The sequence below is a fragment of the Apostichopus japonicus genome, chromosome 3 (genome assembly GCF_037975245.1).
Source record: "Apostichopus japonicus isolate 1M-3 chromosome 3, ASM3797524v1, whole genome shotgun sequence".
Lineage (NCBI taxonomy): Eukaryota > Metazoa > Echinodermata > Holothuroidea > Aspidochirotida > Stichopodidae > Apostichopus > Apostichopus japonicus.
Genome location: NC_092563.1, coordinates 9,807,051 through 9,934,107, shown reverse-complemented (window position 1 = coordinate 9,934,107; position 127,057 = coordinate 9,807,051). Strand labels below are relative to the sequence as shown.

At 37.6% G+C, this 127,057-nt stretch overlaps 4 protein-coding genes and 2 long non-coding RNA genes across 10 annotated transcripts in view; 2 read left to right on the top strand and 4 right to left on the bottom strand.

Moving 5' to 3' along the window:
• Positions 1 to 10,216: 10,216 nt before the first annotated feature.
• On the bottom strand, positions 10,217 to 13,988 carry LOC139962742 (tubulin beta-4B chain-like). Its single transcript, XM_071963022.1, has 2 exons — positions 13,828 to 13,988; positions 10,217 to 12,376 (listed from the first exon to the last, which is right to left on the bottom strand). Exons 1-2 carry the CDS (start codon positions 13,882 to 13,884, stop codon positions 11,093 to 11,095), a joined length of 1,341 nt encoding a protein of 446 aa, XP_071819123.1. The 5' UTR covers positions 13,885 to 13,988; the 3' UTR covers positions 10,217 to 11,092.
• A 142-nt stretch (positions 13,989 to 14,130) lies between these two features.
• Positions 14,131 to 17,936, top strand: LOC139962745 (uncharacterized). The gene is made up of 2 exons (XR_011791352.1): positions 14,131 to 14,720; positions 15,521 to 17,936. It is a non-coding gene; the product is annotated as an uncharacterized lncRNA (long non-coding RNA).
• Positions 17,696 to 36,188, bottom strand: LOC139962739 (probable aminopeptidase NPEPL1). Of its 2 annotated transcripts, none has more exons than XM_071962994.1 (12): positions 35,770 to 36,184; positions 32,856 to 33,041; positions 31,450 to 31,707; positions 30,360 to 30,441; positions 29,863 to 30,005; positions 29,428 to 29,505; positions 28,219 to 28,319; positions 26,659 to 26,713; positions 26,120 to 26,264; positions 25,213 to 25,313; positions 24,102 to 24,212; positions 17,696 to 21,627 (listed from the first exon to the last, which is right to left on the bottom strand). In XM_071962994.1, the coding sequence occupies exons 1-12, from the start codon at positions 35,917 to 35,919 to the stop codon at positions 21,475 to 21,477; spliced, it is 1,563 nt and encodes a 520-aa protein (XP_071819095.1). In that variant the 5' UTR covers positions 35,920 to 36,184; the 3' UTR covers positions 17,696 to 21,474. The 2 variants fall into 2 exon arrangements, with proteins under 2 accessions (XP_071819095.1, XP_071819107.1); XM_071963006.1 differs by lacking the exon at positions 17,696 to 21,627 and adding an exon at positions 21,704 to 21,769 and having other exon boundaries at positions 35,770 to 36,188.
• A 10,861-nt stretch (positions 36,189 to 47,049) lies between these two features.
• Positions 47,050 to 61,603, bottom strand: LOC139962730 (uncharacterized). Its single transcript, XM_071962982.1, has 11 exons — positions 61,437 to 61,603; positions 56,899 to 57,076; positions 56,282 to 56,459; positions 55,351 to 55,453; positions 54,910 to 55,111; positions 53,299 to 53,443; positions 51,727 to 52,105; positions 51,273 to 51,377; positions 50,840 to 50,992; positions 47,801 to 47,905; positions 47,050 to 47,659 (listed from the first exon to the last, which is right to left on the bottom strand). The coding sequence occupies exons 2-11, from the start codon at positions 57,040 to 57,042 to the stop codon at positions 47,536 to 47,538; spliced, it is 1,638 nt and encodes a 545-aa protein (XP_071819083.1). The 5' UTR covers positions 57,043 to 57,076; positions 61,437 to 61,603; the 3' UTR covers positions 47,050 to 47,535.
• Positions 61,604 to 67,147: 5,544 nt separating this feature from the next.
• On the bottom strand, positions 67,148 to 120,020 carry LOC139962712 (uncharacterized). 4 transcript variants are annotated; one of them, XM_071962947.1, is made up of 7 exons: positions 119,488 to 120,020; positions 106,873 to 107,048; positions 85,209 to 85,353; positions 83,701 to 83,843; positions 76,208 to 76,306; positions 73,407 to 73,816; positions 67,148 to 72,139 (listed from the first exon to the last, which is right to left on the bottom strand). In XM_071962947.1, exons 1-7 carry the CDS (start codon positions 119,519 to 119,521, stop codon positions 71,467 to 71,469), a joined length of 1,680 nt encoding a protein of 559 aa, XP_071819048.1. In that variant the 5' UTR covers positions 119,522 to 120,020; the 3' UTR covers positions 67,148 to 71,466. The 4 variants fall into 4 exon arrangements, with proteins under 4 accessions (XP_071819048.1, XP_071819053.1, XP_071819062.1 ...); XM_071962952.1 differs by having other exon boundaries at positions 85,260 to 85,353; positions 119,488 to 120,018; XM_071962961.1 differs by lacking the exons at positions 106,873 to 107,048; positions 119,488 to 120,020 and adding an exon at positions 99,388 to 99,435.
• Positions 120,021 to 122,715: 2,695 nt separating this feature from the next.
• Positions 122,716 to 127,057, top strand: part of LOC139962710 (uncharacterized) — a 40,558-nt gene continuing 36,216 nt past the window's right edge. The window contains exon 1 of the long non-coding RNA XR_011791314.1: positions 122,716 to 122,793. This is a non-coding gene — a long non-coding RNA (uncharacterized lncRNA). The remainder of the gene's footprint in view (positions 122,794 to 127,057) is intronic.

Below are 127,057 nucleotides of genomic sequence, written 5' to 3'. Positions count from 1 at the left end.
TCCCTACAGTAGGTCGAAAACAATATACCCAAACTTTGGATACGCTGTAATGCAATGTTGGCCTAACTTAGTTGAGTTTTGAGTTTCGTGCGTTCGTCAATCCGTCATTGGGAGATCGTTCACTGAACTAATCTAGTAAAGTCAGGGCGCGTTATTCAAGTGACATCATTTTGAAAACATGTACTATACAAATACACATACAGTATGAAATGTCCTATACACTGTTTGATCAATTATAGTGGAATCTTCACCAGGGGCGTATCCAGGATTTTCCAATAGGGGGGGCGCCAGGCATGAATGATCTCCGTCCTGGGGGATGGGTCTAAGGGGAGGGGTGTACAATTTTTGCTTTCAAAGAAGGGCTGAAATGCAAAATGGTGTCATATGCATTGGCGGCGATCCGTACTTCCGAGTGGGGGGGGGGGGATATGACCTTGTTGACTATCTAAGCGTAGTGCCACCATGAGTTCGCGCGAAGCGTGCAAGAAAATTTTCGGATTAACAAACCCTCTAGATGGCCGGAAACTGCACTTCCCGAGGTTTCCAAGCGGCATATACCCAACTTTAAAATAGGGATGTCATGTCCGAAATATCTCATAATCAGGATCCAAAATACTTTTTTTTTAAATTTCGGGTGTTATTTTGGGAAAATTGCCCCTGTCAATCTTGTTTCAGGCGCAACGTTAGAATGTTCGAGAGCTCTGTTATATTATTCGATGAAGAAAATGGCCTCATGCACGCTATAATAGGCCTATACACATGCAATACACAATTACACATAGTTACATTCCTAGGTACCGATTGCTAGGGCATCCAGGTGAAACGTGTATTAAGCATTACCCTGGTTACATGAGATTCTCAGCTGTTCGAGGGAACATGTACGTGTGTAGGCCTACTATAGGGCCTATATGAATACTATGAGGGTGCATATATGTACTATATCAATACCGTGGGCGCAATAATACCTTTTGTTGTTATAGGGCCAATGAAGCCTACAGTCAACTATTTTTGCTTTATAAAGACGCTTTATTTGAAAAGATCGCACTGCGTTTATGGTAGGCGAGAAATGAAGCTAAAAAAGAGCCGTACATTAACGAAGATGCATAAATGTAGGCATGAAAATATTCTTATCCCTGGCATTTGGTGGGGGGGGGGGATATGGTGCATTACATCCCCTCCACCCATTTTCATGGGGGGTATATCCCCCCTCCACCCAGGATCGCCGCCCATGGCCATATGTGATCCATTTTTCGACCTTAATAATAAGCAACATTTCCAGTAAATATGGACACAAAATGCACAATTTAGTATGGCTGGCATGTCATTTAGTGTTTATAGTGATAATACAAACACAATTACCATCTATGTTTCTAAAACTATTATGCCGCCGAACTTCGCCAGAACCTTTTTTGGCAAACAAAAAATAAAGCATACGGGAGGGGGGGGGGTTGAGCGATCACAGACATCTCACATAAAGGTCGTCATCAATTTTTTTTTTTTTTTTTTGCTAAACTTTTTTTTTTTTGGTGACGGCCAATGGGGGGGCGCGCGCCTGTTGCGCCCCCCCCCCCTGGATACGCCCCTGTTCACGATTCATCAAAATTCTGGAGATAGTGTTCTGACTAGATAGTACGTCACTATGATATCTCTCCTCTCTAATGTTGATTGAATATTCTCTAATGTTCTGCCTGTACAGTGAGTCATATAGTGTATAGTAAAGGCTTCATAATTGCGCACCCCCGTAATTGACGCACCTTCAATTATTACTAGCAATGATACAGCAGGCCACCTAAACTTTTTGCAGTCAAGCAGAATTACATATTTTATGAGCTTGAATCCACTTTAGCTATTTGCTGACCAAATTGTTGTATATTTTAAGCTTTTAACACCCTCCCCCCAGTTTTGCACGTTTTTTGGACATTTGGAAATCTTACTCCCTAAAAATAACCAAAATTACCTCAATATAATACCACTTCTCTCTGGGACCTGACCTGTCTGAGCTTAGAGGTTCAGAGCATAGCAAAGAGCATCCAAAGTCAATGGATTTATCCTTAGGCCTACACTACGGTTAGTTAATCGACGAATGTGTCAATTTAGGGGTATGAGAGAACTTGACACAGCAGACATTTTGTGGCCAAATTCAGCTCAATTGTACGGTGCATAAGCACAGAACCTTAAATATTTTGAGATCATAACATTTCTGAGGAACTACACATATGAAAAACACATACAGTCGAGTGATTTGGAGTTTTCCTTGATAGACATCGTTGATCAAATCCTTAAGTGCGTCAATTATGAGCCCACCATGCTACCCTTTAGCAATATATACACTCTGTCGTTGTAGATATATAATATGATATGGCATCGAAAGTTATCTTGAAGTGGGGGGCCTAAAAATGTACATGTCCATGGTGAGGGAGACGGGAACTTACAAAAACGAGAGTCAGATTTGTGGGAAAAATCACAGTATGATGGCGATGCAAACTGGCGCGAAGGTATCGCGGCGCTGAACCTAGGAGACTTCCTGAGGGGGCCTTGTGGTGGTCAAGGGTCAAGTCACTTGAAGCTTTACGGTTTGCTATAGTCCAACTTTTGACGAAGGTGTATCAGCTTCAAATCGGCACAAGTTTAGATGTGAATATAATGTAAATTAAACATATAGCCTACCGAAGATCGTAATTAATGGTTGAAGTTGAACACAGACAACCTGAACGTTATTTTTCTCTGAGAAATGCAGCATACAGACTTTATGATCATTCAAACAGTCAATGAAATTTGCAATTTGTCAAGAAGTACATGTTTATGAACACATACCATAAAAATTGATTAGAAATTATTATCAATTTCTATGACACATACAAATCTATATGATCAATAGCGCACTGTAATCTACTCTACTTCAATTAACATCTGGACGATTTATTTTCAGTCAAAACAAAGGAACGGTGAAAATTGGGCAATATGTTGATCATTTTTCGGGCACCTACTGAATGAAGAATAATTTGCAGTGTGTTTTCCCCTTTTTTTGGTGAAAATTGGGGCAATGTGCCGATAATTTTTCGGGCACCTACTGAATGAAGAATAATTTGCAGTGTGTTTTTCCCCTTTTTTTGGTGAAAATTGGGGCAATGTGCCGATAATTTTTCGGGCACCTACTGAATGAAGAATAATTTGCAGTGTGTTTTTCCCTTTTTTTTTGGTGAAAATTGGGGCAATGTGCCGATAATTTTTCGGGCACCTACTGAATGAAGAATAATTTGCAGTGTGTTTTTCCCCTTTTTTTTGGTGAAAATTGGGGCAATGTGCCGATAATTTTTCGGGCACCTACTGAATGAAGAATAATTTGCAATGTGTTTTGCAATGGTTAAACTTATTTCATTATTATCATTATTGTTGTAACGACTTCCCCAATAATTATAACCAATATGGAATGGTTATAACATGGAAAATGATTGAATGACTTTGGCATGCGATGTAAGAAACGATGAATGGCTATATGATATGCACATTAAGTGGTCGAATGCGCGCGGAGCGCGCGAAAAATGTTGGTTATATTTTTCGGGCAAGTCGATCGTTACAGCCCCCCCCCCCCATCAAATTAGGCTCCTACGCCTATGGGCAGGGGCACTCTCAGTGAAATTGAACTGTATAAGCTATGTACTTAGTTTATAGGAGTCCTGCAAGGAACTCGCGAAGAAGCCTCATTGGCTTATCAAGGCCGCAAGCTGACCGAAGTCAGTCTCTAATTACATTCATATTTAACGTCCATGATTATGAATTGTCAATTGTCAACCAGGCGCGTAGCGAAGGGGGTGGCGAAGGGGGCGACCCCCCCCCCCCCCTTGAGCAAATTGTTTTTGTATGTTCGGATATCGCTAGTAATTTAAAAATAGAAAATGCTTAGATGCAACTTACAAGGCCTGGGAAGTGCCATTTCCAGCGATCTGGGAGGCATTTTCGGTCAATTTTTTTTGTACGCTTCCCGCCAACTTATGGTGGTGCTACACTTAGATAGTATCCAGTGCCGAATCTACGGCTCTAATAGTTTGCTTACGGGTTCGCCCTTCCTTGGCAAATTCCTCGCTACGCGCCTGTTGTCAACAACTCTGTACTGGACGACATACATTAATCTTGTAGTGACTCGAACCGGGGACCTTATGACTGGAAGGCACCGGCGGTAACCACTGAGCTTAATACACGGAAGTATACCACTGTATACGCGGTAGTATTAACAGTTAAGAAACATCAAATGGACAATCCGTGGGAGATTTAACGGTTTTGTTGGTAAACCTATATCTAATAACACGAAGCTCACAGTTTTTAGGCCATCTATTGTAAATAAAACGTTTTCTGGTGGGTCCAATATACGTTGGATGAGGTTGCATACTTATAAAAGTTTAACTCGTGGCGCTGCACAAAATTTGAAGCAAAATTCAGGTTTTCTATTCAGTATCCTGAATCACGTACAACAATATCACAGAAGAACGTTTTATGTATTTGAATGACAAAGGCCTAAATAAAGTAAACCGCTCATTTGCGATGTCATCATCAGTGGGCGGCGATCCTGGGGGGGGGGGGGTGGGGGAGATCCCCCATGAAAATGGGTGGAGGGGATGTAATACACCATATCCCCCCCCCCCACCAAATGCCAGGGATAAGAATATTTTCATGCCTACATTTATGCATCATCGTGAATGTACGGCTCTTTTTTAGCTTCATTTCTCGCCTACCATAAACGCAGTGCTATCTTTTCAAATAAAGCGTCTTTATAAAGCAAGAATAGTTGACTGTATATAGGCTTCATTGGCCCTATAACAACAAAAGGTATTATTGCGCCCACGGTATTGATATAATACATATATGCACCCTCATAGTATTCATATAGGCCCTATAGTCGGCCTACACACGTACATGTACCCTCGAACTAAAACCTAAAACTTATAATATGGTATTTTGTCTGGCAATCTGAAATGTAGCTGTAATGCAGAAATAATTATTCCCAGACGTATGCTGTTGTCAGTGAATAGTCGTAGTGAATACCTAACATAGCATTACTATGCACCTAAGACACACTACACAGATATTTTCAATGGGCAGGTTCAAACTCTGAACTCTATAGACCCCAGACGCAAAGTGAGATGTTTTCAGGCAGGCGGGTCAAAACCCTACTTCCAGGACTGTCATTTAATGTCCCCATCCAACCAACATGTGTACAGCTGTCCACTTGCAGAGATTGCAAACACTTTCCTCCTCTGGCAAATGACAACGGAACTCGGGGATGGAGACTTAGCCTCTCCTATATTAATTTATTAGTTTTCATAGAGAAAGGAGTGGAGGGAAGTTTGGTATCAGATGTTGATACCGAAGTTTGAACCAGGGACCTCCAATTGTCACATTAGCCTACATTTGCTAGGTCTTCGCGTTATTCCCTAAGTTCAACTCATCAGGTTTTCCCTAGCTAAAAAGCAAACGGAATGTAACTATGTGTAATTGTGTATTGCATGTGTATAGGCCTATAATAGCCTGCATGAGGCTATTTTCTTCATCGAATAATATAAAAGAGCTCTCGAACATTCTAACGTAGCGCCTGAAACAAGATTGACAGGGGCAATTTTCCCAAAATAACACCCGAAATTAAAAAAAAAAGTATTTTGGATCCTGATTATGAGATATTTCGGACATGATATCCCTATTAAAGTTGGGTATATGCCGCTTGGAAACCTCGGGAAGTGCCGTTTCCGGCCATCTAGAGGGTTTGTAAAATCCCAAAATTTGCTTGTACGCTTCGCGCCAACCTATGGTGGCGCTACGCTTAGATAGTCAACAAGGTCATATCCCCCCACCCCCTTCGGAAGTACGGATCGCCGCCCATGGTCATCATCGCACATATCATCTGCCTGACCTTATTATGATACATAACAAAATAAAATGAAAACCGTACTCTGGTGTAATAACCAAGATTTACGTCAATGGGTACCGTAACTCATAAAACAAACCTATTTATAAAACGAGGGGGCTATATGCGTAAACTAATCGTGACCGTGATAGCACCAATACCGGTCACACAACATATAACAATATAATAATAGTATAATAATAATCAACAGTTATTTTTACGACGCTTAAGCGACCACAAATGTAGATTACAACTTACACGTCGGGTGGCTTCGAATTCCACCTTTTAACTCAAATTTGGAGTATTTTCAGTTTTGAAACTCATTTCAGATGGCCCAACCGTAGATTGCTCTTGGATGAAAAAACCCACCTTACTATGACCCGGCCGGCGGGGTATCGAACCCGGAACCTCCCGATTGCTAAGCCCCGTTGCTTTAAATGACACCGCCTTTATTCACTCGGCAACAGAGCCGGTATGGTGATCGACTCCAAGTTTGCACGGTATATTTTCCTACCGGTAGGTTGTATTCTTCATATTAAATCCATAATAGCGTTACTTTATGTAAGGTTGGAATAGATATACCAATGCAACGTAATATATGATACACGATAGCACTACTGGCCCTTTTAGTCTGAGCCAAAGTTGAATATATATATATTACTGGCAAACTTGATTTCGAAGGATATGGTACATATGTATATAATTATACAAACTTGGCTCTTTGAATGTCAAGTACACTTCCTTGACTGAAATGGCGGAACCCGGCGGACTTTAGTATACGCTATTCTCCCTTTCCAGCGGCAAACCCAGATAATTTTATTTATTACAATTGTCCACAAACTTGTATGGGCCTACAACCCAGGATCTTCTTTTGAGGACTGAGCCTGAACGACCTACCACGGTCCCCCGCTCTTCTCGATTGATTTTCCGGAAAACATAAGAATTAGCTTGGTCTATGGACTTGAGGCCTGTTATCTTAATCTGTTCATCTGTCTCAGTCGATAAGCTCTGAAAACTGTAGAGAGAAGTTTCGACGTCTGGAAATATATCGCGACCCACCGACATTTTCGTTGCGACTCACTTTAGGACCGAGCCCCACTGATAATTTACGAATCGTCAATTTACTGCTAGTGTTATATTTCCGCGGTGAACAATTTCAATCACATTACATATTATCACTGATGTATCTCAGAGTCTATAATAGGGATACAGAGGAAAACAGTGGCGTGCATAAGATTTCAAGATGGGTGAGAGGATTCAAATAGCTCCCCCCACACCCTCCGTATCGGAATAAGGTAGGGAAGGGCGGAGAGCGGGGAGGGTACACCCGTAGTAATGGTCCAATTCTTCCAGGGTGGATAAAAAAATACCCCGACAGGACAATTTCCCTGACTGATGATCGGAGGTGTGGGGGGGTTGCTCACACCACTGGCAAAAAACGCACGGAATCTGCAGCTTTGTTGCGTGTCATAAACCAACGAAATTATGCCATCAAGAAAGTTTCATGTATTATGCTAACTGCCTTTTGACAATGATGATGAATTGATGATGCAATCGGACAACTTACATGTATTGCTCAACTCGATACATAACGTACTGAATAGACAGGCATACACGTGCTTTGGTGTTCTCAGCATAGGCGTAGGAGGCGGGGGGGGGGGGGTTGGGGAGGGGGCGCTGCAGCCCCACCCCCAATCTTTTTGTGAAAATTCGGACAATACGCTTAGAATTTTTCGGGCACCTACTGAATGAATAATAATTTGCAAGGTGTTTTTCAATGGTTAAACTTACATTATTATTATCATTAGTATTGTAACGACTTCCCCAATAATTATAACCAATATGGAATAATGAATACGAATATGGAATAATTACACGGAAAATGATGTTATTGGCATATGATGTAATAACCGAAGAATGCCTATATGATATGCACATTAACACGTTGAACGCGCGCGCAGCGGGCGAAAAATTTTGGTTATATTTTTCGGGCAAGTCGTTACAGCCCGCCCCCCCCCCAATCAAATAAGGCTCCTACGCCTATATAGTCGTGCAGGTAGCTACTTGAAGTCCCAATTGCAGCTGTAATGTTTATATAAATGATGTATAGTTACTGTGTTACAAGTAGGCCTAAATTACAACTTGCCATATTTTTCACAAGTTGTCGATTTCCAGTAGTACTTATATACAGCTTGATAAACATGGTTAGACTGCATAGGCGTACGAGGCGGGGGCAGGGGGGGCAGAATGCCCCTCCCCCCAAATTTCCAGAGGACAAGAAATTCGGGCAAAAGTACTGACAAATTCGGGCAGCCTAAGAGGAGAAAAGAAATTGATATAAATATGCAGTGGCTTGCCCGAATCTTAAAATTTTTGCCCGACAACTCTGTGGAGAGCGTTTTGTGTTATATGTTTTGTGACATTAATATTAATATAGGCCTAATGATTTTCTTTATTTAGCATCATGTTGCCCGAATATTTCCGTGTAACACCACCGTAAGCGCAGCTCATCTGGGCTACCACGCTTTTTGCACTATCGCCCAAAATTATTAACAGGGAACGCCGCTCACAATCGTGGTGATATCATGTCACCTAACTAGTCAACTGTATACCTGGACATCCCCGACATGAGTGCATATGAGAAACATTTTCTTTTTCATGGATGGTGGGGGGGGGGGGAGGGAGTTCCTATAAGCCTATAGAAGTACAGGTTTATCATATTCTTTGTTATTTTTTCTACTTTTTTGTGAGACAAATTGCAGTCTCACCCGACACAGCGACATTATCCCACATACGTGTCATTGAACAATGTATGTTTTTCTGGAGGTAGCTGAGTACTGTGTTAAAATAATAAATACGGTAACTAAATAGGAGCTTAAAAAATATACTGTCCTATTTTTCCCCTTCAAAGTGATGTTACCATTTTTTCTTCTTCTAATATACCAAACTTTTGGGAAGTGTTAATTTCTAAAAGGTGAGATTATAAAATACAAAATGTTTAGATGCAACTTGCAAGGCCTCAGAAGTGCCATTTCCGGCAATCTGAGAGACATTTATTGCCAAAAATTTCTTGTACGCTACGCGCCAACCGATGGTGGCGCTCCGCTTAGATAGTGTCACGGGAACTTTCGGGCACAAAAGTTTCTGCCCCCCAAACTGAAATGGTCCCGTACGACTATGATATAGACTGTGCACGAAAACCAAACAAATTGAAACCGCTCGCTCCCAGGTCCCCGTTACACTAAGACTGACAGTGCATCTTCGGAACTAGAATTTTTAGGAATGCAGCGGAAATAACATTAGGGGGGGGGGGGGGTTCTATGTGTACACATCACAAGGACGGTTACTCATACTTTGTAATGCGATATTTATCACTAGAAGTAGGTATTGGGGTAAGAAAAAGGAGAACCAACGATGGACAGGGTTCGTTTCAATCGCTACACTGAACCGGCTTTAAGACATAAGAAAATGAATAACATCAATTTATATATTGTCTTCATCCGATTGGTTTTCCATATTTACCGTTCCTTGACATAGGGTCCCTTTGGAGCCCGGAAGTTCGCATCGGCTTAGTTAAGCCCCTAAGAATAGGAACCCGAACTGAATAACCCTTCCAAGACCAGATCATATACAGTAGCTGTTATATCGAGCTCCATCGTCTGGATTGTAATGTCGTGGGGAAGGGCTAGGTAATGGGGTGGGGGAGGAAGGGCTAGGTAATGGGGTGGGGGAGGAAGGGCTAGGTAATGGGGTGGGGAGGAAGGGCTAGGTAATGGGGTGGGGAGGAAGGGCTATGCAATAGGGTGGGGAGGAAGGGCTAGGTAATGGGGTGGGGAGGAAGGGTTAGGTAATGGGGTGGGGCAGGAAAGGCTGGGTAATGGGGTGGGGAAGGTGAGGAAGGGCTAGTTAATGGGGTGGGGAAGGGGAGGAAGGGCTAGGTTGTTCTCCAATAGTATATATCGGGATTTTGCAGTTCACAAGGGAATTAATGAGGTGAGCGTGGGTTCAGGGAACGCAAATAATATTGAGTATCAAGATGAGTAACATTGAAGCCTTGGAGAAAACAGTAGGTTGTTCAATCGGGGCGGGAAGGGGGAAGTGTTTTTCAGTTTTCTTTACAGGGGTGTATGTATTGCACTATCTGGGTTTACAGGTGTGGAATAGGGAAGACTAATAGGTTACTTTACTGCAGTAATTCACTTTCAACAATAACTGGGTTGAACGGACAGTATTTTATCATGAGTCTTGGCAAAAAATGGAAGGTTTGGAAAAGAAGGTTACTTTTACGCTAGTTTGTTCAAAGAGATACACAAACAATAATTTCGATGCCAACGATTTTCTTATAAGTTAGACAGTATAAAACTAGCCCCTTCCACATCAGGACAAATAATTAAAAAGTACAAAATATGACAACACTTGGTAGTTACGAAATTAAAAATGTGGAGCTTCTATTGGGCTGATGAAGACTTAATTCTAGCCTCGAGTTTGATGCTTACATGTTCGAGATACTAAACTAACCCTAGCAGCAGTTATGAAGGAAGGACAAGCCAATCTCAATTGCCCTAACGATCATCAATACATTCATAATTGTCTGAAATACTCTGTAAATATTGCAAAAGAATATTGCTGTAAAACTAGAATGCTGGCCCTATAGATGAAGGAGTCTGTTTGGATAAAAATGCATTCAGATCTTGCATACATTATGTGATCAAGTTGGTATGAAAAATCACGACCTGAATCGCTAGTCTGTGAAGATTTAAGATACTCGTATTTTGAATAAAGAGAGAGTGGTTCCCAGATAACTGGTATCCTACATGATTGTCTGCCTAATGAATTAAACCATAATCATACTAAATAGCTTTAACACTGAATTGGAGGGATTGCTACATAAATAATGCTAATGAATTATGAATCACGTTTGCAGGATATTAATTTAAGCACACATCACTGATAACAAGCACAATTAATCTTCCACAGGCTAAGCTTTGCCCTTTTGGTACAAACAGATATTCAACCCCACCTATACTTTAATACTTTTCTACAGCATGATTGTCCCCCTCCTCCCGTAAAGAATTCTGGTTGCTGATGACGGTTAGGCATACTAATCTTTATATTTCAACCGACCCTTCCCCCCCCCCCCCCTCAACACCACACACACCCAGGTAGGTTTTGTTAGTTTTTTGTTGATCAGGTGATCTAAGCGACCTCTTCTTCCTCCTCCTCTTCCTCATATTCTCCCTCCTCCTCAGCGGAAGCATCCTGGTATTGTTGGTATTCAGACACCAAGTCATTCATGTTGCTCTCAGCTTCAGTGAACTCCATCTCATCCATGCCCTCACCAGTGTACCAATGCAAGAAAGCCTTACGACGGAACATAGCGGTGAACTGCTCTGAGATACGCTTGAACAGCTCTTGGATAGCAGTGCTGTTACCGATGAAGGTGGAGGCCATCTTGAGACCCCGTGGTGGGATGTCACAAACGGCGGTCTTGACATTGTTCGGGATCCATTCGACGAAGTAGCTGCTGTTCTTGTTCTGGACATTCAACATCTGCTCATCGACTTCCTTCATGGACATGCGGCCACGGAAGATGGCTGCAACGGTCAGGTAGCGTCCGTGACGAGGATCACAGGCTGCCATCATGTTCTTAGCGTCGAACATTTGTTGGGTCAGCTCAGGAACGGTCAGTGCACGGTACTGTTGGCTGCCACGGCTGGTCAGGGGTGCAAAGCCAGGCATGAAGAAATGGAGACGTGGGAATGGTACCATGTTGACAGCCAGTTTACGGAGATCGGCATTCAACTGTCCGGGGAATCTAAGACAGGTTGTGACACCGCTCATGGTTGCAGAAACAAGATGGTTGAGGTCACCGTAAGTCGGTGTGGTGAGTTTTAATGTACGGAAGCAGATATCGTAGAGAGCTTCATTGTCGATACAGTAGGTTTCATCTGTGTTTTCTACAAGTTGATGAACCGAAAGAGTAGCATTGTATGGCTCTACAACAGTGTCTGATACTTTAGGTGATGGCACAACACTAAATGTGTTCATCATACGATCTGGGTACTCTTCACGGATCTTACTGACGAGCAGGGTACCCATACCAGACCCGGTGCCACCACCAAGGGAATGTGTAAGTTGAAAGCCTTGCAGACAATCACAACCCTCAGCTTCCTTCCTGACAACGTCAAGGACGGAGTCAATGAGCTCGGCACCCTCTGTGTAATGTCCCTTTGCCCAGTTGTTGCCTGCCCCGCTCTGTCCAAATACAAAGTTGTCTGGCCTAAAGATTTGACCAAATGGTCCAGACCTCACAGAGTCCATGGTGCCTGGCTCAAGATCAACCAGAACGGCACGTGGGACGTATTTGCCTCCCGTGGCTTCATTGTAGTAGACGTTGATTCTCTCCAACTGAAGATCTGAATCACCATGGTAGGTACCGGTGGGATCAATACCGTGTTCATCTGAGATAACCTCCCAAAACTGCAGAGAAAAAAGAAGAAGATATAAATGACACGTTCACTCACTTAGTCCGAAGCAAGTTGTGGTGTTAGTTGCAGCAATGAGTATGGAAATGAAGTAATCCTAGTCTTGCATTTACAACTACAGTACCAGCTGTGCTGTGCCATTTAAAAGTGTAGGTTGGTAGAGCAGTGTGGGATGAAGTTCCTTTGCACAAATAACTAATATAGTGAAGGGTCTTATATGATTCTCAGATTCTCATCATTAGGTGGCAAGACCCTACACCTCTGCCTGCTCATGACTAATTAACAGCTTGTGTGAGAATAGATTACTTTTTAACCATCCTTGCTAAATGCAGGTGAAGACCTGCAAACGCAAAAATTTAAATATTCAGTCAATAATAATACAATAAGGCACACAGAATTTAAAAAAAAAAGTCCAAAGCATTTTCCTGATTGAATACAACTGAACGTTTTCACTCATTCCGCCGCTCATGCGATATCCACTACATACCACCAACGCGGTTCTACACATTTTCCTAATGCTTTCGTACCGTATTATATTACGTATTTTGAACGCTAAATAAACAGCACACAAGGAAATTCAACGACCCCAATTGGTTGCTACAACAATTATGCTAATCACACACCAGCAATTTGAAAAACCCGCCCAACAAGTGGACAAAGCCATTCTGAACACGTGATCAGGCAAGGTCACCTTTCAAATGATTCAACCTTGTAACGGTTTCATACGATAAAGGAACCGGTGAAATTAATCGGTTTTGGGAATTTCTTTAAATTGACGAAATATTGTCTTTGTGGCAGATAAGAGGCACACTTTTAGAAAGTTGATTTGCTTATAAATTTAGCAAAAGGGGCGTGTTCACAGCGATAACATGGCGATCACACACGTACGACATTGTAGTATAAGTACTGTAAGTAACTAATTTCTATGGAAACGATGCACACTAATTGGTAAGGTGCTGTGTCTCGAACGCAGCGGTATTCACGCGAATAAGAACAATACACATTGGGCGGGAAGTAAAACAAAAAGGATCATCATCGTTTCAGAACTAGAAAAGCAGAATAAAATTAATCGCCGCAGTTATGTGACAAAGCGAAGTTTCCAAAAATTTGAGACAAAGATTCGATTGATACAATGATAGAGGGTAAAATTTATTAAGTTGCAAAGTAAAGCTGAGCTAGCGAAAAATCCTGTGGAGTGTATAGTAACACCCTCCAACTCCAAGAATGAAAATGCAGATCAGTGACGAACAATTTTACGAAGTTTTCTTGTTTCACCCAAGGAGACAAAGTTAACTAAAATCACGAGTGAGTTTGATGTCAATCTTGTCACTAAAGTTCGCTCTACAAGTCGAACAATCATATTGGATCGAAAAAGGCAAATTTAAGACCTAACATAATCGTTGTCCTTTTCAAAATCAGCTACAAAAGCAATAAACGGTTACTCACCTTGGCACCAATTTGGTTACCGCACTGTCCAGCTTGCATATGAACGATTTCACGCATGTTGATGGTTGTAGATTTGCCGATCAAGGTGTCAAATAAAATTAAATGGTTGACAGTCACGTCTGTACTGTTTCGATTTCGAATTTCAACTAATACCTGTGGGCAATATGTTGCATGATATATACCTAATGCACGTTTCCAAACATAAACATTGTTACTAGGAGATCGTAACCAAAGAAACGTCTAGCGCCATCTACAAATTTAAATCTGACTGTTATTTTGCCGAGTACTACACCATTACTGTTTAATATGTAAAGAAAGATAACTCAAATATCCTATAAAAAAAAATACTACGGTGAACTTAAAATGTACGAAATACTTTTTATTTTATTGAATGATAATATCATGACACAATATTTTGTATAAATTACATATTATGTTCTTCGTCAACACTATTCCAAATTTACAACTTGACGCGTTCCGGGTCTAAAGTTTATCGATTTGATAGCGTCACAACACCATAGCAACTTCGGAGAATAGCCGTTCAGAGGTCCTTCGATACAATTTACTTTAACAAACAGATCAAGCATTTTGTGTTACTAGGGCCTAGTTGTTACTTTCGAAGCCAAGTAACAATATTCAGATACTATAGCTTTTAAATGACTAGAGTGACAGATAATTGTAGGCGCCTATATATCACACACCATGCGAAATAATCAAGCCTTTCCTCAGTGAGGACAAGCCTAAGATCAAGCCTACAGGAAGGACGTTGCATGGCCTGTAACATAACTTATAAAAGACAGGTTGTAATAGAGAATATTGTTCATGTTTATAAACCGACGAATGACTAAAACGATAGTCCGACAGAAAAGAGAAAGTGAACGAAGAAATGGGAAGTAAATACATGTTTCATATAACCGTCCAATGTGTTAATTTCCGGCGATTAATCCTAAAACATTGAATGTGTTGGTTTCAAGAGTTCAGTACGAATTGTCTGACGCTCACGTGTCTTTATCCGCGCGACGTATCGAGAGCCATTTTCCAACATATAGCCTACATGCCCTGTTTTTGTGTGTGGTCAATTAAGGGAGGGGTCAGTGAGGTGAGGGCCAGTAAGAAAGATGAATCCCCCGGGCCCCCGCCGAACAAGGCAGCAGCATAGAATAACCAACACAGGACTGCCGCTTTACTTAGATCAAGTTGTAGCCTTTTCCATTGGAAGCACAAATACCTACTATACCCACCCCCTTCTGATATATATACTTGTTAATGTTTGATACGGTATTAATATATACCGTGTCATACTTCACAGAGAAAGTGAACATAAATGTATGTGGTACAGGACCGGATTATAGCCATGATGGAGGGGGGGGGGGGGGTTGAGGCATGTGGGACAACCCTTCGACCAATTAAGTTATAATGCTCCTGTAAAATTTACACTTAATTAGTCGTGCTATACAAATGCAGTTAAAATGATGGCAATGAAAGCACACGATTTTGCATCATCAAAGCCACCTTCTAGCCAAAAATTCCTCAAATTAGTCCCCTCCCCTTAGACTCCGGACGTCAGCAAAGTAGTCAAGTCATATGATAATCCTATTTTTAATGCAATTTGAGCATCGAAACTTTGACAAAAATCAACACCTATAACTGTTGAAGCTGCTTCATGAGTTGTTTTGTGTTTTTTTCTTTCTAGGATACGCGGTTCCAACCAATTATAGCAGCTATATTTACTCAGTGAACGGACAATATGAGTACATGTGCAAATGGAAGAACCGTAATCCAGCCTGTTTATCCGTATACAAAGGTATAGCAGCGATTCTATTCGTTGCTATGGGCACATATGAACACTACTGTATAAATCTTATACCATGCATGAAGTAATTCCAATGGGTGTACCAACGTTCCCGGTTTTGATCGATTTTTTTGCGGTAGTTATTACCTGACCGGCCAGGGCAAATTTTCAATAATGAAAGTGACGTCGGAGATCACTTAAATCTTGATCACAAGGTGAAGCATATAGGACTACCAGAACTTGATCTTGATGGGACCTATTTGATGGCATTGAACACTGTGATTTTGTGGATGCAGGGACACAAATCATAGCGATGTTTGCAACAAGGTGGGGGGGGGGGGGGGAGATCAGACCGACGTTCAGTGATATTAAAATTGCCAAACCGGCTAGAAAACCCATGCTGTGAAACTTATAGTGAGGGCCACGACACCCGACCCTGCCCCACCCCTCCCCTTACACCCGACCACCTAAACACAGGGGTTCTGTGATTAATATTCTGGTCGCGGTTTCTTGCGGAAACACAGTGGCAAGATCAGTTGAACTAGAACAGTGACGGCACAATGATAATTATAACAATAAATAACGAGCCTCAAGTTGCTATAAAAACTAAATATCACCAACTTGTTGCACATTAGTGCCATTGACATATTACATGCATTGCACGTTCGGTTGAAATCTTCAGTGTCGCGCAGGACGGTTACCAACGGTTACCAATGCATACGCAGTAAACACCAGTCAAAACCTATTCACTAAGTTTGCAATCGATATAAAACACAGCCGGATTTGCTCGTAAAAGAGATTGACACAGACTGCTGGAATGTATGAACATATTATGTAACGCATTAAAACGGATGTTTAGCGAGACTGGGCAAAAATGAAACGGTTATGGTTTACTTTGTTACTTTTATATTTAGGATGATGATGAATATTAAAGTTAGGCCTACAGTTGGCACCAATCATAAGTTAACATGGCTACTCCTTTAATTAATGAATGGTTTGCTGATTGAAGGCCTTCCAAATTGTTGTTGGTTTCACATGGTCTTCTCATGGCATTTTAGAGTCAAAGTAACTCCGGCACAATTATTGCCAAGACAGAAGTTACTTTACAGTACCTCCCTTCTAAATCTCTCAACACTTGAAATTCCACAGTCAATGGAATTTGAGTTAGGGAGAATGGGGCAGGAGAAGTGTATTGAATTGCAGTTGGATCTGCCTTATTAATTTTCCTAACACTCTCGGCCACCAAAATCAATGGCAATTCCCCCATAATTTTTTTCTTCATATCTACAAACTATCATAAATTAATCAACTTTGACTAACTTCCTGTGATATTTAGTGTTTTTGCTTACTTTACAATAATCTGCTAGTTTAAAAGTTAACAATTTTGACAAATCATAATGGGATCAAAATCAGCTCACAGATCAGATCAAGAATAAAGTTTTGAATTGGAACATTTTCTTATGAAGTTTGTATTAAATACTTTAAACCTCTAAAGACATAATCACACGTTTATGAACATCTGTGATGTGTTTGTGCCCATTCACTGGTTCGGTTTGTTTCCACTGTTGCTGCAATACCACAGAGAGTGAGGGATACTGTTAATATATTTAACTGTTTAACTACAATTATAGTACATACATTAGTATTAAGTGACTGGAAGTAAGATAGCCAAAGTTTGGAGTTTGCAGAGCTCTTGGAGCAAAAGTAGCTCCTCTTCAGTACACACGATCAAGGAATTGATAAGCATAAGCAGAATTCGAAACTCAAAATTGATGTTGGAATGGAGAGTGCATATGTTGTCATATAGTAAAAGAAAAACAGCAGAAAAATTCTAGATGAAGGTATAAGAGATGCCAATGCTGTTCAAAATGGGGGGTATTGAGTAGATGGAATAATATCTTGCATAGCAGGTGAATGGAAGTAGTATTTAGCTAGTGTAAGAGAAGAGGACATCTTCAAATTCATTCCTGAAGTAGCAGTCTCACAGACATGCTACCTTCTACCCTTTATTACTGGAAAGGTGAAAAACATCTACAAGCTAAAAGAAACTAATGTATATAAAGTGCACTTATAACATTTTCCAATTTTTTTTGTTTAACTTTTCTTTTATTTCATCCATCTCCAAAGATGAAGTATAACCTTAGTCATCATTTAAAAAATAAACTTGTAGATTGTCCGAGCAATATGACTCTTACATTATGAATATTCAGGAACAAAACTTGAGCCCAAACAGTATGACTCTTACATTATGAAATTCATGAATAAAACTTGATCCAAAACAGTATGACTCTTACATTATGAATATTCAGGAATAAAACTTGATCCAAAACAGTATGACTCTGTATGAATATTCATGAATACAACCTTTCATTCACCAAGCAAGACCTCAATTTTTTTTCCATCTCTCAAGACAAGTTATAATGTGGCAAGTTGCATTGCCTCATGAAGTACGGTATTGTATTTTACTACATGTGATGCAGTTTTTCTCGGGTTAGGGTTAACCCTAGGGCTTAACCCTGAACATAGGGTTTTCCCGGTCCACAAGATACGTCATTTCATTGGGCTGTATCATGCATGATGACATTGCTCGACATATTAAACTGTGTACAAAACAGTTCTCTTGAGAAATACTGTCACGTGAGGATTGGCTGTTTCATTTCATACTACTATATCTATACAATTTAAATCAAGGGTCTCTTAAAGTATCTTTTTTCCTATAGCCTTCCATATTTAGTGTTCAATAGATAAACATTAACTGCGTTCAAATGTTTGAAACCACTCTGTTGGGTAAATGAAAATTGAGTACATGAAAATTGAAAAATGCCAACAGGAAGTAAATTTTGTGTTAAATTTGATTTTGGTATAAAAACACCATCAATCATAAAGACAGATAGGTCATAGTGATGTATACAATATTAATATCACTTTCAATAAACATCTAAGATGCTGAGTTAATTCTACTATAGTCAATTATCTATATCGGCTACCTTTCTAGTACATTTTTTTCAAATCAGTTCTTGTAACAGAAGCAAATTTTGGAAAATTATTTCTAAGTAAAAAGTCCAACTTTGCTACCTCTAAAGCCACACCAGAATGATGACCCCTGCCAGTGGTTATTACCCTACTATATGTGACTTAAACTAACATTCAAGTAGACAGATTAGGAAGGTAATAGTTACCCAGAAAGCCAACAGGCTTAGCAATGCCTTGCCACATTTTATCCCATTCTGCCTAAAAAGATTCTCCAGTCTTGCAAATTGCAAACTTCAAGTCATCTAACATAAGCTTACATATCCAGTATGTAGTACTCTATGCTTTAACATGCAGTTGTTGTGACTTTGTAGCTTTCAGCATTTGAGCTCCATTACAAACAGAGTTAATCTACTCACTTAGGTGGAGCTTTACTTCTGGAGTTGTTGTGCTTACAAGGCTATCAGACTTTTGACTTCCTTGACCTCAAATGACGAGAAGAAAATAACCTGCTTCTGGTACTTGCACACAGGTGGATCCACATACCAAACATGACATTTATCCAAACTTTCTTTTTTGGAGTTCAGAATTTGACCTTTCTTAACCTCATTTGACCTTTGACCACCACAAAAGATAGGGTTCTTGTAATCTGAAATCTGTATCCACATACAAAGTATGTCACCACCATATCATTTGTAGGTTATCAACATACCATGTTCACAAGCATGTACATAGACATCCCTTACTTCACCCATTACATAGCTAGCTGGTTACTTGGTTTAGGCAAGTAACCACAAATCAGTAAATTTCTATACTATTAAAAGGCTTACTAAGTTGCCCCAATTTATCTTGAGAAATGGCAAATATGTTCTTCTCGAATTTGAAATACATGGCATATTGCTGTACCCAATATAGAACTTACATTGAGATTGTACTGCAAATGCATAAGGGCAGCTAAGAAAAATCAGAACAGTTTAAGTTTGGTTAAATGATCAATCTTTTTAAGACATTGCTTTGCCAAAATACCTGTGCAATGTTGTATGTTTATCAATGACAGAGCGTAACATTTATTTGTAATGACCTTTCTTCAATGTTATTCCAAAGGTTAATGAAGGTAAAGTATCTTACAAGAAACAGAAAGTAGTAATACATGCATATTATCTATGAAGGATGTTTAAGTGAAAGACTAAAACCTTGCTATTTCCTTTATATTACTGATAAATAATTACACGAGTAGATCAAACCAAAAGTACATGTAGAGACGTAGATACTTGAGGGTGATACAAATTTATGGTTCTACCTACTTGGGGTTATTTAGTCACAATGCAATTTGAATTTTACAACTGAATTTGGTTGTCTGAACAGTAAGTTGGTCATCTCGGACTACCGGCTATCATGGATTAATAGCCCTGAAATGTATGTATGTATTTTAGATCCTCCTGCAAGCAGGAACTAGCGAAGAAGCCTCATTGGCTTATCAAAGCCGCAAGCTGACCGAAGTCAGTCCCTTAGATTCATATTTAACGTCCATGATTATGAATTGTCAACAACTCTATTGCTGGACGACATACATTAATCTTGGAGTGACTCGAACTGGGGACCTTATGATTGGAAGGCACCGGCGATAACCACTGAGCTAATACTCCTTGTATTGCAAAGTTCTTGTTTTTGCAAAGTGTGAGCATATAACATGATCGTATACAATGACATTACTCCTGCTATTCTAAATGCTATGTTCCTCTGCCAATCTTCACCACTGAGAAGCAATGTCCACAATTCATGTTGTTTCTTTTCTAAACCCTTAAATATTTATATGAAAACAAATATGATCGTAATGAATTAGCATTACATATGCTCTACTTGTAAATGAACGATTAGGAAACTGAAAATGCAAACCTTGAAAAAAGGTTTTGAAATTGTGTCAATTTCAGATGCAGTTTTGTTAAAGAAAAATATCTCTTGGATCATGGTTGAAAGATGTTTTATCTGAACAATTTTAGTACCATGATAGATTGAAAGTTACTATCATTTACTTCAATAGGGAAATTGTAATCTGGGTAATGATAAATTGGTGTGAAAGTAACCTAGCAGTCACAGCTAGGAGTCACAACTTATACTGGGACAGACATGTAAAAGCTAGAAGAACCACTGACAGTGTGTGCGAACAATTCATTTTCTTTTCAAGAGTAGGTACCCACAGAAAAGAAATTAGTCAGTTTTAAAGACATCCTTATGAAACAGCTGCAGTTTGTACCTGAATTAGATTCCCAAAACTTCAAAGTATATGACTTAAAGCTACAGGACAATATATTTCATAGTTTTAGTCTTAAATCTAACAACATTAAATACCTCAAGTTTAAGTGACATGTTCTTGTAAGAGGCCAGAAAAATATTGCCTTGCAAGACTTCATTAATGTTCAAGCATTATGATTACAATGATTTTCTGTTAAATTGACTATTTGTAATTATACGGCTGGGAAAGATCTAACCAGTATTGAATCTCAAAATGCAATACAAAATGGTCAAATTGCTATACAAACTGTGCAAAGATGCATAGCAGCTTTTATAACACAGGAAACATAGTCTTAGAGACAAAGTTCAGAGCCTTCATCAATGCTATGCAAAATTTAAACACTAAATCATTCCCTGAAAAGACATCAGTTTTAGCCCCAAATATACCAGAAAGTAAAATAGCCACTGAATATTGCATCTTCGCAAGCAGCTTACTGCCACCATCACAAAAAACTTCCCCCAGACTCACTCAGCTATTGAACTGTTAAATATAACCCTTCTCAACATCTCGCAAAAACGATGGTCAGAATCTCCGAGGGCTAGAAAGATGATCCTATAATATTTATATTGACAATACACTCGTTGTGTTGGCCTCATACCAGACGAATCTTCTTGGTGGCGTTCTCTACCATTTCATCTTCGTCAGAGCATCCAAGAGGAGAGACTGCTTGGAGCAAAGTAGAATGAGACGCCTTGCCAAACAACGACAACAGCAACGCCACACCATACCCAGTGGCTCGCTCACCCTGAGGAGAGAGATAAATCTAATAACTTAATAACAGCAACGCCACACCAAACCCAGTGGCTGGCTCGCCCACCCAGAGGAGAAAGATGGATCTAATAACTTAATAACAGCAACAACACACCCAACCCAGTGGCTCGCTCACCCAGAGGAGAAAGATGGATCTAATAACTTAATAAGTCAGTGTACTGATCAATCAAGTCAAGTAAAAAAAAAAGCTAAGCTTCTTCAAATTGTTACTTTCACATTAAACAATGAACAACTGACCAGAAAGTGCCATCAATATTATCTGATGTCAGTTAATAGTTTCATACAATTATGTTTTAGTATGGGGTACTTATTTACGTTGTAGATAAATCAGGCCACGTAATGCCCAATACTAAGATTCTATGCTATTTAACATCTGAATGATGTTCAAGTCAGCTGGATATTCTGATATAATTAGTGTTGCGCCGATATTACCAATATCGGTTTTGGCCGATATCCGATATTATCATCCCAATATCGGTCCGATACCGATACCGATACTTTTTAACAGACAAAATAAAGGCAAAATCGTACTTTTAGTCATGCATACATTCACAAATAAATCTTCAAGTAAACAACAAAATATGGCGTTTTGTTTTCCTTTTGTCCTAAGTTGAAAAGAATGACTTTTTTCCTGATTTTGAAAAAGAGAATTATAATTGAAATCCAACCAGAATCTTTTTCACTGCAGCGCTGCACGCGATAATAAAATGGACGCAGTAAATGTGAGCCTTAACATCGTAAAGATCTACAAGTAGCTATAGTGTTAACGTATGCTTGCAAAATTGCATCTTAATTAGGTTACGAACTGTCGATCACAATGTAAAAATGATAATTTATTGAGTTTATACTCAATGTACAACTTATTCACTTGACCGTATAGAGAAGAAAAAAACTGAAAATCAGTAGAGAAATGACCAATTGTGTACGGAAAGTAAGGTGGTACACCTTTCAAATATTACGAAAGATCGAACAAAACACTTTCGAAAATTCACGCAAAACTGGCATATCGTACTAAATGCAACTAATGTCATGTAAACAAGGCTCTAGTGCATCCATTTATGAATATACCGTAAGACCACATCTGTTTTTAAGCGGGGGAAAAAAGAAAGTATTTTCTAGAATTTCCAAAAATACGGAAAAAATAATATCCTACCATAGTTAATTGTATAGCAAATAGCCTAACCACCTCGGCGGTTACGGATCTCACGTAACTGAAAAGTTCCCTGGCAACTTGCCAAAAAATGTTAACAAACAGGTGTTACACAGGGGGTGAGCTTACAGTGTGTTTGGGAAGGTACCTGGGAAAATTCGCAGCACATGTACGGCGGTAGTTGGGTATAGGGTTAAACACCGCAGTTGTAAAAATGTACGCATTGTGCACGCTATTCATTGTTAGGCAGTCTAGAGACAGGGCTTTGCTGAACGTTGTTTGTTTCATAATATCGGAAGTTTTGTAAGTTGCACTTTTTAAAGATTGAAGGACAGATTAAATCTCTTTTCATTTTATAACATAATATAGCTACTCTAACTTGTCATTTTAAAATTTTCATCTGTTTCGTGACAATTTAAATAAGAAAATTATTTTGCATACTCAACTGCGATTTTTTTTTTATCGCCAGACACGCAAAAAAAAGCCAATTTTTCGGGGCTTTATCCCCCAGGATCCCCACAAGGGGTTCTACCCCATGACCCCACCAAGGCCCTAAGGCGGGCCCCTGGACACTACGCCTTTATGCTCGCGTGCTCGGCGTGTTCGCTGGGCGAACACCGGCGGGAAATCGGCAGTGTGTTCGCGGAAAATTAAAAGTGCAGTTATGCATCATGTTCAAGGTTTTCACGGAGGCCTTTGAGAAAATGAATGGTTAGTACAGTACAGTGTATACATGCTGCACTAATGCTATGTGTAGGCCAAGGTTCACGAAGGTCATTGGTTATATTCGCGCGCCGTAGACGTGTTTTAGAGGTTACGGAGGGTCAGGTTTCCATGGATATTAATCGAAAATGAATAAGAGTTTAACTGACGCTAAAGAAATAGATCGTCTTGGGCAGATTAACAAATCATTGCAAGTATAAATAAGTAGCTCTGCTGTGAAAAAAAAGGTTCAATATCGGCTTGCTGTTATCGGCAATTAGGCAAAATTTTACCGATACCGATATGCTGCCGATATTGCAAATATCGGCCGATACCGATATTGAAAACGATTATCGGCGCAACACTAGATATAATACAGTGAATGGTTTCTTTTCATGTTTGATGAGCTGTTGTTCACTTGAATACGATACATATGACTGGTAGAGTGAACTGATTCCCACAAGTTTGTTCAGTCTCCCGATAGATATAACAAAATGACTCAGTCCATGACTCGACTCGGGAACGTCACTCACCCTATTGTTATTAACTTGCAGCTAACGTCTACTAACTTGCTACAACTCAGTGGTAATACTTACACTAAAGCATGGCGATGCAATATCAAGATGCACCCACACTCCTGGAAACTCAAACCCAAGGTGAGAGAAGATAAAGAGGCCGGCACAGGAACTTTGAGCGTTACTTCTGTCCTACAATTACGATAAAAGACAAACACTTTTAAGTCAAGAATTGACAACATTCTGGAGGAAACAGTAATTCCTACAAACCTCATCAGCTTGGCTAAGACAGGGTTTTACTGCAAGGAATGTACTATGATTCCTAGATTGGTTGTGGCTTCGTACAGCTTGTGATCATAGGATACACTGTAAAGAACAGTGGTACTTTAAGGTCACTCCCAGAAGCAGGATTACAATGGTCTGGTTTGTCTTAAAGGGCTTGTATCTTGTTTCACAACACAATTAATAGTAACAGCATCAAGTAACTACTCTATTCAAACAGGTACCATGAGATAATACCTAATGCCCTTTTATATTTATTTGACACATTTTTCTGACATGTTTTATATCACTTTACTGACTAAGCTATACATTCTTTTCAAATATAAAGCTAGCAGTGTCAGAGTCCTATATTGCTTATTGGATAAAGTACACATTTTATTTTCTAAGTGAGAAGATAAGTATCTTAATCAGACCTGTTTTTTAGTGTAATAATGCTAGTTTCAAGTTCCTATCATTTTCTAGATTATCATTAATTTAGAAACAGTGGTGTAGCTATTGGCCAGACTACCGAGGAAACACACTTACTTAAAAGTTCTACTTAGCGTTGTTCTGCACTTTATAATAATATGTATGGTCAACATTGAAGTGTGCACAAGTTGGTGTTGCTTCCAATCTTGTGCCCCCTGCTATAAAAAAAAATTTCGGTCAGGGTTCTATCTGAATGGAATGCCCTTCCACAGTCTGCCATTGATGCTACTAGAATAAATCAGTTCAAGGGACATTTGGACAGACATCTGCAATGTAGGGCAGTTACATGAGCTGAGCTCTCTCTCCCTTCTTCATCCCACACTACATCTGTCTAGTGATGAGGCGTGGGATACAGGTGAATACAGGTGAATATAAAACACTTAATTTATGACAAAGCCCATTTTTTCCCAAGGCTATATTTTCCAAGTTTCAATATACTTACAGCAACAGAGTTTTTCATGTCCGCCACGGCACTGGCAAATTCACTAAAGTGAAGTTCAGGGCTGAAGACTATTGGAAAGACCAAGTCACCGCTGTTACGGCCTATAAAAGATGAAAAAACAGGGGAGTGTTTGTTAGTGACTCATGGTCCTCTAATGCAGCAGTGAACATTTCAGTACTGGTAGGGACAGAGATGAAAGAAGAAGTTGTTGCCTTGCATATACTTGCATGTGTTTAGCAGGTTCCTCATCCCTGTAAAATGTTAAGCTGTACAAACCATTCCTCATTCCAACCCCCTCCCCCACCCCCAAAGTCTGGTTAAAAAGAACCTTTACTTCCACAACGAGGCTCAAACATATTACATTTATCAAAGTACTTATATTTAACACTGTAACCACATGTACCTAATATTGTTTGCAGCTACTGACTTAGTTTAAAGTCATAGCATTTGGTTAAAAATTACAAACTGTTGTGTGGAGAAAATAATCCACTATTGCCTCCCCCCTGCTCCCAACAAAAATTTACTGAGGTAACCAGCATATACCCTTTACAAAAATTCTGCTGGATTCTCATCATGGGCTAGGTACCTTATTACTAAAATGCTATATGTCATGTTTTGTGTTTTAAAAATAATAGACTATTTAAAAATGTTGATATCTCTTGTCACACGGATGTCATCAAAATAGTCCAAATACATCATGTATATTTGTTGCTTCAGATTCAGTATTAAGTTGATTTATTCTCCTGCTTCCAGTCATTTATTTAAGTCCCCTCTTCACATCTTAGATACTACAATTGCAACAAAGCTTTCAGTGGAAGCAAATGTCTGCTGGTGAGGAAAGATACAATAAACACACATCCTACTGCTTTAAAACTGTGCTGCCATGAAGAATTGTAAAGATAAGCACCTGATGTCACACATGCTTGTTCCCACTCTTCCCTATTACAAAGCACAGCAGCATGGTATCTGCCGGTGGAGATACCCTGAGCGCCGGTCAAGGTCGCCACATCTACTATGATGTCTGCCCTCAAGTCCTTGGCTGCATAAGATACCTGACATTACAAAGGAAAACAACAAAGAGACATGGGAATGTCAAAACAAAATAAGAAGTATAATGTGAGGTTTCACAACTGAGATAAATTACATAAACCAACACAAAGTGTTATGTAGCTCAGGCTTTTCATCCAAGGCTATGTTTGCATGGAGTTTCAGCCATCAGATGAATACATTATCTATTACCACTAATATACCACTATCATTGAAGATGGGTAGTTTGAGCAATGACATTCTTTTGAACATTTCCAGCATAATAAAACAAAGATGTTATTTTGTGAAAAACTTTGGTTACTGTGGTCATGATTTTGTTAAGTACCAAACTAAACAACCTGTTTCAAACATTACAAATCTTACTATATATTCACAAATATACCGGAATACTTTACTTACACCATCGCTAAGGACTAAGCGACCTTCGGCGTCTGTGTTGTTGATTTCGACAGTTCTTTAAGAACAAAGAAGAAAAGATTGAAAGTATGCATTAAATAACAATTAGACTATCTGACTTATTTGACCCAAAAAAAAAAAAAAGAGTAAAATGAGAACACTTCAGAAACTGAAGATTATTGTTGGGAAAGACTGACTCATTATTAATCCATTGTGCTGAAGATCTGGTATCAAAAGTGACAATCTCAGAAATATCGACACTAGTATAAAACAAACACAAAAATATTCCATTTAAAGGCCAAATCATAAACAGAGAGCTAATTGGGAGAAAGCAAAATATTCACTGGCTAAAACAGACTTTGAAACCAGTGATGGTCAGGTTTAACTCAAGTTCTGTACTCTACTAATGATTCAGCTCTTATTTGCTAGCAATCCCAAAAATTTCTCTGCTGGGTGCCTTTCAGAAGCAGCAGTATCCTGGCATACAATTCATGCAATCGTCGCATACAATCCATGGATTGCATCCTAGTTTCACCTCCTAAAACTTTGCTAAAAATTTGCCAGACTGTTTTAGAACTTGATTAACCTACTTATTTTAATAGCTGAATTCTTTTAAACTCTCTTCCCCACTGCTAGCCAGAACAAAGCAACTCACGACCAATCCTATCCTTAGATAAAGTCTCTTTAAGATAACACTTCATTTAGGCACATTATCAACTACTACAGGAATTTGAACACTTTAGGAATCTACGTGTGATATTTAAATGTTGTGAATTTTCTTCAAATTCTTTCTTTTTCTCTATATTTCATCATAAAATCAAAATACAGTGGAATGACATTGTTAACATCTACTCTATAGTAAAGCTCATTCAAAATGTATTTATTTCCTTTTCTTTTGTTAGAAAACTGTCTTCCTCTGAGTAATGGGTTTGTACATTATACAGAATAATGGTCATTGGCAGTTCACTGATCATAATGATGTCACTCACTTTACTATTGCCAGGTACATGTATTTCTTCAAATTATAATTACCTGTTATGCCATTATGAAAAGAATTCTACCAACATCTGGTTTCCAGTTAGTGATGAGGATATTTCATGTTAAATTTATAAGAAGAGACTAGCACCTGCTATCAGAATGTTCCCTTATAAACATTCATCAACACTCATATTTCACTATTACTCCATTGTTGCATATTTTTCATTACAGGCCAAAGATGATACTGTAGACTATTTTTGGATACTGTGATACCCTCCGCTGTCCTTTATATAAATCTTAACTTTTAAGTCTCTACTCTATAATTAGCTTGTCTTATTTCACTCATATATGTTTAATACAAATCGCTAAGACACTCATAATGTCTCAGCCTCTCGGATGGTGTTGTTAGATCTACATCTCTCCGTGACATTTGAGTTTGTACACTCTTTTTAAATAGCAACATTAAATAACATCTCGAAGTATTTCGGAGCCATGTCGGTAACGAATGGTCATGTTTCCTACAATGCGTCGAGATCGGTAGGAAGGAGAAACAAACTCTTTGTTTGGTTCCTGCTAGCTGCTTACCTTCCCGAGTACATGGTATGTATATCATCTGGTCTGGTAGCATGCGGTCCAACAGCATTCTCTGCCAGGCATAACACAGCATACAGATTCTCACGGAACCCCTGTCATACAGAGGAGGGCAAGAACAGAAAACCAGTACATAACTCACTGAAATGACCATCCACTGATTGGATGATTGCTAGAATCTAGCTCCTGACCATCACAAAGCTTGTTTCAGATCAAATCTTCAAAGTTTCATATTGCATTTGGTTTTAAGGTTTGCCTCATTCTGACTAAACCAAGCCATTTACACATAATTGGATACTCCTCAATTAAACAGAAAACCAGTACATAACTCACTGAAGTGACCATCCACTGATTGGATGATTGCTAGAATCTAGCTCCTGACCAGCACAAAGCTTGTTTCAGATCAAATCTTCAAAGTTTCATATTGCATTTGGTTTTAAGGTTTGCCTCATTCTGACTAAACCAAGCCATTTACACATAATTGGATACTCCTCAATTAAACAGAAAACCAGTACATAACTCACTGAAGTGACCATCCACTGATTGGATGATTGCTAGAATCTAGCTCCTGACCATCACAAAGCTTGTTTCAGATCAAATCTTCAAAGTTTCATATTGCATTTGGTTTTAAGGTTTGCCTCATTCTGACTAAACCAAGCCATTTACACATAATTGGATACTCCTCAATTAAACAGAAAACCAGTACATAACTCACTGAAGTGACCATCCACTGATTGGATGATTGCTAGAATCTAGCTCCTGACCATCACAAAGCTTGTTTCAGATCAAATCTTCAAAGTTTCATATTGCATTTGGTTTTAAGGTTTGCCTCATTCTGACTAAACCAAGCCATTTACACATAATTGGATACTCCTCAATCATATTAACAGATCAACAAGGATACATTTCCTGTTTAACACAGCTTTATTGATTTAACTGTGTAATTCAAGCCAGAAAAATTGTGACCCCTCAGTTTCAAATTAAATACTTTGTTTTCATTTTCAAAAGCACCTGAAGTTTATGTCTAATTTCCTCATTCAAGGTGTCATTTTGGTGAACTTTAGTTAAAGGGGTCTTCATGAACATTATCTTTCTTTTTACAATTGAGTACGGCACCACCAGATTGTGGCATATATTTTAAACATTGTGGCATATATTTTAATCATATCTAATAGTTGGATATATATTATACAGATCACTCACTGTTTTGACAGCTGCTTTGAATGCACCAAGTACCGCAGCGGCCCCACCACAGTCTCGCTTCATGCCAGGCATACTAGTCTAGAAAGAACAAGAAATAAAGTCAATGACAACATCAAACACCACTGGAAGCCTTATTACAAAGATATTTATCATCAGGTTTTATTATTGCATGGATTTCGTGTATATAATCAGAATAAAAGGATAAAAGTTCTCTATCTGTTCTCTTCCTTCGGAATAAAGGGAATTCCTCTTGAAACCTGAAGGAAATTGCACTATACCCTCATGAAAATACTTTAAAAGTCATGATGCATTTTAAAGTTAGAATCAACAGCAAAACTCTTGGATACAAAGTATGAATAGGATCCCCCCCCCCACCCTTCCACCTCGCCCCCAGCCTGCAAGGCATGAGTAAGATGTATATAATAAATAACATACTTTGCTCTTGATACACAGACCTCCAGTATCATAGACGATCCCCTTGCCCACCCATGCGATACTCTGGGTAGCCTCGGGAGGTTTGTGACTGAGTACTACCAGTGCAGGTGGATGGACGGCTGCCTTGCCTACACCGTATATCCCTGTAGCAAGTTAAAGTAGAAGAAGAATTTTGGGGTAGATGAGGTGAAGCTTGATTCATTAGTCAATAAACTGATGAAGCAAATAAACTAGGCCTATGTTTCTATTATAAACTTGTCATCTTATAAACAAAAACCACATGAGTTCCAAGTAAAATTCTACCTTAAAACTTTACTTCTCTTAAAGTCTAAGAGGTTCTGGGTTAAAAAAAAAGAAGTTGATACGTTCACTTCCTCGTCAGTATTTGAAAAATGAACTTTTTGGGCAAAATTTACATCCTAATGTGGTGCCATGATTTTGGACTAAAAAGATCCTGTATATTACCTTCATTCTTTGACAAGAAAAAAGCCACTTACCTCCAAATCCTTTGGTATTTAGCTCTTCATCTCTGATAATTAATATTTCTGATCCAACTTCACTGGCAACTCTCTTTGCCTCCTGGAGAGATAAAAGGTGAAAACAGAAGGTTCTCAGTAAAGGAAGTACAATGTGCAACAATTTTATGACACACACCCACAATAAGTTTTGACAAAGTGTCAAATTTATTAACAAGAATGTGTTACACACACATATATGTCATCGCCATGAGCAGGCAGATATATGAGGGCGACAAAGACAAACAGGCAGCTTGCCTGGATCCATCTTTCAGTTTTAACGATCTGTGCATGCAAAATCTTCTGAACACTGTACTTCTAAGAAAATTAAAACATTAGCCATTAACAATGAGTATCATTCTAGACTGAAACATAAATCTCATGACTTCACAGCGGCAAAGTTTTTCATTCAAAGGTGCCCATTAGATATAATTTAAGCAAACCTTCTCTAGAATACAAACATCTTCCACACACTGACACATTACAGCTTAAATGTTTACATATGTTGTACTGTAGCTACTGAGTGACCAACAAATGTAACCAAAACTACACGATATATTTATGAGAATAATGAAAAAACATTTTAATGCAGTGACCTACTTTACAGGGGAGCTGGCAATGATAAATTTAAGGATGATTACCATCGTCACATTGCAGATATGGAGCTATGCACCTGCAGGATGGTGCTGATATCTGTGTTACAGTAATACCAGTATAACGGTACATACTGGTGCTGATAGTTGACTCTTTCTTTAGTAGTCCATTAATCACATAGCTCTTCTCGCGATTACTGTGATTACTAGGTTACAGTTATGACATCATCACTGTCATTTTTAAATTGCAGATATACAGTCAAAACAAACTTTCTCCATGGTCCTTATTTCTATATGTTCTTTCGTCACATCCAACACTGCTTCCATACAAAGATCAATGAAGGAAATCAGATTGTATAATATTAAGTACTGTATACTCTAAACTGTCTACTTCCTTTGCTGTAACTTCAACAAACCCACCACATAGGACATTTCTGTCATAAGTAAACTCTCTGAGCTTCTGGAATATATATACTAACCTCAACAAATGCATCTGTGTTCATTTGGTTGCAGGGTTGATCTATAATGCTTTGAGTCAATCGGATACCTGCAGCGGCATTAGTCAGAGCTTCCATCTCCGAATCAGTTACGGAGCGGCTGTTTGAGCCGACTACGACAAATTCAACAATGACCCTTCTCTGGCTGACCTTGGCATAGCCTGACTTGTGTGAGAAGAGAGGAAAAGCCCTGGCAACCGCACAGCCTGATGGGAAGACATTCTGTCGCTCACACACAATCTGAAATATGACGGAGAAACCATCTCTGTGTAATCAAGTGTAATCGTAGTACTTTTGAAACGATCCTGTTGCAATATATGCAATAGAAAGCTATGACATACTGTCAAGTCATTAGCATGTAGTTTAAATTCTATCCTGGTCCAGCATATGATCATTTGAAAGTATGGCTTGTCTGTGGGTTGTTATATATGAATCTTGAGTTGAATAACAACCAAAACCTTCTACCAACTCCTGAAGGCTTAAAGACATGTCTTATGGCTCGATTTGAAGGAGTGAGGTTGAAACAGCTACAGTATACCCCACAGAGAAAGAAGGGCGTCTTGACCACATCTGAAAAATACTGGTGTGTTAACCATTCAATAGAATGACCATTTACAACTTTGTGTATTTGACCACATCTGAAAAATACTGGTGTGAAAACCATTTCAATGGGGAATGACCATTTACACTTTGTGTTTTTGACCACATTTGAAAAATACTGGTGTGAAAACCATTTCAATGGAATGACCATTTACAACTTAGTGTTTTTAAAAGGATTTTTTGGTGGCAAACTATGTAACACTTATATTGAAGAGAAAAATATTTCACACTATTAGTTGAAAAACCCATCTCAATATCTTGGCCCTAACTTGATATAGTGTCTTAAATATAACCTATTTTGATTGGCTGAATCTTCAACTACTCCTGGAAGTTGGATCATAGTAAGGGGGGAGAGGGGGGTCTGTAATGTCATTTGGGCGATGCTGTTCAAAAGCTTTACTTTCGGCTATTAAAATCAATCTTCCTGTTCATTTATCCATGAAACCTGGTACAGTTGGAATGTTTGTATAAACTTAGAATTACATTGAAATGCATCTTTTTTTTTGGAGAAATAATCATTCCCTCTGTGGATCAAAGACTGAAATAGTATATAAAGAAAAACAAAGACATTTCCAGCTAATGTGCCCAATATTACCAAACTTGAAACTCAAATCTTCACCAAACAAAATGCTATATGAGGATGTACTTTTTGCAAAAAAGAATAAGAAAATATTGCTGACCAATCAACTTCAGCCACCATACCAATGATGCTTAAATCCTGTTGAACTTGTAGACAGTGCATTCATATGTGGTCAGCTCAAACTGTTTCATGTGTATTACATACTTACCACTATGTGCTCTTCTGAGGCACCAGTGTAGCAGCTTTTAACTAACTTATGGATGGAGTGAGCCCTTGATGAAGTGTTGTGACGGCTCACTTTGAGTGGCAGGGCAGCTAATGTGGCATTATTACACCACATAGAAATAGTATCAGTGGGCGAAGGATGGAGATTATTCACTGCTAAGTTGAAAGTCTAAAAAGACAAGAACAAGAACAAGTACAATATTATGCTTTTTAATTATTATAAATTCACACATTCATGCAGCAGGCATTCTTAAGTACTAAACGTTTAGTACCTTAATGTTGCCATTGTTTTGAAGAGCCTTTAGAAGTTGAGTGACCTGTGGACCTAGATTTAAGTGTAATTTCTAAGCCAAAGTGACCTGCCAAATACTACCACTGCAAAGTGCATACCACATTTCATTATTGAAGCGCAGATTCTTTCATCAACTTACAGCTCTGCTTTACAAACAATACATGTATTGAAATGAATATGAGTCAAAATGTTGATAACGTTAGAAAATTTGCACGTATCTAACCATACGATTGTCTGTTCAGTCTTTGCAAAGTGAATGTAATGTTACCAGTGATCGAAGCTTCTGCAAAGAGCTTTGTCATTGTGTACAAGTAGTACGGAGCTGTTTCCAGAAAGCTGGTTACAGTGGAAAATATCAAAACCAATCAGATCAATGTATAACAGGCCTATAGACTACTTGGGAACTAATCTTTAAAATATTGAATGAAGTAAACTGCAATAGAGTTAAGTCCTATGATGGAACTTCAGTGAGTGCTACTGTGCATTTTACCACCCATATCAGCCACTAATATCGAAATAAATGAATTTCTCTAGGGAACAAGTCAATTGATGAATCAAATTTCTACCGTCTTTGCTAATTTTATTTGCTGTGCACCAAAGACAAGTGCAAATTCTTTCCAAACCTGGAGTTTGATCACAATTGCATGTTAGAACTGCCAACATTTTTTGATCCTGTACAGATTACAGGCTTGTGCACTTCACTACAGTGTTGTGCTGATTATCGTTTCCGAAACCGGTATAGGCCGATATTTGCAATTTATTGGCGGCAAATCTGAACAGTAAAATTTAGCCTCATTGTCAATAACAGCAAACCCATATTGATTATTTTGTTTTCACAACAAAGCCACTGAGCTTGCTATTTGAGATGATTTATTATTTGTTGAACTACAAAACTCATTTCTTTAGTCTCAGTTTCGATTAACAGCCACTGGTCAATAAAACTGAACATACCCGCTGACACTTGTTTTGCCTTTGCAAATATTCTTGGCAAGAAATCCAAAGAAACTTTTTGCACAATCAAAGTTGTAAACATGGCACATTCTGGCCTATAGACAATGTACCACGGTCAAACACATTTGATAAAAACTTTGTTTATAAAGTTTTAGTAGCCTATCACACTAACTTACACAGTGCTTATGAGGCTCCGCTGAGAATAAAAGTTTACATTTGGAAATCCTGTACTAAATCATTCTAAAAGTTGCAAATCTTTTAATAAACTGCAAAGAGTATCATGGATGCAGTTTGATAAAACACCAATGACTTATGAAAAGATTGTATTTCAAGAATCCAGTTTGCGTATCACAATTTGTTGCTGGTTGATTTACAAAATATTTCAACCACAAAGCACTTGCTAATTTTGGCTAGGCTTAGTTATTAGCATAGCCAGCTATAGGACAGTAGTATAGGTAGGAGATCATTTTTTACCAGAATTAATAAATTGAAGAAAATGTTTTCGTTTTGGTTCTGATAAACAAAAGGAGTAGTAGAAATTCTTAGCCAGGATTCTCTTATGTCTTTTCTATATGATATCAGTTTTATTTATCACATGATGTCATCTTTTAACATTTTTTGCTAAAAAATTTGTGGCTCCATTTGACGACAGTTTGTACAAGACTTGGAGCCTAAGTGTTGAATGTAGTTGGTCAAACTGAGTAACAAAATCATACAGCAGAAGTAACAGGAAGAAAAGGCTTGTTTTTCCAAAAGAATAAAAATAGCTTCATGCATGCATATCAACTTGGTGAGGAATATGATTGTACATTTAAAAAGAGGTTAAGCCTAGTGTTATAGAATACGCACATATTTTTTTAATTAATTTACTAACTCAGTTCCGCAATGTGAGTTATACAAGTGATTACTATAAATTTGTGAGTTGTGTAAACAACAAAGGTAAAGGGAAGAATTTAGGATTGTGTTTTCCAAAAGAAAAAAAATATTCTGACACAGTTTCATGCATATCAACTTGGTGGGGAATGATAATTCATTTAAAGAGAGGTTAGGACTAGTGTTATAGAATTCGCTACCCCTTGAGGTTTCATGCACTAACAGTAACTGTCCTCTATGAACGAGCAAAGCAACTTTTGATTGTGCTAGAACTGGATTCCAACTGGTGACCTCATGATTACAAGCCCATAGTTCTATGTTTACTCACTTCAGTAGGCACCAAACTTGACCTACTGGATTGTGGACCCATGTTCAGGGTCTCCCTTCAAATGCCAGATGATACATTCATGTAACAGATATTGGCTAAAACACATAGCATAATTGGGAGCACCGTTGGTGCCATCACTGTACTGGTAAACTTTATAAGCCTAAGTTAGGGCCCAGGCATATGTGATTTATGGTGAAAACTTTGTAGGTCCAGGTGTACTTGCAGGTCTCGCCGTAAAACTTCTTGTAAGTCTTCTTGTGAGCAAGAAGATAAGCTGGGTGGTGCATGGAAATTAGAGTAGCTAGCTAGGTAGCTAGCATATATTCGTTAGTCACTTAACGTCAGCGCTTTTAATAGTTTTATGTACATGACCTTTCTCGGTCGAAAGGGCCTAACGTTAACCTGGACGAAAGGTCTAGGCCTAATTTTCAATCTCAAATTATGGTCATTCACCTGTTCTGTTACTCTCGGTTCCAGCTTCTTTTTTAACACTTCAAACGGAACGCCCAGCAGATGCGGAAGTTGTCCGATGATGAGCACTGGTTTTGTCCCAGGATCAGACACACTGATTTGCTTGGAGTACGACAGAGTAACTTTAGCCATCTTGGAAATATGGTCAGCCTCTTTCGGAATTGAGGTTCAGACTAGCCTAGTATATGCGTTTGTACAACGGTTTATATGTTATGATTTCTCACTGCACTGCATGTGTATAGACAGTCAGCTACGTATTGTGTGCTGCTGTTCAGTACTGTTATATTACACCCGTACCTATACTGCTACAGTACATTGGATTCACAGAAAAGCCATGTCTAGGTCAACGTGCGCAATGCGCGAGAAGTTCGACTATTAAAACGCATGGTGTGTATGGCGCGAGAAAGCGGAATATATTACGTACAAATATATATATGCTGTACTTGCGAAATATATACATGGTTAACTTCAAAAATACATTTTAGACATATTTGTATATATGTTTATAATAATATATTATCTAACAATAAGTATTCTGTAAAGATATATATATACTAAAACAAAAATTACATGTTTCTATGCCAAGAATATATTTATTCTCTAAGAGAAAAAAATATATATATTCTCTAAGAGAAAAAAATATATATTATCTAAGAGAAAAAATATATATTCTCTAAGAGAAAAACTATATATGTTCTCTAAGAGAAAAAAATATATATATTCTCTAAGAGAAAAATATATATATTCTCTAAGAGAAAAAAATATATTCTCTAAGAGAAAAATATATATATTCTCTACAAGAAAAAATTAATATACTCTCTTAGAGAAAAAATATATATATTCTCTAAGAGAAAAAATTAATATACTCTCTTAGAGAAAAAATATATATATTCTCTAAGAGAAAAAAATATATTATCTAAGAGAAAAAATATATATATTCTCTAAGAGAAAAATATATATATTCTCTACGAGAAAAAATTAATATACTCTCTTAGAGAAAAAATATATATATTCTCTAAGAGAAAAAATTAATATACTCTCTTAGAGAAAAAATATATATATTCTCTAAGAGAAAAACTATATATGTTCTCTAAGAGAAAAAAATATATATATTCGCTAAGAGAAAAATATATATTCTCTAAGAGAAAAAATATATATATTCTCTAAGAGAAAAAATATATATTCTCTAAGAGAAAAATATATATATTCTCTACGAGAAAAAATTAATATACTCTCTTAGAGAAAAAATATATATATTCTCTAAGAGAAAAATATATATATTCTCTAAAAAAAATATATACAATTGAGTGAAATGCGCCCTGCACCACTGACGTAACAGTTTACCTGCCTTACAGATTTCAATAGGCACTTGCGGTAGATCGCAGGAAATTTGAGCTGTGCAAATGACTTTCCCACGTTCGTTTCCTTTGCAAGGTTTGGCAAACTGCTTACGTAACACACCGGCTAACGTTCCAAGCTAATATCCTTGAAATGTGAAGAAGTGAGCAGTTACTGTTAAGCCGGCTAGTTACGTATACGCAGTGGCGTCACCAGATTTTCAGTCTGGGGGGGCACAGGGGGGCACCAGCATTTGATGGGGGGCACTTAGGTGGATACGGATCAACGTCCTGGAGAGGGGTCTAAGGGGAGGGGGTGCCCCTCCAGGCGCGGCGGAACGGGAAAATTATTGGGGGGGGGGGACTAATGTGTAGAGACTATCTAAGCGGAGCGCCACCATCGGTTGGCGCGGAGCGTACAAGAAAATTTTGGGTTTTTCAAACCCCCAGATGGCCGGAAACGGCACTTCCCGAGTGTTTTATGCTGCGAATACCTAGCCCTAAAATATGGGTCTCAAGCCTGCAATTTCTCAGATTGCAAGCCCCCAAGCCCCCCCCGGTTCCGCCGCCACTGCCCCCCTCCCCTTTGGAAAATTTTCGCATACGGAGGATGGGCTAGATGCAAAATGCTGCCACATTTGATGCTAAATTCGATTTGAAGATATCTCCAGAAATTGCTCTTTTTGAGGTAATGATTTTAACAAGGCGCAGAATTTTGCGGAGGATATGAACCACATGCTGTCGATATTATGCCTAACCCTATCAATAGAAGCTACATTTGTTGAATTAATGTGTGCATGACCCCGACTCCTTTCTTGTCCTTCTCGTTTTCGCCCATTATCTATTAAGATGTAACAGGTTCCAGCATCGTTATTGGCTCCTATCAGGGATCTCACCATGCAATCCAAAGTTTGATCACACATCGAGTATGGCTCAGTATGCAGGTGTGAACATTCGCCATTTGTTTCTACAAGCATCTGACCTCAAATGACCTCTGCACCCCTTACACAACAGGGTTAATATATGGGTCCACAAATATAGGCAAGTATGGTGCCTGCGGACCCTCACATTCTCACATTTCGTCAGCTCCTAACCTGTCAACCTCAGACCAAGGCAACATATTGCAGTACCCTCCCTTCTCAAAGTCATGTAGCTCGCGAAGCGGACTTGTATATCCGCTGGTATGGCGTGAGCACTGACACATTCAGTGTAAATATCGACACCTGTTGTGATGGCGCGGGTTACGACTTCGATACCCGACGTTCAAGGATAAACTTGTTAATTTTTCGCAGCTCATTTGAAGAAAATACGAATTACTGTGCTTCTTTGTCCTTATGAAAAACCAACTCAGATGATGGGAGTTGAATATAACAAAATATATATATATTTTTTTACCAACCCAAATCTCAGATGGGGGGGCACCCGGGGGGGGGGGGCACTAGGTTTTCCAGGGGGGGCACGTGCCCCCCTGGCCCCCCTTGGCGACGCCACTGCGTATACGGTACGAGAAGGCTTCGCTGTAATCCCTGGTACTATCATGTGCTATGTGATATCGCAAACCCACTAACTATGAACTGAGCAAACATGTGCGTTTTATGAATGGCCAGTGTAATGAACAGGCTGGTCACTGCTGAAGTTACTGAACAACTTAACAAACATCTTAGTCAGCACTTACAGAGCTCCGTACTTTGTACAGCGTATATATTTTTTCGCACAGAATATATTTTTCGTACAGAATATATTTTTCGCACAGAATAGGTCTTGAATATTAGAGAATATATATATTTTCTTTACACACAATAAAAATATATTTTTGCACAGAATAAGTAATTTTTCCTGTAGAATATATATTTTTTCTGTCTCAGAATTGATATATTTTGTTAGAGAAAAATATTTTTCTGTCAGAGAAATATATATGTTTTGGTACTTTGTACAGCATATATATATTTTTCGACCAGAATATATATTTTTTCGCACAGAATAGAATTTTGTTGTTAGAGAATATATATATTTACCGTACACACAATAAAAATATATTTTTGCACAGAATATAATTTTTCCTGTAAAATATATATTTTTTCTGTCTCAGAATTTATATTTTGTTAGAGAAAAATATTTTTCTGTCAGAGAATATATATGTTTTTTAACAAGATATGGCGCGAGAAAGCGGAATATATTACGTACAAATATATATATATATGCTGTACTTGCGAAATAAATACATTGTTAACTTCAAAAATACATTTTAGACATATTAATATATATGTATACACATATATATTCCCTGAAAATTATATTTATTCCCTTAAAGTATATATTTATATATTTTCCAGGTGTACAGATATATTTTCTTAACCACGAATATATATTTTGTGCAAAAAAATGTATTCTATCACTGTAAATATTCTGTAAAAAATATATATTCTCTATCACAAAAATATATATATTCTCTAAGAGAAAAATATATATTTCTTACAAAAAATATTTTCTAAAAAAAAAATATATATTTATTCTCTAAGAGAAATATATATATATATATATATATTTATATATATATATATATATATATATATATATATATATATATATATATATATATATATATATATATATATATATATATATATATATACTTCAGATATATATATACATATATACTTCAGATGACTTTCGTCTAGGAAGCCGTTTCCATCTAGGGACATTGCGCTTCCTATGAATATCCTGCCTGAAGAGTCGTCGCAAAAAGAGGGAGGGGAAATCCCCGGGCGTCTTTAAATTATAGAAATTGCAATTAGTTCACAGGATGTATATCAGTCGAACCTTTGCACCTTCAGCAAAACCAACCACTTGAGATGAAGAGACTTGGCTTCCTTAGAGGACGGGGAATTTGTCATCACGAGCCAGTCGAAGTACGAAAAAGATTCATACGTCGATTTGCCAGTGGGATGTGGTTGTGTGGGGTACCAGGGAGGGTGGGGAAGTGGATCAATAAAAGTTACCTTTCAAGTTAATGACTATTTCGGAAAAGAAACCTCAGCTGCCTTCCATGGCGTATGTACGAAGAAAAAACAAATGGTAGCAAATTGCAATCTATGTTTATTTTCCTGTTTACATTTCCTGCCAATGATAATTATCATATTGCTCTTAATTAATTAGTAATCTTTAATACTGGAATGAGTTTTTCTGTAGCTACTTTAATTATAACGTCATGAACCCCCCCCCCCCTCCCTTGGAATTCAAAGAAGTAAAACAAGAGCAAGAAATATCACAAATATTGCTTATAGCCACCGGGACCCCGCTGCATGAAAGCATACATTCCAAAGAAATTTAATTCCTCCCTCAAATGTATTTTTGTGCTTTAATTAAACATTCGAAAAGTGAAAATTTCACAGCTGAAGCCCACGGGTAGCCCCACCAGAGCTGAGAACACATTCCAGGGAAACTTAACAGTTCTCTCTAACATGCATTTTCGTGCTTCAGACTCCTTACGAATGAAAAAAACAAACAGTACAGCTTCTGGGGGGGGGGGGGGTTCGTCACCCTGGACTCGTGCTCTGGGAGTATGATATTTCACAGAGTAAACAATTAGAGTAGGCCTAATTCCTCTTTCTGACATGATCCGCTTCAAAGTCTGTAGCAGAGGAAAAGAACTATCTGAAAATGCTGCACCCACATGTACCGCCCCCAGCCAAGTGACAGTGTAAACAATCGAACTATACGCGTCTGAGTAAACAGCACATAAAATTAATACAGCACATAAATTATATATTTATTTCTGTGGTATAGGCCTATATGCTGTACCAACTTGCCACTTTGCTGTACGTTTTACTACGCACGGTTGGGCCAGTCACTGTATAGTCGGTCTCAAAACAGCTTATGGTCACATAATCCATCCACTTGTTTGCAAGTGGCACCATCTCCCAAATTTGCGAAAATTAGGCTGGCCAAATCAGATAGCAATTATATAGACCAACTGACAAAAATAGTGCACGGGCCTACTGATCTAAAAATCTGGAGAAAGACCACCGGACAGCGATGATACGAGAACCGGAAAAATATTCCACTGACGTCGATCCATAGATGATATTCTCTCCCGATATCCATCGGCAAAGTGGGAATTTAAAACAAGTAATTCCTGTCCTAAACAGAGGAGGTACGAGTGTACCATACCCGGGCATATTGAGGTGCCAAATATGTAAATAAATAAAAACTTGTTTGGGATTGGGTGGATAAGGACTCTCCTTGTGGGGCCCCAGTTACATTAGTGCTTCGCTCCTTGCTATACCACCCAGCCCCACACCCGACAAAAACGGTTGAAGTTTGACGGTCAAACCAGTTATTCTTTGGACAGCTAATCGGTATTGAAAAATTTCCGTTTGAAATTTTCCTGACGAAATTTAAACATTAACTGTACTTTTGTTAAAGTTCGACATTTAAGATTGAAAATGGCCTATCATTTAAAAAAAATCTCGGTCTTTAATTTAAATTGTGACGTTTTGACAAACTTTCCTCATAATCTGTTGAATTTTCATTTCAGGAAAATCGAAATTTATCATCTGATTTGCTGTCATTCTGTTCATGCAAAGGATCCAGCACTGCCACGGGTGCATCCCAATAGTTGATAAATTGAGGGCAGGAACATATACTCCTCCACTTTGAAATGTCGGGAGGGTCCCCTAGACTGACCCCATAAGTATCGCCTAGACTGACCCCATGATGTATATACGCATGTAGATATGCTTATTTTGGAGAAAGAATGACGATCGAGATATTGTGGAAATAACGTGGCGAATTCCGGACCCGACTGATATAGACAGGCTAAGAACATTAACATTTATAGAAGGGCCGTGGCAGAATCGCATGGTGCAGTATTTCAAGGATGGGTGTGGGCATGGGCGGCGATCATGGGGGGACATGTCCCCCCAATATTTTAGGTGGGGATATAGTATCTAATATCCCCCCAATATTTGGTGGCATAGTGTTTTGTGTGGCTTTAAATAGAAAATAATTCGTGAGATTATTTATCCAAATCATATTTGGCGGTGGCTAAAACTTCATACAACACATGCTGCATGAGGTAAATGACTCTTCGTGGTCGTTTCTGTGACCTGTGACCGTATAGCATGTTGTCACTCACGATTATTATCATAATATCTGTACATCTTTTGTATATGAGTGTAAAGGAAGAACAATCATATATATTTTCATTTTTTCATATATTGTCATTTTCAAGCCCGTGCCATTTCCGGTGATCTGGGGGCTATCAAAACTAGAATTTTTTTGTACGCTGCGCGCCAAGTAATGGTGGCGCTCCGCTTTGATAGTAATTAATTCGCCCGCACCCAAGCAAATGCCCCCCCCCCAATATTTGAAACAAATTGTCACCCCTGTGCGTGGGCCTGTGATCTCTGAAGTCAACTCGATTCCTTATCGGTGGTTTAGACGGCAAATGCAGCTATTCTGAGGCATCATTTAAACCAGGGTTTCCCTAACTTTATGCCCCACGAAACCCCTGTGGATGTCAGAGTTGTCCACGAACCCCCAACTTTTCGAGACACGTTCTGAGTCATTATTATACTACAATACCCATAACAGTGCTTCGTAAAAGAACAAGAGATGAACAAATATTTATTTGAAACTGTATGTTTCATAATTCAGTTATTTATCACATGCACAGTCAGTACTACTATGGCAACATATGCGTATGGAACGCGAAAAGAGTTTGTCGATAGGACTTTTGTACATTACCAAATTATATGATATATCAGATTTTATTTCAACAAAAAGTACTCTAGTTTTGACATTCAGAAACGTCTCACGAACCCCCTGGGATGGACTCACACACCCCATGGGGTTCATGCACCCCAGTTAGTGAAGCCCTGATTTAGACTAAATTAGTTTTATTAAACTAGGAACTTTTGTGTGAGGTAACAAGGGGGATGTACACCACACACCCCATGGCTCTGCGGCCCACGGTGTCCTGGCCCGGATGACTGCCTAATTATTCTTCACCGACAAAAATTAAAATCTCTTAAATTTCTATTCCCGTCTCTCCGTCGTCATCCCCGTCGATTCGATCGTGAATTCCTGTCGAAGGTCTCTCAAGTCCTCTTTCTACATTCCTGTGCTATCCATATTCGGAAACAATAAGACTCACGTACACTGATTTCATAATGAGTGGTTTAATTACAAACGTGATAGCGAATCATAAGGACGAAATCGCGGCCGTATGGAAAGCCATTTTAACATTTAATCGGGAATTTTAGATATCTGAAATTGTTTCTTATTTCAGATATCTGAAATTGAATTCGAGATATCTTAAATAGATTTCGAGATATCTGAAATTCTAATTCAGATATCTGAAATTGAATTCGAGATATCTGAAATTGAATTCGAGATATCTAAAATAGATTTCGAGATATCTGAAATTCTAATTCACATATCTGAAATTGAATTCGAGATATCTGAAATTGAATTCGAGATATCCGAAATTGAATTCGAGATATCTGAAATTCTATTTCAGATATCTTAAATTTAAATCGAGATATCTGAAATTGAATTCAAGATATCTGAAATTGAATTCAAGATATCTGCAATTCTAATTCGAGATATCTGAAATTGAATTCGAGATATCTGCAATTGAATTCGAGATATCTGAAATGCATATGCATAAATTTCCGATTAAATGTTAAAATGGCACGTATGGAAAGCCATTTTAACATTTAATCGGGAAAATTCAGATATCTGTAATTGAATTCGAGATATCTGAAATTGAATTCGAGATATCTAAAATTCTTTTTCAGATATCTGAAATTGAATTCGAGATATCTGAAATTAAACTCGAGATATCTGAAAATGAATTCGAGATATCTGAAATTGAATTCGAGATATCCAAAATTCTATTTCAGATATCTGAAATTGAATTCGAGATATCCGAAATTGAATTCGAGATATCTGAAATTGAATTCGAGATATCTTTAATAGATTTCGAGATATCTGAAATTCTAATTCAGATATCTGAAATTGAATTCGAGATATCTGAAATTGAATTCGAGATATCTAAAATAGATTTCGAGATATCTGAAATTCTAATTCACATATCTGAAATTGAATTCGAGATATCTGAAATTGAATTCGAGATATCCGAAATTGAATTCGAGATATCTGAAATTCTATTTCAGATATCTTAAATTTAAATCGAGATATCTGAAATTGAATTCAAAAAAAAATTCAATATGGCCGTATGGAAAGCCGTTTTAACATTTAATAAGGAATTTCAGATATCTCGAAATAATTTCAGATATCTCAAATTAAATTACAGATATCTCCAATTTATTTAAGATATCTACAAATAATTGCAGATATCTTAAAATCAATTTCAGATATCTCGAAATACCAGGGAATTTCAGATATCTGAAATTGAATTCGAAATATCTCGAATTCAATTTCAGATATCTCGAATTCAATTTCAGATATCTTGAATTCAATTTCAGATATCTCGAATTCCATTTCAGATATCTCGAATTCAATTTCAGATATCTTGAATTCAATTTCAGATATCTCGAATTAAATTTCAGATATCTGAAATAGAATTTCAGATATCTCGAATTCAATTTCGGATATCTCGAATTCAATTTCAGATATCTCGAATTAAATTTCAGATATCTGAATTAGAATTTCAGATATCTCGAAATCTATTTTAGATATCTCGAATTCAATTTTAGATATCTGAAATAAAATTCCAGATATCTCGAATTAAATTTAAGATATCTCGAATTTAATTTTAGATATCTGAAATAGAATTTTAGATATCTAAAATAAGAAACATTTTAAGATATCTGAAATTCCCGATTAAATGTTAAAATGGCTTTCCATACGGCCGACGGAAATTTCCCGTTGTTTTCACACATTACAACTGAACAGTGCTCCATGACGTCAAGTTATTTAAGAACAAATGTTTCATTCCTAATCATAATGTGAGCAGTTATGCATTTATGAACAGCCTTGCAACTTAGGCAAGCTTGCTGTGTTCGTACCTGTTGCATTCATTATTAGTGAGTAGGTATGGCAAAAGGACATATGTTAATCAATTGTAGCACTCAACCTATGATTGATATTTAAGATTGAAGTGAATCAGACTTCTTAGGAAGGGAGGGAACAGAGAAGAGCTGGTCCAGGAGGCCAGGATACCGTCTGCTCTTGGCCTGCAGAGTACTTTCAATTGGATAGTTGACCTTGAATGCCTGTCCCATAGAGAACACTGCAAAGTTCAGACTGAATCACCCCATTTAAACCACTTAAAGGCATTGAAGACTCGCCCAAACCACGTGCCGCGCAAGTGAAGTTTTCTCTTTTTGTTGCTACAAAATGCAGACAGTAATGAAACGTGATACCTTGTTATCTTTTATCTAGACCTGAGATGTCCATCACTGCAATGTACACTCTGTTGTGGGTATTGACCATAGCTGTTTGTATTGACTGTACACTAGTATCTAAATACTGACGATAGCAAGCTGTGTGTGCATTTTCTGGGATCGATGGTGGTGTTAACACTTCTGTTACACCTCATTCGAAACTAGGTCAGCTTACTGGCATGAGACGTTTCTTTGTGCGCGAGTCTTCAAACCCTTTAATCATATATTTTGTTTAGTAGGACTGCTCACTCCCTTAGGGTAAGCCATGTTTTAATAGGCCTGAAGTTTGCCCTGAAAGTTTTTTCGTAAATGAGAGTTGTATTACTTAGGTGGCAAGGAATACTTAACTTACACAGAATGGTCAAGATTCTTCTGTACACAGAGCTACTTGTACAGTAGTACCCAATCTTTGCAACTTGGTTTTGAAGCTTGTAATGTTTGTCAAAGTCTTCAGATCAACAGGCACTATAAAGAGATGACACTTTGTTCTCCGTCTTTTGACCACAACTGTGAACAAATCTTCCATACATCAAACTTCACTTGAACCACTTCCCTTCTAGAACATTGTACTGACATGCTTATGTATAAAACTTACGGGTCTTGAACTATTGATGTCATCCTTCGAGAGAGCTTGTTGCCAGTGCTCCAAATTCTATGTCACTAGGTGGCTTGTTCACAGATCAAACTTAAAGAGAAGTACCTTTATATTTAATATCAATTATTCACTAGTTTCTAGCACTGATAATTCCCATCATAAGGCTCATATGCTAAAACCACATAGTAAATCTGTATACACTACCTACATATTATTGGCACACTTTATGTGTGTAAAAGATCAGCAATATTATTCTACTGCAGAGGCTAGGAAAGAGCTAGTGGCTAGTTTCAAAGCAGCACCCAGCTAAAGAGGCCTTAACTGTATTTTGGACAGTCAAGACAATACAGTCATGTTTGTACTCCTAAAATATTCTGGGCAATGGGATTAAACTGAAAGGTTCCTATCTATTAACCTGTATATCAGATAAGCAAACCATTTAGTACGGTGCTGTGTATTTGTTTGTTTGGATTGCTGACAGAAAAGGTGAAATTATTCTGAAATACATTAAATCAATTAAGGATTGATATTATGATCTCGACTTTCACCTAGCATACATCTTTCACTCTCATAACCCTCCTTGCTACAAAAGGGTTTAAAACTACAAAACAGCTGCCTGTTGTAGCATTCTTATGGGTTGCGTTGCATTCATTACTCGCCAGTAATTTAATCATTTTATCGTAATCACAACATACACGTTAGAGATACTTGTAAACTGAAACTTCTCAAAATATTGGTTGTAATCACATTATCACTCTTCAAGAAATGAAGACAACATGTACTATAATATGACATAAAACTAATGAATATAGATATTTATTTTTAATCATTGTTCTCAAATGCAGATGGAGCAGTTGTCAATAATTTTTAAAGGATGTTTCTGGATTATGTGCCTGGCCCCATACCCCTCCCCCCCCTTAAACAAAGAGAACAATAAACGATAGTGCACTCCACTCACCAGATCCAGATGTTGTATCAGAACAAGGTACTATAAATATTTGTTAAACCATTTAGAGAGTCATCTCAATGTAAAGCATACTTGTAAGCTTATATGTATGTATTATGTGAGCTTGAGTCCAAACTTGGTTAAGATACTGTTTCATTATATACTTGGCAGAAGCAAAACTCCCTGGAAAGTGCATAGGGTGGGTAGTGGTTTGTTCATTACAGAGCTACACTGTGACAGGTAGCCATATCCTGAGCCTAGCTGAGATGATATCCAGTCCAGAGTAGAATCAATGCATCAGCTGTGTCAATATATCTCACTGTCTGGATCGAGAGTGACATCTCTAAGATTGAGAACGATCTACGACAGAGTTGCCGAGGCACGTGTCATCTTGCCAAGATAGCAAAATACTGTTTATGAGAAGATAGGAAATAACTTCTCTGCAGTTTGGCTTCATCACAGGTCTGGTTTGGTACCTCCGCCAGCCAGGGCACATGGAATTAACTCACGTCTTTGTTCCATAGAGAGATATTTCTCCACCAATGCATAGAATGACTGCATATCTGACACATGACCTTGTCTGTGGAGACGAGAAACAATTCATGCAATTAGCTAGTCTTGGGTCAATTCCTTGTCTTAATAGTTGTTTGTGAGGATGAATAGTAGTTAAAGACATGAGGTCTATAACTGAGAGATGATAAAACTGGTTGCATGGCTGTACCTTTTCATGAGCAGTATTACATCTTCGGTGTGGATGGTTTTTCTCTTGGCATGTGAACTGTAATGTGCCAAGTCTTTGGTGACCTGCTCCAGGAACTTGTCAGTGCTAGAGAAGAAAACAGTAGACAATGTTTTATTCAGATATGAGACACAATCTATCATTGTAGAGTTTTGAGAAGTTTGACATCGAATGAGGACTTCGACAGAGCCAAGGTTTCGAGTACATGAACATAGTCATATTCTGCATGTTCTGTGAATGTTGGTAAAAACTATGCCACCAGCTAAGCAATATGGCTTCCCATAGGAAAATGAAAGACCTTATTGAACACGATGCAGTCATCTTATTATGTATGAATACTTAAATGAACATGTGCAGTAGTGCTGCACCATACATGATAGTATACATTTTACATAGAAACATAGAAAAAGTATACATAGAAACAGTTTGAGTTACAAAATGATTTTGCTGAAGGTTGTTGACACCTATGAAAGTTAAAGCTTTATTATTGTTTCCAGTTGCTTGTACTTAAATTTACAATCAGGTCAGTCTGTTATATATTCCATTTTACACAATGACCAACAAGATAACCTGCTACAATAAAGTATTTCTTTCATATATTTCTAACATCATTTTGAGTTACCACTCTTCTCAAAAACGAATCTAGTTACATCGAATGGGCAATATGAACTTAGAGATAAACTTGTTTGCAAATGAAACAAAGGTCATTCATTACATTAATGCGCTTCATTAATTGTTAACAAAATGGTGGGATGAAGAATTCTCCCAATTTCTCCAGCCAGATGTCTATAGTGGTAAGGAGTGCCTGATATTTATTGTCTTACCTTTTAGGTAAAAAATTTCACTTGCCACCAGGAAGGTAACAGAGAATACTTTTGCACGATTGTACAATTGTGCTATGCTTAAGTATGTATAATGTGGGCATGTGCAATCCTATTAGTTCATTACTAAACAAAAGTAAACCTTTCTTTATTTCAAAGTCGCTGACCATGGAAGATTTATACATACTAAATCTGCTATAGAACAATAAGCCAATGGATATTTTCATCCCCTAAACAAAACCTGTAGTTGCAGTGTAACTAAATGCAATGTTGAGTGCTCACGTTGGGTCTCTATATGAAGATGATATAGGGTCATTCCATATCAAGTCACCAGAATTTGGAGCATGTTGTGGTTCGACCTCTTCTAAACATGACCAAATTTATTGTGTGCTTGGACTACTATAAAATAAGCATATTCTGAGAGTTTTAGTTGCATTGCTTCAAACTTGGCCAATTTATCACACTTTGAAATTTGGCAATTTGTTGCCACGGAGGCATTTTCTTGATTTTTGAAGTCTGACTTCTCAGCAGTTAAACATCCTACTACTTTCTTATTTCAGAAGTCTATAGATTTTATCCCATAAAAATGGGAAATAAACAATTTAGGCTATAAAAGTATTGTCTTGTGGAGTAAGGTCAACTTAAAAGTGCCAAAATATTCAATTTTGGTATTTTTCGCTGAAACATGTGCCATTTGTGATAAATTGCTCCTAAACTATTGCTTCAGGATACTTGATTCTCTCAGAGGTTATAATGGCTAGTCCAACAATTTGACATGGAATGACCCTATAATATGAAGAGGCATAATGCCATTACAGTCATGCTGACATTTTTAAATTCTATTTCAAAGTGTCAAGGAAATGCTGGCAGTCAAATCAGTGTTTGTAAGGGACTGCATGTTTAAGCATATATTAATGCTAGTATCTGAGTGACAAATTCATTGTAATCAAACTATATTGTTGATTACTGGCTAATTAGCTATGAGTGAAACAAGTAGATTGTGTTAGTTTAATCAACTAGAATCATTGTTGAATAATACTGGTATTGGTGAGTGCAGTAACACTAGCAATCAAATTATAAAAAGTATGCACTGTGACCTTTTGCAGTTTAATATTACAATTTTATTGTGTATGTGTATGATTTGATAGATAGCGTAAGCAATGAGGTCCAAGTAAATGCTTGGACAACAGCTGCAAAAATTATCACTACACAGCTCAGTTGAAGGGTATTATAATATTAATAATTATTATCGCTTTAAAATGACTTATTTATAGATTTTCATTTTCAATATTTTATAGAGAAATATCGACATTTAAGTACTGTCCACGTAATCAATAATTTGACAAGTGTAATCACTTTGGTGTGATACTTCTGTCTCTATCTGGCATGATAAGTGAAAGAGCATCATCCCTCTGTTATGATAATCATGTGACCTTAACAGCCACCAGTAGTTCTTATCCCCAAATACTACTCTTACTACAACCTCCATAGGAAATATTTAACTATACTAACAGTAATTGATCTATTTGAACATCCTCAGAGTCTGAGCAATAATCTATAGGATGTCACACTTCAGGACAGTAATACCGTTGGAAATGTTCAGAATTCTTAGCATGCTAAAGTTTGAGGTTTTACTGGTCACCTTTAAATCTCTGTGAATACCTTTCGTCTTATGCACTATTGATCATTCTACACCCCCCTCCCCCTTCCCCTCCCCATACCCCCTGGATTGAGAGGCATGTTTTAGAGTGTTTGGCTGTTGAAATGACCTGTTATGTATTTATTCACATATTTTCTAACAGCAATTTTCATGTGCTGTTGACAATTTTACATGAATTTGAACCTGCATGGAAACTGCTGTTCTGTGTGTGTTTGTTCTTATGTTCATAACATGCTTACAGGACTCAACAGTTTTAGTGTTACAAACCATCAGGCCTCGACAGTTGGGTTATTTATTGGCTAAATGTCAGCGGCATTCTCTGTTTGCAAGTAGAAACCCCCCCCCAAAAAACACTAGCACTTTCCTATAGGTATAGACACATGTTGCTTTGGTATTAATTCAAGGAGAGTGCCAGAGTGAATTTTATTTTTAGGCTGTAGATATATGAACTGGTATTTTTTAATTAGTAATGACAGTTGTGAAACTCTAGGCCTGACCAAACATTATATGATGACAACTGACAAAATAACAAACACTCACCAATCCTCAATAGCTTCCCATGCACCTTTGGCGATACTCCCATTGCTGAAATGGGTGAAAATACTCTTAGTTAAACTCATTGGGAGTGCATGGGGTTTCCTTAAAGATCTTCTTCTGCGTGGTAATGTCCGCTGTGTACCTGGTGGTTGTGCTCTGTGAAAAAAAGAAGAAGTTACAAATGGAATATCTTAAGTAATGAGTGGTCAAATTATAACAGAAACATAGTCAGGCAAAGTTTATCTCATGGAATGAAAGTTTGTAGACGGTTTCCTACAAATGTTCCGAAATTATGGCAAATAAGAAAAATAGGAGTTACATTTCAAACATGTTGGGCATTCTATACCATCGTGACTGGGCTGCTGTGACTCGGTGTAACATCTTTGATATCATAATCAATCAGCTATCATTACTTTAAATTAAGAAAAGACCTCACCTTCTCCCTTGGCTCTTATATGCAGCTGGTGTTTTGGCAGCCGGGGTCTTTCTTCGTCCACCTAATAATGCACTTGGGGTTACCATAGGTGAAAAGATACTTGAGCTGTAACAAAAACAGAATGTGTCAATTTCACAGATATAACAAACCGTAGGAAACCTACTACTAAAGGTTGCAAAATAATATCAATTAAGTGATTAAGATGAACATTCCAAGACCAAAGTAACATGTAGAGTATATCTCGTCCTTATGTAAGCTGCTGTCAAGCTGCTTTCACAGGCTCATCAGTGATTGGCATATGTTTGACTTACCTGCTTCTGCCTACCAAACAGAAGCAGAAACTGAAACATAATAAGACACGGTCTACAAAGGGAATTTGAGATCTTATAGTTGCCTAATATATCTGCCATTGCTTTAGCTGTGACAGAATTAATGGATGGTTTAAAGTTCTTACATATCTTGTTCTTCGTCTTCATTAGTATGGCTAACATCACTGGTATTTCCATCTAAGTTTTCAGCCTCTGGTTGACTTATATCCAGCATCTCATCACTTTCTGCAGGGCTCTCTGTACCTTCTCCATCTTGAACGACAGAGGTACCTGACCTATTAACAACATCTTGTGTCGTTCCCCGCTGCTCGGCTGTCACCGAGTTCTTCTCTGTTAGCGTCCTCTGTCTCTTGGCAGACGACGGCTCATCTTCCTCTGTTGATGATGAGTTCTCACTAGCAGGTTGGGTCATGGATTGATGGTCACTCACTTGATGAACTTGTATAGTGTTGGCTGCTGCTACCTCACCAAAGGACATATTTGACAAAGAGACTGCAGATGTGTCTGGAGAACATAAAAAATAACTTTAACAAGCTTCTTACACACTTATGGCTCCCACTACAAACTATTGGCAATAGGACATAAAACAGTACTACTCTGTATATTTATCAGGTATCCTCTTCCTGATATAGACAGTCCCATATAAACCATACACAGGCTCAACAACAACAACAACAACCAACTGGCAGGTTTTGTAGACATTTATCAGTCATATAACAGACTCTAAAGACTTGAGTAATCGATTCTCTATTTGTATGCTACTCTACATGCCACTGAACCTGCCATAGAGTTTGTTATCCAATTTCCTGATGCTTGAAAACAACCTTGACATCACTCATGTTTAGGTGGCATACTCCTATTAGAGTCAATATCCATCCGCCCGATTGTTCTTCTTCAGGAAAAGTGCCAAAAAGCTGCACGAGAACATCTTTTTTGACCTGTTATCAAATCATGATCTACTTGTTTGTAGCTTGCATGTTGAAGAGCATGAATCGTACATCTGGTGAAAAAAATGGGTCAACTGAGGCAATTTTAGACCCCTTTAGGCTTCCCAGGAGCAGCGTATGAAAATTGTGAACAGGTTTGTTTACAAGTGGCAAAACTTTTGGCTCGGATAGCAAAAAATCTGCACGGTCATGGTACAAAAAATTGATGGTGCCATGAAAGGCCAACTCGTCAGCTACCCAGTGATGGGTAGCGTTTAGCTAGTGAAAACTTCTATCTAGACTTAGAGACCACATTACATTTGTGATTTAGTGTGTAAGTCAATGGGGCTTTGAACGGGCGTATGCTACCTTTAGCTGAACATTTGGATTACGAAGGTTGTGTCATACAGTTTATTTTCCTGGGTTTAACAGGTACAGTTTATTACAATGATGAAAGTAAAATGGAGAAAGTGAAGGGGTTAAAGCCATGTTTTAGAACTTTCCCAGTATCCCCCATGACCATGTTTCATAGTAAAACTCCACCAATATCTCTGTCAGTCCCTTAAATTGGAAAAAAAGCGGAAATTATAAATCTTGAGCAATATTGGCTTGAATACAGATGAAATAGGTCAGCACTTGAACTATGCTTGCCAAGAGGAGAAATACTGTCTAATCTTCTACTTCAGCATGTGCTGAAATATTTTCTTTGCTTGGCTTTGGAGTAAGATATAAAATGAAACTACAGAAACTACTAGATAAGAGTCAGTTTACCTTGCAAGATGTCCAATTCTTCATGTTCTCCTGCTGTTTGAGGTTGGGTGGCTAACTGAGCTAAAGATGCAATCTCCACCTCCATCTCGTCCTGGGATGAAACATCCTCGTCATTTGCCGTCGTTGTCCTTCCTGTTTGCCTAACCTGGAGATAAACAAAGATGGATGAGCTAGGAGTGTATGTCAGGAATAGATACAGGGCTCAATATACTGTACAGTAAACAATGGATTGCACAGTTTTGAAGGTGATAATTAACCAAAGCCAAATACATATTATAATATCAGTGTACCACCCTGCAGTGATTACTCTCACATTGAAGTAAATAGGTAAGGATTCAAACATAGAGCTATTGTAAGATATATTCATTCATAAGACTCAGTGTTGTTCTTATGTATGCCATTGCTGTTGCTATGTTTTGTATGCTCCTCCATGTGAATTTGCATTTAAGCAGATCCAGTTGATTGTTATTTAAATATTTCTTTGTTAGGGTTCACTGGAGAGGCCCATAAAAACATTGTGGAGGTCAAAGTTCTGTATATTTGAAACTTTGTTAAACCTATTCTTGCATGTGTAGGATTTAATATGCACACATTTAAGATTCTATTACCACATCATATATATGCTACTGTACTTGAATAGTTGACTGCTTTGAAAGTTTAATTTTGCTGGGTTAATTACTTAATCTCCCAAGAATTTGATGTCTGAAATTTATCATCAGTTGTGGAATTTTGTAACAGCACATACTGTCATATAAAAGGATAATAATATTGGAAAATTATTCTGGTATTAACTGATACATCTAATTTGTTTACAAACATATAGTAACATATTAAACAGGGATGAGCCTGGGGTAATAAAAAATTCACTGAAGTTCATGGGTGATACTGTACTAACGCCAAAGGCGTCAGTCAGCACACAGCGCAACACAGTTACAGGTGGGGTCCATGGGCCTACCTTAGGGCCCTTGGGGGGACCAAGGGCAACGCCCGGGCTGGGATCCAGGGGTCGAAACCCCCAGTAGCTCTGAGAAATTAGAGGTTTAAGACAACATTTTGGTGCCTATTTTATAAAGAATGTTGAATTTACTTAAACACTCAAAGTAAAGTTTTCACACTCAAAATGTGCACACTGAAGCCACATTGCCTAGCCTGTCGTTTTCACCCTACTTGATTCTTTCAATCATGGCCACCCATAATTAAATAGTCACTGTTCATAAAATGTACACAATGGTCAGTTTTAATCTGGAATAATATATTCAGCAGCTACAGCACTACACTTCTCCTCAGTTGTCCCTACTCTAATGATACTAAAATATTGAAAATCATGGGAAACTTAAGAAAATATTGTTACAATAATTTTGGGAACATTATGAAAATCCAGAGAAAAAAAATTGGGGTATAGCATAGGAAATGAAAAACATAACGCTGTTGTTGGAAACGCTGTTGTTGGAAATTCACAGAAATTGAGAGGTGTAAATCTCGAAGTCAGAAAAGAAATCACAGAATTCCGCAATTCGTGGAAAAGCTCATGCCTGATTAAATAAATTGATATTTGAATCCTTCTTTAACACAAGAGATTACTTGTGACGGAGAAGAAGAACCAATATACACCTCTGATTCTTCTGGTATGCTGTGAAGAGTAGAATCTGAGAAAGATGAAACATCAGCTACATCCTTTTGCATTCGTTGATGAATCCCAGATTGGAAGGCATCTTTTGGGATGTTAGCTACTCCTCTTTGCCTTTTAATACCACCTTTAGTTCTTCTCTCCTGACTCAAGACTTCAGGCGTGTCAACATCAGGTGATATCAAACTGTCAAAGAAAAGAAACAAGAGTTTGTACAATATTTAACCTCAGCCAAGTACCATGCAAACAACAGGAAAACTGGGAACAGCTCAGAGGATGCTTGAGATTTGTTGCTTATTTAAGATTTTTTTTACTATGTTTTTCATTTGAGACACTTGGTAACACATATCAGTAACAGCCAAATTTTGAAAGATTGGTCGCTACATTTGGCAAAAAAATTGTCATCGATAGAAAGATAATCTTACTCTGCAATTCTTCCTTGGTATGCATTCCTTTGAACATCTGTTTCTGATTCATTGTCAGTGCTTGTCCGGACTACCACATGAGCAGCTGGAGTTTCAGGGGCAGCTGTAAAGATACATTCATACCACAGTTAGCTTAACAAAAATGATTTGTGGTATGAGAGATGTCTTGATATGCACAAGCTTTTCCTCTTATTTTTTTTATCAGAATTAAATGAAGAAAACTATCAACTAAGAATAGACAAAAAATAAAAAGATAGAGAGAATGCTCTGCAGGATAGTGGTATTTGGGGGGGGGGGGGGAGGGTGGGCAGGTAGAGAAAAATTGGCATATTATATATGTAAGCATTGGACCTGAAGTAATTCCTACAGAAGCTCATAAATAAAATATATCTTATAAAAATAGTTTGTGTAAACTTGATCATTTGCACTTATTTCTAGTTTGAGCAATTATTATTGTTCAATACTGTATATGTATCAGCACTTAAGTCCAGTACATCAAATAAAATGAAGAAATACATTTCTTTGGCACAGTAAACAGTAAGCGTATTTTGTACAGTTGTTGCATTGCCAAAGATTATGAAGTGAAGGCACGTCAACACTGTACTGTATTTCATAGTACTGTAAAAGACATTATGTTATGTACAGGCAAGGAAATGGCAAAAGCTATTCTAAGAAATAGTCCAGGTTTGTTTCCATGTTCAGACAATCTCTGGTCCTACCTGTGAGGATAACCCAGATTTTGAATCAAATTTGCACTGCACTTCTAGAATAGCTAAAGAATTTGCTTGTGATAAAATAATCCAAATGGTGATATTGGTGAGGAGACTATCCTGTGATTGAAGAAGCTTGTTTCTATTCAACAAAACAAAAAAGCAAAGTCAAGTTTATTCTTCTATCTACACAATACCAAGGGAATAAAAGTAGAACTAACTAGAGGCGAGTAAGCCACGAATAAGTCCTCTTGGGGTTGGGTCTTGGCTCCCTGATGACTGCAACCTAGCTATTCGCGAAGATTTCCGAATAGCAGATAACGGAGGTGTCGGAAGGACACGAGTGTTTCTCGCTGGAGATTTCTTTGCTGTTGAAGATGTTTGTAAGACGCCTTTGATCTAGGATGATATAAAGTACCAGAATAAGTTTTCCAAAAATAACATCAATCCTTTCAAAGTGGATAAATTGAGAAGAGACTAGTTTTGAATTGGAGAAGGTAGAAAGAATAACAAAGAGCATGCCATGATGTACAATTAGCTTTAAGGTCTGCCACGCCACACTTGCTTTATAATAGATCTACACATATGACACTGAGAATGTGTGTGAGAGTAATGGATACTAGTGGTGTCTTCAAACCAGTAAAAAGGAAATATGTACATACAAGTAGAGAGGACTTTCCCAACAAGAGTAAAAAGTAAAAATGTGAAATAAGTTCTTGCAAGTATACTTTTACAAAGCTTTAAATTGATAAGAAAATCTCATTTACCATGACCAATAAGCATCTTTCAAATCCTCTCTGACTACAAATTCAAGTGCATTGATTTACGATAAACCTACCAATGTTCCTGGAGTTGCTTCTGCGAGTGATCTTCGTAGAGATCGTCTCCGAGTTCTGGTAGTGTTCACAGCACTTTTGGTGATTGAGTTGGCTTCCAGGACACCTTGGATAATTCCTCTAGGTGTTACTTTTCTGGACGACATGATCGATATCTATCTTGATATCAAGTTCTGAACTCTGAAAGAAAATATGTGCAGAGGTGGGACAATAGCTTTTTAGTTCAAGAAAACTGGTTGATGAAGATTGTCTCTGAATTTATCAAGAAGAAAAGATGAAGGAGGTGTGCTCAAGTTCTCTGAGTAATGAATCAGTTTCATAACTCACCGTCCATGACCAAATTTGATCATCAACAATGAATTTGAAGTGTCATCACCCAGATATTTTTGCAACACGCCAAATGGGGTTGGATTGTTTGCATGACAATTAAAATCTTATAAGGGCCTACTGTAGGCTTCCGAGGGCTAGCTTAAAGTAATGTGCAAATAAAATGCATGGGTCTGTACAAATTTACTCAGTTTAGTACTTAAGGTACTAAGGTATTGAAAGGTCAGGGATTTGCTTACTGAATGTATGTGTCCAATTAATGTTTTCAAGAAGATTTATTACTTTGATAGTACAAAAAATTGATGCTTACTTTCTTTACTTGATATCTATAAATGGCCCACAATTTGGGCAAAAAGGTGTATATCATCACAACTGTGATAACTTAGTACAAATATCAGTGCAAAAAACCCAAATGCAAAGCTGGGACCCTATCCAATCCATGGTGGAAACTAGAGTTGGGGGATATATCGAAATTATTATTATTGTGATAATTTTTTTTCAAGACAATATTTTTTGAGGATTGAACAAATGACGATAATTTCTTGTGAAAGAAATTTGAAATAAATGTGGAAAAAAAATGCGATTATCCTTTCTCCGTTTTATGTGTAAATGTTATTCTAGCATTCCATGGTTAAGAAAGTTGAAAAGAAATAAAGTTTATCAACTTCATTTACTGACTTTTGAAGTGCTTCGAAACAAAGCCGTCCTTTACAACATGTTCGCTACGTACACATATACACAATGAGAACGGTGTTAGCGACCCACCCTGTATAAACCACACAGTACTACTGTATGTGATAATGTGTTTGTACATTCAAGACACAGAGCTGTATTATTATTTTGTTCTGACAGCTTTCAACAAGACTGTGGAGCGTGTTTGACCTCGTGATTGGTCTGTATTAAAAGTCTTTACGTCACTATTGAATTTTAACGTGTACTACCAGGGAGTTTTTATGGAACAACTCCCTGGTACTATACGCACTGTACTGTATGGAGGGGGGAGTCAATATGGGTCTCACCGATATGAGTCACATGTGCAGTACCTGGAAAAGTTTTAAGCATTAATTCGCGCCAAGTATTGCATCAAACGAGGCAAAAAGATGTGTGACAAAACTAGTGACTAACTCGCACAATGTATGTTTCTGTTATGTAACAAAGGTGCCAATTGCCCAGCTTCGTTGAAACAACAGGGTTTATGTTTCAGGGTTGGCCGGTTTTTACCGCCCCGGTAAAAACAAGTTTTTTACCGGTTTTTACCGGGAGGTTTTTCCCACCTATAAGTGGGAAAAACTGGGAAAAACCGGGAAAAACCTCAAATTATATAGAATTCCTAAAAACTCATGTGGAACTTGTGGAGGAGCATAGAATCTACAAGAAAATGGCATCTTATGGTAGGGGGTTGGGTTACATCCAAAAAACAGCTATGATCTATAACTTGTGAGTTTACCGATTAGACTATTATAAATAATTCAAATAAATAATATACTGGATGCTCAAATCAACCAACTTTATTTTCCTATCGAGATGCATAATTCCATTATCTAGAGAATGGACTCGTATCAAACTGTTGGTGCCTCCTAGGGCTATGGTTCGTCATATTATACATGCCACATTAGTCCGCTCAGATCCAAATGATGATTCACATCCAAGAACGATCACTTCATGTCTGCGATAAATTGTACTCTGTTCACACTTCGAACTAGGCACTGTACTATGCTTATATTGCTTATAGGCACTGTACTAAGTGACTGTTGTGACATCAACTAATTTGAGAATAAGTAACAATTGGAACAGTTACTTGTGTTGTTGATACTCCTACCTCTTCAGTTAGCCTATACACAGGAAGTGCCCAGTATCACCTCACCTGTCCACCTCAAAGTGTTTAATCACTCATGCATGAAGTTGTATAATAATTGGACCATGTTTGCATCAAGGTAAACAGTTTGGTTGTGTGAATGGCTCCATAGGGCCATTGTGCGTTTAATACTTTAATTGGGCCCATGTGCCTTACAAAGTTTCAAAGCAGTTTCTATTGAGCCCCCTGGATTGAAGTTCACCTCAATAGACTGTTGCCCACTGTATTAATGGAATGAACTGTCTGAGCACATAATATTATATTATTATATGGTTCCTTGTCCCTTTGAGGCTTTGGATGCCATGGTTCGCCACTTCGTTCTATCCTCTGCTGTTCATGCCACATAATAGGCCTGAAGAATTTAGGAGGGGTGAATGTCCCAGTGTAGACCTATAATGGTTTGGGCAATAGGCAATGCATACTGCTAAAGAGATCGTGACAGAATAACTATACATGTGCAATACGAAAAATACTCTTTTTTCCACAAAAAGTAGAATAAGAATGTGATAAAATAGCTCAAAATGAAGCTAAGAAACTCCCATATTCAATAAAATATGCCTGTCATGAAACAATATCGTGCCTACTGATGACCCTGCATTTTACGGACAATTAATACTAGTTTTCGAGACGGAGGCGGTTTTTACCGGTATTTACCAGTTTTTCCCGGTTTTTACCTGGTTTTTACCGCTTAGTGGGAAAAACAGGTTTTTCCCGGGAAAATGCCAACCCTGTTATGTTTTAAAAATAAGCCTGTTAACTTATACAGCTTACAACTGCAACTTTGCAAGTGCCCATTCTAATGGAAGTATAACGTGTTTTCAGGTTAGTGCGCCATATTATCAAGAATGAAAGTGACACAAGCTAGCCTACCTAGGCCTATATTGTCAACGTTTAAGTGTCAATTATTTTTTTTGGAGTTGTAGGCCACAAGCATTGAAGAACTAATTATTTGTGTTCTTTTAAGTCTAATGTCAGACGACTGGGAGTTCTTTCAGTGAGCATGTACTGGAATCAGTACCTGTAATTAAGAAAGTTGCTTTTGTTCCAGAGTCGGGAATGTCAATATTACAAATTTGTTGACGCAAATGATACAATAAATTCCCCCCCCCCCCAAAAAATCCATGGATATTTATTTTCAAGGGAACAGTTCATAACAAACTCAGATATTCTCTTCAAATGTTCCCTCCATATATCTCTCTTTCTCCGTCCAGTCAAAGCTTGACATGTACGCTAATTCTGTTAGAGGAAAAATTATCGTAATTATCGAAATATCGCGATATTTTTTAAACTATTTATCGTGACGGTAAAAAGCAATTATCGCCCAACCCTAGTGGAAACATTAAAGTGAAAGGGCAGAAAAAGAAACATTTTCTGCTGTAAACTACGCCATAATGCTTCTTTGCTTCAAGTTCACTTTGCTGCAAATTTTATCTTTCAGTATCAACACAGAAATGTAGGGATTGCATGCAATTTTCACCAGGATTCTATTAGTATGCCGAACCATGTTACTTCTTTCATTAATTAAAAATGTATTTTCGATTGGGAATATCCTTCTAAACACATGATAAAAGATTCAAAATGGAAATCAGAAAATAGGTTTAACTTCCAGCCAACCACAAAATTATGCCTAGGCCTAAGTAAAGGAAATAAGTATCTAGGCCTAACTCAGGCCCAATTTCCGACTGGCAAAGAATTCTGGCAATTCTTGGAAGGCGTTTTCTTTGGTTATAGAAAATCTATTCAGCTAGGTCATAATTCATATTAAAGTTCAAGTAAACATTTATGTCACAATCAATAGTTGGAGCCTGGAGGAAATCATTTTACACTATGGCCCAGCCTAGGACTGGGAATTTGTGCAGTAGGCCTATCATACTTTATTTGTTTATCCCCAAAACGAGAACACATTGTTCATGATGTAGATACCAATTGTAGAGTAGCTCAACATTAACAACCTTAGGTTGACACGGTTGTCATTACTACTGAACCTAGCCTAATGCTAGATTATGATTGCTGCATAGATTAGGTCTAGCTTAGGCCTTGAAATTAGCAACACTGTCCTTAGTACTGGTCCACTGGATAGGCTAGGCCTACTCTTTTCAGGAATCCTTCCAGTTATGCAAAAATAGGCTTATCCATTAATTTGCCTAACGTAAGGCCTATAATATTTTACAATAATGCACAACATGGGCACTGTAGCCAAGGGTCCCTTGTAATGGGGGTCTAGCCTAACCTAATGTTAAACAGGCTACAGTGGGGTAAGTCTTAACGTTAGGAGTCGGACCTAGGCCTACGTTCACAATCACAGTAACATTTTCGTGTTTCTAAAGATTTGAAATCAAATTTTAAGTTGAGTGATACCAATAATAGTCTTGTGATGTTTCGTTCGCTTAAAAATTGACATTCGGCTTCTGTCCGACCTGCTTAATTATTTGAATGTAAGAGTTGGACCAAATATGTGTTGGTAAGGCCTACACAATCTTTTCTTGAAGTTCGCGCAAAACAACAGTCAATCTTCCCTGACCTACCATAAAAGGTCATGGAGCAATATGCATAACCTAAGTAAATCAGGCGTTTAGTCAACGGACCGACAGCCAATAGACATTGTTTGTGTTTAGTTCTCGACAGAACCGTATAGGAGGGGACAACACCAGTGGAGGGGGTAACAAGAAGCTATCAGAAATTGTGGGTCAGAAATCCCGCAGGACCTTTGGGCCTTCCGAGAAAAATTTGAGTATTGTAGATGTTGTAGTGGAAAAAATGTGACGCTTAAAATTGCGACCGTTTTATCTCAAGATTCAGTTCAAGATCTACCGAAAATTTTGCGAGTTAAAAAAGTGAGGGGGTTAGCATATACTCTTGCCAAGTTTCTTATTTATCCGTGAGTAGAATTTCTTTGTATGTTTGTATATATGTATGTATTTTAGATCCTCCTGAAAGCTGGAGCTCGCGAAGAAGCCTCATTGGCTTATCAAAGCCACAAGCTGACCGAAGTCAGTCTCTTAGATTCATATTTAACGTCCATGATTATGAATTGTCAATTGTCAACAACTCTGTAACTGGACGACATACATTAATCTTGGAGTGACTCGAACTCGGGACCTTATGATTGGAAGGCACCGGCGTCAACCACTGAGCTAACAATGCACTTTGTGGTGATGCATTCATACTAAAGATGTGGAACTTTTTCAATGAAGACAATGCATGCATGCTCGTACAAGCTTTCTGCTTGTGAGAGGAGGGAGGAGGGAGGGAGGAGGGAGGGGAGCTTGTATACGAGTAAGGGTGCGATTTTTGAGACTTACATGAACAAGCATTTATATTCAAAATTTCCATACGTCAGAACTATAGTAGACCTATATAAACATTTACTTTCTCGGAAGTAAGAGGGGGGGGGGGGGGATGGCCGATGGGGATGGTCAAGCTTGTAGAGAGTATGCAAGCGTAACACATCTTGTTATTTACGTAAGAAACATAATATACATCATTCTTTGGGAGGGGAGGGGCGTCACTCTACAGTTAAAATTATTGGCAGATACTAGTCGCGTGATAGATAGACATATAGCAGATTTTTTTTGTTTTTTTGTTTGATCTGTTGAGCTTTACGGACTGTCGGCCCGCGGGAAGGGTGTGAAGGGAAAGTCCAGCTCCACTTTGAGAAATATTTTTTATAATAGACGGTGCTTAGAAGCGGAATGATGCAATTTTTTGCAACTAACAAACTTACATTTATTTTCAAGAAGTTTCAAATACCATGATCAGTAGACATATATACATTTTCTTAATTTGTTTGTTGTTTCATGTTAGAAGGTAAGTACGTTACTCATTAAATTCCCCAACCAAGTAGGGCTGGTTTTGTAAATATGAATGCATATTTTACCTGGGAACCACTATTACTTATATTGCCCGGAGGTGGGGGGGGGGGGGTCTTTCGGGCGGTTTTTGTGTTAAGCCGGGAAGAATTTGACCATTATTAGTATTACGGGTATACCCTCCTCTTACCCCTACCTCTTTCCAACCTCACACAAAGTGATACTTAAGAGACCTAAATGATAGCCTATAAATGCCCCAGAATGCACCATTTGACTTCTATTTTTTTTTCGGGGACGACCTTCAAATCTCCATACATGACCTCCATACATGGCTTCGATGACCCCACGGCAGTCCCCTCCTTTATAAAATACTTCATTCGTATCTAGCCCTCCCATAAAGATTCACGTCCCTACCTAAATTAGTCGGGTGAATTTTTTAATGTATTATTATTATTATTATTTATAAGCACAACCTTGCGTTTAGAGCCACTGATATAGACCTAAATATATACTATATATATGCCTCAGAACCCACCAATTGACGTTTACCATTTCTCCTGACCCGGAGATCCCAAGATCCTCTGCATATAGATACAGCTTCAATGACTTCAGTGTAGCCCCTCCTGTTATAAAATCCTTCATTAGTATCGAGACCTTCGGCATGATTTTAGCCCCCTATCGTAATCAATTGGGGGAATTTTTGAATTCCCCCACCCCTTCCCACCATTGAAACCCCGTGTACGCGACAATGATGTTAATTACTTATGAGCACGTCCTTTACATGATCATCCCCTACTAGAGAATTCTCCAAAGCCGCCCGCAGTCATATAAAACTCGAGCTTTATACATGAGTACGCTCTGATGCGTGTTTTCATTTTAACTATGTGGTCAATTCCATGATAAGGTCAACATCATACCAAAAAATTTAAAATCATTGTACATTAAAATTGTATAAGTTTCCAATAAATAGAATACTTGTAGTTACTAAAAATAATTTTTTCACCCCCAAAAACATTATTTGCTTGATTATGGGGTCGGTAATAACAAATGGTTCCCGTAGTAACTAAATTATGAAAAATACAGTGAAATTTTATTTTGTGCAGATTTGTACATAGTAATCATAGGTATCATCAGTTTTATGGACTAATTATATTTGCTATAGCATAGTGCTCACTTAATAGCTTCAATTTTTTTTTGACATCAAGGCATTAGACAATAGTGGTGAATTGAAAACACCCTCAATTTACTGTCACGCGAGTCACAAAATTTACTGTTTTTGTTTTTTTTCTCCTTGCCTGCACAAGACATTTACTTTAAATAATGAATATCAAGTCTTCACATAGATACCAAAAGGATTACTGAATTTTCCTTTTCAGAAGATATTCAAATTTTGCAGAAAATCACCCTATACGAATGTCACGCGAGTCACGTCACGCGAGTCACGTCAATTCAAGATTGTTTTTCTACCTATTTACTGTCTGTTGGACTAATTATATTTGCTATAGCATAGTGCTCACTAAATAGCTTCAATTTTATTTCGACATCAAGGCATTAGACAACAGTGGTAAATTGAAAACAGTAAACACCCTTGATTTACTGTCACGTGAGTTACAAAATTGACTGTTTTTGTTTTTTTCTCTTTGCCTGCACAAAAGTTTTACTCCAAATAATGAATATCAAGTCTTCACATAGATACCAAAAGGATTACTGAATTTTCCTTTTCAGAAGATATTCAAATTTTGCAGAAAATCATCCTATACGAATGTCACGCGAGTCACGTCACGCGAGTCACGTTAAATCAAAATAGTGTTTCTACCTATTTACTGTGTGAAAATTACCGGGATGTTATAGTTTGAAGAATGAATCACTGTTTAAAGATATCATATATGAATTCCCCTTTAATTAGGCAAATTGAATGATATGTGCACACATAATGCAACTAATTATAATAATTTCATTTGAAATATCAGAATTTAAAATCATGAATATATATTCGCAATATAATGCCTATTTTATCACCACATTTGGAAAGTTAGCACATGTCATTGATTTTTTAGTAATATACAAAAACATAATCTATATTTGTATCTGGCAATGCCATGTGCTATGACTTGACAACCTTAAGGTTTTCACTGCTCAATCATTCCCAAAATCCTATGAGCGCATGCATCTTCTCAATATTACACTTTTGGTTTATTCAAATATGACAAATAAGAATGGTAATTTTTGAATCACATTGTGATAGATCTGTTTCTTCTATAACTTTCAAATGAGTGACTTCAACAGACTAAATATTGTTATAAATATTAATTGACAAGATATATTGCCTGAACAACTGTACTACCCGTACAGTATATTACCTACTGTCTGCAGTCATGAAAGTAACTCGGGGACATTATTATCATCTGGACATTCCCAAGGGAAGTACCTTTTGGACACTTTCTAGACCAATGAATGTTTTATTTCACTAGGCAAGATCTATACCTTCGATTCACTACTGCATTTGGTCTAGAACTATTCGAAAAGTGAACTTCTCGCGAGTCACGTTTTCTTGTCACGCGAGTCACAATACATCTTCATCGTTATTTTCATGAGTTACAACATTTTTTCAAAGTTGCATAGCAATTGAGGTAGAGGTGTTTTTCAACTTCGGTATGATTATAAAAAGTGATTGGAAAAATTTTAATAAGACATAAGAAATCAAACATTTGTGTGTGCATTCTGATTTTTGCTAATAGTAACTGTCACGCGAGTCACGTTCAGTTTTTCGCCAATTTCACCCCCAATACTTGAGGCATAAATATTTTTTGTCTACTGTTGTAAGCATTAAGGCGTACTTCACTGACTACATGAATGCTTTTCTCCCAGGTAACTTCTTTATTTGTTTAATGATATCAAATAGAGAGGAATTTTAGTAAAAATGTCACGCGAGTCACCATGGAATTGACCATGTAATATCCAATTCGAAGTATGTTCCTTTCATCATGGCTACTTAAAAGAGACCTCAACAAAGTTCTCCTTTTTCCGGAAAATGTTTAGATAGAAACTTCCAAGTGTGCATTTCAACAATGTTCTGAAAATTGTTAAAATGACTTATTTCATTCCTTCATCTCAACAATTTTATGCAAAATGTTAAATTGTTGACTTCTTTCCCCCCAAATGTACAATATGACAATTTCCGAAAAATGTTGCAATGAAGATTTATTGCATCTGGTCATTTCAACAACTTTCTGAAAGATGTCAACCTATTAGCGTCAAATATTCTTATTACGATGGCACATTAAAGCTACCGTAAGTCTGAGGCTAAATTGAATCCTTCGTCTCAACATTTTGTCCCTATCTCTAGAAAAGGCTGTTTGAATGTTGGGTACCAGCTAACCCTTCATTTCTAAATGGAAATGGATCAAATAGTATGTAGTATTTGATGTTATCAAGTGATGTCTGTTGTTGTTTAATAATCTGCAATAATCGATTGGAATATTTGCTTATCTGCCAATGTACTCTGAACTTGATGCTTCATCAAATTGATCTTTTTGGAGATAAATTATTTGTATCTGTCTCAAGGGCGTAGGAACCGGGGGGGCTGGGGGGGGCGCCAGCCCCCCCAGAGAAAAATGTGGAGGGGCGGAAGTATCATTCCGCCCCCCCGCTCCGCAAGTCAGAAAACCCCTTTTTCATTTCCAAATGAGAAAAAAAATCTCATTTGGAGCACCAAATTGCATCTAAGGCCAGGTGAAAATACAAAATTAAGTTAACAAAATGGAGTGGGTGTTGAAGTGTGCTATATTGCACCAAATTGCATCTGAGGCCACCTGGAAATGCAAAAAATTCCAAAGGGGAGGGGGACACCCCGTCCCCTTAGACCCGTCCCCCAGGCCAGCCATCAGTCTTCAGCCCCCCCACTCAAAAGTACCTTCCTACGCCGCTGATCTGTCTTATTATTCAACTGGATGCCAGCAAAGCTGTTTTGTTGCCTACACATTTTCATTGCAGTCATTTGCAATTATCTCATACCATGCAATTGCTTGTCTGCATAGCAATGCTCCCTGCATGCTCGTTTAGTCATATTACTGTACCACAAAAGAAAATAGACCCTGTAGCACCTGCTAACAATGATAGGCTAAATATAACCACTAGTCTTAACTCTGGGAGAAGCCAATTGTTTGTTTAAATTCATAAATCAATGGAAAATTAAGCAACCAGAGTTACCTGATATTTGTAACTGAGATAAATGCAAGAATTCACAAGGAAGACAAAGTATGAAAAGTTGTCATAATTTATTCCATTGTAAGCTTCATGATGTATGAACATCTTAGCCACAAGAAGCTCTTATTTACATCAGACATATATTTTTCCACTAGCTAACAAGGAAAAACTGTTCTCACTTATAAAATGACAGAAATAATGCTGAGAAAAATCTTCTCTTAGAAAATTGAAACAAAGAAATGGAGGCATAGTACATGCATGATAAACTTCTCAAACTTCAGTGTCTTAGGAGAGAAATTTATATTGTGCCCGAGCATGTACACTGCTTGGGCTCTGATGTATGGTGATATTCAACTGTGATGATACTACCCATCTGTACACAAGTACCTTGTCTTCCCTTGACTTGTGTGTTGGTTGCAACCAGCAGAGTGATTCTCTTAGTGCTAGACAAGAACCTTGGCTGATGATGTTCCAATGTTTATAGGGTTTATATCTTCAAAACAAGAAAGTGGCATTGATACACTGGTAATATAAGCTACTTATAATAGTCTATATGATACCAAAATAATGCTTTTACCTAAACTTATCCTTCATATCAATATCATTTGAAACCAAGTGTAGCACCAGAATAACCATATTTTGACACTTTAAGATGTATTTCAGATGGGGAAACATAGTGGTTGGAAGAAAATATGGTATTTAGTAAAACATATCATAAGCATATGTAGCTCTTTATCTTTACAGGAAGAGGGTTGTCATTTTGGTGACACAATGTCTTTTGGAGTGGTTTGGAGGTTAGGATTACTTGGTGTGCTTGCAATAATTCAACTAAATTTTGTTCCAGAGAATGGCTAAAACACAGTTAATACTGTGGCAGTGTGTTTAACACATACTATGCTCTATATAGTAACTAAGGCTACAATGCTTCTCTCTAATAACAAACAGGTATGACTTAATGCCATAATTACAGTTGACATGAAGCATTCCTGATACTTATCAAGCAATAATTCCTCAAATCTCTCAACAAATCTAACCGAGGAGCTCTTCACTGCTCAACGGGTCTTAAAAGAGTTCTACTACATTGCAAGTATACTGCTTCCCCAAGTGGTTACAAAGAAACAGACTTTTCAAATTCAAGTTAAACTGTTTTGAAAGTACAATACTTATGAGTGAGATGACTTTCCAAGCCTTGAGAAGAAGCACAGTTCGGTCTCTGCTAAAACCAAGCACTTACGTTGTGACACTCTCCCACGTACTGAACCAACACCAACCAGTGGTAAGATAAATACATAGCACTTTAGGATACACTCAGACCAAAACCCACAAAAATAACTTGTAAAATGCAACTTGCTAATTAAGACAATACCCAGCAGGAGACTGTCTCCTTAATTAAAAATCATACTTAAAAATGGCTTTTAATATGTCACCCGAATGTCTCAGGAAGTGTGTGGTATTTGTCGTGTAGGAACCTGGAAGCTGCTTGCATTCCCACTGCAAACGCTATCATACATCAATGGATTATAATATCCTAACAGCAGGCTCCTGGTACAGGTGCAGCCTCATCCATCAACATAGATTGAACACAAAGCTCTCGTTTCAATTTACAGGACATATCAATGCACTTCTGTCTGGAATGAGACCTTTCATGTGTCAAACTGCACTACAGGTTAAGTGATATCAAGGGTTAGACTAACAACAAACTCATCAATACCACCAACAGAGTTTCTACACCACAAAATATTGGGCCATCTTTTTTTCAAATTGGAGGTAATGCTGTGTTATCCAAATGTTATTTAAGTTGTGATACAAGTTAGGATGGTTCTTCAAGTTATCAGTGTGAAAAGAAGTGGCTCTAGCAATTTCACAAACAGATTTTGGTAACAAATGTCATCTATGGGATTTAATTACTGCTATATGAAAGCAGTGTAACATGAATAGTAACATCAGAATTAACAGAAACTTTTCCAACTTATTGTTCATTATCGTAAATGTGCACTTTGACACCAGTCAACTGTATCCATGTCAAGGTATCTTAGTGTGTACAGTGCAAACTGCAGGGTGATCGTACCTACTGCATTGACAACAACATGAGATAACATCAAAACAATTAAAATGTAACCTGCCCTTGTTACACTTAACCTAACCAGAACAATGACATATATCTTTACAGTTGAAACCAAAAGACCTCTAATGATCACAAGGGCAGAGGAAAGGTTACAACATACACTTTAAACTCATTTATTATCTCCCAACCCTGGTTAAACAATCACCCAAATAGTGACAAGAACCTCCACTTTAAGAGTGATTGTTTAACATTTCCTGACAAGAAAATCTGATAGCAAATGAATATCAATTTGTCAATAAATCCTGGTTCTAAATTACCCCAAGAATAATTTATCAGTGTCGCACAGCAGAATGCTATACAAACGGGCAAATTGCTACGCAAGTACGAACATGTGTAGCAGGTTTTTTAATACATGAGAATCATAACATTTATGAGGGAAAAATTTAGAGTGTTCAAAACTACTAAACGAAATTTGCACTTTAAATTCTTCCTTTCAACTGACTCCCGACAATGAGCTGGTGCCAACTATATCTACATCTACTTACTGAAATATCCTCCTACACACACATGTGCTCTTCATTTAGCAGTTCAATACACATGCCATATAAAGTCAGTTCTGTAAAGTCAGTCCTGTCCAATAATTCAAAGTAATGAAAAACTACAACTGAGATGACCTTTATTACTTGTAACATAATATCTGCTATCATTCATTCCCCCTGGCTTTGAAATCTTGAATCTATAGTTCAACACTTTGCTCCAATTTCCACATCAAAACTTTAAGAGCACTACAAACAGGAAGAATTTTCTTCCACTTTGAAGGAGAAAAAAAAAATGGAATATCTTTGCATAAATTATACTATGTAAAATAAAAGCTTCCAAAGAAATGAATCTAAAACATATACATGGAAAAAATAAAAAATAAAAAAAAAGAAAAGAAAGTAAAAATAAATTATATTGTTATGATTTCCATTAAATCTTTTCTTGAATACAAAGTTGGATGGCTTGCATCAAGTTTGGTTAAGTTTCAATGACAACTATAATTCAGCCAAGGAGTTGTTTACACCACTGCCTTGTCAAGTTAAAGATGCCTTCAGGCAGGTTACTGTATCTTCTTACTATAAATAGTCAATGTGCAAATGTTGTCTCCACTTGACAAGAAACATGTCCACATACCTTCTGGAGTACCCGAACATACTTTTTATGAGAATTCCATGGCACCGAATGAGCTATAAAGCTGGATAGCATTGCTACAATACTTATCATGACGAGGGAATCATCACATTTAATTTAAAGATGAAGAAGCTTTATCTAAGACAAAGAGAGAGAGACAGACAAAACTACCAGCGTCCAGACCCGACCCCTCCCCCCCAAGCCCTGCCCCTTTTCCAAGCTACCTGTTTGCAGAGATTTTGGAGGAATTTAATCATACGTATCAATAGGACATTCTTTAACCAGTATACCACCATCTGCTAGTAAGAGATTCATAAGCTGTAGGACAGTCTTCCTACAGTATATAATGATTTAAATATTTTCTTAAGCTTTACCCTAATACGCATGGTATTTTATCAAAACATTTAACATGTCCCATCAAGTAATTTGACTAATTAAAATTCTAGCTCATCATATCTATCACAACATGCATACTTCTTTCTCAAATTTTGAATTATTCAAAAACATGATTGTGGATCCCCCAATCGAGTGTAACTCTTAACACAATTCAGCCAATCAAACCCAACACATTAATTATTAACCATGTTATATATTTATTTAAATTCGTATATGAATATGTTGCAACAGAGTAAACTCATGTTTTACCAAACTTAAGCCCTCAAGTCTTTTAGCATACCAGGTAGATGTACCACAATGACCTTATTCAAAAATTAATCACACTAATAGTACTTAAAATGACAGCAAATATTCCTAGAGAAAGGAAGTATCAAGTGTGGACTGCCCTCAGATAAATGTCTTCTTTTCACCATACCTCTTCTTCTGCTTTAGGTAGATCAAAAAATGTGTTCTAAAGTAAATGCATTGGAATTTTTATCCTCATTACAAAAACATTCAACTTAAAGTTCCAACTTTCTTTTAAGGACGAATTACAAGCCTGACAATACTCCACAGCGATGATGTTCTACAACTTGCTCACACAAGATACACCACACCAAGTATGCTAATGCGATGACTTCTGGATATCCAAATAATAATTAAAATAATAATAGTAATAATAAATAGCTAGAGTACACTGACTGTATGATATACTACTAATAATACCCTGTTGTTTGTTTGAATAGTACAGCATTGATCAGGCTCAGTGGTAGTGATGATGGTGATGGTGATGATGATGGTGCTCGTGTCGATGGTGGTGTCTCGTTGGCATGGGCACCTGAAGCACGCCGTCAATGTTCCCCATTATTTCATGCTCCATGTATGTAAATGGTTTGACAGCATGTCTCTTGGTCTTGTGCTTACCTCTTTTGCCTTCTACTGGAGAGGTGCAAGCACTTAACGGTATCACTAAGTTCTGCATACCAAAGTGTCCCGTGTAAGGACTGGCTCCAGGAGCTAAAACTGTTTGACATTTCTTTGGTTTACTCGAGGTATCCTCCGACTTTGGCACTAAAATACCCGCTAGGTTCTCTCCGTTACTGACCGGTTTGTTACGTTGTGTCGTCGCCGCTTCCTGATTTGAATTGCCAGAGTCCCTGTCACATGACTTGCTACGGCGATGCGAGCAGGACTTTACCCTCCCTTGACGTTTACTGTCTGGTAGAGTCCGAGAGAGTCTCTCTAAATTGTCCGATTCGGTGAAGCTATTTGAAGTGTTCTCGATACCCGCTAATTCTCTATAATACGTCCTACGCTCGGGGTTTTCTCGAGGATGAAAATTCGACTTCTGTTGTTGCAGCGTTACTTCTTCCTTGCATTCGTTGGCCCCATTCTGAACATGAGCTTCACTCACAGTGGAGCTGGAATTGTTTCTCCTGAAGAGACAAATAACAGACATGACTTTTCCCATTGCATACATGTAACACACGGTACTTAACAGCAAAACTTTCTGATTGGATTTGATGCAACGAAATCAACTTGAATTTTTCTATACACATTGTCACCTTCCTGGTGATTCCCCACATTAATTCCTTCTGTATTATTTAAAATGATTTTCTGGTGGCTGAATTTGATTTTCTAGCAAAATTGCTGCAATTGCATGTTTCTTTAGGCTAAACCAAATCCTCATAACATTTTGTATTGCAAAGATACAAATTTGACAAGGTGTGTGATGTTTTGTAATTTATGCATCTGGCAACATCTAATGGTTGATGTTATAATCAGGGCAATTCAACTGAAGATGTTCTTGTGTTTCTTCGTAATTTGTCAAGCATTTATCCACAGAGGAAAAGATTTTTACTTCATTTTAATGAAAATTTTAAGTACAGGGAACATGAAATGATATGCAAACATTTGAATGGTATCGGGTTTCAAGGATAAATCAACAATAAGATTATAAAAGCTCAAGTAGAGCTTTGAAAAGCATTTGCCCAGAAGACGGATCCAACTTGCTGGAGTAGTTCAGGGTTAAGACAATCAAGTATACCTCAAGTTAGGTACAAAATATTGAGATGGGGTTTCACCAACAGTGTGGAATATGTTTTCCTTTCAAAACAGGTTCCACATTGTTTGTCACCAGCAAATCATTAGAACGAAGTAAACTTGCTTTGGTCTGAAGATACATTGTAAACATGAAGACAACACTGATGTCTATGTTTAGCATGAAAATCTCCGTAATGGAGTGTTGTTAACCCTGTACCTTGCAGTTGATTGTTATGATATATTTATTTTCAAACTATTTCAATGATCTGAAGGATTGGGAGAAATTTTGATTTTTGTCAATTTTAAGAAAGAAAGAAAGAATGAATGATGTTCATTCAAAAATGCGTTTTGTTATGTTTTTCATTGACCTAGTTGTGAGTGTGTACTTGGGGTTTGTTTCTCCAAGAAAAAGTTTGCGTTCGCCCCAACGCATGCAATTTGAAGATTTTGTGTCTCTGGACAAAACGTTGCGTCCCGGAGGCAGAATCCTGCATTCGTAACAAATGCTTCACAGATGACATCACTATTACATAGCCTTAAGCTAGAAAAAGAAATCCTGTTAATGACCACACCGTTTTGCCAGTTCTTTATTAGCAGACAGCTTGGACAGATATTTCAATTATTGAGTTCATCGTCACGACTACACTCAGTTCTTTGTACCTGTTTCTACTCCTCCGTCTGTTGTAACCCTTCTCCTCCCGCCAGCCGACGTCGTCCGCAAACCCGTACGAGTGCGACCTCTGGTGGCGCCTCTGTTTCCTCTCTCGTTTCTTTTTACCGTGATGCGGGAATGTCTTGTGGGCAACCTCTCCGACATCCTCCTCCACCTCCTCTTCTCCTACTCTGTGTCGGTGGTGATGCTTTCTTTTGGACTTCACTTGAGAACTGACACCTGCCTGCACCTCTTTGGATTGGTTATTGGAGAAGGCAAACTTCTGTTTCGAAGAGGTCTCCGAATCTTGATCGGACACGACGGAGAGACTGAGTTTCAGCTTCCTCCTTCCGCTCGCAGGGAGTGTTACGGTCTTAGCGAGGGCTTCTGAGATCGTCTTTAACAGACTGGTGAGGTCCTGAAAATAGAAAGGCAGAATATCCATGTCAGATTTTCCTGTGCACAGGCTAAATAAAATCTATGGGTTGACTTTACAGGGTTCTGGATGGTGGGGGAGATAGCTTCATCTTTGAAATGTTCAATTAATTTGATAGGCATGTTAGGACTAGCATGTAACTCTGCTGGATAATGCACAAGTTTCAACTATAACATTGAATAATGTGGAATACAGAGCTCTACCAAGGCCAGGGAAGTGAGGTCTATGGATTCCATGGGAGGTTATACCTGGTGGTAGTCCAACTGCATGAACCCCCTTCCCCCTCCCATTTAATTTACACTGTACAACCCCCCCCCCCCCCATGAACTTCAGAGAGTAACAGATTCTCCAAGCAGCAAAAAACACACAAACATACTTCCTTTATATCTGCCAGGTACTGACAGTATTAACTTTACTTCCAATGTCAAATCCATACTGGGCCTGTCATTCTGTACCATTAGTAGTACTGATACAGAATCACAATTGTCCTCTTGCACTCATTATGTTAGACGTACACTGCATTGGTACAATGGTAAAGAGTGCATTGATTTAGTACTACAGCAGCAACGCTGCACAATCTCAATAATGTTGTTGTGTCTATCATGGCCTTCAGAGGTGTACATCCAAGTCATGAAACCTATCAGGGCAACCTCTTGTTGCTGTGTTTAAAAACTATTCCACAAATCTTGACCCTACAATTTACATTGGGACTCCATGACATCTAGATGGATCTATCCAGTTTGGCTAACTGTCACAGTACACTGCTACATGGTAACTAGTGGAAATGATCTCTTTTTAAAGTATGAAACTGTGACGCCCATATACTGCATTGCTCGGTTAAGCAGTGGTTCATCGTTCACACCTGTTGGTATCCACCAAGATGGAGTTGAGATTGTATCATCCACCTCCATCACTGGGGTGTGAATTCAAACACCAGATACAAGTTAACCCATCTCCCAATGACAAGATATGCTGCAGGTAACATATGGTGTAACTCCATGCTCCAATAAGGTCAGAAACACATATAACTTGAATAGATGCATCTATTACAGGTATCAGAGGGGGTGTTACTTTTTGTAATCAATATTGATAATGTGAAGAATAAACAAATCTAAAAGTATGTCTTAGTGTCATCAATTACAATCTAATTTTTCAAAATATATTCTGTGTTTACATAGTTTTGAAACTGCTAACAACTGACTGCAAACAGCTGCTGTATAAGTTTATTTATACATCATCAAATAAACAGCTGTTAGGTATCAGCCTCCACATACTGAAGAGCAATTACTATATACAGCAGCAGGGTGTAACAGCTGGGTTAACTTGTACAAGGTTAATGTGATACGTTGCTAACAACATTACTATCTCTCTACAGTGATATTAAACATAGCATTATTCACCGAAGAGCCAAAAGAACATCTCAGACAATAAATACTGTCCACCTGAATGTGTTTGTCAATTATAAATCAATGTCTCTTTTGATTAAAAAGATCTTCAATGTATCTTCTAGCATCACAGACCTAAAAGCTACTTAGCATTAAAGAAAACTATTGACGGATTTGGAATAACACCGATAAGACCTGATAATCTGGTCTCACAGTTAAAACTGCTACTGTTGTACATGGATTTCTGATATTGTAAAGAGAGATGTACTAAACTAGGGCAGTCAGGGGAGTTACTTGGGAGTCCAGATAAATTAAATTAGGGAAGCTTGTCAGGTGAAGCTCTATGGGCTGCCAGGCAGGTTAATTGTAGATACCGTTTATCATCAAATATTGTTGACTTCCCTGAACGGCCTAGTTATTACTGTACTTCCAGTAGGCCCATTGTAACTGGCATATCATGGAGCTATTCGGTAACAGCTCCATGGGTATACCTACTTGCTTGGAGACAAAGGCTCATTTATAGCACAGTTTTGATGCATTGTGGATTTGTGTCACAACAACACAAATATTATGTCAATCAAGAATTAACATACACAAGAACAATTATCACATATCCATAGCACCACTAATAATGCAGTTCAGTGTGCTACATTTATCAACACAATTCAGTTACCCATACTAAATGAAAGGCATCGTTAGATTCGTTAGGTTAAAACACTGACAGTGAGGTAATTAATTTCCACATGTGGTTACAATTAAGGGGTAAACTACATACATGGAGCAAGATACAATATCTACACCATAGAACTTGAACACTGACAGCTTACCAAAGATCCATTCATGTTACAGTATGTGGATATATGATTTCTACATTCATGATAACATTCGTAAAGTGGGAATGATCAACTTTACAGGGTCACAAAAGACCTCATATTAACTCTTTCTTTTCCCTCTTTCACATATGATGCAATATGGGAGGGCTACATACCTCTCTGGTGACCTTTTGATGACCCTCAAAGTCATAAAGGGTAAACGACCATTCCTGGGTGTCAGTGGCTGCATCTAGTGATATGTCGCAATCAACAGCCTGCAGAAAAAGGTAAAAAAAAAAGATGAAAGAATTAGATAAAGTTAAATTAAATGACTATCTTACACTTTTTTTCTGAAGAATGCGTTTATCGAATCATACTAAGGATATATCCTTGTTCCCTAAGACAGTTAAAGTGAAAAATGACATAAAGTTTCCAAAATTCTGAGAGCTACTTCACAGGGGATATAATTTAGTCTTCTATGTTTGTGTAGCAGTCTTGAAGGTTCTGACTTCTGTTCCTTAAAAAATACTATCTGTATAAGAAAACTATATAAAAACCCGTTATAAATACATCTTTAGAATTGCGTAGCAATTTGGTAATTGTACATAGCATTTAGTGATGCTATGCTGGATGGATTATTCCCTGCTTGAGTACCATTTAACCTACAGACATGATTATAATTATTACTAACATAATTAGGTCTAATTTGCCTGCAGGACATAATATGTTGTAAACTAATATACTATAATCTGTCAAATATAATAAAGGCTCTTGCAACAATATAAACAATATATATAACATTCTATATATCTTGTTTGTTAACTAAATTTCTTTGAATGACTGGATACTGACATCTCAAGTTGTTTTCCCATTGATGCCCATCCACACCTCAACAACGGCCAGAAATACAATGACATTTTCTTCTAGATGTGAGAATATTTTCCTTCAACACCTTCTTATTCACAAGCCTCAATATTTTACTGTGCATAACGTTCTCGACAGATCTTTAACGAAGGCAGTTAGGGTTTAAGGTTTCCGCATTCTGGAATCTTATACAGCTGACATTATCATTTCATTCATATACTCTGAAATACATGTCTATGACACACTGAGTGCAGCCTGCTACACTGTGGTATTGCTGTGTCCAGCTGATATACCATTAAGATTCTCCTCGAAATTAAATTTGTGTATCGTGGTTCTGGCATACTGTAGTAGGAATGTTTCATTCTAGACATGTTTACCAAGACGACCTAGATCCATCAATCAGTGGAAGAAGAAGAAAGACTTTCCATGTTTGAATACTGTATATATCATCAGAGACAGGAAGTGAACAAGGACTAACAATAACTGTGAACCTAACGCTAAGTTTACATACCCAAGGGAGCTTATCATTTATTCATGACATAAATCAGCACAAATGAAATTATACACTAGTTACATCAATATACTCGATTGGATAATGAAATGAGTCTAACAGGGTCTGTGTGACGACCATGAAGTTATAACAGATTCGTGCTAGAAATGTCCGGGCTGTGATCGAGGCATGGACAGAGGTATGCAATTAGTCCATTGCTAAAAGAACCTGCAAGGTTGAGATTATTTAATTAGTTAGTGAATACCGATACTCAGTAATCTTACTAATTTCTCATCAGGTGAACTCCTCTTTTAAATTTTCATTCAACTAAAGCTTTTGCGCACTGACTGGTTTGGATATGTACAACAGAATTTGAACTGGTTGCCCAAAATTGGTGTATATAATACATTATGTGCCAACTCTTCCTCTTTCTTCCAGATCCACACACAAACATGGATATGAAAGTGCAAAAGTATGGTGTTGACAGGTAAGAGAGACACAGTTTAACTTGACTGATGAAGAGATTTCAATAGATGCAACGCAAGTTTTGAACACATAAATTCTGCCACACGAACGTCCTTATGAAATGACATTGTTGCAAGTAATTTAACTCCACAACAATCTATTTACATTGTGTTATTTGGAAAGTAAATATTTGGCTGAGGGTTACCCACTCCTAACCCATCTTAATCTCTTCCATAGGTCTGATAATGGAACAAGGTACAACAGAATCTAACAACTAATTCAACTTTGATTATCACGTTGTACGCCAACCTTCCATCCATTAATTCTGGAAACAGACAATACATCAAAAGAATCACAGCATGTTCTTAAAGTGAGCTGGTACGATAAAGCCTTGTAAAGCTGCAAAAGTGTTTTTTTTTTCCCCCCTTCTTTTCTTTTCCGATGACAGGACCCATTCATCAAAGAGATACCTGTTCACATCGTAACTCGACGCTTTTCACAGTTTAGCGATGAGCTTTCACATCTAGTTAAAAGCCAGTGAAACGTGGCTATTAAAAGCAATCCATGCAGAACTATAGAGCCGTCTCATGTCCTAGGCTTTTCTTTGCTCTGGAAAGCTTTACTCGACTAGTCAAACACATGTGACATTACTTATGTGGCTTCCCCCTCACAGAAGCAGTCATCTCATTCTATACATTGGCAACATAAAGTAGCGTGGTCATCTGCAGCAGACTGTGAACATATCGCACCAGTCTGAAATTTGCTGGATATTGTTTGCATTTACAAGGTCAAATCTTACTTTCACCCCTTAGGAGTGAATACAACTTCTTTCTTTGCACAAAAATAATCATCTTGCAAATAATACTGGGCACTGACTAATAACTTCAATAAGTATCACTGGGAAATCCTGTGATACGTCTGCATACTTTATCAGGGATGAGCCTGGGGTAAAAAAAAAATAACAGAACTTATGCAAAAATTGCGGTATAGGTTCCAGTTTGCATATGCTACAGTGTGTTAGGATAATAGTTTTTGTCCCCGCGGTAGAAAAGAAATCAGGGATATTCCGTGAATTTGCGGAAAAAGCGCATGCCTGCTTTATTGATTAAGTGTCACGAAATAGGACCTTGCCAGTATAACACAGCCATTACTGCTACCACACATCCATCACTAACTTGTGACTAACACACAAATCAACATCATGTGAGTGTTCTACTATGGTTCTTCTTCTGCTCCTACATTCAGGACATTTTTCCTTGTCAGATAAAAAATGCCCCCCCCCCCAATTCATGAAGTTTTATCTCTCCTCACAAATTTCTGTCCTACTATACCTTCGTCCAGACTCTGTAAGTACTGTATTTTACAAAAGACTATCTTGGTTTGGTAATAGCTAATCCTGGTCATGTTGTATGACGACACCTACTGGACGAAACTGCCCATGAAATTTAACTCTCTAAAGAACAATGTTGTAACAAGGCCAGTCACTGATTTGGACAAGAGTCCGCTTAAGTCATATTTTCTTCCTGGTATCCTGACTTTGCCTCCAAACTGTATTTGATTTTTTGACTTGACTTCCAGGGCAAACATTAATGACTTGTCTTGGGATTTCATCATTGAGGACTTAATGCAATCTCAGTGCCTTGTTACAACACTAGTAATGAAAATTGCTTCATACATGTATTTCTTTGAGAGGACTTGAAATTATCTCATGGTGATCTCTTTATCATAGAACAAAAGTAATAAATGTTGGTAGTTGGAAGACCAATACATTTTAAGAGATGAATTTGACATGCCTACATGACTAATTTAATGTTTAATGCTTTCCACATGCAGAGACACAGTAAATGTTCCCCCTATGCTTACGAAAATACTTGACTGCACCTAGTTAATTATTTATTAATTCATGATTTAATCCAGTAAACAAAGTTGTGTGTCCAACAATGTCATGAAAATCACCATCACCAGTACACACATTTGAAACTAATCTCATTGTTGGATCATCCCTATTTTAACACATTCTTTCGTCAGGGACTTGATTTTTTTATTAACTATTTGATTATTACACCACCAACTTATAACACCAACTTATAACAAACTCAACCAAGCAGCTTTTAATATTGAGACTTAAAGCACAAAACCAACTGGCTTTCCTATAAATACATACTTTAAGGAAGTACATCTTCAACTTCTGGAGACTACATCACAGAATGAGACATCCGTTACTACAAAGTTTGAACACTCACAGTGCATAAAAGAAGTGGTTCCTTTGTGACTCAGTACACAAACATCAATCAGTTCCGATAACACCTAATAAACTAACTCATTAAAAGCCACTGAAGCAGAAACAAAAGCAACTAACTATAGCCCACATTAGGCCGCCTGTCTAATTGGATGTACAAGAACGGCATTATCTACCCTGTGAAGTAAAACGCCATCAATTAAATACCCAAAAGAGTTCATTGCTATATTACAAAGGTCAAGGAACCTGACACAAGGAATCTCCCCCAGTTAAACACACTGTCCATGAATCTAAACCAGACCAAATACTTTCTGTTTACCTGGTGAACTGGGGTTAATGTACTGTACATATATGCATACTGCATGACCTCTGATGAGAAAATACTAAATGTCTGGCAAAAGATAAAAATCGGGAGGAAAGGCAGAGAGGGAGATAGAGAGCAGTGACAGTGGAGTTCATTAATTCTATAGGTCTTCAGGGGCTTAGTCTCTTTGCTATTTAACTGAAGTTTGAGCATGCTAATCACTATACTACACTTCTCTGGAAATACTTTACTGGAGGTGATAATCCAACAAATATATCTCAGGATGATCATGAAGCTCAAATTAGATGATCACACATCACAGGGAGTTAAAATGCTTCTGAGTGCAGCAATAACGGTGACTGTACAAAATTTATAATTGGGTGACCAAGTCTGGCATTTCCTAGCCTATTTTTTTGGGGAAACAGATGGCCTATGATGAACCACAATGACGACACTCTCCCCCTTATCCTCCCTTTGTGCCCTGGATGTATACCACGCTTGAACCCTGTATGGTCTCCTTCTCATCCTATAGATTTAGGGTAATGCTTGTAGTATCAGGATATTCTACATGATCACTGACTTTGTGTGATTTGTTCTTAACCAGATAGTGTCTCGAGCGTTCCGTTTATTATCTAGAACAAGATTCAACAGATTGATACTGAGCCAAAATAGTCCCCAATATTTTTTTTTTTTTTATGGTACATTAATTACAGTACAAAAGTTGCTTTCCTTTTACTACATGGCCAAAATACACATAAACAACCCTTCTATACTTCCGCTACAAACTACATCCCTAGAGACCAGTTTATAAACTGTGTAGAAGGCAAACAAACTTACAAAAATTAGGAATCCTTTCAAAACTTAGATTAAACTTGCAGTGCAATCTGGTCCTACCGGTAACTTGGGAGTTTTGAACCCTTCAGTTCTACATGGTACTGTAGTATTAACCTCAGTCACTCCAAGTCTATACCATAATTCCCAATTCTCCTTATTAACCCAGTTTCTTTGCTCTCTTTCAACATATTTAAACTTTCTGGGGCCACTGCCAATTTTGGAGGCAAACCATAAGAGGAACAACTCATGAACTCTGTAACTGTATGAAAAGAACCGAAGCGTAAAATGAAGTCTTGAGGTTTTTGCACTATTTGCCAATATTTGTACATACACAATATATAGACATATAATCAGCATTTAATACTGTAGTTCAACAGCCTAAAAACTATGGCGTGTGACTCAACACGTGACTGAACAGTGGGTTGTGCAAATGAATTTCTGAGCATCAATTCTGAGGGGTGGGGGGTGGGTGGGGTCTTTTGGGTTCTGGCTCAGTCCTCATGGGAATTTTCTGGATCGTATGGACCCCTGCAGTAGATGACATGAGAGTAAAACATGGCCTTCATGTTTTTAATTTGGTTACTAACTTTCATCAAGTTGATCTGATCAACAAAGCATTTATAACTCAAATAAATGGTTAAACTTAGTACTTAAAGTCTTCAATATAAAATAAAACTGTTAGCAAACTGCTTATCCTGTGTAGGAGAATGATTTGTCCTTCTCCAGTTTATTCCCTACCCCCTTAATCCTCTCTTTGTCCCTCCACTGTTTATCTCCTACCTCTCCTCTTCCCTTGTTGGTTTCTTTCTTTCTTCTCTCCATCCCTTGTCTACTAATCCCCTTACATCTATCTCTTTGTGATCATCATGCTCATTAACATGTCTGTATTCTGTGCATGTTTTTGTCCCTTCTGTTACTGTTACTTGTCATTCAGCCATTGAAGAAGATCCTGCTAGGATCAAAACGTCAGGCCAACTTACTTTTACACATACTTGTAGTCTTGTACGTTGCGAGATTTTTTCCCCACCAACTTTGGGAATGTGTAGTTATGAGAAGAGCAGTGAACCCCTTCCAATACAAAGGTGTTTATTGACACCCAAGATCAATTTTTATATTAATATATAAGTTCAATATCACCTTAAATACTCATGCACATAGAAAACCCATTGTTACAGGATCTTGTAACTGTTTTTAAAAGTACAATTCTTTTTTACTAAATTCACAGTTAATATTTAAGATACTGATACAGTCCCAATTTCTCCATAAAGACTTGGAGTCTACTACTTGACACCTTCAGTTCTATGATTATGAGATTTCATTTCAGGCAATATATAATGAGCAATAAATACAACACACTTTGTTGACAACTCTCCTACATGCGCCAGCCTTTTTTTTATTACCTACTACAGAGACTGTGTAGCAGCTCAAGACAGGACTCACTGACTGAAAGTTGTATGAGACAAGGAGATGTAGCTTGACTATAAAAACAGTCCTTCAGTTGCATCTTCAAGAGGTACCCCCACCCCCCCCCCCCCACACCTTCTCACCAGAATGCCAAGTGATATTTCATCATTAATCCATCAACCTACTTCACAACCTGTGACATTCCCTGAGGCCACAAAAAGTCAAAACCTCCCCTGTCAACTTCTATCAATTTTCACTCTTAACCTGCCACAATCTAGAGTTCTGAAAGATCCAGGGTAAAAACGTTGTCTTGTGAGTAAAGTACTTTACCAGCAGAACACTGCCACTTGATCAGCCTTTGGTAAACTATCTAATTAAAACAGGTAAGGTTAATTTGCTTCTCTGAACTGCAAAAAAAGAGGTCAATTGATGTAACAGGCAGCGAAACCTGTTTAACTTTTCCTAACGTTTGACCTGGAATCCCAAATTCAGCAATGTTGTCCAAGAAAGAAAGGAGAGAAGTAAAAGAAATGAAAAGAAAAAAAAAACACAAGGAAAGAAGCCTTTCTGGAAGTTTAAAGGAAATTGAAGATAGGTTCCCTAAGGTCGTATATGGCAGGTACTGTCACCACATTTACATTACGTAGCTAACTTACCATTGCTGTACACAACAGTGCCAGGTAAAATGGGAGGGAAGAGATTACAAACAGTTTCCACATGGCCATAGACAAAGTAGAGTGCTATGGCTGTGGGGAGACATGTAAGCTAAAGCCACTTATTAAGGAAGAAACTATTGCCATTATGCCCTCACAAAAAATTTAGTCTAGGTCCAAGTTACCAAAGGCAACAACATCCACTATAATCACCTAAACTAGTTCCAGTTATATGTGACTTAAATAATTACGAACAACAGTGCCAGTAAATTCAAATGGAACAGGTACGGTATAGTGGTAGAGCCAGCTGAACACTTCACAACTGATCACCACCCAAGTCAACTAAATCTTGGCTTATACTTAATAACCATTAGAGACAACAGTGAAATGGTCTAAAGTGAAAAGACAGATCTTACCCCAATGGTTGCCTTGCTTTTCGACGGTGATTGAGATGATGAATTTGTAGTTGGGGACATGGTTGGTTCGTTAGCGTTCTCACTCTTTGCTGTAGTTACACGTACACTGCACCTGGATCCACCGAGTTCTGGAGGCAAAGAAACTATAGAACACAGAGAAATGTATAGTTTTAAACATCAGGAATCTTCAGGCATCAATAACAGTACATCCTCTAGTTCTTGATAATTTATATGAAAGGTATTAAAAGAGTGGAAATTTGAAATCATAACACACACGGTACAGAATTGATCGATACACAAATTTGCTTTATTGCATAACTAATATGCTAAAGGTAATATAAATTTGTCTGTATTTTTCAGGGTTTTATTGACTAGAAAAATAATGTGAGGAAAATTCTGAAAATTTGTGAAATTCTGTGTTAATAAATCATTGTTCTTTTGAGATTGATGTAACTTAAGGACGATCATAAAACTGTCAACCAAAAGTCGATCTGAGTTAATAATGGAGTAATCATGTATTTTCTAAATGTAAAGCTAGTTGGGCATTAAACATTTTAAGTTAGAATAAGTCTCTAAGTCCAAAATAATTGTAATCCAGCTGCAAATCAAAAGTCCGCTGAAAACATTGCAAATGCAAATGGAACGTAAAAGCTTGGAATCTTATACACATGAGCAGGTAAAGCACAACTGATCCTGCGTTAAAAAAATTTCCATAAACAAATTCGGAAGCTTCAAACAACTCCGGAAGGTAAAATACAAAAAAAAACAGTAAGAATACCAAACTTACAGCAAACAGTACTTTTCTACTCACTGAACCACCTTAATCATCTAAACATTCTCCCATCATTTGGAATTTACTTCTATTTGAACAGCTCAAATAGTTGAGATGAAAGGATATATACCCTCCTATTTTACGGCATAAATCATTAAAGTTTTCCCAAGCAAACCAATCCCCACAGCTTCCTGAACCGATTCAAATTAATCTTCAGAGATCAAATCTCGACACTGCAACTTAATCCTGCCATATTTAGCTGTCTTTGATGGTGGAATATTGCTCCCGATATGTCATAACTACTTTATGAGGAGAGCACCCCAAACGGTAAATGCTCTTTCAGTCACGAGCCGAAAGCCGGCACAAAGCAGAGTGCCGACAAAGGCTGTGTTAATTACAATAGGTCTTAATAACCCCAGTCGGCAGATGTTTCAAAGAGATGACGAAGATCCAAGCTGAACGTGTGCATCTTCAAAATTAGCTCGTTAATTTTCACTTTTGGCTCCGGCGCAGCCGGCTAGCGGCCAAGTTTAGAGTACACGGCTGTGAACCGGGGGATGGTTAACGATACAGGTTATTGCACACGGTTGATTTCATCAATCAAATTGCTTAACATAAAAGTTATTGTTCGTAGAACAAATCAATGCAGTTCATTTCCCATGGGTAGAAAGAAAACAGTTTTATTTCGATAGACATATATACACAGATCTGAAAGAAACAATGTACATATGCTTACAGTGTATGTTGCTCCTTTCATTGACCGTACAGAATAGATTTAAGTAATCACCTTCAAATGGGCACATATCTTCCTCCAGTCCAACTTTTAACTTCTCTTGGCTGTTATCAGCATGTGCTCCATCTTGGCCAAGAGTACGCCTTGCCTGTCAAAAAAAGAAAAAAGAAAAGAAAGTTCAGTATCACTGTACAATACTTAAAGGTAGCAGTTCATTTAGGCCCCTAGCAAATCGTTATGCCCCTAGCGGTTCATTATGCCCCTAGCAGTTTGTTATGCCCCTTGCAGTTCGTTAAGCTATACCAGTTTGTTTTGCCCCAGCAGTTTGTTATGCTATACCAGTTTGTTATGCCCTGGCAGTTTGTTATGCCCAAGTAGTTTTGTTATGCTATACCAGTTTTTTATGCTATTTGTTACGCTATACCGGTTCGTTATGCCCTAGTAGTTCGTTATTCTATAGCAGTTTGTTATACTATAGCAGTTTATATATACTTGAGACAATATGCTGTATGTAGTTAAATATTAAAAACTTCAAATTCCAATTTTGGTATAATTTATACAAATAAACACAACTCTATAATACAGTGTATGAACTATACAACACCAAAGGGAAAGAACCACTGAACCAACATAGTTTTTCCTCTTCTATGCACTCATAGATCTCTATATATAGCAACCAAATATGGAACAATTCTCACTGGCCACAACTCCCACAAGAATGCAGCCCTTAAGGTTATTTAGTGGAATATGACATGTGATATCTCACAGTAACCTTGCCATCAATGTCTAAAATTAATAATGGATAAGGCTGGTTATTTTTGTTAACGGTGTAAATGCTTCATCACACTGCCATTTACACTGGCAGTTTAATAACCGTTAATATAAACAGGAAAGACCTTTTCAACTCTAAGAAATGGATATATCTTGCTGATCCTGCCTTGATGGAAAGATAATTTTTCATCCTAAAGTGATTTGGGACTTAAAACTTCATAAGGTTTAAATACAGCTCATCATAACAGGAAAGCTATATAGTGTGGGAATAACTAACTAGGGAGGCCAGAAGGATGTATGTAACTTTTAGCCGATTAAGTTTTGTGTTTAGTTGTAACCTTGAATAACTCGGCCAAAATGGTCATTTCTTAATGTACACACAATAGGATACATACAGTCTAACAATCTAAAAAATGACAGTTATAAACAGTCAACTGCTCTCATTTAGTAAGTTCTTCAGTTGGTTAATCCAGTGACGTCCAGTTTTGAGTTTCAGATATTTTAACTGAACCTTACAAGTAGAATTTGATAATCTGCTTAATATTGGTTTCACTTAAAGTGAATACAACTACCTTGAAACAAACATTAAAATTAGTCCAATAAGTCCATCACACTAAATTATTATTTTTTCTATCAGTCAAATTCACTCTTCAGTAAACCTAGAATGTGTCAGTTATATGTGATATTGCATTGTAATGTCTTGATCCCTTAGGGTAGAGATCGATGGATGTACACCCTATTTTAGGACTTTACAATATTACTCAAATATATTATATAATATGCGACAGGAGGGTTGATAACTCAAACCAAATCCACCAATTTTATATCGATGTACCCAACGTGTAGTAGAAATCTATATGCATTGCAATGCAGATCATCAATGGAGAGATGTCATTAGTTCTGTTTATACCACCATACAGTGCAATGCATATAACCATAAATTAACTGTTCAAACTCTATATAATTGAAATTATATTCTTAGGAGCTTGTTTATCAATGATTCCACCACTGTATCATCCCAGAGAGTAATATCGCCTACAGATTTTAGATTCACAGCTGAATGGTAAGAAGAATGGTCTGAATTCTTGAATTGCTTTGAAGGCTGACAAGGCTCAAAACAAGCAATTGTATTGCAATGTATTCCTGATATTTTCAGATCAACCTATGACACCTGGCACCCATTATTGTTTCTTCCAACTGTGCACTGGCCTATCTCCACAAGATGGATTTCTCTGGCTTGGACAAAATTCTGCACATTATTGATAACTTGCACTGACTAAAGTTACTACAATTATCAATCTGGACAATGTCTATAAATTATTGACATGTAGTAATGCATAATTAGATAACTGTCAAAATACATTCAAAACAGCCAAGAAAAGTTGTATTCCACTTGAGAGATATCACATGATCCGGTTAACTTCACAAATCATGCTGAAAACTTCAACAAGTCTAAATATGACATCATCAAGCAACACATGCTTTTATATGTACGTAATGTATGTCTGTATGTATGTAATGGCAACCAGGTTGTAAATTCTGAATCTTCAATATATTTAAGCTCTTAACATGATCTATTGATAATGTTGGTTTCTATGTCAACACTGTGAACACTTTACCTTGAAAATTATGAAAAGAAAGACAAATGTTTCAGATGGCTTTATGACATCACAGATTCACAAAATGAGATCATCCCACATGTTGGCTGTGTGTATCTGTGCATAGTCTGCATATATATACATATACCTTATAATCTTATCATATATACCTTGGTATATCATATATCAGGTATATCATATACAATCATATACCTTATAATACATATACCTTACCCATAATCTTATACATATACCTGTGTGGTCTGCACAATACAACCTACATTTACTGTAGTGACTCTATGTATGTGCTGATCTACACAAACAGCCCTTGTCTGTAGCACCATGAAGAATGTAAACTTTGCAAAATACTAGGACTGGAGTATGAAAAGTAAATATGTCATCAGAAGACTACTATCCTAATAGCTAACAGCATACAGCTGAAATGCTCCTGGCAACATATATACACTTTACCTGCTGTGGCTAATTTCTTGTGGTAAATCACCTTTCCAAGTATTACTCCCTCCTACATTATACAGAGAAACACCTCACCCTAGAGATGACCTGCTTTATAGCAGCACACTCCTGAGCTATAATCCTTTCCCTGAAACTAACCCCATGACTAATTGCGTTGACATGCTTCTTACCTTGTCTTCATTATTTCCCTTTCAAAGGTCCCTCTCTCTCTCTCTAACAGCAGTACAAACCTGACCATAAATCAAAGGTTCCAATCCTTTGATCTTTCCTGCAACTGAGCTTGGCCTATGAAGCAGTGGACTTGATGACTGTGGGTAAGCTATGACAGGACATCTCAAGGGGTTCGTTTAGAGATACAAAACCATCAGGGGCTTGTTTCCTATATCAAATTATGGTCATGGCATTTGACCTTAAGTACAAAACCTGTGGGAGGGCCCCAAATATACCTACCTATCCACAATTTATAACTTGTGGGAGAAATTTAAGCAGAGATAAGAATAATTTTTTTTTAACTATGTAGCAATAATTAGAAACTTTTCATAACTGCATAGCCAAGCAATATACAGCAAAGCAGTTGTTCATTTCTGCTTGGCAAACAGGATCAAAGAAGAGCCTTTTGCATTGACTACACACATATACTGTAGTATAATCCAGTAGGTACAGCTTATTATAATATCCTTGGCTTACTGCATCAATTTTTAAAGAGAAAGAGGCACTGACGTAGATATTCCGATGGCAAACAATGTGAAAATCTAAAGGATATATAATTTGATGAAGAATTTCAGTCTTGATATGTCATATATTAAGAAAAAAAAAAGAAGACAAATCAGACAGTGCTAGTAATTTTTCTACAGTTATTCTGGTTTTCAAGATATTCACCTTTAGAATACATGCTAAATATCTGGAATGCAAGTTAAGACTAAATTGATGCTTATTGTCAGCTCCTCAGCTATGACTTAATGTTAACTGTTAATCAATTGTTACAATCTAATAACTCAAGCAATTGCATTGTTCTTTAAACATTATAAACAACAGAGCATGACATTCATAAATGGTCAGCTGTCCTTGACATACTGTAGATATACTATGTTGTAAAGATGTCATTTGTGGCTACAACTCTTTTGTTTTCCCATTGTTGCTTTGTGGCCAATCTGAGGTATTAAACAATAGCCGACAGTCTTTACTACTACCACTAGTCACTTTATTCAGGGAGCTGCTACTCTAACAGCTCCCTGCTTTAAATTGCTGAACCTCAGCTGCTTAAAGGGCCATTTCTCAAATATTAAGAGTGATATAGAAATAAAATCTGGACTGAAAGAGTATTTTTGAACAGTCTATCAAAATTAATTTAGAGCCCAAAGTCATCGATTAAGGAAGAGCAAAATATTCCACAAGCGCGCTGTTATTTGAAATCTTCAGCTCACCATCTTGTTCCTGCCTCTTAATTTTGTTGCTTGAATGTTACCTATAGTTTTACCATGTATCATGTGGAACACGGTAGGTGGAATGTGTTGTCATCATGTTAAATGTTCTTTAAAACTATTATAGTATGATTTTCAACTCATGTTAATATTTATGCTGAGCTGTTGTATTCTAATAACATTAATGCTGCTGTTATATTCTGATGACATTTATGCTGCTGTTGTATTCTGATAACATTTATTCAGCTGTTGTATTCTGATAACATCTATTCTGCTGTTGTATTCTGATAACATTTATTCTGCTGTTGTATTCTGATAACATTTATGCTGCTGTTGTTATTCTGATAATATTAATTCACTCAGCTGTTGTATTCTGATAACAATTATTCTACTGTTGTATTCTGATAACATCTATTCTGCTGTTGTATTCTGATAACATTTATTCTGCTGTTGTATTCTGATAACATCTATTCTGCTGTTGTATTCTGATAACATCTATTCTACTGTTGTATTCTGATAACATTTATTCAGCTGTTGTATTCTGATAACATCTATTCTGCTGTTGTATTCTGATAACATTTATGCTGCTGTTGTTATTCTGATAATATTAATTCACTCAGCTGTTGTATTCTGATAACATTTATTCTGCTGTTTTATTCTGATAACATCTATTCTACTGTTGTATTCTGATAACATTTATTCAGCTGTTGTATTCTGATAACATCTATTCTGCTGTTGTATTCTGATAACATTTATTCTGCTGTTGTATTCTGAAAACATTTATGCTGCTGTTGTTATTCTGATAATATTAATTCACTCAGCTGTTGTATTCTGATAACATTTATTCTGCTGTTGTATTCTGATAACATTTATGCTGCTAGTGTATTCTAATAACATTTTTTCTGCTGTTGTATTCTGATAACATTTTTTCTGCTGTTGTATTCTGATAACATTTATTCTGCTGTTGTATTCTGATAACATTTATTCTGCTGTTGTTATTCTGATAATATTAATTCACTCAGCTGTTGTATTCTGATAACATTTATTCTGCTGTTGTGTTCTGATAACATTAATTCACTCAGCTGTTGTATTCTGATAACATTTATTCTGCTGTTGTATTCTAATAACATCTATTCTGCTGTTGCATTCTGATAACATTTATTCTGCTGTTGTATTCTGATAACATTTATTCTGCTGTTGTATTCCTATATAGCCATTTCTTTTCTGGGGTACCATTCAGAAGCCACAGTACCCAGCATACCATGTAACCATGGATCACAGCCCAATTTCACTTGACACAACCCAGAATATTGCAGGGAAGGGATTTCAAGAGAAATTAAGCTTTTTATGCATTGGATATAAATGCAGCATGGAAAAGCTGATTGGGAAATTATAAACAAAACTTGAAAAGTGGAAAGTTAGAAAAATATTGAGTAACACAATTAAAGTCAAGCCACTAAATCCTGGTTGGTCAATGAAATGGAATCTATTCCACTGAGTTTGCTAGCTATGTCTGTGTCCAGGATTATGTGAGGTCAAAAGAAACAAACCCGTTTCTCTGGCAGTGTCCTATGTCAGTGGGATCATTTCACTACAAAATCATCTTCTCTCAATAAATACAAGTGGAATAACTCTAAATTTGCTATATCTGTGAGATCTTTACACTGTCGATATCCTGCCCGACCTACAGTATACCTGCCCCTTACTGGCACTTTTACCAGTTTCATCATACCAGATATATCACCCTCAGCCCAATGATCATCCTCCCCAGCACTTTCCTTGCCTCAGTCTGTATGACAACAACACACCAATTATACTCTCTCTATGTTCAGTCAATATCAAACTAAACATCTACCCAGGTAGTCCATGACAGTGTAAATTTCTATCATTTTCCTGACCTTGTCCTGAGTCCCAGGCCTACCTGTCAAAATCTTCTGGGGACAATTTGTAAAAAGATTTCCAGCATCATATTACAACATACCAAAGCCCTGAACTACCCCAGGGGCTCTTCATAGGGTATGTACTGTCCATACTAAGGTCAATTACTCTGATCCCATGGATTCATAGCTTCCCAGGACAAAGCAAGAAATCTTTACAACAGAACTGAACAAGTAAATCGCTGACAACTTAGTTGTACTGAAAGGTTCCACTTTGCTGTACATACCAAACTCTTTAAAGTACAGTTGTTCTGAGTAAATCCAAGTTTGAGTAAGGTATAATAAAGGTGAATATGGGTAATAGTTTTTACCAAATCTACCAAAGTATTGGTCAAAAAAAATATTAAATTGATTGATCAAAATAAGATGTGAACCCATCCTCCTAGAGTTGTTTTCATCAAACTGAAAGGTTCTTACTGATTAAAGGAGCCAAAAGGCATTGATTAAATCATATTCAAAATTCCATCATCCATTTCAGACACTTTCAAAATTTGTTATCATTTAGTCACATGTAAAACAGACTAAAATATTTTCCAAACTTTTTGACTTTCACTCCACTTTTGAAAATGAAACATGACTCCCTCAAACTATGTACCCACCCAAAATCCCACATTACAATGGGTTTTTCATGACTACCTCAAACTAAGTACCCACAATACATTGGGTTTCTCATGACTACCTCAAACTAAGTACCCACATTTCATTGGGTTTTTCATGACTACCTCAACTAAGTAGGTACTGTACCCACAATACATTGGGTTTCTCATGACTACCTCAAACTAAGTACCCACATTACATTGGATTTCTCATGACTACCTCAAACTAAGTACCCACATTACAATGGATTTCTCAAGACTACCTCAAACTAAGTTCCCGCATTACATTGGGTTTCTCATAACTACCTCAAACTAAGTTCCCACATTACATTGGGTTTCTCATGACTACCTCAAACTAAGTACCCACATTACATTGGATTTCTCATGACTACCTCAATCTAAGTACCCACCTTACATTGGATTTCTCATGACTACCTCAAACCCACATTACACTACCTCAAACTAAGTACCCACCTTACATTGGATTTCTCATGACTACCTCAAACTAAGTACCCACATTACATTGGATTTCTCAAGACTACCTCAAACTAAGTTCCCGCATTACATTGGGTTTCTCATAACTACCTCAAACTAAGTTCCCACATTACATTGGGTTTCTCATGACTACCTCAAACTAAGTTCCCACATTACATTGGGTTTCTCATGACTACCTCAAACTAAGTACCCACAATACATTGGGTTTCTCATGACTACCTCAAACTAAGTACCCACATTACATTGGATTTCTCAAGACTACCTCAAACTAAGTTCCCACATTACATTGGGTTTCTCATGACTACCTCAAACTAAGTACCCACAATACATTGGGTTTCTCATGACTACCTCAAACTAAGTACCCACATTACATTGGATTTCTCATGACTACCTCAAACTAAGTACCCACATTACATTGGATTTCTCAAGACTACCTCAAACTAAGTTCCCGCATTACATTGGGTTTCTCATAACTACCTCAAACTAAGTTCCCGCATTACATTGGGTTTCTCATGACTACCTCAAACTAAGTACCCACATTACATTGGATTTCTCATGACTACCTCAAACTAAGTACCCACCTTACATTGGATTTCTCATAACTACCTCAAACTAAGTACCCACATTACATTGGATTTCTCAAGACTACCTCAAACTAAGTTCCCGCATTACATTGGGTTTCTCATAACTACCTCAAACTAAGTTCCCACATTACATTGGGTTTCTCATGACTACCTCAAACTAAGTTCCCACATTACATTGGGTTTCTCATGACTACCTCAAACTAAGTACCCACAATACATTGGGTTTCTCATGACTACCTCAAACTAAGTACCCACATTACATTGGATTTCTCAAGACTACCTCAAACTAAGTTCCCACATTACATTGGGTTTCTCATGACTACCTCAAACTAAGTACCCACAATACATTGGGTTTCTCATGACTACCTCAAACTAAGTACCCACATTACATTGGATTTCTCATGACTACCTCAAACTAAGTACCCACATTACATTGGATTTCTCAAGACTACCTCAAACTAAGTTCCCGCATTACATTGGGTTTCTCATAACTACCTCAAACTAAGTTCCCGCATTACATTGGGTTTCTCATGACTACCTCAAACTAAGTACCCACATTACATTGGATTTCTCATGACTACCTCAAACTAAGTACCCACCTTACATTGGATTTCTCATGACTACCTCAAACCCACATTACATTGGATTTCTCATGACTACCTCAAACTAAGTTCCCACATTACATTGGGTTTCTCATGACTACCTCAAACTAAGTACCCACCTTACATTGGATTTCTCATGACTACCTCAAACCCACATTACATTGGATTTCTCATGACTACCTCAAACTAAGTTCCCACATTACATTGGGTTTCTCATAACTACCTCAAACTAAGTTCCCACATTACATTGGGTTTCTCATGACTACCTCAAACTAAGTACCCACATTACATTGGGTTTCTCATGACTACCTCAAACTAAGTACCCACATTACATTGGATTTCTCATGACTACCTCAAACTAAGTACCCACCTTACATTGGGTTTCTCATGACTACTGTACCTCAAATTAAGTTCCCACATTACATTTGGTTTCTCATGACTACCTCAAACTAAGTTCCCACATTACGTTGGGTTTTCTCATGACTTCCTCAAACTAGGTACCCACATTACATTGGGTTTCTCATGACTACCTCAAACTAAGTTCCCACATTACATTGGGTTTCTCATGACTACCTCAAACTAAGTTCCCACATTACATTGGGTTTCTCATGACTACCTCAAACTATGTACCCACCCACGTTACATTGGATTTCTAGATTCAAATTGCATTGACAAAAGTCATATCAGTGTCAATAATAACCGGTTCAGTAAATTAAAACCAACTGTATAATAATCAACATTTGTTCAAGCAATGATGTAATTAATGGCACTTGAAGTTGACATGAGAGAAACGACGACACACGGGAGGGCTTAATCCAATAACTTAGCTGAGTGCACAAGCTGAAACTTAACTTGACATTACGATTAATACTTAACTATGCACTACTAATTAAGGAACATGTCAGGCACCCTCAGAGTTAGTTATCTACAGGGTTCGCAGGTTTCTTCCGGGGGTGGAAAAAACCGCGGAATAAACCGCGGTTTATTCCACTCGGAAGAAATAGGTTTCTTCCAGTTTCTTCCGGACAAAATGGAAGAAACTCATTTTTTTTGGGAAAACTGTTGATAAAGTTTCATAACAACCTGCAATGATTTCTAACGTAATAAATGGACAAGAAGCACTATAGTGTCATGTAGGTAGTCTATATCTAGGTTTGAAGCACATGACCTGCCTCCAGCATATACTGTACACAATATAGTACTAGGCCACTAGCATCGGACAATTCAGGGAACAACTATGGGCAAGCAATATTTTGCAGACCAAGATGTTCCTGATTATAGCCCAGTTTTTAGTTAAAAACTAGTTTCTGAGTGGAGGGGCAAGTGTTCCTTGGAAATTAGTGTAGGCCTACTACAATGCACACTCATTACTACGATTACATTCACCACTATGACCATATTTTGTTGAGATTGAACTCAAGACACGAGGGTTACAGATTCGACTGGAAGTTGTAGTGTGAAATGAGGGCTGGCTCGTGGCCAGCTCTGTTTAATTGTGGATGTTTGTTCTTTTTGCTGTTGGGATTACAAGTCCTTCTGTTAACTACAAGTTGTAATTTAGGGAGTTGCAGAAATTAAACTGTTGCCTAAATCTAACAGATATTGTTCGGCTATTTTCTTGGTGTTAATTGTATTAAATCCTCAGTGCATGGGCCAATCCAGGTTAATCATTCATACAGTATGGCCAGTTATGCAATTCTGGTTGATGGGGGGATCGCGAGATGATAAGTAGTCCTTCAATATTGTGATATAAAGAAAACATCTTTTGGTGTAGAAAGCAACCCAAAATTATAATCAAAACAAAAATATCATATTTTGATGGTTTCAATGGTATGTATTTCAGTCAGATGGTGGTAAACTATTTGTCTCTTTATCATGTATGTGGGTTGTGCTGCGTATATGCCAATTTTCACAGTTTCTTCCAGTTTCTTCCGGAAGAAACTGGAAGAAACCTGGAAGAAACAGGTTTCTTCCAGTTTCTTCCACGTCCCCGGAAGAAATAGGTTTCTTCCGGAAGAAACCAAACCCTGGTTATCTATTCATATAAATTAAATTAACCTGATTTTAAATCTGAGGGGAGCTTATCGAATCCAGTCCTGCTTGTTACAATGTGTCTTTCATGAACAGTAGATATTGTGTTTCAATATGCATGTATGTATGATGATTCAGTCAAATTTGTGAGTGTCCTAGATGATACTATTTAACTGTACAGTAAACATTCACTTATTTGAGCACTTCGGTGGCAGAAAAAGTACTTTTGTTGCCATTTCCAACAATGGTCCTACAGTACCATGTATTTTTGCTTTAATATCCTAAACATCCCAAATTTGTGTCGAAAGCAAAACTAGGTCAAACATTTCATCAAAACTTCTTGAAAGACAGAAGGGATTGATTCACAGAAGGATGGATGCATCATGGGTAGACTGCTATATGTATGAATGAATGGATGGATGAAATAAATGAATGGATGAATCTGTGAATGGATATAATGCCCGGATGGATGGATAGGTTAATAATAATAATATAATAATATTTATTATTAATATAACATAAATGCATGAATCATGGGTAGACTGCTGTATGAATGAATGGATGGATGAAATAAATGAATGGATGAATCTGTGAATGGATATAATGCCCGGATGGATGGATAGGTTAATAATAATAATATAATAATATTTATTATTAATATAACATAAATGCATGAATCATGGGTAGACTGCTGTATGAATGGATGGATGGATGAAATAAATGAGTGGATGAATCTGTGAATGGATATAATGCCCGGATGGATGGATAGGTTAATAATAATAATATATTAATATTTATTATTAATATAACATAAATGCATGAATCATGGGTAGACTGCTGTATGAATGGATGGATGGATGAAATAAATGAGTGGATGAATCTGTGAATGGATATTATGCCCGGATGGATGGATAGGTTAATAATAATAATATAATAATATTTATTATTAATATAACATAAATGCATGAATCATGGGTAGACTGCTGTATGAATGGATGGATGGATGAAATAAATGAGTGGATGAATCTGTGAATGGATATAATGCCCGGATGGATGGATAGGTTAATAATAATAATATAATAATATTTCATAAATGCATGAATCATGGGTAGACTGCTGTATGAATGGATGGAATCAATGAATAGATGAATCTGTGAGTGAATGGATAGATTGCCAGGATGGATGAACAGATTAATGCATGCATCAATTCATGGGTAGACTGCTATAAGTATTAATGGATGGATGGATGAAATCAATGAATGGATGAATCTGTGAGTGAATGGAAATATTGCCAGGATGGATGAATAGATTAATCATAGGAATGAATTGAAAGGACGAATGAATTAAGGGAAGGATGGATATATAGATGAATAAATGGATGGGTGAATGAACAAAGGTAGAATGAATAGATGGGTATCATGGGTAAGTCTGATTGATGGATATTTAAAATATATTGGCATCAGTCAATTATATGTAGCTCACCAGCTTTGCTGTTATAACCTATAAACATCATGTATAACAAAGTGATACCCTGCTGTACTGCTGTACAGATTTGCTTCCATGAACAGCTCCGACCAAATTTCTGAATGAAGAAGCTCTTACAGTGCTCATGTTTCTTTGTTCTTTGGACGCATCAATCATACGAGTCTACAGCATCCATTAATCAATACGTTTCCTTTCATATTAATAACAAGAGATGTAATTATGAGTCACAGACTTACAGGTTATAATGTACATTCAAGTAGAACTCTGTTCATTAATTCATCGTGTCATGTGAATCATGTCTTCCCCCCCCCCCCTCTCTAAGTACGGTGATGCTCAAATGTGACAAGACCCTAAGGTAATACATCTCCCACTAGACTCTCATGGAATCATATGCACCAAAATTATCAACGGCAAATCCAATATATTTCCTATCCTATAACAAGTTCAAGCCGTACAAACAAATTTCGATGCATAGCCAGGGGTAAAAATTTAAAAAAAAAATTCAAGCTTAAGGACCTAGTTATGACTGTCCACAGTTAATCATCCTACTACCCCCAAAGGAATGTTCAATGCATGCAACATCATTCCCTTACATGCCTCAGTACCGTGACAAAAAAAAGAAGAAGAAGAAGAAAATATATATTCTACACCGACCCTAACAACTTTTAAGTTTTTTCGTTCTTCTCCTCGTACCACTGGTGTGTGAGTCAGGTTTGAGTTTCCATCTCCCTGTGGGCGTTCTTAGCAGGTAATTGTGATTCTATTAGACTTGGGACATCACAAACCACCTCAAATTGGTTTCCCTTCTAATTGAGGGTCAGACGGATCAATAGGAAACCGTTTTCGCGGCTTATATTCCTCATTGAACGGGCACGATGAGACGCCCTGCAGTTTTTCTGAAATTCAATTGATTTCAATCTGCAAAAATATCTCCTACTTACGGAGGAGATCTCAAATATAATGGTTAGAGATAGATATAACAAGGTTTGTAACGATACCAAATAACAAGATTAGGCTAGAACGAACATCCCACCTACCGAATCGATAAGATTCAACCGACCGACAGAGGGGGAACAGAAATTAATATTTCAAATAAACATCTCAAATTCAAGTGAAACCCATGTAAAGTGGACCTTGACCCATCATTTCCAGTGGGTTTACTAACATTAATTACTATGTAAAACAGTTGATAAAACTATATGTCCAGTGTGTTCAACACATTTGCGTTGTATTCTGTCAAATGTAGAAAATAATTGTGCTATGGTTCTGCAGAGAAATTTCCCAGATGAAAACTGAATACACACTATACTGTGGTCGTGATACTATGGGATAATTATTCAGAGCTGCAGTCTTGTAAACCTGTAGGCTGTGACACTCTGAGTCCCTTACCAAATCATGTAATTTTTATTCACACATATTCTACCTAACAGACATATCTAAAGTAAGTGGTTACAACTTACAACCCTAATTAAAGAGTTGCCCAAAATTGTGTCCTACAAATTTTGTAGTAAGTCATTGTTTCATGTGTAAACCGTTTTTTAACTAAGTTTTTACATCATTCCTTGAACAATTTTGGTCGATAAAAGGAGCAACGTAGTTTCTAGGCATCAATAATCTTTCCTTTAACCATCAATTATGGTAAGTATAAATTGTTTCTACTTCAACCCACAATCTAGCTATTGAACTGTACAAGCTAAAAATTCAGTTCAGGGTTCTCTCTAAGGTTTATAGATTCACACCAGTTCTCTTTGTTAAGCAGGTGTTTCCCATCAGTGTGCATTTGTTGAGCAGGAACACTGATGAAGTTTGACCACATACGCTATTAGCCAGATAAAATAGTTTATTGGTTGATGGTCAACAAACAGCTTGGTGAGCAGTAAAACTCTCCTTTTGTAAGTCCTCAACACTGATAAGGTACTGACTTTGTTAAGGAACTGTACAAATGACCACAATTCCAGTTAAAATAAACTACATAGTTTATTTCAGTAGGGCTACTAACAGTCACAGTAATAAGGAAAGCATTTGTCCAGTATAGCATCGCAAAATGCTTCTTCATAAGATGGTTCAAATTGTTAGATACATACATGTGCAAAGATTAGCAGTATACACAGAAAACAGAGTGTTTAGGAAAAAAACTGCTCTTCAAAATTTGAAAATCTAAACTATTCCCCGATTTCATCCTACTTACCGTTTCTTTGGACTCTTCCTCACACAGACTCATTCCTTATGTGTAAAAAGTTGGCAAAGTTCCATTTGTTCATTTAATTTAAGATCTTTTGCAACATTGGCCTCATAAGCAACTTTCACAAGTGCATTTAGCAAAAACCATTATCCAGAATGCTATATAGTTTGGCTATATCACATAGTTCACAAAGATTTATAATCAAAGAATTGCTTTAAATTCAATTCAAAAAGGCCGTTCTCTCTCAAATTATCACTTTCAAATTATGTCACCATGTTACCACATTTATAGACCTGATGAATGGGAAAAAGTGAATTTAATAGTGTGAAATCAGGTAAGGAAAGATTAAAAATTACATTTTACGAAAAGTTACTTCAGATAGAGGTCTGGAGATGAAAACTAGTGTTTGCACGGGTTATCCGGGTACCCGGGTACCCGCCCGACGCATTACTACCCGGTTCCTAATTTATTACCCGAATCCTACGCAGTGTGATTTAAAAAAAAAAAAAAAAATTGGCAAACCGACAGAGTTAGGCAGATTTCCCATTGAACTAGTGTGGTGTTAGGCTACAATGTGGTCTAAGATAACAGCAATAACGAAGGTACCCGCCCGTCGCGATTCTACCGGTTCCTAATTTATTACCCGAATCCTACGCAAAGTGTGATTGTTTTAAAAAAAAATGCAAACCGATGGTTACCTGTAGGCAGATTTCCCATTGACTTAGTGTGTTGTTAGGCTACCATGTGGTCGAAGATAACAGCAATAACGAAAGCTTTCGATGAATATCTTATAACTGCGTCACAATTTCAGCTAATAAACAGATGGCTAGGCTAGATTACCCCCATTGACTTAGTGTGGTGTTAGGCAACCATGTGGTCGAACGTAACAGCAATAACGAAAGTATTCCATGGATGTCTTATAACTGCGTCACAACTCCAGCAAATAAACAGATGGTTAGGCTTAGCTAGATTTCTCATTGCCTTAGTGTGGTGTTAGGCTACCATTTGGAAGAAATGATTATTCATTCATTCGTTTATTTCATAGAAGGAAAGGCTGACAAGGTATTTTACGAGATGTTAATGGATTATAGACGGGATAACTAAACAAGAGCCCAAGGGCACTGTGGTTCCTTGCTTGGGGTATATGACAATACACATCATATTATCAAGCAAGATTGGGCTGATATAGTCCAAGTAATTGTCCTACATGTTCCCATAAAGTAACCAACACTATAGCCAACACTTTTGTGATCACAAAATGTGATCGGATTTTATATCAAAAGGCACTTTTGAGATCTAAATATGGCGTCGAAAATGTAAGAAATATAAGAGACCTACAAGCATGTCAACAGATATGATAACAATGGTGACCTCAGATGACATGACCTTGAAGTTTCAAAATGTTCCACCACCCCATTCACAACTTGTCCCAAAATATCAACCATGTCACACCTTGGCATTGAGATTTAATTGCATTAAATGTCAAAAAATTAACTTTTGAACTTGTATGTAACTTCACACACAAAGGTCACCCGGATGTCAACCAATTGACATTTTTGATCGGTGAGACCTAAATAGAGCATGACTGTAAAAATTCAAACATTTTTTCTTTGCCCATTTTCTCCCCCCATAATACTACTTTTTTAACATTAGCTGACCTTTGGTGACCTTGGATCACATGACCGTTAAGTTTGAAAATATTCCCCTATACCATTTGCAACTTGTCCAAAAAAATCAACCTTGTCACACCTTGGCACTGGGAGTTATTGCATTAAATGTGTGAAAATTAACTTTGACCTCAAATAACTTCGCACACGAAGGTCAAATGGGGGTCAACCCATTGACATTTATGATCAGAAGGTACCTTTAACATCTGAAAATAGCATCGAAACTGTAAAAATCCACAAAACACGAAAAGGTCACCAGAGGTCAAATTGAGGTCAAGGGTCACCCAGATGCGGGTCGACAATTGGATTACATTGGAGCAACTCCCAACCCTAACGGACAATTTGTTCTTAAGTTGTCGCAAAAATACTAGTTTTTTATCATTAATTGACCTTTGGTGACCTTGTATCACATGACCGTTAAGTTTGAAAATATTCCCCTATACCATTTGCAACTACTCCAAAAATATCAACCTTGTCACACCTTGGAACTGGGAGTTATTGCATTAAATGTCTGAAAATTAACTTTGACCTCATATAACTTCGCACACGAAGGTCACACAGGGGTCAACCTATTGACATTTATGATCAGAAGTTACCTTTAACATCTGAAAATAGCATCAAAACTGTAAAAATCCACAAAACACTACAAAGGTCACCAGAGGTCAAATTGAGGTCAAGGGTCACCCAGATGCGGGTCGACAATTGGATTACATTGAAGCAACTCCCAACCCTAACGGACAATTTGTTCTCAAGTTTTCGCAAAAAATACTAGTTTTTTATCATTAATTGACCTTTGGTGACCTCGGATCACATGATCGTTAAGTTTGAAAATATTCCCCTATACCATTTGCAACTTGTCTCAAAATATCAACTGTGTAACACCTTGGCACTGGGAGTTATTACACTAAATGTCTGAAAATTAACTTTGACCTCATATAACTTAACATACAAAGGTCACCTTGGGTCAACTTATTGACATTTTTGATTGATGAGACCTAAATTAGAGCATCAAACTATAAAAATTCAAACATTTTTTTCTTTGCCCATTTTCTCCCCCCAAAATACTAGTTTTTTGACATTAATTGACCTTTGGTGACCTCGGATCACATGACCGGTAAGTTTGAAAATATTCCCCTATACCATTTGCAACTTGTCCAAAAATATCAGCCATGTCACACCTTGGAACTGGGAGATGTTGCATTAAATGTGTGAAAATTAACTTTGACCTCGTATAACTTAGCACACGAAGGTCACACGGGTGTCAACCAATTGACATTTTTGATCGGAAGGTACCTTTGATATCCAAATCTAGCATCAAAACCAAACATTTTCTTTTTTGCTCGTTTCCTCCCAAAATAAGCACATTTTTTCTAATGTGACCTTTGACCTTTTGACCTTGGTTTCAGATGTAGTTTATTCTCCTGATTCCAAAAAACAAAACGAAAAGTCTGTACAACCATCCTAAATCCGACCGAAAAACTTTGACCCCATATAACTTCGCACATAAAGGTCACACGGGGTCAACCTATTGACATTTATGATCAGAAGGTACCTTTGACATCTGAAAATAGCATCGAAACTGTAAAAATCCCAAAAACACGAAAAGGTCACCAGAGGTCAAATTGAGGTCAAGGGTCACCCAGATGCGGGTCCACAATTGGATTACATTGAGGCAACTCCCAACCCTAACAGACATTTCGTTCTCAAGTTATTGCAAAAATACTAGTTTTTTATCATTAATTGACCTTTGGTGACCTCGGATCACATGACCGTTAAGTTTGAAAATGCTCCCCTAACCAGTTCACAACTTGTCCCAAAATATCAATCTTGTCGCACATTGGCACTGGGAGTTATTGCAGATTTAATATTTTCGGTTTTTGGACCATAACTGACCTTTGTGGGCACCAAAAACAATAGGGCACACCTTCTCCATATGGCGGATCTATAGTCCAAGTTTGGCCTCAATCCAACATTCCCTTATTGAGATAGAGCGTACCCAAGCAAGTGTCACAGACACACACACACACATACATACATACATACACACACACGCCAACCTGACTGCATAGGTTCCTTTTGCTAAAGCAAGGAACCAAAAATAGTAATCGCAAGTGGCTTTGTACTAATCGTTTATTCCAAATGCGATCAAATTGCGCGAATCGCGCGGCTAATGCGAACCCTGGGCCTGCATAATAGATAGTAATAGTAGTAACAACTGTTTAAGAGCTAAATTGGATATTTATATGGTTTGATCCAATAGACGTGCACGAGCAAGCATAAGCAGCGGCGGCAGTGCGATGTTAGTAGAAATGCTAATTATAATTAAATTATTAATTTATTAACAAGTTAATGAAAGAAACAAAAGCAAATAAAAATTATTGAGGAAGGTTTTATACCTTATCTTACACCTACGTATTTGAACATGAAAACATTGTCAGTAGAGAATATAATGCATTTATTACAGCATCCAATATGTAGTTTCTTGAAAATCGTGATACACGAGGGTCGAACAATTTTTTTTCCGGGTACCCGGATACCCGACGGGTAACGGCCCTCGGGTACCCGGTTCCCAATTTTTGGACCATTGTAAACACTAATGAAAACCAATCAACTTGATCCATTCTTAATTCATTTCACCTCTACATTCAGTACACTGTGACTGTAATCATACATGTGATGATGGCTATTGTTACTGTATATGTTTAAGTGAGGAATCACAAGTCCCTTCCGATATAGGGAAGATATACTATCTACACTGAATATACAGTATATTCCACATTCCTTTAAGATCTCCTCCAATGGGAGAGGCCATCCTCCAGGTGTGGACAAAAAGTGTAACCAACTCTGACAGCGATCTTTTGTTTGACCTCCTTATTCATAGAAAATCTCATTTGTGCTGACAAAAGAAGAGCTCAGGCCAGCATAATAATAGAAGTCCTTACTGAGCTGGAAGAGGATAACAATACACTTCATTTGAGAGGCAGATTTGCTCCCTGAAACAGGAATTGAGTACATTGAAAAATGGACTGCAGGGAAGAGTGCCAAATGGTTTATTCTTAACACAGCTAATCTAGCCTATTATGGAATGCTATTCAACAGCAGAAGTGTCCTATTGTGTTGGCATTGTGGTAGCAGTGCCAGTGCAGCCCTATTGACTAGGCTTTATATGGCTCTTAACACTTCTTAAAGGGAGATTCTTCTCTACATGGAAATACTGTGCAATTCATTGGAAAGCAGACCGTCTTAGTCTGGTGAAATTAAGAAGGGCCATTTTATAAGCGTACTCATTTCACGGGTCAGTGATAACGATACAAAACACATACATACAAAAACCTGTGGTTATGCAAGGACTGAGAGATTTGGTTTCCCAGCGCAGTTTGCAAACTCTTTTTTAATTTACCATTATGGTCACTCCACAGTTCATGGTCATGTTTTGAATACTTCTGCCTAAAAGTGCAAGCTCCACAGTTTGGTTAAGAATCTTAAGTTTGTTCATTTCTTTGTTCCAATCAAAGTACTTCTGTCAGGCAGCTCTGCATGTCATCAATAGGGCATTATATATAGCAAAAGTGAGATTGGAAATGGGACCTTGGAACTCTGTAGTATATAATTGGTGAATGAAGGCTTCCTTAACATGGGACATGAAGCTTGCTTCAAAGTACAGCAAGAAGTCCAATGAGGAATAAAAGTGATAAATTGCCGAGCTGTCAGCTGATCAATACTTATCAGTAGAAAAACATAACAACTGAGATATATAAATACTTCCACAGCTCACTGCCTATTGTGCTGTAAACCAGTCACTAGGCATCAAGCTTCATCACATGACCTTTCTTGGTACCAATTCTTGGTTGTCTTTTGCCTGACCTCTGACCCCCTAGACATGATTCTTTTTACATGTTCATTCTACTGACATAGATGCATACATCAACGTTGCCTCTGGTTGCATTATGATTAATGCAAATTGTGTCTGTGTTGTAACTTTGTCTGAGCATAAACAAAAACTTAGAGATTCATGATAAAGTAAGCATGTACATACACACATACATGTGCAGTATATACTGTATATGCTGTACAGTGCAATAATATGTCTTGTATGGTTAAGATCTATCTTGAAGAGAATCTAGCAGACTTTGAAACTTCTGGCTATTACTTGACTTCGAAAGAGCGGTCATTGAATGAAATGAAGCCAAAATGAACCAATATGGATTTATATGTCAGTAATATGGCACCCTAAAAATCTACTGTACAGTAGTTGAAATAGAGTTGTTATACATGTGCGAAGGAAGTTCTTATTTCATATACTAGTGCACAGCCAATATGATTTCTTCTAGGTCTACACATGTATGTACAGCCTGGGTAGCAGCTTGAGCTAATATTTAATATAATCATGCAGCTGACTAGTGTGCTGTGGTATACGCTTCACTGTGTCACCTTAGACAGGTTTTATTGGAAACAAAATTTACAGGCTTTTGCAATGGCATCATAGCTGGAAAAGTTGTTTCCAATATATTGTTTTATAGCCATCATTATTCTCACTTATCCTGCCAGGGTCAAGAGCATAAAACCCTTCCATCGGGAGGATGCTCAGACTTTAAAGAGCAGAGGGAAGCTAGAGAATACAACGCATAAGAGAAACACACACATATAAACTGTCAGCGGTTAATGCATCAATTCCTTTACTTATCTACAGTACATGTCAACAGTGTTGCCACAAAGTCCGGGCGCTGTAATATAATCGGAAATCTTTCAACGCAGATTTTTTCTCTCGCTTCGGTACAAGTAAATTGCACGGCAAAGTTTGAACACTGATTTATCTGATGTAGTTGTAGTATTATACATACTACTGTACCATGTTTAGTAAGCTTGCTTTTTCAAGACGGAATATTTCAATTATAAACAGTGCATAACTTGCAATATTTAGAGGGAAAAAAAGGTGAAATTAAAAAGATGTAAATTTGGTAATATAAAACTGGGCTCTTATAGTCTGTTCAAATCTACATTTCACTGACTCATAGGAGAACACATGTTATTCATAAAAATTGAAACTGCACTGGCCTTTAATAAACACAATACACAATGGCCATAAGTGTACACCAGAACAAATACTTGGTTTAAATTTCAGCCACCAAATGGGGACAAATGCTTCTATTACAGGTATTATGGTTCTTTCAAGTCACAAGAGTAATATTGAAAATACTTTCCCTATAAAACTATAAAAGTTTGGAATTGTTCAAGTGTAAAGTACAGACTTCAGAGTGGTACTAACTTTGGAATACTTGTCCCACCTGGTTGATGTGAAAAAAAACCTTACACATATAGCTCACAGTTTGATGGTAATATCTGGCTGGAAAGGCAGTTACTTTAGGACACTGAATGGCCACATATTCATGTTGGACATGCCAAACGGCTTATATATTAAACCTAATGTCAGATGGCTATCTGAATTACAACATATATTAGTTCATTTTGGATTTTCTACCATTTGGAAGACCATTTCAGATGGGAAACTGTGAACTTCTCCTGACAGAAATCTTAAAACCTTACTTTGGCCAGCCAGGGCTCAATCCCACAACTCCCTAGATGCTGGGTTTCATTGCTTCTATTGCCACGGCCTTCATCTACTCTACCATCGCTCTACTCTACCACATCTACTCTACCATGGCTCTCTACCATGTCACTGGATGGTCAGGTTCTAGTAAGTCACAAGCTTTGAGCAAACAATTTCGGGTGGGCTTGAGCTCTGGCTGGTTATCAACAGTTGTACGTTTTTCTTAGTATGCATTGAAGACCTAGAATTAAAGTGATTTATCATCTCTTTGCTTACATCAACTTCTTCCCTGTGTTGTCTTGTTTCACTGCCTCTCGTTGTGCTGACTCCTCCCCCTCCTCCTCCTCCTCCTCCTCCTCCCGCAGCTGCTGATGCTTCTTGCCTCCAAAGACTCTCCTCTGAGGAATTCCAGAATCGTGCATTGACACAGCCGCTGAGGATGTATGTGCCTCCTGGAGGAATGAGAGAAATGCATCCCATTGATCAGAAGCTCTAACCACCCAAATTAATAAATAAAGAACTCCTCTTGCAGCCTGGATTAGATGAGTATACAAACACTAAAGCAGTGAATTATTGAACAGTGGGAGGGCAGATATAATGCAGTACTCCTACAGTACGTGTGTTATTGCTGTACCATGTGTGTACACACTACAGTATATATGCTACATGCTTCTTCAGTATACATGTTAAGTTTTCTGTAAATGGCAGAGCAGTTTACAGAAAACAAGAAAGAGGGGGAGGAAAATTAGATTAAAATGATCACCTACACATTGTCAGTTTGCTAAACCCTTTTCCTAAGAAGTAGTAAGACATTTGGATGTTACTTTATGTTTTAATCCATCCCGGGCAGTCAAATTTTTATGAAATATATATATACATTTAATTTACATTTTAATTACTAATTTTTCTGCTGGAAAACCAGGCAGGAGACAGTTGAGGAAAGGATGAGGCATGGTAGTCAAGATATTGAGAAAATGTCTTAAACAGTAATTTTCTACTGTCATGACAACAACGGAGTGTCCAGATAGTATGGAAGTACTAAATAAAAATAAAATTGCCAATGAAAAATACATGCATACTGTATAGATACTAAACATTTAACAAAAGTCCTAAGTTCAATAATTCTAGAAGAACTACAGTATTGCCCTATAAAATACAATTTGTTTCTAACATTCAGTGGGAGGAAACAAAACCTTCCTGCTGAGAAATGCCAGGATCACATAAAAGCAGTCATCCATATATAACTGGCCCTATAAGTTATTGGGGTTCAGGTAGGGTCACCTTCTGTTGTGATAACTACCATAAAGAAACATCACCCTCCTGACCCCCCATTCAATATATATTTTCAATGAAGGTTTTACAGGTAGCTATTATAAGTAGCTCACAAACCTATCATCATCTGGGATAAGTGTTGATCTTCACACAGCATAGGGCAATGGGGCACGTAAATATGCCCCTCCCTCTATAAAGGGGTATGTCAAGGAAATTGTGAAAGAAATACAATAAAGATACAATGCAGCTCATATATAGCACCAGTGGCATTACTATAGTATGATTACTTGCATCTACGTACAGGTTACACCTTATATGCCTCTTGCCAAACTCTCCAGATGTAAATCAGGTCCACAAACTGAGTTTAAAAACTGTCACCTAATCAGAAAGCATGACATCCATCCCCCTCCTCCCCCCTCCCCTCCACCCCAGATCCATGTTTTATACATTTTCTTTGTGTTTTACTTTTCAGAAAAAAACAAAAGGAAAAGCATAAAATGATTGCAACAATAAATCCTACTGAATTAGGAATGGTTAAGAATTTTCATTATTTACACCAAAAAGGAGCTATCCTGATGGCTATGTTACAAGTAAGAATCTTGTGATCTATGCTATACATGTAAGTAGATCCACATGTGACTTGCTGATTGTTATCAAGAACTGGTTGGTAGAGAGGGTTGCATCCACTGCGGTAACAGTTACTACTGTACAATGTATGTAGTACCGTAGATCAGTTTTTGCACTACTGCGTGTATAACACCCAATACCATGTTCATGTATCATACTGTAGTTGTATATGACACGTTCCATGTTAACATACATGTTAAAAAAACAAACAGAAATGCCTTCATGCAGAAGATGTTTAGACTTTAGTAAGTAGTTCACTTTTAAAGCTGTCCATAGAATTCACACCTCTACGAAATTAAGATCTAAGTACATATATATGGGTGTGGTACACATAATTGTAACTGCTACAGTAGCTTTGTTTTATCCTCTGTTGGGTCAGCAGGTGAAACCTGCTGACCTTAATTTAGAGTCATTTATGAATATGGAGTAAATATGATCCAAGAGTGAGCTTTTTATCTACTTTCATAACAAACCCTGAATTTTCTTAGTACTAGTGTAAACAATAGCGAACGTTATTACATAAATTTGAATGTTATATTAAAAACTATCCTAATCCTTCTTTGTTAGTAATAATTATGATCTGAATGCTGTTGAAAACCTGGACATTATCTGTAATTATTTTCTTTGTAGCTAACAGCATCAATAAGTTACTAGTATCTTCTGATGATTACAGTCCACGAGACAGAAGGTCCGCGAGACCGAAGGTCCGCGAGACCGAAGGTCCGCGAGACCGAAAATAGAAAAAGGTCTGCGAGACCGAAGGTCCGCGAGACCGAAATTAAAAAGGTCTGCGAGACCGGAGGTCCGCGAGACTGAAATTAAAAAACGGTCCGCGAGACCGAAATTAAAGAAAGGTCTGCGAGACCGAAATTAAAAAAAGGTCCGCGAGACCGAAATTAAAAAAAGGTCCGCGAGACCAAAATTAAAAAAAGGTCCGCGAGACCGAAATTAAAAAAGGTCCCCGAGACTGAAATTAAAAAAAAGGTCCGCGAGACCGAAATTAAAAGAAGGTCCGCGAGACCGAAGTTAATTAGGGGTCAACTTTTAACCTCTAGCCCGTAACAGTTGAGACAATTTCCTCATAATAAATTTTAAAATAATTTAACTTCTGAACATTTGTACATTTTGTAGCACAAACACACAAAAATGCTTATTTTCAAGAAATACCCGTAGCGTCAACCTATGGTGACGCTTCCATTTTTCGGGCAAGGTTTTGGAAATTTTGGGCAAAGATTGTCATGCCCCCCTTCCTAAAGTGAAATTCTTCCGTAGGCTTACGAGTCCCCCCTCCTACCTACCCACCCACCCCCACCATGTCTCAAGACCCTGTATACATCACTACTCTCCCCAGGACGCCGATCAACATTTTTCGCATGTTGAGAATATTAATCAGATTCGGGTTTGCTTGATATCGCCGCCAATGTTAACAACTATCAACAATAGGCTGTTGGCAATGAACGTCGAGTTTGTAACTTATTACAACCGAGCTGGACTCTAACAACTCCCTGGTACAACTGCCATAGACAATCATACACATTTCAAGCATAGTGTTGTATTACGTATTGGCCAATGACGTTCGTAGCTTTTAAATATTCATATTATGGGCGAGGTTTATTTGGATCCCAACGAAAAAATATCTTTGAGAAAAACAAAACAGTTGAAAGTTTTAAATTTTTGGACTTTTATGCCACCATTTGAAGTAAGATTTGAATAGATAAGCTAGTTATGTATGTCTTTATGGCATCGTGGATTCAGTGAGGTTGAGAAAAAAACAAAAAGAGAAAGACGCAAAATGCTGCTTTAAAGTTCAGACATTGGACAATAAACAAGAGTCATCCTACTGGAGAAATTATAAAAGAGAACTATGTTTGTATTTCTGATATAATATGTAAAAGAACATGTAAAAGAATTCAAACAGGAAACAAAATCTGCTGATAATATGATATCATACAGTATGATAATGATGAAACTGGCAAAACATTGCACCAGATCGCATCTAAGGACCTTCAATTGTTCAAAAAAATCTCAACAGAGAGCCCCCCCCCATATCAATCTCGAAATGTGCCCCGCTTTAAATTTCTGGCTACGTCGATGTCGTGGGTCCTAGTAATAGTTTCGGTCTCACGGACCTTCGGTCTCGCGGACCATTTTTTAATTTCGGTCTCGCGGACCTTTTTTTAATTTCGGTCTCGCGGACCTTTCTTTAATTTCGGTCTCGCGGACCTTTTTTTTAATTTCGTTCTTGCGGACTTTCGGTCTCGCGGACCTTCGGTCTCGCGGAATTCCCCCCTTCTGATGTATCAGGCTGTAATAGATCACATAATTTACAGATGAGTATATGTTCCCTCATGTGCAGTTAAGTGTGCATATATCACCATATATAATAACCAATATATAATAATAATTGGTACTTATAAGGCGCAAAATCTTCCGAAGAACTCACAGCGCAAAATGTGTAAAACCACCTAAATTTATGTAATTTAGTCTGTAGACTGACTGCTTTAAAATTTAACTGTTCTTAAGCCGTTTCCATTAGTTAATTATCACTGTCATGTTCAAATGCCGTATTTCATCCATTGAACAACACCGGTGGTACGGCATATTTAAAAACAAGGAAAACCTAAACATCAAGCATTATACTATGTACTTCCTTTTTCGAAACGCACATAATCACTTAAACTCATGATCTATATCCTAGCATGTTCTGAGACTCTCATGTAGCCTAATATTATTAGAACTACTGTAAGCTTACAGAATCCAGCAAACAGTACTCAGACCTCATGAAAAATGAATGATAATCACTCCAGTCTTTCCATAGTTTTGACCTTCAGTACCCAACTTTACCCCCCTTTTTTTCAACAATGGCTCATAAATTCTCATCTTAAAAGGTCATTATTTCCCTTTGGGCTATTTTTCCTTGAAAACCAGAGCAATGGGTAATATCTCTATGTTTACAAAACCCAAAGTAGCAGGGTTGCAGGTCTTGTTTTGACCACCTGTAGGTTCCACAGGCAACTGACTGACAATAAGGTCATTTCAGGTCACATTTATTTGGAAGCAACCACCACCAGTTCATTCACCCTTGCTTGAAATAATCTAAAACCTCAATGGATTCATGAGGAAGTGGTTTACCTTACAGTATCTTGAACAGTGAATATATTGCAAAACCAATCAACTGTGTGTATCAGTCAAATACACAATGAGAACCTTTGTACATTTACAGGGAACTTTTCTGAACACAAACTTAACAGGACATCACATACAAATGTATGGCCTACTTCTGCACATACAGTTTAAGTGAATCAACACATATACATTTTTTGTTCTTTCATACATACAGTACACTTGAACAGTATCTTATAAATCAATCTGGTTGCTCTTTGAGTTGAAGGAGGAAATTAAGTAGTAATTGCTTTCTTTCAACTTCACATCATGAATATATTATCAATCAACCAACCAATCAATCGATTAATTCATATATTATGTGTACGGAGAGGGAGGGTCCAATTTTATACTAGGTACATTTGTTATTGCCCATTATAATAAAATTTAGTGACCACCCATGATATAGTCAGCTGTTGTCAGAGTTAGTTGGCGGACATTGGAAACTTTAACTCATGTTAAAATACTGTGAGAGATGGAGAATACCTTTTTTGCAATCTTGTCTCAGAATCTTTACAACTGTATTTTGAACTCTGTATTCTGAACAAAATATTGAACTACATTCTGACCTAGAAGTATCTAATTGAAAAAAAAATCCTGGCTAGAAAATGACCATCTGCAAACATGACCCCAAGGGAATGCAGTTTTGAGGGTACTTTAATAGTGATGTTGTAAAATGAAGTCATCGCTAGTACAAAATGTAAGTTTTCATAATTTTACATATATGTAGTAATTTAAATTTACAGGAATCTTAAGAGATTCTCCTTTTCAATGATCTAAGGTGAAATGGGCCTTGGCTTCAAACTTGAATTTGATCATAAACAGAAAACCAATCATATGATTTGTAAATTATAAATTATAATTTATGTCTCAAATTTCAAGTGTATTTTTTTACCATAAATGGACTAGTAAAGACTACAAAGTTGTTTATTTGCATCAACTGTCAGTCTACCTTACTTTCCAACTGACACGATTCTAATGTGAAAGTTGAATACAGTAGGCTGCAAGTCTATAACTGTAAACATACAGCTAAAACAGCCTGATTGAATTCTTGTTTGCTGATTTAGCGACCAAGGGGCCCTGTTTATAACAAAAAGAATATTCCCCCAAAGTCCAAACTAAAGAGGCTTGAAACATGATTACTTACATTGATCACATAAATTTGGTTTAAGTCCCAGGACGTGTTTGCCAAATTTAAACTTTGACCTTTCCAGCTTACTGCACTAAAAGCTCAGGGCAAATAACACCATTCTATGCATTTTTCATATCAATATTCATTATTTTTAATGAGTTATCTGTCGTTAAACAATTTGAGTTGAATTAAATTCGACAGATTTATTATCGAGGCCGTAGATTCAACAAACTTCAATCAAAATTGTAAGCCCAGCCCAACAGATCATGAGCCAATCAAATCTCTCTGTTTTGTTTTCGACCGTTAGGCCTAGGACGAATTTCACTTTCGTGGCTACAGGTAGTCTGTGCTAGGTCCAGTCTCTTGAATAATACTGTATATTTCTTCTGTCTTACCGATGTAGCTTGCGAAATTATATCATTTCCTGAACCATTACAATGAATAAACAGGTGTTTTCAGACAATTCCTATGTGGAATTGGATAAAAAGGTGGATGATACAAGTATGTTTACTGTACCTGTACATTTGTGTAATGAACATGCTGATATATGGGCGGTCGCAGCGATTTTACGGTAAATCGTTCGCGCGATAAGGGCAACAGAAAATAAATTTCTTTCTTTCAATTGCAATCTTGTCTCAGAATCTTTACAACTGTATTTTGAACTCTGTATTCTGAACAAAATTTTGAACTACATTCTGACCTAGAAGTATCTAATTGAATCAAAAAATCCTGGCTGAAAAATGACCATCAGCAAACATGACCCCAGGGGAATGCAGTTTTGAGGGTACTTTAATAGTGATGTTGTAAAATGAAGTCATGGCTAGTACAAAATGTAAGTTTTAATAATTTTACATTTTACAGGAATCTTAAGAGATTCTCCTTTTCAATGATCTAAGGTGAAATGGGCCTTGGCTTCAAACTTGAATTTGATCATCAACAGAAAACCAATCATATGATTTGTAAGTTATAAATTATAATTTATGTCTCAAATTTCAAGTGTATTTTTTTACCATAAATGGACTAGTAAAGACTACAAAGTTGTTTATTTGCATCAACTGTCAGTCTACCTTACTTTCCAACTGACAAGATTCTAATGTGAAAGTTGAATACAGTAGGGCTGCAAGTCTATAACTGTAAACATACAGCTAAAACAGCCTGATTGAATTCTTGTTTGCTGATTTAGCAACCAAGAGGCCCTGTTTATAACAAAAAGAATATTCCCCCAAACTAAAGAGGCTTGAAACATGATTACTTACATTGATCACATAAATTTGGTTTAAGTCCCAGGACGTGTTTGCCAAATTTAAACTTTGACCTTTCCAGCTTACTGCACTAAAAGCTCAGGGCAAATAACACCATTCTATGCATTTTTCATATCAATATTCATTATTTTTAATGAGTTATCTGTTGTTAAACATTTTGAATTGAATAAAATTCGCCAGATTTATTATCAAGTCCGTAGATTCAACAAACTTCAATCAAAATTGTAAGCCCAGCCCAACAGATCATGAGCCAATCAAATCTCTCTGTTTTGTTTTCGACCGTTAGGCCTAGGACGAATTTCACTTTCGTGGCTACAGGTAGTCTGTGCTAGGTCCAGTCTCTTGAATAATACTGTACATTTCTTCTGTCTTACCGATGTAGCTTGCGAAATTATATCATTTCCTGAACCATTACAATGAATAAACAGGTGTTTTCAGACAATTCCTATGTGGAATTGGATAAAAAGGTGGATGATACAAGTATGTTTACTGTACCTGTACCTTTGTGTAATGAACATGCTGATATATGGGCGGTCGCAGCGATTTTACGGTAAATCGTTCGCGCGATAAGGGCAACAGAAAATAAATTTCTTTCTTTCTATTGCGACAGCTTTTCTCCATTAAACCCACCTGGTAAGTGAGGCATTTAGAATAAGAAACATTGAATCTGCTTCGAAAGTTTGTCTTCGGATATTCATCAGCAAGTTACACGTACAGTATTGTATGACAGGCATAGCATTACTGTACTGGTCTGTGATAGTTGATTCATGAGGATGGGCCTGAGCATTCTTGAATTTGATCTTGTCTACAGTGAATGTATAATAATATTTTTAAATGCTATGATTTATGATCAAGGCATAAAAACAGAAAACTCTTGCTTGCAAAAATTTTGAAGACAAACATTTTATAACATCCTTTTAAATAACAGCTGCCTTGTTTTTAAATTGTGAGATTGATACAATTATTAGCTGTGGGGAATATAACAAGGAAATTGAATGAGCTCAGGGCATGTAAAGGGAATAATTTATCAAGTATCGCAATAAACTAGATACAAGTCAAGATCCTTGTATAGCAGATTTTTTACCCAGGAAAATAGTATTTATAAGAACCATTCAAAACTGCTTCACAAAATGTGAAAACTAAATCAGTCGTCCCAACATGTCCCCTGTATACACTCTTTGAAGTTCAAAAAAGAGGTTTATAATGATTCCTTGAGCTATATATATGCACAAACTGTAATTGTATAAGGAAGTGGATCCACTTATCATATCGATTGAAGGATCTTGTTTTGGATCTTGTTAACAAATTTTTCGGGACTATTGACCTGAAATGACCTTTGACCTCTACTGTACATAAAACAATAATCAATTAGGTTGATCAAAAAATCAGCCAGCTCACGAATAGATTTCCATCTTTGCATGCTGGTATTTGTAATCATAATCATATAATAATATTAATAATCAGAACAATAATAATACTAATCAGCAGTTATTTTTACAAAACTTAAGCGACCACAAATGTGGGTGAAACCTGCAAGGGCCTATGGATTACAACTTCCACGTCGGGTGGCTTCCAATTCAACAGTTTAACTCAAATTTGAGTTTGAGAATATTTTCAATTTAGAAAGTCATTTCAGATGGGGAAAACTGTAGATTGCTCTTCCAGGGATGAAACACCCACCTTACTATGACCCGGCCAGGGATCGAACTCGGAACCGGCTGGGTATCGAACTCAGAACCTTCTGGTACAGGTAGACTGTACACTGTACAGTGCTGCATTGATCAGTAGGTTTTAAGGACACTTGCTCTTACCAAAGGATACTGATTCTCAGGTTTAGCTTTTGCTGCAGAGCATACAGTAGGTTACAGTAGGTGTTGAAGGTCCTCAAGCCCTCAGTAGTAAAACACCCTCAAAAGTAAAACACCATATATATGCCATGAATGAACTGACAAACGACTCAGCCCAGTACTCATTGGTGTACAGTATGTACAGTATGTATGCAGTAATCAAGTCAATACTTCACAACATTAATTTGATGGAGAAATTATCTTCCAGTTAAAAAAAAAAACTTATAGTTGCAAGCAGCATATCAAATTACTTGGCACCCCAAAATACATGGCATTAACTTTTCTTACCAACTTGTCCTTTAATCAATTCAATTATTAAACAATGAAAGAAATGTAATATACATTAATTATTCAGTTTCCCTTGAGTATTAATTATACATTAAAACTTACAAAAAAATAATGAAATCACCAAATACCCTGCACTGGGAACATGTAGTCTGCAGGGTACCAGTATTCGAAGCAATGGAGAATGCCCCGCAACGCACACACACACGGGGCTTTTTGAGAATAACAATTCATTGTTTACTTATAAAGGGACAATCTGTCAGATTCAAGAGTTGCGGGATATTCTACGATTAATTCTTTCTCAGAATTCTTTCCTTTCACTTGTTTTTTGGCCATCCCGCCAAAATATTTGGCGACTCATAAAGGTTTGTGACCCCCCAAAATGAATACCAGGGCTGTACTGTACATAGCGTAGAGTACATTTAGAAACTTGGTTTTGAACATTGCAAACTTTGTCTAAGTACTTTTTTGCCATAGGTACATACTGCCATACCATTCCGCCATAGGTACATATTGCCATACCATTCCCCCATATGTTTTGAATCCTTTCCACCACATGTGGTGGAAAGGCTCAATACAGTACCTATGGCGGAAGGAAGCAGGACACTTCGCCCAACAACCATTTCGCCCAACTGCCATTTCGCCCAACCTTACCATTTCGCCCAACCAGCCTGGTCATTTCGCCCAACCAGCCTGGTCATTTCGCCCAACCAGCCTGGTCATTTCGCCCAACCAGCCTGGTCATTTCGCCCAACCAGCCCTACATTTCGCCCAACTAGCCTGGTCATTTCGCCCAACCTTGATTAAATATGATACTTGAAAAGTAAACGTTCGGGAATTGTTAAAGTTACAGGATACGAACCGAATATTAAGGAAACTTGAGGACCGATCAGTGTGTTGGGGGTTAGGTTTGATAGTAAACGTTCGAATATTAAGGAATATTAAGGAAACTTGAAGTCCTTTTCTTTGTATAACTTTAGTAAGGAAACGTTACAGAATACGAACCGAATATTAAGGAATCTTGAGGATGGACTACAGTTCCTCAAATATGCAAACGGCTCTTCTTAGGGCCACTTAATGCTCCAGAAAAAGACAACTACTCAGTTCCTCAAACATGCCGATTCTCCTTTGTTTTTATAATAACATAACTTCCATATAATAATAATAATATAACTACCAATAATATAACCCAAAATAAATCAAATTGAACTAGTGAAATAGAAACGGTTATATTATTCCACAACGGTTCCCCTTTGTTTGTATAATATTATAACTTCCAAAAAATAATAATAATAATATAACTACCAATAATATAACCCAAAATAAATCAAATTGAACTAGTGAAATAGAAACGGTTATATTATTCCACACCGATTCCCCTTTGTTTGTATAATAATATAACTTCCATTGTATGCGTAAACGCCTAAAGAAGTGTAATCCTCCCATTATACCCGAAATAACTGCTCAGACTCCGATCGATATCGAGCGGACCTCACTTTATTTACCTATTACGAAGTAACCTTACCCAAAATAAATCAAATTGAACTGGTGGAATAGAAAAAGTAATATTATTCTGACTGAATATTAGTAAAAATAAGGTTGGGCGAAATGACCAACACGGTTGGGCGAAATGACCAACACGGTTGGGCGAAATGACCAACACGGTTGGGCGAAATGACCAACACGGTTGGGCGAACTGACCATGCTGGTTGGGCGAAATGACCAACGCGGTTGGGCGAAATGACCAGGCTGGTTGGGCGAAATGGCAGTTGGGCGAAATGGTTGTTGGGCGAAGTGACTCGCAAGCTGGCGGAATGGTACACTTTAGGAATGCATTTTACACAGGAATGTATCGGTGAAACTTTCTTTGATTCGCGTGGAAGGATAGGTACACCGTCTTCAAATCTGACAGTTCGCTGGTTGAACTGAATTGTTATTTAAGACAAGAATGGGGAATAGATACACAGTCTTTAATGTACATGTTGATTGAATAGTTTTATTGTAAGTTCCTTACAGTCGATAAACTGTCTTCAAATATAGTTGGTGGAATAAATTGAATTAATTGGGGTTGATTGTTAATTCAAAAGACTTATTCTGATTGTTGATTGAAATGACCGATTTTGTGGATTTTGCTGGCCTAGGTTGTGTGAAGTGAAGCAATATACAGTGCATATATAGCCCTACAGTGCACCCACAATAATGTGCTCTTTCCGCCATACAAAAGTGCTTTACCACCATCGGAGTAACATGGCGGAATGGCACTTTTCTATGGTGAATGTACTTATGGGGGTGGAATGACACGGCCCCCCTACAGACCTATCTGGATCCACAATTTTTGGGATTCTACAAATCTCCAAACAGATGTGTACATTTTTGGTTGAGTAATTACAGATGTTCATTTGCAGTACTATAATTTGGTTACAGAAAAAAAAAAAAAATCAAAGTGGCTATTCTTACAACTAGTCGTAAGAATAATTTATAAATACGCATGCGCAGTTGCTTTAACGTGGCTATTTTTACGACTAGGAGTAACAATAATTTCCAGTTAGGGTTAAGGTTAGGGTTAGTGTTTAGGGTTAGGGTTACCCCTACTACATGCGCAGTTGCTGTATTTACTTTACTGCGCTTGAATTCGCCGATGTCATAAGAATAGGTTATAAATAATTGTTACGACTAGTCGTAAGAATAGCCACGGCCTACAGAAATTCCCCCAACAGCTACATGTAAATCGTGAATAAGGACACATATGCCCTCAATTTTAATTTGGCTACCAGGTATTAAGGTAAAAAATGAAACGTGTCATTTTATTCACCAGGCAACCTGGCTTTGCAGAATAGTGACTTTGCTATTTGCTTTCAGACTGAGCACTTGGGAACAGATCATCTCCAAAGGATTGCATGTACAGTATTCATTTTCGCACCAAAGCTTATATAACAATTACATTTATTATAGAAGCAAGCGAGCAAACATTTCAGTCAACACCACAGTGAATCAGAAAGAAGTATTCCTCATTCCATAGTATTACTACCCAGTACCTGACCATTTTGAAATTCTGAACTATAAATAATGACTGTGTGGCCTATGCAGGGATGTATGTAATTTAGGCTAGCACCAAGTTAGCTGTTTGTTCCTTGAGTTAAGTGTTAGATAAGGTTCAAAACAGATTCAGGCATATTCTTATTCTACGGATATTTCTGAACACTGTTGTTATCTTGGCTTAGCCTACATTAGGCTAGCAAACGTCGCAAACTTAAACAATCTTACTGCATAATGAAAGCCTACGTTAAATCAAAATCTGGCTTACCCGTCACAGTACTTCTGCTGTGCGCCTTGCCCATAACTCCATGGAAGTACTGAAATGCTGAACTTATTTGTAGCTTGAACAGCAAAACTGAGTTAAGAAATCATGAATTCTTTCGACGTTGATTCAAGAAAGAGATTCAAGTAGATAAAGTTCCAAATTCGATCAGCTAGGAATAATCCTTCAGGGGTGCGAAAGACATGAAACCTGCATGTGGTACAGTCCAGTCTAAGTTGTCACTGGCGTTTTCGATTTTCTGAGCCCTTAATACAAGTCTATACGATCTACTTGTGAAACTTCCGGTCAATGTTTACGTTACCCACATCTGTGGATATATCCCATCCGCGTATCATAAACAATTCGTTTGAGTCTCGCGGATCCATGTATAAAAGAAGACGAATAAAAGAAATACGGATTGAACAGAAAGTTTTCATGAATGGTAAATTATGTAGACCACAACTATCAACCGTAAACGATAAGCAATGCACGTCATGAATGATATTCACAAAAGACGTCTGCTGGTAAATACCTTAACTAAACAAACTGTAAAAAGGATAGCGATGGATACTTTAAGATGGCGCTATGTTGGAATAATCAACTGACATAAATCACACGTAAATGGTACTGAAGGAGTTACATACGGAAGCGTAGAAGGGACATTGCATTGACGAGTTACCAACTTGACAAAACGACAATTTTCTGCAAATTGACGAGTTGTCGAGATGATAACGTGACAAAATTCAGAAAATTGACGTTTTGACGAGATAACGGATCTCGTCAATGCAACAATTTTCTGCAAATTGACGAGTTGCAGGCGCGGCGGAACGGGAAAATGATTGGGGGGGGGGCTAATTTGTGGAGACTATCTAAGCGGAACGCCACCATCGGTTGGCGCGGAGCGTACAAGAAAATTTTGGGTTTTTCAAACCCCAGATGGCCGGAAACGGCACTTCCCGAGTGTTTTATGCTGCGAATACCTAGCCCTAAAATATGGGTCTCAAGCCTGCAATTTCTCAGATTTCACGTAAAAATCTGTAAAAACATTGTAATTTGTATATTGGATGGTGTAAGTTAAGAGAGTAGCTATTGCTCGTAGTGTACTCGCAAAGACGTTTTTGAGTGTAGTAAATTACTATTTGCAATTAAATGCCATAATTATATAAATGTCATAAGAAAAAACTGAAAGCATTTCTTAATGTCAACAAATGGGTAATTCCAAAACCATGTGCAGTTGCCAACAAATTTCTATGAACGAAGCACTGTCACGAATGCATGTACCCTATACAGTACAGGTGAAATGCTAATAATGTGTTTTTGTTATCACACTTAAGGCACTTTAGAAGGATATACCCTACGAAAGATACATCTCCAATTAGAAGGAAATGTCCCTGAAGGATATATCTATGGGAAATGTGCTACCATTAGAAGGATATATCCTTCGGGAATGTTGGAGAACTGGCTGAAATGAGGCAAGTCATTGGCCTAAGACGAAGTTGTGTTGCGCTTACCGGTACTCACACTCACTGCTTCCACTTTTCACGGGGCGTGAAGACGAGGTTGGGGTGACAATGTGGTCTATAGCCAGGGGACGGGCCGAGGGTCCCCCAGCGATTACTAAAATTATTACACCTATATAGTATCCGTGTGCATCGGACAGATCGACAAGTATGCATTGGAAAATGGGCAGATGCACGTTTCGGAGTCATGGTAAATATTGGGGGGGGGGGCTAATCATGGATTTGCCCCCTCAACTTTTTCACTGGGGGGCTGAGCCCCCCCCCCAAGCCCCCCGGTTCCGCCGCCACTGACGAGTTGCACACTTACTACCATCTCGACAAGATGACAAAATTCAGAAAATTGTCGTTTTGACGAGATATCGGATCTCGTCAATGCATCAATTTTCTGCAAATTGACGAGTTGCACAGATACTACCATCTCGACAAGTTGACAAAATTCAGAAAATTGACGTTTTGACGAGATAACGGATCTCGTCAATGCATCAATTTTCTGCAAATTGACGAGTTGCACACTTACTACGTATACCATCTCGACAAGATGACAAAATTCAGAAAATTGATGCATTGACGAGATCCGTTATCTCGTCAAAACGTCAATTTTCTGAATTTTGTCGTTTTGTCGAGATGGTAGTAAGTGTGCAACTCGTCAATTTGCAGAAAATTGCTGCATTGACGAGATCCGTTATCTCGTCAAAACGTCAATTTTCTGAATTTTGTCACGTTACCATCTCGTCAACTCGTCAATTTGCAGATAATTGTCGTTTTGTCAAGTTGGTAACGCGTCAATGCAATGTCTCTTCTACGCTTCCGTAGTTACAGCTGTTACATTGACATTATCATATCCGACGCAGTTCATTCAGTGGCGTGCACAATATTTCAAAGGTGACGGAGCAGAGATTGATTTAGATAGGGGTGGCAGTGGGATGTTGGAGCCATACGCCATAAGAGGAGGTTTTGGGGATCCCCCACTAGAAAGAAAACAAGAAAAAGTTTAGAGGTCAAATAATACATTCTGAAGCATCGTTAGACCATATATTAGGTCTCAACGCAAGGTTATGCTAATAAATGCTTTCTGTGTGAAGTTGATTACGGCATGAGACTTTTTGATCCTGCTTAGGGTGTCCTGAGCCCATATTTCCCCCCTTCACACACGACGCTGAGTTCATTACAATATCATGCCAAGTTTCACGTATCAAACTGAAGAACAAACTTTTTTAATCGTTTGAAAAGCTTTTGATTAATTCTAATATTTAAAGTGTATGGGAGACGCCATCATTTCTGCAATCGTGTGAAATCACTCACGACATTATTAGGCACAAGCTTGATATTTTGCAGGCAGACTCTAACACTATCGTTTTCATCATGTGGCGTAAACTATCACAGGTACATACTTCGAGGTAGCTGGACTATTTAGAAATAATCATATGGAAACCCGTGCAGTGCAAGATGAAGAAAGAAGGCTTTTAGTCCAGTCAATCTATGATTTAACCTTAAACAAATTGAAACAGAAATTATTTCAACGCAAATTGATAGAATAAATTCGTCTTAGTAACATACTAAAAATCGACATAAATCGACATTTGCCAAATTCCGAAATTTTGGCTAGAAAAAGAGACGATTGTGTCGATTTTATGATGCTTCTTATCAGCTGCGGTAAACAATTATATAGCCGTTGCCGTGGCTACAGCCTACTGCTTACACTCGCGCACGCTCGGTCACGAAAACCTTTGACTTGAGCAAGGATGTAACGTTTTTGAGTGTTTGCTATCTGTTATCTGCTTGGAATGTTCAGGTAAGGAATAGATGTACATTTTTGTTATACGTAATAGCCATTGCGTTTCTGTAGTTTAAAATCAATTGAATATAGCACAAAAAGAAAGAAAATAATCGAAAGAATAGCTTCGCTCGCTAAACTGGTGTTAGGCTGGTATTACACACAAAATACATTTACTGATGTAGCCTATATCACTGACATTAGAGGCCTAGTTACATTTAGACTTGGACCTTATCTAAATTCGAACTCCACGCAAATAGAACATTTGCTGGTGTATATTTTAATTTACCACAAGGTTACAAAGAAAACTAACCCCCAACTACCATTTACAAATGCAGTCTGGCTAGTTTCGCACGAAATACGAACGTATAGGCTAGGCTGGCTAGCATAACGTTAGGCCTAATGTTATTTTAAGCGAATGAACGGTCGATAAAGGACGTAATATATTCCAATAAGTCTAACTGCATTCGTTAAAACAGCTGTAAAACCATAAACTATATAAAACTTGCAAATAAAAAAAAAGCGATTAAAATAGACTTAGGGTTGCGCTCAAGCCAGGTTAGGCTTATGCCGACATTCGAAAAATTTGTAGCTACGGATGCCTTTACGTACCATTAGTAATTACGTACAAATTGCTGGAAAAAATGAAGAAATCATGGATTTTCTTTATTGATCCACATTAAGTTCATTTTTTCACACATTACTATTAACCAAACCATTATTCATTCGGATTCTTTAGATAACAACCACATTTTCATCGATGATTAAGATACAATCTTTGTAAACTTTGCAACATAATTGGATACTTTTGCAATGTCACTTAAGATAAACAAACGTGACTGTGTCGTCGTATGCTTTTCACTATTTACTGTTTACGGGGTGTGGGGTGTCATTAGCTTGTATCCCTACCTTCATGCTCTATCAGTAACCTAGTGAACTAAGTAAAGTAAACCTGCACATGTATCTTCATTGTACATTTTGTATTTATTATTTTCTTTATTAAAAGTATGGTAACGCCATGGTTGTCTTTGATGGTTATTAAAATGGCTCATCTACAAAAGACTCTGCTCATATCAAGAGGTCAAAAGGAGTTGTCGGATCAACAGAATTGTTCACTGAAAGCATGCCTTGTAGATCCTGTAAAGACATATTCCTCGCCAATTCATGCAACAAACAAAGATTTCTTAACATGTTGGGTCAAAAAATGGAAGAAAGAGGTCTTAGTGTTCCATGCCGATGACGATTTACTGATTGTACAAAAAGCTATCGAATGCTCTACAAACAAAGCAACAGTTGTTATTGGTGAAGACACAGACATAGTCGTGCTACTTTGTTTCCATGCCAACAATACCTCGCACAATGTATCATGAGTGAAAAATTAAACATGCAAAGGATCTGGGACATACAGAAGACAAAGAAAGTATTGGGAGAAGACATGTGCAGGCATTTACCATTTGTGCACGCTATAAATGGCTGTGACACCACTTCTCATCCGTTCGGAATAGGCAAAGGTGCAGTTTTAAGGAAAATGGCAAATGACGATCATTTTAAGAATCAAGGTAAAGTATTTTCTAGACAGGCCTCAAAAGAAGAAGTAATTAAAGCCGGCGAAGAAGCCTTAGTCTTTCTGTATGGAGGTAGTCGAGGAGAAAGACTTGATGATTTGCGAGCTCGAAATTTTTTTAACAAAGTAGCGTCGAGTAAAACATCTGTTAAAGTACAGACCCTGCCACCGACATCAGCAGCAGCAAGATACAATAGCCTAAGAGTGTTTCTGCAAGTACAACACTGGATTGGAACAGACAATGATTTACTGCCTCACGAATGGGGATGGTATACGAGTAATAACAATCTGATGCCCACCAAGTCACCCTTACCGCCAGCTCCTGAAATGCTACTGCAGGTCATCAGATGTAAATGCAGAACCAACTGTGATTCGAAACGATGCTCCTGTAGGAAGCATGGGTTGGAGTGTTCTGTAGGATGCAGCGAATGTCGTGGAATCAGCTGCTCCAATGTTGCAGACTACGACAACGATAGTGAGGAAGACTGACCGTAGTGACCTAGTTTATTCAAGGTATCATTTACTTCATCAGTGTTTCAGTAAAATATTTGGTGTGTAAAGCTACTCCATATGAGCCGTTTGAGGAAAAAACACGAAAGTCATCTAAAAGATTCAGCACGCCAATTTGTTCGTTCCTCAATATATGATAATTCCTTTTTTTAATAAAGAGGGGAGTAGGGGGCTTGCCCGACTAACGTGAGAGGGAGCACACTGAAAAAATGTATAAATTGTTACAATTTTGTCACCCCGCGACCCACAAAAATAAAAAAATAAATGTTACTCTCTACCACCGTTCTATAGTTACCCCACCCCACCCCCCCAAAAAAAAAGCAAGTCACAAAACGAATCGCCGCTCGGTTAGAAAGTACTAATTGGCTACAGGAAGCGATGTGGGCACTGCAAGTTTAGCTCGATTGCAAATGCATAGTACTCGCTGCTTATTTACAAAAAATGGCAATGTGTAAAGAAGTTAAATTTCAGTTTTAGTGATAAAATCCCTTGTTTTGTAAATCAAGAGATGCCCATACAATGTGATGTCAAAGGAGAGTCACATGTTTTCATATTATTTGCCAGGCAAGTAGGTTTTTTCTCAATACTCTTATGCCCACGCTAAAGTTATGTAAACATTGTTCACCTAAAATCATAAATTAATTAAATAAGGAAGAAGTTAGAAAACATAAACCTGCACGTAAATAGTCCTCTCTTAACTTATGATCACATGGCGATGAGGAAAGCGCCCTCACTGTCGGATTCTTTACTATCTAATTTACAACCATTGTTCACTATTTAAAGGTACCGCCGTATGATTTGATTATGCTTTTATTGTTATTAATGTCTTTAATGGCAATATATTTGAATGTTTATTGAAAAAACCCGCCGCCATTTTGTATTAAGACGCCATTTTGGTTGGGTTAGACAACCGGGATCAAATGTCGATTTTGGATATGATATTTATAAGACACTTATCAGTCTAAAACTGCTAAAAAACATTCTGATTGACAGGACTATTTCTTCAGTTAACCACCTGGTTATTATCATGCCATGATAAGTTCTATTGGACGGCTTACTCGACATGCAGAACTAAATCGCTTCACAAGTAGGATCAGTACCAAATCCAAGCACCGTTGAGGGTTTGCTCCCATTGTCACTATTTTAAGTTGAATTTAATCAGGGAAAATAAACCTGCTTTCAGAATTTGAAATCTCCGAGTTGCAAACTGCGTTTAATTAGCTTTCAATATACTAGAAAGCTGTCTGAACACCGAAAATGTCATAGAATCTAAATGGATTATACCCAGTTAAGATTCCATTTGAGGTTTGGCCAGTATGACTTGAAATATTGACAGCAGATAGAAATACTAAGTCACTACTACCAGTAGATGGCGCTATTGGGAAACGACACTTTTAGAGTACAGGCCTACAGACATAGAACAGCACAATTCATAAATAGGGTTCGGCGTGAGTTAGGATTGAAAGCGATTTTATGTTGCCGGATCCTGTTTGAATTTAGAAATACGTATAATAACACTCATCGAATTCAATAAGCTTAACAGATGTCTCCTTTGTGTGCTTTTGTTAAACATACAGTAATGTAAATTCACCCAAAAATTGAGCAATTTCATGGTCGGGAAGTTTTGAGTTCATAAAAGACCGTCTGAAATTATTTTTTTTATTGCTATTACTATAGGTTTGGATCTAAGAGGGTGTGTCATAAATTCCTAATTGAGTATACTTGAGAAAGACTGAAGGTGATTTGGGGCATTTGTGGAATGTATTGGGGAAATGAGAACACCTATACGGCGACAGCCCTCATGAAAGCTTGGCGCCCCAGTCGCCCTCCCACTGGGATTTTGGGTGTCGAAAAAAATTACATGTTCGAAAAATATATCATTGGTCTGAATGTCTCGAATCTCCATGATGACCACTCATGAATGACCCTTCGACCGCGGACCGGCAGTAGTGTATAGTTGCTGAAAAACCTGACGTGACATAGCGCATATGCCGAGAAGACATCTACGGGAGTCGCACTGTACTGAAAACGCATGTTAAAGACCGTCGAATTATATATAATGCCTGCTCTACATGACTACAACACACATAATATTTACTACTGAATCTGTGTGTTCGACTGTGCGGGCAAACTTTGCTTTTGTTTTTTGTTTGTTTAAATGGACGGTGACGTCACAATAGAAAGGTGGTTTCCAAGTACTGGAATGCC

Bases quoted from the DNA above. Each gene is read 5' to 3' on its own strand.
- LOC139962742 (XM_071963022.1), bottom strand. From the start codon at position 13,884: ATGCGTGAAATCGTTCATATGCAAGCTGGACAGTGCGGTAACCAAATT. The intron at 12,377-13,827 runs GTGAGTAACCGT...TTTTCTCTGCAG, and splicing joins GTAACCAAATTGGTGCCAAG to TTTTGGGAGGTTATCTCAGA.
- LOC139962739 (XM_071962994.1), bottom strand. From the start codon at position 35,919: ATGGCTAAAGTTACTCTGTCGTACTCCAAGCAAATCAGTGTGTCTGAT. The intron at 30,442-31,449 runs GTTAGTATATAT...TTATCTCTCCAG, and splicing joins ACACAGATGCATTTGTTGAG to GAGGCAAAGAGAGTTGCCAG. The intron at 25,314-26,119 runs GTGCTTATCTTT...CATCTTTTATAG, and splicing joins ACAAGCATGTGTGACATCAG to GCCGTAACAGCGGTGACTTG.
- LOC139962730 (XM_071962982.1), bottom strand. From the start codon at position 57,042: ATGTCGTCCAGAAAAGTAACACCTAGAGGAATTATCCAAGGTGTCCTG. The intron at 55,454-56,281 runs GTTAGTTCTACT...GTATCTTTACAG, and splicing joins TCGTGGCTTACTCGCCTCTA to CTGCCCCTGAAACTCCAGCT. The intron at 52,106-53,298 runs GTAAACTGACTC...TATGTTCTCCAG, and splicing joins AGAATTGGACATCTTGCAAG to ACACATCTGCAGTCTCTTTG.
- LOC139962712 (XM_071962947.1), bottom strand. From the start codon at position 119,521: ATGGGCAAGGCGCACAGCAGAAGTACTGTGACGG. The intron at 83,844-85,208 runs GTAAGCATATGT...TGTGTTCTATAG, and splicing joins TGAAAGGAGCAACATACACT to TTTCTTTGCCTCCAGAACTC. The intron at 72,140-73,406 runs GTACAAAGAACT...TTGTCTCTTCAG, and splicing joins AGACGGAGGAGTAGAAACAG to GAGAAACAATTCCAGCTCCA.